We start from the raw sequence: 144,179 nt of genomic DNA on the forward strand, positions 1-144,179 counted from the left end.
AATTGGGGAGGGACAGATTATGGGAATGGGGTTCATTTTTGGGGGGTAAAGAAAATGTTCTAAAGTTAGATTATGGTGATGGTTGAACAACTCTGTACATACATAAAAAACCATTGAATTGTACACTTTAAATGGGTAAACTTTATGGATTGTAAATTATATCTCAATCAAGCTTTTTAAAAAAAATAAAAAGTAAAGGTAACAAAAGTTGGGAGGTGGACAAGAGGGGCAGAGAGGAGAAGAGAAGAGTTGAGATGGTAACACCCTTATCTAACATATCAGGTGGTTAAGAGATAATGTTGAAAACCGACAGAATAAGAACTGGAGGCTTAAATGAACAATTTAAAGTATAAAGGTAACCACTAGAAGCATTCAAAAATAATTTATCAAAAACTGGTAAGAAAAGAATAGAAGTGGGGGTAATATGAGTGAGTTAAGTCTGTCTTTCATATATAGGGAGCACATACTATCTAAAGTCAGTAAAATAAAAACTAGAGGTATATGCATATTATTCAAAGTTTTGGGTGTAACCCCAATTATAATAAAAGATAGCTGCCTCTGGGGAATGAAAATGGGATGAAGAGAAAGACTGTGATGTTTCATTAAAAGCCCTTTTGTACTATCTGTTTGTTCTGTTGTACCATGGGCCTATAGTGCTTAGATTAAAGCAAAAAGAGAACAAAATTGACTATGAAAAACTAGGGAACTAAAGAAAAAAATATTTACATGGCTCCCAAAATATGCTGTCTTGCCTGAAAATACATTTTATACATTTTCAATCCTCGATTAGATCCTTGAAAATTACAAGCCAAATAAAAATTTGCAATGAGACCAATTTCAAAATATTGTGCTCTTCCATAAAGCCTTTTTAACACTGCCATCTTGTGGCATAAAAAAGTAAAATTGTATTTACGTAGAAATTATATATTTATTTATATATTTTACACATGGTTCCAAATTCAAAAAGATTTTTTTTAAAGCATCATGTGTTAAAAAGTGTCTCTCCAACCATGTCCTTCAGAAACCCAGTTCCTCTCCATAGAGAATCCAATGTTAATTTTTTTGTGCCTATTCTTCCAGAGACATTTTAAGCATATTCAAGCAAATAAGTTTATATGTAAACATACACACACAAAGAATACTATACACAGTTATATATTTTTCTTTTTCAGTCTTTCAATATTTTGGAGATTCTTCTATATCAATACACAAAGAGTCTTCCTTAATTTTATTAGTAGGTGTAAAATATTCCATTATATGAATGTTGATTGATGGTTAATTCTAATCTTTTGATTTTTCACATGATGCTGCCATAAATAAATTTGTATGATGGCATTTCCCACATTTGGAAAGGGTACATGTATTTATAATTTTGAGAGATTTTGTCAAATTCCCCTCCATTGAGTTTGTACTAGTTTCTCCTCCAAACAGCAAGGCATGAAGTGTACTGTTTTCTTAACACCAATGACAACACATTAGGTGTTATCCAGACTTAAAAAAAAAAAAAAAAATTTATTTTTGGCTGCGTTGCGTCTGTTGCTGTGCGCAGGCTTTCTCTAGTTGTGGCGAGCGGGGGCTACTCTTTGCTGTGGCTCGTGGGCTTCTCATTGCGGTGGCTTCTCTTGTTGCAGAGCACGGGCTCTAGGTACACAGGCTTCAGTAGTTGCAGCACACAGCCTCGGTAGTTGTGGCTTGCAGGCTCTAGAGCACAGGCTCAGTGGCACACAAGGCTTAGTTGCTTCGCAGCATGTGGGATCCTCCCGGACCGGGGCACGAACCCGTGTCCCCTGCATCGGCAGGCGGACTCTCCACCACTGCGCCACCAGGGAAGCCCCTTGCAGTTTTACTTTTAATTTCACTTATTATGGGTGAGGCTGAATAATTTTCATATGTTTACCAGCCTGTATTACTTTGCTAGGGCTGCTGTAACAAAAGACCACAGTCGGTGATGTAAACAACAGAAATGTATTGTCTTATTCTGGAAACTAGTAGTCTGAGATCAATGTTTCAGCAGGGTTGGTCCCTTCTGAGGACTGTGAGGAAGGATCTGTTCCGGGCACCTCCCCTATCTTCTGGTGGTTTGCTGGCAATCCTCGGCATTCCTTGGCTTGGAGAAGCATATCGCTGTCTTAGTTTTCACACGGTGTACATGCCTGTGTCCATATTTTCTCTTTTTGTAAGGACACCAGTCATATTGGATTAGGGCCCACCCTAATGACTTCATTTTAGCTTAATTACCTTTTTTTTTTTTTCTGGCCATGCTGTGAGGCATGTAGGATCCTAGTTCCTCCACCAAGGATTGAACCTGTGCCGCCTGCAGTGCAGTCCCAACCACTGGACCACTAGGGAAGTCCCCTTAATTACCTCTTTATAGACCCTATCTCTAAATAAGGTCACATCCTGAGGTACTAAGTATTGGACTTCACCATATGAATTTTAGGAGGACACAAAGTTAAAACAGAGCCATTTATATTTTCTTAAAACTTCATGTATTTTATCCATCTTCCACTGAACCTTTAAAAACAGATTTGTAGGATCTTTTCTTGTTAGAAAAATTGGTCCTTTCACTAAGATGATTAGAAATATTTTTCTTAGTTGTTTTTCTTTTGAAGTTTTCTTTCTTATGAATATTTTCCTGCAGAGATTTTTTATTTTTTATGTAAGTAATCAATTTCTTGTTTATGGTGCTTTTGAGTTTTCATATTACATTCAAAAAAATCCTCCCTTTACATTTATAAAATAATCCTCCCATGGCTTTCCCCTAGTACTTCTATAGTGAGTTTTTTAACTTTTATTGATTTGGATTTTTCCTGGTATGCAGTGTGAAATATAAAGCCAACTTTCTTTCTGGATGGCTACTCAGTTTTCTATTACTATTTACTGAATAATTCATTTTTCCCCATTTATTTGAGATACTGCTATTTTTTTAAAGTATTTTATTTATTCATTTTTTGGCTGCGTTGGGTCTTCATTGCTGCGTGTGGGCTTTCTCTAGTTGCAGCGAGTGGGGGCTACTCTTTGTTGTGGTGCACAGGCTTCTCCTGTGGTAGCTTCTCTTGTTGTGGAGCACAGGCTCTAGGAGCGCATGCTTCAGTAGTTGCAGCACGTGGGCTCAGTAGTTGCGGTGCGCAGGCCCTAAGGCACGCAGGCTTCAGTAGTTGTGGCACACGGACTCAGTAGTTGTGGCTTGCGGGCTCTAGAGAGCAGAATCAGTAGTTGTGGTGCATGGGCTTAGTTGCTCCACGGCATGTGGGATCTTCTCGGACCAGGGATCGAACCCATGTCCCCTGCCTTGGCAGGCGGATTCTTAACCACTGTGTCACCATGGAAGCCCCGAGATACTACTTTTAATATATAGCACTATGTTCTAAATGTGTTTACGTCTATTTCTGGATTTTCAGAAAATGTCTCTAGTAAACTATTATTAATAAGCCAGTTCTATACTGTTTTAATTAAAAATTTATATTTTACAATCTGGCAGAGTTAGTAAGTACTCCGTTTCAGAATTTTCATATTTCTCTTCATATTTTTAACTTGGAGGGAAGTGACATATTTATGATGTCATATAAGAAATTTATATGACTTTTAATTCAAATCTCCACTTGCGTTCAGCAAGCAGTAGCATATTTTTAAAATTGAGGTATATTTTATAAAGAGTAAATTTCATCCTTTTTAGTGGACAGGTCTATGAATTTTGACAAATGAATACAGTTGTGTAATTGCCATTACAATCAAGATATAGCACTTTTCCATCACTCTCGAAATTTCTCTTGTGCCCCTTTACAGTCAATCTCTCTCCCACCTAGTCCTGGGAAACCACTGACCCAGTGTTTTATCCTTATAGTTTGCCTGTTCCAGATTGTCATATAATTGGAATCAGACAGTATAAGCCTTTGAATCTGGCTTTCACTTAGCATAGTGCATTTGAAATTCATTCATGTTATTGTAACAGTTTTTTTATTGATGACTAATAATCCATTATATGGATGTACTCATTTATCCATTCACCAGTTGAAGGAATCTGGGGGGTTGTTTCCAGTACTGGCTGATTATGAATAATGCAGCTAGAAACATTCATATGCAGGCTTTCCTGTGAATGAAGTTTTCATTTCACTTGAGTAAATACCTAGGAGCAGGATTGCTAGTTGTATGGTAAATTTTATGTTTAACTTTATAAGAAACTTCCAAACTTTTCTGAAGTGACCAAGCCATTTTGCATTCTCACCAGGAATGTAGGAGAGTGCCAGTTGCTTTGCATCCTTCTCAGCATTTGCATTTGGTGTTGTCAGTTTTTTGGCCTTGGTTTTGTTTTTCAAATTTTAACCATTCTAATATAGGAGTGTAGTGGTATCTTGCAGTATTTACATTTCTTTCTTTTTTTTTTTTTTTGTGGTACACGGGCCTCTCACTGTTGTGGCCTCTCCCATTGCAGAGCACAGGCTTGGGACACATAGGCTCAGCGGCCATGGCTCACGGGCCCAGCTGCTCTGCGGCATGTGGGATCTTCCCGGACCGGGGCACGAACCTGTGTCCCCTGCATCGGCAGGCGAACTCCCAACCACTGCGCCACCAGGGAAGCTCCATTTCTCTCATTATTAATGATGTTGACCAGCTTTTCATGTGTTTGTTATCCACAAATCACTTTTCAAGAATATATGATGGAGAAAAGACAGCCTCTTCAATAAGCGGTGCTGGGAAAACTGGACAGCTACATGTCAAAGAGTGAAATTAGAACACTCCCTAACACCATACACAAAAATAAACTCAAAATGGATTAAAGACCTAAATGTAAGTCTAGACACTATAAAACTCTTAGAGGAAAACATAGGCAGAACACTTTATGACATACATCACAGCAAGATCCTTTTTGACCCACCTCCTAGAGAAATGGAAATAAAAACAATAAATAAATGGGATGTAATGAAACTTAAAAGCTTTTGCACAGCAAAGGAAACCATAAACAAGACAAAAAGACAACCCTCAGAACGGGAGAAAATATTTGCAAATGAAGCAACTGACAAAGGCTTAAATCTCCAAAATTTACAAAAAGCTCATGCAGCTCAATATCAAAAAAACAAACAACCCAAGCCAAAAATGGGCAGAAGACCTAAATAGACATTTCTCCAAAGAAGATATACAGATTGCCAACAAACACATGAAAGGATGCTCAACATCACTAATCATTAGAGAAATGCAAATCAAAACTACAATGAGGTATCACCTCACACCAGTCAGAATGGCCATCATCAAAAAATCTACAAACAATAAATGCTGGAGAGGGTGTGGAGGAAAGGGAACCCTCTTGCACTGTTGGTGGGAATGTAAATTGATACAGCCATTGTGGAGAACGGTATGGAGGTTCCGTAAAAAACTAAAAATAGAACTACCATATGACCCAGCAATCCCACTACTGGGCATATACCCTGAGAAAACCATAATACAAAGAGTCATGTACTGCAATATTCATTGAAGCTCTATTTACAATAGCCAGGACATGGAAGCAACCTAAGTGTCCATTGACAGATGAATGGATAAAGATGTGGCACATATATACAATGGAATATTACTCAGCCATTAAAAGAAATGAAATTGAGTTATTTGTAGTGAGGTGGATGGACCTAGAGTCTGTCAAACAAAGCGAAGTAAGTCAGAAAGAGAAAAACAAATACCGTATACTAACACATATATATGGAACCAAAAAAAAAAAAAAAGGTTCTGAAGAACCTAGGGGCAGGACAGCAATAAAGACGCAGACGTAGAGAACGGACTTGAGGACATGGGGAGGGGGAAGGGTAAGCTGGGATGAAGTGAGAGAGTGACATGTACTTATATATACGCTACCAAATGTAAAATAGCTAGCTAGAGGGAAGCAGCCGCATAGCACAGGGAGATCAGCTCACTGCTTTGTGACCACCTAGAGGGGTGGGATAGGGAGGAGATATGGGGACATATGTATATGTATAGCTGATTCACCTTGTTATAAAGCAGAAACGAACACACCATTGTAAAGCAATTATACTCCAATAAAGATGCTTTAAAAAAACCACATCACTTTTCATGAAATGTCTGTGCAAATTTTTCCTCTTTAAAAAAAAAATTATTTTTGGCTGCGTTGCGTCTTCGTTGCTGTGCATGGGCTTTCTCTAGTTGTGGCAAGAGGGGGCTACTCTTCACTGCGGTGCACGGGCATCTCATTGCGGTGGCTTCTCACGTTGTGGAGCAGGGGCTCTAGGCGTGCGGGCTCAGCAGTTGTGGCTCGCAGGCTCCAGAGTACAGGCTCAGTAGTTATGGCACACAGGCTTAGTTGCTCCGTGGCATGTGGGATCCTCCCGGACCAGGGCTGGAACCCATGTCCCCTGCATTGGCAGGTGGATTCTTAACCACTGCACCACCAGGGAAGTCCCCTCATTTTAAATTGGGTTATTTTCTTATCATTGAGTTTTGAGCTTTTATACAGTTTGAGATTACATCGATTTCCTGCAGTGGCATTTAAAGTTTTCTTTACCTTAATCTGGCACTCTTCTTATATTCTTTGGATAAAATTTCAACTATACATATATTTTCTTCTCTCCTGTATGATACACACATACATACATTGCTGTGGAAGTAGCCTGCTGGTGCTGCTCTGAAGCAGCTGCCATGCTGAGAAAGCATGGCCGGAAGGCACAGCACAAACTGGTCCCTTAGGGTCTCTGGGCTCTAGTGGTGAATAATAAAAATGGACAATTGGCATCCAGAAGCATCATCCTGCCACAATGGTCTTGTGGTGTTACTCCAGGGCTCTCTATTGACAAAGCCCAACATTGTGCTAGCTGGTAATGGAAAAACATTTACACCAGCCAGCTGCAGTGCCATAAAGTAGGGCAAAGAAGGGTGGACTTGGCGCTGAAAGAGAACTGATAACAGATATACCTCTAAATATTTTTTAGGCCATTACCTCTTCTCTATTTCTACCGTGTACTGCCCTATTCAGTACCTCCTTTTCTCATGCCCAACTGCTCTCTAAGAGCTTCCCAATTGGTCTTCCTGCCTTTATTCTTATCTTCCTGAAACCCATGTTCAACAAAGTTGACACAGTGATTTACTTAAAAGTTCAAATTTGACAATGACACTCTCCCACTTAAAATCCCTAAGTCTCTCCTCCTAAATAAAGCATATTATGTGCTGCTTGTTCTGGTCCCTTCCCACCAACCCTGATGTCAACTTTTAGACTAAAAATGATTCCGTTTTCCCCATCCCTGACATTGCTCTTTGGGGAAGGCCCTTGCCCCCCACTTAATCTGGCTAACTCTTGAGTCAGTCAGGAGGTCCCTACTTCCTCCAAGAAGCCTCCCCTGACAACTCCTCTTCCCCAAGTCTGGATTAAGTACCCATCCTCTTTGCTCCCATAAATCCATTTATTCATTCATCTAAAGAATATTTGTGCTCTTGGGAATTCCCTGGTGGTCCAGTGGTTAAGAATCTGCCTTCCAAGGCAGGGGACGCTGGTTCGATCCCTGATCGGGAAACTAAGATCCCACATGCCATGGGGCAACTAAGCCCATGTGCCGCAACCACTGAGCCTACGCACTCCAGGGCCCGCGCACCACAACTAGAGAGAAGCCTGAGTGCTGCAACAAAGAGCCCGCGCGCTGCAACTAAGACCTGATGCAGCCAAAGATAAAAAGATTTAAAAAATAAAAAGATAAAAATAAATATTTAAAAAATATATATTTGTGCTCTATGTTCCAGGCAATGTGCTACATGGTTCCTGCTATAGTCTAGTATTGTATGAATCTTAATTGTGAAATTCAAGGTGTGCTAAACAAAAGGAATGGAGTTCTATGAGAGCTTTTAATAAAAGGAATTTAAGTTGGGCAGTTAAGTGCCAGTTTCTCTTAGAAAGTGATGCTTAAGCTGAGAGATGAACAAGGAAAGGGGGAAGGGGATATTCTAGCAGAGAAAACAAAATCAAAAGCCTCATGAGAGGAGGATCTGAAAAGCCAGTGGAGTCAAAGCACAAAGAGTGGTGTGCGTGAAAAAACGGAGAGAAACAGGCAGGGGCCAGAAAATGAAAGGCTGTGGTTATGTTAATGATTTTGGCTAAGTCAAGGACATTTGAACATGGACTAGATACTATGAAGGAAGTGTTCATTTTTTAAAGATGTGATACTGCTGTGGCTATGTTAAGAAGTAGAAGTTCTTAATTTTTTAGAGATAATGAAATGCCTAGGATTTGCTTCAAAATAATTCAAGGGAGATAGGAAAAGTTGGTGGGCCAGAGATGAAACAAGATTGACCATGTGTCGGGACTTCCCTGGCCTTCCAGTGGTTAGGACTCCACACTTCCATTGCAGGGGGCACGGGTTCGATCCCTGGTTGAACTAAGATCCTGCAAGCAGTGCGGTGCAGAAAAAAAAAGATTGACTATGTGTTGATGATGGTTGAAACTGGGTGACGTGTACATGAGGATTTATTATTTTACTCTACTCTTGCACATGATTAAAATTTCTGGGACTTCCCGGGTGGCACGTTGGTTAAGAATCCACCTGCCAATGCAGGGGACATGGGTTCAAGCCCTGGTCCGGGAAGATCCCACATGCCATGGAGCAACTAAGCCTGTGTGCCACAACTACTGAGCCCGTGTGCCACAACTACTGAAGCCCACACACCTAGAGCCCGTGCTCCACAATGAGAAGCCACCGCAATGAGAAGCCCGCGCACCGCAACGAAGAGTAGCCCCCACTTGCCGCAACTAGCGAAAGCCCACGTGCAGCAACGAAGATGCAACACAGCCATAAATAAATAATTTAATAAATAAAATTTCCAATAACTTGAGAAAAAAGAATGTTGCTTTTTATCCTAAGAGCAGTGAGAAGATATGTTCTAGGTAACAACACTGGCACACTCAGATTTGAATTTTAGAAACATCACTCTTGGCTTTAATGCAGAGATCAGATTGAAAGGGAGCCACAGTGGCCAATGGAAACCATTTTAATAGACTTTTGCAATGGTTCAAAAAAAGAGATGATGGTTGGACTAAGGAGGCAGAAATGGGGATAAGTGAAAGGATGCAAGAGCCATTTTGGAGAACTCAGAGGAGCTGATACTCACTGAGATAGGGAACAATCCAAGAGGACATGCTTGGTGGTAGGAGAGGAAGATCATAGGTTTAGTTTTGGAAAAGTTAGAGTTGCGGTTGCCTTTCAGGTATATATGTGGGAATTTCAAGGAAGCAGTATGGACATTTTAGAGAAAGCTGATACTAAGTTGGTAATCAGTGGCATGTCATAGCTGATCCTTGAAGTGTGATTACTCTATCTTTGCATAGATTAAAGGAAGTTTGGTGTGAGAGGAGAACCCTGGGTTGAGAGTTAAACCCCTTAAACATTTATTGACAGGGAAAAGGATGTGCTAGAAAGGAGACAAAATGCTGGCTAGGAGTTTGGCGGGGGAGAGAGAGAGGGAAGGAGGTAGCAATTGTCAGAGGAAGAAAAATAAGGTGAATTTGTGAAAATCTAGAAGGGACTGGTCAAGTGTCTAGTTTTTCTGAGTCAAGATAAAGACAAAAAAATTGCCCATTTAATCTAGTGACATATAGGCACTGGTGATTTTTCAAGGGCTTTATGGAGTGATGAGGGCAAATGAGAGACTAATGGGTTGAGAATGAGGCTTGAGCAATTGGAAGAAGCAAACTTCTTAAAAGAACTTTGGCTGTGGTGGTTAAGGGGATGATGGAGCTGGAAGGGGAGGGAGGGCTGCACTTTCATTTTTAGGTTGGGAAGTATTTGTTGCATGTTCAAATGTTAATGGGAAGGATCACACTGAAGGGGAACAGTTGAATACAAAGGAGAGAAAAGCCATAATTCATAGTGTGAGATTCCTGAGAAGTAGCAGCAGATAGGATTGAAGACAATGGGACTGCCTTAGTTATGAGGAAAGATATCTACCTCCTCTAATGTAAGTCCCTAAGCTGAAAGTGAGCTGAGGGAGTTTCTCTCATATAGTTTGTCACCTCCCCGCCCTTAAAATAGGAAAGGTAATCTACTAAGAATGAGGGAGAAATAGAGGGCTAGCATTTGAAAAAAAATTAAAGTCTGAATAGCCAAAGAAAGTCTTAAGTTGGAGATAATGAATTTAGAAATAGTAAGTCTAAATTTTTTGTATGCTCCATCAAATGCTCCGATGCAGTCCCCAAACAGTGGGGTTTACCAAACGTACCACGTACATCTGTCACTGTACTTACTGCTTTTAATGTATCCATTTGACTGTCTCTCCCTCAGTAAACTAAATTGAGAGCAAGTACACACTTTAATTGCCTTCATACTCTAACTCCTGATTTAATGCCTAGCCCAACATGGGTTCTCAGGTATTTGTTAAATGTAAAAAATAAGGCTTCTGCCTTTATTTCCAGCAAAAGTTAAAGGGAAATTCTCCTAGCTGCTGTGCTTGTTTACATAGGATTATTCTGAGTGCTTTACATGAATTAACACTCATTTAAACCACAGAATAACCCACTGGGTAGGCATTACTACATTTTCCATTTTTCATATGAAGAACCAGAAGCACCTAAAGTAACTTTACAAGGTTCCACAGGAGTTAAGTGGCAGAGCTAGGATATGAAGCCAGAAACTCTATCAAAGGGGCCACTGTATGAATTTGCTCTTAAGGCCTCTGCAACACTGAACAGGAAAAAATGAGTAAACAGCATGGTGATTATCAGAACTGTTTAGATCAGGACCAGATAAAACTGAGGGAGTTCCTTGGGCTTGTTCCTAATTATTTCTAGCATCTAAAAATTTGTATAATTACTAGTCTGGTAGAAGAAAGCTTATGTAATTATTTTAATCAAAGAACACTGCAACATCAATAACCAAAAAGCATTCTAATAATTTCATACTATAGACTAAAAGTAATCACTTACTTTTATGGTTTGGATACTTTCTTTGTAAAAACACTATTATGATACAAAGACATTTCAATAAATCACACATTTCAAAAATTAATTGCATCAATAGTATTATATATTATGTTACCCCCTACTTTATATTATGGAAGGTTGGTATTTGAAAGACACATGACAATGCAATGCAATATCCTGTGAGTGTCAGATATCCAGATCTGACATTGGGTAAATAGCAAAAGTGAAAAAAAGGAAAGAAAGAAATGAGCATTCATCTAGCAATGAATGCCTTCCTACAGAAAGCATTCTAAACCTCAGATGCAATGAGGCAAACTGAAAAATTCCAAATTGAAGAGTTTTAGAAATAGTTACTACTATCAGTTCATGTGAGAGGTTGTATTGTAATCACAAACCTTTGAGTGTCCACAGAACTCATGGCACTTTCATGGGGTTTACAGAGCTTTGTTTATTTGCTGACCTTGGCCCTTAAGAAGCTTACAATTTAGTGGAAAGACTAAAATGCAGATGTGATAGAACAGTGACTGAACACTCTACAGACTGAGAAATTACCATTGGTATAAAACACACACTGCAGAGTGAGAGCTAATGGGGATGGCAATGGATATATTTGGCTTCCTGAAGGAGACAGATATCCGGAATGTTCAAGGTATGTAAAGTGGTTGAGAAATCAGAATCCAAACAAGACACTTCCTATCTGCTACCTCTAGCTTTCTTTACTCTCTGCAGCTGGGAAAAACGGCAAAATAGAGTTACCCCGGAGATAGAAAAGGGAAACAAACTTCAGAACATCACTAGTGGACTCAGACTGGAACAAAGTTACTATTTAGGTACCTTCACAGCTCCTTAACAGCTTTCCTATAACCATCTTAAACAGGTTCAAAAGGGAAAAAAAGATAAAAACCAGTTTCTCTGCATCAGTTATATGGTTACACAGGTTGGGCATCTTGTAGATCACACTGGGAGCTACTAGATTTGAGGCAGAATGTAATTTGTTTATGGAGGGAGCACACTGGCAAGTACAAAGGAAAATGGTTGGAGATAGAAAATACCCATAATAGGTAATAAATTTTACATTAATGAGTTGAACAGGGGGACAACCCCTGAGAAACAAGAAGTACAGCAGTAAGGCAGGAGAGACTAAGGGTATGTCGATTGCTTTGCAATCCCACAACTATGAGCCAAAATGACTTTTGGCTGTGTGGCATGTGGGATCTTAGTGCTCCGGCTGGGAACAGAACCTGTGCGCCCTGCAGTGGAAGCGCGGAGTCTTAACCACTGGACCACCAGGGGTTTCCCTGTTCTTTTTAAGATAAGAGAAATACCCTCCTAAGCTGAGTCCAAGTGTTGGATATTAGCATTATAGTATCCAATTACAAAATCAGTAAAAACGTAACCATGTAGAAAGTATGAGGGAAAGGTGGCTCGGAATGCTCAAAAACCAGAGGACTAGAGAGGATGGGACACTGAATGAATGATCTGGAAGCAAGATTCATGCTTGAAGAGTAACAAAGAAATGAAAAGGTTATAAAAAATTTTCTTCACGAAGAATAAAACTGGAAGAACTGACAGTCTGGAAAAACTAAGTTAACCTGGAGTAAGAATATTTAGAGCTGCAAAGATGCAAAACTTGTGGAGAGAAAGTGGAAACTGGGCCAACAATGTAAGTGTAAGAGAGGAGTGCAGAGACTTCCCTGGTGGCGCAGTGGTTAAGAATCCACCTGCCAATGCAGGGGACGCGGGTTTGAGCCCTGGTCCGGGAAGATCCCACATGCCGCAGAGCAACTAAGCCCGTGTGCCACAACTACTGAGTCTGCGCTCTAGAGCCCTCGTGCCACAACTACTGAACCCACATGCCACATCTACTGAGCCCGCATATGCCACAACTACTGAGCCCTCGTGCCACAACTACTGAGCCCACGTGCCTAGAGCCCGTGCTCTGCAACGAGAAGCCACGGCAATGAGAAGCCCACGCACCACAACTATGAGTAGCCCCCGCTCGCCGCAACTAGAGAAAGCCTGCGCCCAGCAACAAAGACCCAACGCAGCCAAAGATAAATTAATTTTTTTAAAAAAGGAAACAAGACAGGAGTGCAGGCCCCTGGTAAGAGGTAAATCAGAAAGAATCTACAGGGCAAGAGGTAAATCAGAAAGAATCTGCAGGGCGGTATTTACTTTCCTCCACACTCAGGTGCTCTTATACACCAAGTAGCAGGTGTCAAGTCAATTTTATAAACAGTACATCCTGGCATGGACATCCTGAACCAAATGTGTCACCTAAAGGGCCTGAATTTAGAATATTCAAAATTAATGGAACTGCTTAGTTAAGCCTTAAGAGAAAAAACATTCAGTCTACCTTTCTGTATATTATTGACATGATAATTAATATGCAATGTGACACTACAGTTCAGTTGCTTCTGATCACACTGGAATACAGGCTTTACAAATCTTCATTTTTTTCATCTTCCTTTAACTTAGGAATTAACTCATTACAATAAGACTATAAATGTGCACTTTTTAAATTTAAAGGCATATGTGCTTAATTTCATTATATTTTTAAAGAGTACACACTTCATTAATGTGCTTGTTAAAAAAGAAAAACCATTTTCTCCTTAAATGTTTAAAATGTCAAGTTTAAGAAGTAAATAATCCATTAAACCTCAGGAGTTAACTGATAACTTTTTTGATTCAAGCTAAATTGGCCTGTTTGTAGTTCACCTTCTTAAAATCCATAATGAAAGATCAATTTCTGGACTCAAAGAAATCAAATACAGTGGACCCTTGGATAACATGGGTTTGAACTGCCTGGGTTCACTTATACATGGACTTTTTTCACTAAATATGCACTACAGTACTACATGATCTGTGGCTGGCTGAATCCTTGTATGTGGAACCACAGATATGAGGATTTTCGATTTTTGACTGTGTGGAGGGCCGGCACCCCTAACCCCAGCTTTGTTCAAGGGACTAGCTACACAGCACTTACATTGTACTTAACAATTATTTACATGGCATTTACACTGTGTTAGGTATCACAAGTAATCTAAAGATGATTTAAAGTACAGTTGACCCTGTAGTATGTATTTAGTGAAAAAATAATTGGCATTTAAGTGGGCCTGCAAAGTCCATACTGTTCAAGGGTCAACTGTAATTTCAAAACTCACAGACAAGCTTCTATAAGAATTAGTGTTAGCCATTCCTCAAAATTCAGATATGAAAAGCTGCATAAACATTTTTTTGCATTGGCTCACAAATTTAAATGAACTCAGTTTTATAACAGTAATTGAAAGCATAGCTTCCAATGGTATGGAAGAGAGAAGACCCAATCTGGGTCTTCTCTAGCCTTTAATAGCTGTCTGGCCTTGAGCAAGTCACTTCTTTGCAACTCTATCATCTGAAGCGGGGTACTGGGACAGTTCATTCATATTCTTAAATTCAGACCCCCAAAGAACCCCTAAAACTGTATGTGTATGCATTTTGGAAGGAAGCCGGTCCAAAGTTTTCATTAGATTCTCACAGGTAACCTTCATCTAAAAATAAGTTTGCAATATATTAGGTGATCACTTCTAAACTGCTCCAGCTCTAAATACTCATATTTCTTTGTGGTATAGGAACTCTAAGGTGGCTCTCAAGATTCCCTGGTGTACATACCCTTTATAATCCCCTTTACTCAGTGTTGGCAGGATACGTGAATATGATGGATATCATTCTGTGATTAGGGTATAAGGCAAAGAGGAAGGGATGTTGCAGGTATAATTAAGGTACTAATCAGTTTGGCTTTGGGTCAATCAAAAGGGAGATTACAATGGGTGGGCCTGATTTAATCAGTCGAGCCCTTTAAAAGAGAGCTTAGGGCCTTCTCTGAGATCAGATTCTCCTGCAGACCTTGAATAAGCAAGCTGCCATGAGTCCTGCATCTGTAAGAAAATTATTCTATAAAATCATTTGGCCTATTATAACCTCACTGGCTTACTTTGAACCAGGCTTTTGTTTACTAAGAAACATGAATTATGCAAAGTACTATTATGTTCACCTTCTGGTAACTTAAGTCATCTGTAAAAACCATGTTTTGTATGCAATCTATTTGGAACCATATGTTGTAGTTACAGAAATACTTAAAATATAGCTCAAGTTGTCTCTCTCAGTCCATTTTGCTGGAGGGGTGAAAGAAGGTCAAAATCTTGGTTTGGACAGGGAGAAAGTAGAAGCAAAGATGGTGTCACCTGAACAAATTCAGTCAGTTAGAATATTAATACATCTATACTGAAATTAAATAATTTAAGAAATTCCTTCTGTAATGTTGGGTCTATATCAAAAGCTTATGAAAGACAAGCAAACATAAGCCACTGAGTTACTCTAACTTTACACTAATATATGAAAAAATCCACACAGCACACACACACGCCCCGTGTAAAACATTGCTTTGAGTTTTAATGTTTATTTCCCCAAGACAGCCTAGCCTGCACTCTACTTGGATAAATTTTACAAGCTAGTTTTCTGCTGCTTCTAGTTTTAAACTTTAACCATGTTTCTGATGACAAGGAATGCTGCAAAAATACTCTAGTTCAACAAAGAGTTATGATCACAAAATAATTTTTATCCATTCTACAGTGTTTCAGAATTACCAGTTGATTTTTAAACACAAAGTAGATATAGATGCTAATGGTGGCTAATCTGGTATGTTTCTTATAGCAAACTGTTGTTCATGCAACACTTGTGCTCAAAGGGGAAGGCACAGGATTTCCTACAATGAGCCACCTTATAAAGAGTTCTTTTTGTACAAATTAATTTATGTCACATTTAATTTAGTGTGCATAACCTCGAAATTGAGGTATTATTCCAATTTATAAAAACCACTTGCATAACTTTTATGCAAGTTTTAAAAATACAAAGTTTTCTCCCTAAAGTGGCTCAAAATAGATTGTTCATGGCTGCCTACATCTAAGATAAAAAGATTCTAAAACAACTGAACAGATTAGGCCTATTATTAAAGGTGTTCAAACCATTACTTGATTTGTACATCTACTCAAACCTCTTCATCGGTCTTTATTCAGCAGTACATATGCACCAAATTCCATTTTAGAAGTTTCCATATCATTTTCATAGAAAACAAAGTTTGAAAACAAGTAACATTTAAACACAGCACGGTATTCTACCACAACTGAAACTTTTTTCTTCTTCTTCTTTACAGGACTCAACAAAATCTAAAAATGAACTAGGCTGTAGATTTACCTCATGCAAAGATCTTTATGTTATCTCTGAAAATGAAAAGGATGGCTTTTTAAAGCACATTTTACTGTTTTATACTATTATGGTAACTTGTGTACTGCAACACAGTCTATTTTGAGGGAAATTTATGATGTTTTTTCATGCAAAAATCTACACAAATTCGTTTTGATGATATGGAAAGCTTTTCATAGCATCAAACATTCATCTGGTGCAAATGCACAGGGAAACCTTCCTGAAAGTTTTCTGACTTGAGAAGCAACTAAAAAGCCATACTAGGTAAAGTAAATAAAAACTAAAAACAAAACAAAAACCCCACAAAAAAAAAAAACTTAAAAAAAAAAAACCCACAAAAAAAGGGGGGGGAAAAAAGGAGGGGTGGGAAAAGGGAAGAAGGGAAATAGAAAACACAGGCTGCAGAGTACACCAATGTCTGCTGCTGAACTGGTCTTTGTTTTCATGTCCAGTGTACAGTAACACTTATGATCTCACTTTGATGATTTACTAGGTTTGTTATCAGCCCCCTGAAGGCAAATCAAGCTTGCATGCGTTCACATACAGCACCACAACCATACTCTCGTACACAGTCACTCCAGGACTAGGAGTCTGCTTCATGAATGAAGAGCCCTAGATTTCAAAGATGAACCTGGCTCTCTATCACTGAGCCAGACATTCATTCAACATTGTCCATTCACACACTGCTTCATAGCAAGGCCTGGGCTCATTTTCCTTTGACTTATATGGGCATCCTATTCTCTTTTATGCTTACAAGGCTTGAAGATGACATTACTGCACTTTCCCCTCAGCTGATATAATGTCAATGTTCCTCCTCAGGCACTGAAGATCTGTGACCTGTAGCCCTTTTACTCTGAACAACCTAAATAAGCATTCATGTAAAGTTTTCGTTACATTTTGCCACTCATTCTCACTCGCACCCACTCGCCATCTTGACCTCATTTGGGCATTTTCTGTGATTCCAAATGAAATCTTCACATTTTCTTTCCCGATTTAATGCAGCAGCAGATCCCATGAGCCAAGCTTGATGGATCAAACCTTTTTATATATATGTGTATATATATATATATCTCAGTGCTGCACTGTACCTAACTTCCACAACATCTTTCTAAAACTGGAACCCTTCTGTTGGTACATTGGCAGATGAATTGAAACCAAATGTTCCACCTTGTATTGCCTCTGGAACAAGGCTAGGATCTTCATCAATCTAAGGGAAAAAAGGAAAAAGAAGGTGATAATTAGTTTAAAAAAAATAGCACTGTAGTACTATTTCCATTTAAAAAGTATGGGAGGGCTTCCCTGGTGACACAGTGGCTAAGAATCTGCCTGCCAATGCAGGGGACATGGGTTCGAGCCCTGGTCCCAGAAGATCCCACATGCCACAGAGCAACTAAGCCCATGCACCACAACTACTGAGCCTGCACTCTAGAGCCCACATACCACAACTACTGAGCTTGAGCTCTAGAGCCCGTGCTCCACAACAAGAGAAGCCACTGCAATGAGAAACCCGCGCACTGCAACAAAGACCCAATGCAGCCAAAAGTAAATTAATTAATTAATTTTTTTAAAAAAAGTATGGGAGATGATGGGTGCCAACACTGTCCTATCACCCCTTTAGAAACCTGAAACACTATTTATAAAGGCTTTTCTTTAGGGATGCCAAAAGGAGAGGAAACTTAAGAGAATATGCAAAACGTGTATCTTCTGAAAGAATGAAAGAGAAGTAATACATTGGAGATGGTCCTACATCTCAGAGTATACTCACTGTAATGCTACCACTTTTGGAGAGTAAGTGTATTCTTTGGTTTATCTTCTAATAGCAATTGGAGACAAATGACTTTTGAGCTTAAAGTAGTAAAATAATAGCTCTGCTAAAAATGTATAATATTCTTTCTATATGCTTTATATCTAAAGGTTGAAATACCACAAAATTATGCACCTATAGTGTAGTTCCTATAGATAGGCACATCATCTTTATTATTCTTTTCATGATGCAACAGAGTAAACAAGACCTGCACACTGAAGTATCAGAAATCATAAGACCTTATGTATACCTAATTATCAATTAGGACTTCTAAAAATCCAAGTTTAAGACATGTGACAAAAACCACCTTTTAAAAAGTACGCTTTTCAACTAGTATTATATTCTAAATAGGACTTAGCTTGATAATCTGTAACTCTTCTTTAGTATTGTCCCTGTCAAGTTAATGTTCAAATCATGCATGCTTAACAAAATATTTAATAACATTCCTTTTTTTTTTTTTTGAAAAGTTGAGAAAATCATTCAAGAGGTCCACTGGTGGTTCTATCTATAATCACTATAATTTTCTAAGAAACAACGGCTTTAATTTTAACTTTCCCAAAGAGATGATACTAAAAATAATTCTTTAATTTCAACTACCGTATACTGACAATCTGAAGGTACTCTTCTGGACTATACCTTAAATTATATAGTAATATATATATTATTATAAGAAATACTTATATTTCTTGATAATTTTTTTCATGTTATCTTTGTATTAGTTTTTGGTCACCAACTAAAAATAACAGTGACAATATATTCAAATACAGATTAATTACTGTCATAATGGATTTATTAGAGGATATACTAGGCTTCACTGTTTTGTTTATAAAGACATCAAGGGAAAATAAAGCCTGATTTATCCACTGTCAAAAAATTATTATTTTTTTTTTTTGCCATTAGAGCTAGTACTACTTTTTAATACCTTGAAGGACTTTAAAATACTGAAATATTTGTACTTCTGAAATAAGTAACATTACTGTCATATACCTATTTCAATTCCATTCCCCCCAAATACATACATATATGTCCTAGCTTACATTTCATCCAGACTTATGTTTATACATAAAACTAAGAAAATTATAAAATTATTAAATACATCATCTGAAGAGAAGAACTGATCAATGATCTCATAGGCCAATTTGTAGATGTCTTCATTTTCATGATTTTGAAGTTGTTCAATTTTCTCCAGTCCTGTAAGAAATTTTATGAAGTGAAATAATGGTAATATTTAAAAAGCAGTGACAAAAAAGTTACAATAATCTTGGGAACACAAAATCCAATTTTTTTTTTTTTTTTTTTTTCTTTGCGGTACGCGGGCCTCTCACTGCTGTGGCCTCTCCCGTTGCGGAGCACAGGCTCCGGACGCGCAGGCCCAGCGGCCACGGCTCACGGGCCCAGCTGCTCCGCGGCACGTGGGATCCTCCTGGACCGGGGCATGAACCTGTGTCCCCTGCATCGGCAGGCGGACTCTCAACCACTGCGCCACCAGGGAAGCCCCAAAATCCAATTTTGAGGAATCAATTCTAAAGGTGAATCTTATAAATAAAAAGGTTTTATGCACAAAGATATAGCATATTTACCTTAAAAAATTATCTGAGTGTCTAACTACATATAAACATAAGCAATGAGACATCTATCTACTTAGCAGAATAACTATACACATCAGTGTTTATAAAGAGTAATAACATGTAAAATTGCTTTGTTAAAAGTTAAAAGCTGGGCTTCCCTGGTGGCGCAGTGGTTGGGGGTCCACCTGCCAATGCAGGGGACATGGGTTCGTGCCCTGGTCTGGGAGGATCCTACGTGCTGCGGAGCAGCTGGGCCCGTAAGCCGTGGCCGCTGAGACTGCACGTCCGGAGCCTGTGCTCCACGGCGAGAGGGGCCAGAGCAGTGAGAGGCCCGCGTACCGCAAGAAAAAAAAAGAAAAGTTAAAAGCTGGGAGATAGCCAGGTGGGTAGGACTCTGGGCTTGGGGAACTGACATCCCACAAGCCATGTGCCACGGACACACACACACACACACACACACACACACACACACACACACACCCCAACATCCCCAAGCCATGTGCCATGGACACACACACAAACACACACACACACACACACAGGTGGGTAGGACTCTGGGCTTGGGGAACTGACATCCCACAAGCCATGTGCCATGGACACACACACACACACACCCCCCAACATCCCCAAGCCATGTGCCATGGACACACACACACACACACACACACCCCAAAGATGCAAGGAAAAAAAAAGTTAAAAGCAAATTCTTTCTACTTTGTAGCATCTGCCAAGTTTTTCTAGTGAGCATTTTGGAAAAAAACTTTTAAGTACTTGTGATTAATAAATATGAATGTTAAGACAGCTATTAAAGTATAATGAAAAATGATCAAGATCAACCACAGTATTTCAGGGGAAAAGGGAATTTTCCCTGTAAATATTAATAAATTTATTAAATCATAGGCAGAATATATAAATGTAACCTATTGATATGCAAACTGGATATTGTTTTGCTTTTATAGGAGTAATAATTTATTTTAAGGCCTCTGAATTAAAGTGAAATTGCCCTTTCATGAGTGTTCTTCCTTTATCTATTCTTTAAGTGGAGGAAGTTGTTATGGGCATGTTTCTCACTTTTCACACTCTTTATGGGGCCCCCCTCCATGAAAAAGTTTAACTACTACATATAGGCTGAGGACTTATGTAGTGGACTGAGGACTATGGCTTCATTTCTTTTCTGAGCTTCAGGTGTTGAAAATCTTAAACATGGCATGTATGATAATTCCACAAGGATATTTCACAGGTACCTAAAACTCAAACTATCCAAAACACAATTTGTTATTTGTCATTCTTCATTTACACTGTTTATTATACTGTATTCTTATTGGTGATAATCAACAACAGTTTGAAATCTGAGAGACAAATAAGTTCCCCTTACCCTCAATACTCTATAATAAAATCTCAAAAACCTTAAAGTCTATCCATTTCTTGAATCTTGTCATCTCCCCTTTTTCTCTATTATCACTGCCTTCATTTATTGTGGCCTCACCACAATATATGGAAACCACCTAGGTGGTTTCCTGCTTGTCTCTAATGGTTCCATTCCCCTAATATCCATGGCTCCATTTAAACACATCAATTCACTAGGTAAAATCTTCCAATGGCTTGTCATATCCTACAGCAGAATCCTTTGGGAAGTTTATAAGATAAATATTCCTAGGGCTCGCCTCCAGTGAAGTAGGCAATGCTCAAGATCTATATTTTTATTTTAATATATAAAAATAAATTTTTAGTACTTAAAATGTTTATATGGTAAAAGAAAACACACAAGTAAGAAAATTTTTTAACAATTCCTGCTTTTAATTTTTCTGGTACTCCCTTCCTAATTATTTCCCTAACAGTATTCCCCATGTCCTGTTCCCAACTTAATAGTTATGCATTTTTTGTTGTTGTTCTGTCACTTTACTAACTTTAAAAATACTTACTTATTAATTTTCAAGCCTCTGAACTCTACTAAGGAAGCTGAAGATACTGATTGTACTACTCTTAGTTACCTCTCCCTTCTTTCATTTACTTCTCAACTTCTATCAGAAAGATCTTTACTTTTATGCTTATCCAGGTTGATATCATTTACATGTTATTCCACAGCCACATCTGAGACTTCCATGTTCTGTCTGCATGTTAATCCTAAGGGTTGAAAGCCAAGACATGTTGTTTACCTTCCTGGTGGCTCTGGTACACTGCCAGATTTGGGAACCACTGCCCTAAAGTATTTGCTGTGCTACAAAGCTTCTACGACTGCAGGGGCCTGCTCAATGGCTAAGTCTACAGCCTTATCTTTTGGCAGTTTCTACCTCATATTTTGTGATTCAGCAACACTAAACTACTTATAATTTGCTGAATGCTATTTCTCACCTCAGACTTGGCTCATGGTGTTATTTCTGCCTGGAACACCTTTCATCCCTTTTTACGTTATCAACCCTTATTCATCTCTCAAAATCCAGCTCAGGTGTCAGTTCCTGCTTCTTCCAGGATGGACTAGGGTATTTCCTTTTGTTGTACATTTCTATTAGGGTAATTAGCACATTAAATCAGTTCATATTTATCTCCATGACTAGACTACATGCCTTGAGGGCAAGGACTGTGTCTTGTTTACCACTGTCTCCCCAGTACCTTATTTAGCACAGTGCTTGTTCGATATATGGCAACAATTCAGTTACCTAAGCATATGCAAGAAGCTGAGCAGGACTATACATATAGAATACAGTATTTACTTCATTCTGTTACTTGATTATCTAAGACAGAAAAATACAGAAGTGCTATATTAGTTAGAAAATAAAAGTAGTTACAAAAAGAACATTAAAATGTGGAATATCAATCGCTTATAATAAACTTACCTCCACATTCTTCTATAAGATTGGCTATGGTTTCTGCCTCATCTTCAGCCATTTTTAATATATTACTTAGTCCATCGAGTACTACTTGCACAACTTGTGCATCTTTTACAGTCAGCAAATTGCAAAAAGGTGGGATAACATTTTGTTGGATTAGGTAGGCCACCTGAAGAATGAAAATACCATGATAAGTGTTAAGTGAACTTCATTCGTGCACCCTATTATCTCACTGGAATAATTTTTTAAAAAATTTTCATTACTATTTATTCATTTATTTATTTGGCTGTGTTGGGTCTTCGTTGCTGTGTGTGGGCTTTCTCTAGTTGCGGTGTGCAGGCTTCTCTTGTTGTGGAGCACAGGCTCTAGGCACACGGGCTTCAGTAGTTGTAGCACCCGGGCTCAGTAGTTGTGGCTCACGGGCTCTAGAGCGCAGGCTCAGTAGTTGTGGCGCATGGGCTTAGCTGCTCCATGTTATGTGGGATCTTCCCGGACCAGGGCTCGAATCCATGTCCCCTGCATTGGCAGGCGGATTCTTAACCATGGCACCACCAGGGAAGTCCTCACTGGAATAATCTTGACTTTAAAATCTTGAATATGGAAATATGACCTCACCTCTCACATGTTAAGTTAGACTACATTAATCTAACCTTCTTTTCTTTTTAATGTAGTATGCTTATTTTTCATGAACTTAGAAAAAAAAACTGAAGTGAAAATGAAGGACTCACTCAACTTCATATGACACATTTCTTTGCCATAAGGAGTATCTCCTTCAGAGATCTTTTCTAACATTAAGAAATTATGAAATCAGTTAAGAGGCTGGATGATTATTTTTTTAAAACTACAACTGTTCAATTTGAGAGCATCCTGTAACTCTTTGCTATAACATTTAGCACTCATATATACCTGGCCACCTCTCAATTTGCTATTCTATTGGCTCCATAAAATTTGCAGAATATTCTTCTATCATTTTTTTATTTAGTTATTTCCATGTATTATATTTATATTCTACTCTGTTATTCATATTTGAGTGGATTCACTGGTCACCACCAGTCTATACCTTATTTGTGAAAATTATCAACTCCAAATTCATCCTTTTTTACTTGTCTGTGAAACGTATCTTGGACTTTTTTTTTTTTTTTTTTTTTAATTTAGTTTTGGCTGCATGGGTCTTAGCTGCGGTATGTGGGTTTTCTCTTCTCTAGTTGTGCCGTGCGGGTTCCAGAGTGCGCGGGCTCAGAGTTTGCAGCAGGCTCTCTAATTGAAGTGCATGAGCTCAGTAGTTGTAGTGCAACTACATCGTGTAGTTGTAGTACATCGAACCCGTGTCCCCTGCATTGTAAGGAGGATTCTTTACCACTGGACCACCAGGGAAGTCCCCCATATCTAGGACCTTTAAAACTCATTTTCTTTCACCAGTTGGCACAATGTTAAGCTTTGTCACCTGCACAACTATGAGAGTAAGTGTCACTTTACATTTTATGCCCTAGGCACCTCACATTGTTTACTCTAGTTCTTAGTCCCAGCTTTTTGGTTGAGTTTAGTTCCTTGTTTGGTTTGCTGACAGATAATTTTTGTTGTTGTCCATTTTAAGGAGAATCTGTGAGGCAGTTTCATTCTGCCCTATTAACCTAAAAAGTCTCGTTTTTTTCTTAACACTGTTAAAAAAACAAACAAAAAAATCAACCCTGACCGTAAGCGCTTCATCTTACCACGTATTAGAAAATTCTTGTAGGCCAAGAAGCTGGAAAGAAAACACTTCACATCTATGATATATAACTAAAGGAAGTCAAGGTGACACTTTTATATATCACAGAATGCCTGTTATCTTGCATATGTTATCTTAAATTATGATTTACTAAAATCTAAATCTTAGAATTAGTAGTACTGTTATTTTATCAGTTTTGAGAAGTTAAGTAAGAGCTGAACTTACTTGATCTTTCCTTCCGCTAATTGTTAAGTTACTTATGGCCCATGCGGCTTCTTTCTGAGTGCCAAAATCTCCCTGTAAAAGCAAAGTAAAGGATACAAATTGCAATATAGGGTAAACTGGAAAAGGTGTTTTCTGAAATGATTTTTCAACTGCTTATTCCCCTAGGTTTTCTTCTAGCCTTTCTATATACATATAATAAAGATAAGGCTTTGAACTCAAATTACCCTAAACAAACGGAGATTCCTTTTTGTGAACTTTTCCAGCAACAAACTGACTTGATATTGCTGTTCAGTAATATCAGATTAATGAAGTCAATGATAAAATAAAATCAGTCAAAAAAAAATAAAAGGAAATGTACAATTGTACTTTAATCAAAGAAATGTCAAGGGTAAGGTATCCTTTTAAACACATAAAGTTTTAAAAATGAAAATACCCACCATTAATGAGACTGTCATAAAGACATTATCCTCATATATTGTCTTTCAAATATAAATTGATAAAATAAATTTTAAAATTATTTTAAAAGTCATATATATGATTTAGTAATCTCACCTTTCAGAATTTACCAAGCAAATAATTCAAAACAAAGTAATATTATCTTTCCATATAATGTCTTAGCAGCACGTAAGAGTCAGAAAGTAAAAGCAACTTAAACAACAGAGGAATAACTAATTACAGCAAATCTAAAGAATAAAATAATAACCAGCCACTAATGTTAAGATGACTAGCAACTTGGAAAAATGCTTAGGATGTATTAAGAAAAAAATATGTAAATAAGAATGAAAATTAAAACTGCAGTGAATTAACACAACATTGTAAATCAATTATACTTCAATAAAAGAAGAAAAACTGCAGTGGGATATCTACTCTTATTTATCAGATTGAGAAATCCCAAATATGTGTTGGTAAGACTGGTAGGAGTGTAAAACGGGACAATCTTTCTAGAAGTGGACGGGCATTATATAGCAAATTTACATATATGTCTATTTGTAGATCCAGTAATCCTAAATACAACCTGGCAAAAAACATGGAGAAACACTTTACATAGGCATTTCCTTATATTTAAAGTATAAACAATAGACGAATAAACCAAAAACTAATAAAAATGATCATCTGTAAAGGAAGGGAAAGAACAGGGAGGAATGGACAGGAACAGAAGTTAGACCTTTGTGTATATACCTTGAAAACAAAGTACATATTTTTACTTGGAAACTATAAATGCTTCATATAACCAAAACAAAATAAAAAACAAGGGAATTCCCTGGTGGTCCAGTGGTTAGGACTCCACGCTCTCACTGCTGAGGGGCCCAGGTTCAATCCCTGGTCAGCGAACTAAGATCCCACAAGCCACACAGTGCGGCCAAAAACAACAACAAAAAAAAAACAAAAAAAACCCAAAACCTAAAGTAATTCCCCCAAATAAAATACAAACAGAAATAACTTAACTGTATATCAAGTTGAATATGTTAACCACACATACAGGAATTATTTCAAGTGACATTATTTTTAAGTACACCATTGATGGAATACATCCTAAAGACAAAAAAGTCCTCAAGGAAATCTCAAAAGCGGAGTAATCATGTTGTTAGTGTCAATGTAGTCTTGTTATTTTGATTTTATATTATATATCTCAATATATAACTCAAATAATTATGTTCGTGTTTTTGGAAGATTTCCAGCATAAAAGAGATAAAATATAAAATCGAAGAAGTAAAAATAAAAACACTGCTACCTTAAATACCCAGTAATATCTGATAGCTTCCTTTCATTCATGATTTGTTTTTTATGAACCTCATGTTCATAAAATTACAATATGCATATTTTTCACTTTCTTAAAAAAAAAAAATTACCACCTATTTTGTTCATTCAAGCCTAGATACCATGACAACCTTGTAGCAATGATCATCCTTAGTACCTGAACTATGATCTTTAAATACCATTTGCTACAAAAAGGAACCAGGACACCCTGGAAAATAGTTAATTCCAGGTGTAGATCAGAAAATATACAAGGTAAGCCTAGGAATCATATCGCATCCAAAAGGTAGAAAGCGCTCAAAAACTACTGCAGTGATGTAAAAAAGACACAGGCACCAAATTTAAGAGGTTCCCATTGGTCAGGGACAACCTGAACATCAGAAAGAATAACTAACTACAAAGGACTAAAACTTATATAAAAAATATTCACATATGTAAATCCATAATTTCCTTAATGACACTAAAAACTTTACACTCATCTCCTTTTGAGGTCATAAGGGAACCATGTCATTCTAAAAACTGAGTGATAATGAGCAAGAATCAAACATTTGTCTTGCCTTTCCTATAAGAAATATATTTTAAAGTAAACCAACAGTTGATAAGGAAAAGCTCTTTTTTCTTCTTTATTGAAGAATCATGGCTAATACATAAAGAATGGCAGAATTACAGGCATCATTCTGCAGTTCCTAGCATAATAAGTGATCTAGGTAATGATCATTATGACTGCCGAAAAACCATTATGTGAAAGAATGATGAATAACTTTATAATAATTGGCTGGAACAGGCTGATAACATCTGAGCTGACTTAATCTAAATATCACTAAATGTAGGACAAACAGATAGAATGTTTCTCCCTCAGGTGAATCATTAGTGCATTAAATATTTCTGCCTAAAAATTGAACCCGATCTACCAGTTTATAGGAAATTAGTCTCTACTACCAGTTTGTAGGAAACATGGAAGAAAAGATCAAGATATCCTCTCTTTAATTAACAGATCAGTGTCGAGAAAAAAACCCTCATGCTGTGACTGGACACTTTAAACTGTCTCTTTCCCAAACTTTAAGGTAAGCATGCAATGATATGGTGTATGATTAAAACAGCACACTTAGTTGCTGTTTGATCTTGGGCAATTTATTTGTCTATACCATAGTTTCTTCATCTGTCAAATGGGAATAATTCTTAACCTCACAGAGTTACAGTAATAAAGAAATAAAGTAATATATGTAAAGTGCTTGGTACAATATGTAAGCATTTATAGTCAGTAGTAGTAATATGAATTTTTAATAAACTTCAGGATAATGGTAATTTTGATAAAAGAATGATATAGAAAAAGGGCCCGGGGTTTCTAAAAGGAACTATTTCCTGTATATAAAAACTGCTTGAAAGTTTTAATATTAATACTGTTTTACTGTACTACTCATGCCTTTGTATAGGTTGTAATTAAACAGAAAAGTATATATTCACATAATTCTTTTCCTCTTACACAGATACATACAAGATGACTTTCTTACCTTATCCAAAAGGTGTATTATCATTGGTACAAGATTGGCATCAATTACTGCCTGAACCTGCTGCTGATTTCCTGCGGTGATGTTAGAGAGGAACCACACTGCTTCCTGTAGAACAAGACCCTTTCAATATTTCTCATTAAAAAATAAAATCTGCAGCTGAACTAGGAAAAAGCACATTCACTACAACGTCCAAATGATTTTATGGAGTATGTTCCGTAATAAAAAATTTAGGAATCTGAATTCCTCTATCCCCATTCCATATTTTTCTTTGGACAAATTGCTAATGACCCTAGTCTAAGTTATAATGAACTAGCCCTTCTAAAAATTTCTTGAAAACAATGTTCCCAAACACTAAGACTCAAAAGAAGCTTGGCTGAACAAATACTAAGGAACTGATGAGCTGCAATACAAATACAAATCCTAAAACAATTGTAAAGGAGATTCAGCATCCTCCTCACATAGCATGCTTTATTCTCTCTTCTGTTCTGACTGAGTTGTAGCCAAAGTAGATAAATCTCTCAATTATTCATGATAATGGAAACACAAAAACTGAAATAGTGGATTGTTTTAGTATACCTATTTGTAATAGTCATTCATTGCACCATCTCTCTCAAGAGTTAAAGTGGAACCAGATGTTTGACTGCTTTACTACCTTAATGATCTTTTTATGCTACCCTTTACACCACAATGTGCTACTTCTACCAAGATGATTACAAGTCATTTTTTTTCAGACAATAAATGCATACTAAAAACACAGAATGAAATAAGACAAAATATCTGCCTAATGTCCTATGTAGGATATTGCTATAATTTACCAAAGTTAATAAACTTATTAAACATATGAATTTACTAAAGGGAAACATTTTCTCTATTTTAAAAAAGTAGTAAACAAGTTTTACTCCTAGTGTGCAGTAGGCTCTTTTGGATCAGATCACAGGATCATGTTTAATGAACCTGTTAGAGATTTTAGGGTGCTAGGCTACTTAGGTGAGCTGTTCTTGGGTTATAATCATCGGCAATGTTGTAATCAACAACCCACGTATTTCTACAACAGCCTCAGATGCACTCCAACGTCAGCATCACCAGTCAGTGCCCCCTTTTCATAGCCTCCACAAGCACACACACATGCACACACACTCTATCAAATAGCTAAAAAATATTAAACTTAGATTACTTAACTTACGTATTAAAATCTTCCAATCATACAACATTCAACACCCAATTATCTCTATTTCATCATTTCCGAGAGCCAAATGTGTACTGTTTACAATCGGTTTTATATATAGAAAATCATGCACCAATCCATGTCATAAAGAGTAAAATATTTTCTCTTAATGTCTAAATGACAGTTTATGTTAATAAACAGTATTAAAGACACTTGAGTCTCTAATTTTGCAAATGAAAATGGCTACTTTATATGCTAATTATTAAACAGTATTTTAAAATACTTACTTTATTAATTTTCTCTTTGGGATGTGTCAGAAGTGCAGGGAAGTGTGAAAGAGCATCACAGTTCAAAACTACTTGTGTTTGCTCATCAGTTCCAGTAACAATGTTGCCCACAGCTCGAAGTGCTGCTGTCTGAAACATAAAAAGATTTAATGAGATATTGTCCTATATGAATCACTTATTACCACAAAGGTATGTTATGCAGGCTATGAAAGATATATACATATTTTATATAAATTTGTTTTATTTATTTTTGGCTGCATTGGGACTTCACTGCTGTGTGCGGGTTTTCCCTAGTTGCAGGGAGCAGGGGCTACTCTTCGTTGCTGTGTGGGCTTCTCACTGCGGTGGCTTCTCTTGTCCGGAGAGCAGGCTCCAGGTGCGTGGGCTTCAGTAGTTGTGTCATGCGGGCTCAGTAGTTGTGGCTCATGGGCTCTAGAGTGCAGGCTCAGTAGCTGCGGCACACAGGCTTAGTTGCTCCACGGCATGTGGGATCTTCCCGAAACAGGGATGGAACCCGTGTCCCCTGCATTGGCAGGCAGATTCTTAACCACTGCGCCACCAGGGAAGCCCCTGGTTATGAAAGATATCTTTATGCATTCATGCCTACCTATCCTTTCTGAGCAAGTTGTGTCAGACACTGATTTTGGAACAGAGGAGTGAATAGGACAGACACAAACCCAGCTCCTATGAAGCTTCCATTATTGTAAGAGGAAACAGCCAATAAACAAGTAAGTATGAAGGATAATTTTAGATAGTAATTATGGCCATAAAGAAAATAAGATAATACAAAAGTTTTTGTGTGAATATGTTTTCAGTTCCCTTGGGTATATACCTGGAAATGGAATTGCTGGATCATATAATAGCTCTACATCTAACTTGTCCAGGTACTGTCAAACTATATTCCAAAGAGGCTGTACCATTTTACATTCCTACCAGCAATGTATGAGGATTATACTTTCTCTACATCCTTGCCAACACTTGTTACTGTCTTTTTGATTATACCATCCTGGTGGGTATAAATTGTACTTCACTGTGGCTTTGACTTGCTTTGCCTTAATGACTAAGGATATGTTGAACATGTTTGTATGTGCTTATGGACCATCTGTATGTCTTCTTTGGAGAACATTAAAATTTTTAAATCATTTAAAATTAGGTTGCTGGGACCTCCCTGGTGGTGCAGTGGTTAAGATTCCACGCTCCCAATGCAGGGGGCCTGGGTTTGATCCCTGGTCGGGAACTAGACCCCACACACATGCCACAACTAAGGAGTCCTCGAGCTGCAACTAAGAGCCCACATGCCACAATTAAGGAGCCCACCAGCTACAACTAAGACCCAGCACAACCAAATAAATAAATAAATAAATAAATAAATAAATATTAATATTGGGTTGTCACTTTTTTTTGTTGAGTTTCAAGAGTTTGGTTTTTTTTTTTTTTTTTAATTTTTGCGTTATGCGGGCCTCTCACTGTTGTGGAGCACAGACTCTGGACACGCAGGCTCAGCGGCCATGGCTCACAGGCCCAGCCGCTACCCGGCATGTGGGATCTGCCCGGACCCGGGCACGAACCCGTGTCCCCTGCATCGGCAGGCGGACTCTCAACCACTGTGCCACCAGGGAAGCCCTCAAGAGTTCTTTATGTATTTTGGAACACTAATACCTCTTCATATACATGATTTGCAAACATTCTCTTCCATTCTGTAGGTTGTCTTTTCACTTTCTTGATGGTTTCCTTAGTTTTCAATTTTGGAAGTCCAATTTATCTATTTTTTCCTTAGTTGCTTGTGGTGTCATATCTAAGAAACTACTGCCTAATCTGAGGTTATGAAGATTTATGCCTGTGTTTTCTTCTAAGAGGTTTATACTTCTGAATGTTACATTAAGCTGTTTGATTCATTTTGAGTTAATTTTTTAAAAATATGGTGTGAAGTAGGGCTCCAACTTCATTCGTTTTTGATTTTTTTTTTGTTTGTTTTTTTTTTTTTGCTGGTACGCAGGCCTCTCACTGTTGTGGCCTCTCCCGCTGCGGAGCACAGGCTCCGGATGTGCAGGCTCAGTGGCCATGGCTCACGGGCCCAGCCGCTCCGCGGCACGTGGGATCTTCCCAGACCGGGGCACGAACCCGTGTCCCCTGCATCGACAGGTGGACTCTCAACCACTGCGCCACCAGGGAAGCCCCCAACTTCATTCTTTTACATATGGATATCCAGTAGCCTCAGTACCATTTGCTGAAAAGACTATTCTTTGCTCACTGAATTTTCTTGCACCCTTGTTGAAAATCAATTGATCATAAATGTGTAAGTTTATTTCTAGACTCTTGATTCTACTTCACTGATCAATATGTCTATCCTTATGCTAGAATCACAAGGTTTTGTTTTCTCTAGCTTTGTAGTCAAGTTTTGAAGTGAGAAGTCCCCAAACCTGGTTTTTTTTCAAGATTGTTTTGGCTATTTCTGGGTCCATTGCATTTCCATATGGATTTTAACAGGAATTGCATTTAATCTGTCGATAAATTTGGGAAGCACTGCCATCCTAATACTGAATCTTCCAATCCACGAACATGGATGTCTCTCCACTGATTTAGGTCTTGTTCAACTTCTTTCAAAAACGTTTTGTAATGGCCTAGCTTCTTTAACAAATAAATTTAACAGGGGAAAGAAAAAAAGAAGAAAGTTGTAGAGTAACAGAAACATAAAGACATAGCTACCACATGCAATGTGTTGACCTTGTTTGAATACTGATTTGGTCAAATTGTGAAAAGGAAAACAAAAATGAGGCAATAAGGAAAATTCGGATACTGATTGGATTTTAACATTACGGTTTCCTAAAGTGCTCTGATGGTATTGTGAATATGTTAAAAAAAATAGCCTTACTTTTTAGAGATGCAACCTGGGTGAAATTAGACAATATCTGGAATATGTGTCAAAATAATTTGGTGGGGAAGTAGAGATATAGAGGAAACCTATATAGTTCATTACATTATTCTTTCTAGGTTCCTAAATTATGGCATGAAAGTTGAAAAAGTTTTAAAAAATCTATTAGTTACCAGGCAAAGTACAGAACATTAACTTTCCTTGAGAGTTGGCTCAAGTGAAAGTCCAAGCCCTATTTTCTCAATAAAGTCCAGTATTAAAACTGAAGATGCATTCTGAAAAAACAAAACCAAAATGCAAACCAAAAACCTATACCAAGACATAGGTACCACACTAAAGAAATGCAAACTTCATAAGAATCTAGTAGGAATATTTAAAATAAACCACAAATAACCCTAAATGACAAATTATTCTATTAATCAATTCTTCTGAATCAATTCTTCTGAATTTAGCTAAGTGTTCCCTCTTTTAAGTGCTTTAAATTTTATAGCAGTGGGTCTCCATTTTGACAGTACATGAATATAACCTAAAGAACTTTTTAAAGCCCACGTTTCTAGGAAATATCCAGATTTACTGAAACAGAATTTCTAGGAGTAGAGCAAGTGAAATACACTAATTTTTTTTCTTTAGGCTTCCCACAGCTGATTTTATTGTCCAGCCATGGTTGAGAAATAGTGAATCAGGTTAACAGTTTTCCTTATGCTATTATTGTGCTTTATAAGCTCTTAGTCATTCTAAGATTAAAGCATGCAATTTACCTCAGAAGGAAAGGGAGAGCTTGCTGCTTGCTGCATCTCCCTTTACCACCGTAGTTTGACTTATAGTAGTAGTTTGCTTATAATATTTGTGTGAACTTCTCACCTTCTCTTTTTTGGCTCTTTCTAGATGCGGATTCTTTGGGATAAATATTTATATGGAAGGATTTTTAAATAATAAAACAAAACAAAATTAAAGAAAAAGATTTTAAATAACTGAGAGAAGACAATTTAGGAAGCCCCTAAGCAGCACATTTCAGTACAAAGCCTTTATCACAGTGCCAGTGAAGCTAAGCATTAACTAAACTTGCCAGGTGCAGTGAAGGAGAATAAAAAAGGACAGCTGTTGGGGGGAAGGGGGTGGGGGAAGGAGCAGGAGAGTGGAAGAAGAAAAATTGGAAAAGTAGGAAAAATAATCAGTACTTGTTTCAGATGCTACCCAAGTTGCTATATGAACTGCCCTGGTCTACATTAGAAATCAGTAATTTACGAAAAAGTCAACGTGGCTTTTTTTTTTGGGGGGGGGGTTTCTTGTAGTAATCTATCTCATTTTCTCCATCTTTAAAATGGGGATATAATAACTCACTCTTTTCATCGCAGATATGTTGTTATTAGGCTAAAAAAATACTTCACACTATTGACATTACACATGTGCAAATGTCACACTTAAAGCAAACAGTGACATGTTTTTATCAATAAAAAACTCACCTGAACCTTAACTTCCTGGTGGCTGAGCAGAGGAACCAAATGAGGGACTATTCCAGAGTCTATTACCATCTGTATCTGTTCGTTGCCAGCATCAGTAAGGTAAGAGAGGGCCCAGACCGTATCTACCAATATCTAATGAATAAAAAAAATTCAAATAGCCTTTGAATATTTTCTCATTTCAAAAATTCTTAACCATATGGACTAACCTATGATTGTTCTACTATCTTCTTTCTTCCCTTTTCTCTCACCTAAATTCACTGGAATCAATCTTCTCTCTTATACTAAGCATCATCGTCTATGAATGTCTCTAACAAGTGTGTGCATCTTCTAGCCATATTTAGGTTAATTATGATCTTGTTCACAGATTGGTATCCACTCTTAACCCATAGATACAAACACACTACATAGCACATAAAATATGAGAAAAAGACATTCTCCTTCCCAAATGCTCAGATTGAGGGGTACTAGGTCCAAGGACATTGTGATAAATGCATGTAGCTGGAAAGAGTATATGTATCCAACATACACGGTGGTTCAAAACATCTGGGCTAGGTGAATATATTCAAGGTGTTCTCACATCAATACCGTGTTGGTAGGTCTAAAGCCAATACTCCAGTATTAGGATTACAGTACTTTCATCTTTTTCAACCAGTTTGCTTTGCCTTATAAAACCAGAGGCAACTTCCCAAATAGAAATCTCCCACAGCTGCAGATCAAGACATTAAAAGCAACCATAGGTCAACTTGTGAGACCTATAATCAAAAAACATGTTCTAGTTAAAAAACAACAAACAAAAAACCCCAAAAAAAACAACCAAACAAAACTATAATTTACATCAGCTGCCAAAAGTACTTTAAAAAAAAAAAAGCCTCTGTAATTAACTTATAATGATTATATTTCAAAGTACAACAGGCCATTGTGTTTCTTCTTTCTTTGTATATGAAGTCCTAATTAGAAGTTATGGCCAAAACGAAGAATGACAAACAACTGTTAAACTGCTAAATAATACAATTATTGACAAAGACACAGTAATAAATAATTGTGCCTGAAACTTTACTTCCGAAAGCCTTTCTGGAATATGAACACTGTGTCAAAAGACAAACCAGAAAAGTCTGAAACCTTTAAATTCTCAATCAATGATATGTTTAAAACATCCAAGAAGCTCCTAGAAGAAAATAGCACTTTGCCGTTTTTCCTTTCAGAAATTCAAGAAAGCACTATGGATATTTTTAACGTAAAAAGAAGACACCAAATGAAAAATTCACACACATAAAGTGGTATCAAAATATGTGAGACAACTAAATTTCAACTTACAAAAGTAACTTTTTTTTTTGCCAAAATTTGTAGATACAGGCAAAAAAACTTCAAGTTACTTGTGCATGACTGTATGTAAAATCCAGATATATTTTTTTAAAAGGCCCAATACTAAACATGTCATTAATATGCTCACATCAAAATCACAATTTAAATCAGACCTGATCTCATATGCACTTTTTGCGTCAGCAAAGTTAAGTCTATGATAAGTTTACTAATTACAACTAGAGTGTAATTTCAATGTTTTCACGTATGGTTTGTGGAAGCAGTTTATTTTATTTTTTTTATTTCTTTGACGGCCTGATTTAAGAACTTGCTCCTAAGTGTTAACCTAAGAAGATTTCATGTTTAGTAAACATTATTGTTTAGTAAACAGTATTACTAATGCTACTAAAAAAGAACAAGGCAAACTGGCTTGAGAAATTCAAGATATATCAAGAGCAAGAAAAATGGAGTTAAATGTCAAATGGATTGGGGTAATAAACAAGTGGAAAGAACACATCTCTGAATAAGGTCAACCAAGATGTCTAGTTTTCCAGAAGCGTTATAAACGTTGAGATTAATCTTTCTTGGAAATCTTTTAATAAAAGTAAAATACAAAAAACTGTAATTTAATCAAAGAATTTGGCTATAATAAGCCAAAACCAAAATTTGTTTACATGTGTGTATTTTTTGCTTGTTTGTTTTTTAAGCACCCTAGACTATCTGGAGCTAGAAAAAATATCTTTAGGACAAAGATAATGTTCATCTAATGAGTATCAAGCACATTATGTCACTGCTTGATGTAGTATAATTCTAACTTTAATTTGTTCCATATCTTTACAGAGATCCTGGCAAAAGGGTATTAATACCCTAGAAACTGTGAAGGAATGAAGCAGCTTGTCAGACACTGATCATACAAAACTGTGTTTTTGAAGACCTACACAAGGTTCTAATTGTTACTAAGCGTTTTATCCATGTGATCTTCTTTTACCCATTATATTCCTAGCTCTTGAAGGCCAGACTGAATTTATAAGGAGTTACGGCAGTTTCCCACTCATTCATACTTCCTGAGTTGCTTTCTCCTTTGCTCTGTGTTAATAAATATGAGTAGTATATATTTACTATGTTTAAAATCTAGCCTGCACTGATTTTTCTCCTTTTTGTTTGTATACTCAAGAATTATCTCCACACCAAGTGAAGCCATTACCAAAGTCACTATAAATGAATTAACAGAGTAAAAATGAAATTACAGACCAACTGATATTCATGGTTTGGAGTAAGAATGGTATATGAATACAAACCCATGCATAAAGGCAAAAATATTTCTTTTTTACCTTTTGAAAAATAATACCACTAGGTATAGGTGTTCTCTCAATGGCCAGTTGTCAAAGTAAGCTTTCATAAAAAGCTCATGAACAATCAAAGATAAAATCTTAGTGAGAGAGATTACTAACTGGCAACTTTAAAAACTTCCAGTGTCGGTTTTCACAACACTAATATATAATATATGCACATACATTACTGCCCAGACCAAAATAACAGGCTTGATTTCTTCACTGAAATTACATATTGTGATATGGGTAAACACAGAGAAAATATAAAATACCAAACTATGTATTGCAGCTCCTGAAATGAAAAAATTTGATAGAGTACACTGACATAATGTCATTTTCTCCCCTATGTCACAGGGACAAGCCCTAACCATATATACATATAAAAATATATGATGGGAAGCGTTTACTCACATTTACGTCTGTGTGATGAATTAAAACACAAAGAGCTGGAAGAATCTGAAGAGAGAAATATATAGATTTAAAAATATACACAGATAAAAATATACACATAATGATATCTACTTTACTTTAAAAGAAAACAAAAACAAAAATACTTGTTACCTCCTGAATGGTTTCCATTGGGGGTGGTGGGTCTTTGTGGCGACATAAGTTGACCATAACCCAAGTAACATTTCTTAAGAATGTTATAGGAATAGATGGACTTATGAAGGAAAGTAAAGGTTTCACAACTCCAAGACTTATGACATAATCTCTACACTGTGGCCCGTCACCTGTAGGAAGAAGGATTTATTAACTCAATACAATAGGCAATTCAGAAAACGTAAAGCACTGGGTTCAATATGCTACTTCCTGTATTTGAACCAAGTACACTATTTCGTTTTATGTGAAAGTTTTAGACAATAATAACCTAGTTCACATTTTAGGTCTTTGAGCCAAGAGAAGCAAGATAAGGTACTAAGATTTTTTGCACATTATTCATGTATTCAGGTTTATATGCTGTTCACCCTAAAATGTTTTTACACCATCTAAAAGCCTCAGTAAGGCTTTAAAGTACTTTGTGAACACAGAATTGTTGCTTTTTCTCTTCTCTCTCAATGGTACTCTAAAAGAAACTTTCATGTTATAAAAAGAGATATATTGAAATACCATTACAGAGAAAATATCTGTAGAATGTAAACTGATGATCTAATATCAAAGCATAGTGAGTATTAACTATAAATTACTCTATAAACATAGAAACTATGTCTCAAAGAGGCAGGGGAGAGGGAACCAATACCCCTAGATCAGTGGTTCCCATAGTGATTTGGGGGCCCTATCCCAAATCTGCTGAAACAGAAACTCTGTGGGTCCAGGATTCTGTTTTAACAAGCCCTTAGAGTTTGAGAATCACTGCCCTAGAGAAAAGTGTCAAATTTAATTTCCTCTATCTAGAGCACCACTGTAATTTGTAGTATGAAAGCCACACTAAAGTATTACGATCCGTAAGTGAAAACACTTTGCCCTGCACTGTGGTATTTGAAGATGCTTGTTCTTTTTGCATCCATGTATTCTAATTAATTCTATAATATCACTGGAATTAAAAGCCAAAGATCAAGATGTTGTATTAATAGTTCTAAATCTACAATTTGGTATAAAAGTGAGGGACTCTGGATATACAAATGATAGCATTCCTAAGAGTAATATACCATATGCCAAGAACAGTTTACAGGGAAATTCTCCCATTTGAAAACTTACAATTGTGGAGCACTAACCATACCTTACCTTCCATCTTGGCCCCCAAAAGGGTAATAAAGAGGAGGTATATGAGAGCAAAACTGATTACTTCCATGCAAAAATTAAAACATCTGTGGCAAAAATAACTTTTAACATCATGGTACACAATACAGTTCAGACCCCAGATTGTTTCCATTCTCCACTGGAGGATAGATTTTTGAATTTTTGAGTTTGGGTAAAGTTAGGCTGTAGTTAAAAAACAAATTCTTGAAATATTGGAATTGTCTTTAATTATTCTTCCTACAGTTATTTATCAGAAAAAACTTGAAGGTATGGCAATCATGGTGGTCAACATTTAATGAGACTGCCTATAAGGTACAGATACCACATGTATGATGATGACCTCATGATGATAGTGGATAACATTACTATATTTCATTGCACTAAAATCCACAAGAGATAAAAAAATTTCAATTTAGATTCTTCTCAGAACTGCTATTATAGAGAAAAATTTTGGTTTAAGTTTTGCCGCCTCCTTTTTTCTTATTATTTCCTAGGATAGTAAGAGAGTTGAGGAATAAAATGGACGAACATAATAAAGGGGAAAGAGAAAAATACCTAAATCACATACATATTTCATAGTTATTCAAATAATTAAGAGTTGACTATATACAAAGAGATATAATGGTATCACAAGCAACAAAAATGTTCATTCTGTTTACTATGGGTTTATACTTAAACAGCTGTAATTTCTGTAAACTAGTTCATAAAAACTAATACTAAAAAAGGCAAATTTCTTTTCAACTACTACTAGTCATTTTTATTACATAGTACATGATAATGACGATTGTTGGACTAGTATTACAAGTTTTAGACAAACCTATGATATTTCCCAATGCCCACACTGCTTGCTCACAGACATTTTGATGGGGTGAATGGAGAAGCCTCAGGAAAAGTGGCACAGCATCTGAAGAAGGAAAACATAAGCTATCATTTAAGTTTGAAGATACTGTTATATATCAATTATATTTCAATAAAATTGAAAGAAAAAAGGTTGAAAACACTATAACCTAAACCAAAAATCAAACTTGTTTCTTTGCTGAAATCCCAAAAGAAAGAAACCTATCAAAAATATATTTAAAATGTATCTTCATTCAATGATTTTCATTAGAATAACGGTAGTGGGAAATTTCTGGCTAGCAGACTATTCATCATCAAAATGACAGTTTTAATATACAGACAAATGTCAAATTAAGCTGATAAAATTTCATTCACAGTTAAAACCGGATTTAATTCCAATTTCAAGAAATTAATTCCTTATAGATTAGCATTATCTTCAAATTTGAAAAACACTCCAATTATTAAAATAACTTTTGAATACAGAAACTTAAAATAACATCATATGGGTCTTTAGCCAGGCCAGTGATTCCTGTGCCACGTGAGACCTTCTGAATCAGAAAATGATTCTGTTGCTTAACACAAGGAAAAACAAAGAGACGTTTAACAGAATAATACTGCACTGAACAAATGATTCTTCTATTTCTTTTCTTCCCTCTGATATTGCTCTGAAAAATGCTATTTGAGTACATGTAGATCAATCATGCTTACTTATAGTAAAAAGTAATTCATTTATCCATTACTTTTGGTATATTAACACAGACTAGCAGTGTTAACAAATTCTAAGCCTCTTTCTAATCTTTAAGGAACACAAAAGAAAAAAGAAAAAGAGGGATTAAGACATTGTCTTGAGATCATAAAATTAACTAAACAGTCAACTATACAAAGCAAAACCAAAACAAACCAAACCCCAAAATCACCTGAACCCAAAATTAATCAGTTTTATTAAGTTTTAAGGAAATTATCTTTTCTATGTAATATTATAATACAAGTGTCTATATAATAAAATCCTGATAACACTTTTGTTCCCTTTCAAAATCATGACAGTGCTTAAGATTTTAACAGGCTTAGACAATTATACCGCTTACATATTTGAAGGGGATTCTGAAAGTACCTTCTTTAAAATTATTAATTTCTTTGTTTAGTAGAAGAATCAAATAGTACTTACGAAAATAATTCAAGTTATTACTTTCAATAATTATTTCCCACTTACATTTCTTGGAACATAAAAAACAACCAATCCTATAATAACAATGAAAAAAAAATTTCAAGCCATTCTCTAAAGTAGGACTACTTTATAAAAGAAGATTTCTTTAAAATGTATAATGGACATCTCATTATCAGTGTCCAACAGGTAATATGGCAACAGGAAAAACACCTTTATTTATGTAATGTCCTATAAACACAATAATGTTACTACTATAATTACGAAATGTTCTCAGATTTAGAATCAAATGAATTTTTGCAAACAGAAAATGTCAGCCAATGGGACAAGATGATCAAAGTAACATACTTGAGTTGGCCTATTTCAACTACCTTATTTGTTACTGAATTCAAAATACTTGGGCTTCCCTGGTGGCACAATGGTTGAGAGTCTCCCTGCCGATGCAGGGGACACGGGTTCGTGCCCCAGTCTGGGAAGATTCCCACATGCCGCAGAGCGGCTGGGCCCGTGAGCCATGGCCACTGAGCCTGAGCGTCCGGAGCCTGTGCTCCGCAACAGGGAGAGGCCATAGCAGTGAGAGGCCCACGTATCGCAAAAAACAAAACAAAACAAACCACCAAAAAACAAAAAAATACTTAATTACTTTATACTATTAATAGCTCTATTCTTTTAGGAAAAGCACTGAGTTTTTTAATTAACTTTTTTTTTGAAAATCACAATTTTGTCTCTTAATAACCAACTTACTGGACTGAACTACTGCTTGAGTTTGTTCAGAGGTTCCAGACGCAATGTTTGTCAAAGCCCATGCAGCTTCGAACTGTAAAGAAGGACTACAAAAAACAAATATTTTAAACAGCAGGAATTTCTACATTGGCCCAAATACCTACCAACCACTCCTCCCCCTAGCATTTTAAAAGTATTAAATATTTTTATTCAAAAGATCTATGCACCCAGTACTTTTTTTTTTTTAACTTCCAATGACTATTTAAAACATCTCTTCGGTATAAAAAGCATACAACCTCCTCAGGTGTTCTTATTTTTAGTAAGAACTCTTTATTAAGATACCTGCACATTACTGCCCAAACAGTTTTCTCAAGTACCTATCTGGCTAAACTAGTTCTTGCCCATTTTCAAAGCTTTAAAGTTAAATATATCATTCTCAAGTTCCCATTTGGTCTTTACTTTCCTCTCTTGGTGTAAACATACCTTACACTGTTTTTCACTTTGGCTTCTCAACTCCATCTCATAGCCCCCCCCCTTTTTTTTCTTTAAAGACCAAACTAACTACAAGAAAATCTTGTCTTCTGCAAAGGATAAATCCTAAATTACTTCTTAAAATAATGTACTTACTTGTCATCTCTTTCAAGACAATGGACTAAAATAGGCAATATTCCAGATTTTATTAAGTCATCAATTGGTGGATTTCGATCACTGGACAAAAGCTTCCTATAAGAGATACAAATATACCCCTTGTGAAACTTAATGACATATAATTAAATTCAAATTCACATTTGACATATTACAATAAACTGAATATTTGGCACAAATACTCTCCCTGCAAGCTACTTTTTAAATTATAATAATGCAACCTTTTCTCTATTATAAAAAGATTAATTTATAAATTTACAGAGATTACTAATAATTAGGAAAAAATGGTAAGACATGAACCACTTCTTTTTAAGTTAGGACAAAAGCAGATAGGATGCTGGTACAAGTTTATAGCTGATACTAGTGTCCAGTTCTTCATCCTACTCTATATACCAAATCAAAGGTCATAAAAGCTCAACAACATTCTCGTAACAACTAAAGGAAATGAAATAAACACAGCAATACACAGGAAAATATCCAGAGAGACATTGGAGATACTAAGGTGAACAAGACAGACACATCCTTGCTCTCATGGAGCTTAGAGGGTAAAACAACAATACCTAGTACCTGTTTACACATATGGCAGACTGCAGTTTTAGCTGACAAAACCTAAATGTGGCCTAACACAAACCTTCACCCATTTGAATCCCCTGCACTACTATATGAAGACAATGTTTAAGCAAGCTTAATCAGATTATTCCCCTATATAAACCAAGTGATGGCTGCTAGTTTACTACCCTATCAGTGTAAACTCCTTGACCAAGTTTTTTATAACACTCCACAAACTGGCTCCATCTTATTTATCTAGCTAATCTTATTCTCTGTAATTCAAAAACAGGTCAGTTGTCCGTCCGACCATTTCAGTCTAATTTCTAGGCCCTTCAAATCCTATTCCCCACACTTGGAATGCTCTCTTTTTTGCCTATTCAAACTCTATCTTTTCAAGTTAAATGTTTTCAAAATACCCTCTCTGAATTCCGAGAATATGTACATGGCATATGGCTACATTCGCTGTTGAGCATCACTATTTTTAATATAGTTTTGCCTTCCCGATTAGGTTCTAAACTTCTTACAAAGCAGTAATTATTCCACATGCTTCTTCACAGTATTTTCCGTAATAAATGGTACGATTCTTTGCACAACACAGGAAATTAACCCAGTCTTTCTTAATCAAGATTTCAAATTTAATAAAAGAAATTATTTTTTATTACTTCAGTGAGGACATTCTTAAAGAGAAATGTCTCTTTTTCTTTGACTGTAAAATGAGGCATACAATATCTACAATGTATCATCAGTTTGGTGACACTGTCTTGCTCTGTGCTAAGGTGCCAGTAGTTTACCCACAGTTGTTTTTGCAACAACCATGTGAATGTTAACACAGTAAAAACAACAACAAAAAAAGGCAAATAAAGTCTTAGAATTATTGTGAAAATAATACCCCCTGAAGTTATCCCAAGCTCTCCTAGGGATCCACACACTGTATTTTGAGATCCGCTGCCTTAGGAGCCTTAGGGCTTTAATTATCTTACAGAACTCACGTTGAGAAGAGCTGCTCCAATACTACAATCAACTCTGACAATGGTGAGCATAATGTATCAATTTCTTAATCATTCTTCCTATTAACATTAATTTGCCATTTTGAGATGTGAAAACTTCTATGATTTTCTTCCTACATAGCAAAGTCCTCTCTAAGAAGTTCTTCTACCTGTGGTGGGCAACACTTTAATTCTATAATTTCCATATGTGTTCTAGGTCATTTAAAGTGAATACACAGAAGTAGGACAGTCTAATAAACATAAAAGGGACTCATGCACTGGATATTATATAAAACTGTGAAGTTTTTTTTTACTTTAAAATTCTGTAACTAGAATCAATTTCTTGCTTAAGTGTCTCTTTCCTACTATTACAACACAGGGTGTTATTCTTTTATTTATAAAAAAACAAAGAGGCTTCCCTGGTGGCACAGTGGTTAAGAATCTGCCTGCCAATGCAGGAGGCATGGGTTCGAGCCCTGGTCCAGGAAGATCCCACATGCTGCGGAGCAACTAAGCCCATGCGCCACAACTACTGAGCCCATGTGCCACAACTACTGAAGCCCGCGTGCCCTAGAGCCCATGCTCTGCAACAAGAGAAGCCACCGCAATGAGAAGCCTGCACACTGCAATGAAGAGTAGCCCCCGCTCACCGCAACTAGAGAAAGCCCGCGTGCAGCAATGAAGACCCAATGCAGCCAAAAATAAATTAATTAATTAAAAAACCCCAAAGAAACCACTATATTGTACTATGATACAACCATGTCTTCCCCAAGCTATTTATTAATACAAATGTCTCAGTAATAATTTTTTGTTTTTCCCTTAAAATATGAGTGTATAGGTTTTATAACAGAAATGTGCAAAAATAACTAAACTAAATATTCTTACGTTGACTGAGAAGTGGGAGTCTCTGTAGCCCTAAATCTTAATGTGTACTTCCCTGTACACTGCTACAATAAGCTTTAATTCAATTCATTGTTTGATCAATATGAGGACTGTGAGAAGAATTAGCTACCTGAGCAGGATTTGATGAATCTGACTTTTAATAAAACTAAATACCTATTAACTAAATACCTATTAATCAGTAAAAGGTAAAAAGCTTTATAAATAATGTTTTTCTATTAGTCTATAGCAATACCCTGTCAAATCAACTTTTCCCTAGCATTTGTACCTATTAGCCACACTAAAGCCTCAATGTATTAGTGAGTTTAGAAAATTGCTAATTTTAATACTCTAAATCAGAGAATAATTTTGAAAATAAATTCAGCTGGTCTATGACTGTTCTTTATTGTTTGTCGTCAAAGTTAATATAAGAAACAGGACTATATAGTGAAAACCCAAAAGAGAACTCCTGTGTAAGTTACAAAATATGTCCTTAAGATTTAACTTACCTAGCAGCTTGAACTGCACTTAACTGAATTCCTTGGTTATCACTTGAAGCATTCTATAAAAAAACAAAACAATTTTTGATGCAGATACACAGTAATTAGCTGTTAAGTCCAAGAAATACAAATGAAAAGGGGGGAAAACTCAACTTACTTGAACAATAGCTTCTAGAGAGGTATTTTGCTGGGAAAAAAGTTAGAGAAAACTATGTTAAAAAATCACCTTGTAATTCTGTATTTATGTAAAATTTTTTCACTGGTATTTTTAAATTACCAGAATAACAATTACTTACCACTCTATAATCACCATCTATGTCAGAGTCTTCACAGATATCTTCATGTGGTACATTCCTTCTCTTTAAGAGATGTTCATCTCTTTTATTCTTTAAAAAAAAAAACTTCAGTTAAATTTTAAAAAGCTAAATACTTTCATACAAAGGTTAGGCAGTCCTGTGCCTACAAAAAAACATGAAGTGCCTTTTAAAAGTAAAATGCAAATGCAGAAAATTCAACCAAATTGTGAATTAAACACTTAAGCAACACTAATTTGAGCCCCAAACCCCAAATATTACATTTTTCAATGAACCGTGAACAATGTAAAAATAAACTAAAAAACAAAATAATTTGATTAAAAAAGACAGTGTACAGTTTAAGCCAGAACCAAACATATATATTTATTTTAAAGTACTGAACCATTTTATACATCATCTGGGAGCTTCTCTTTATCACCTAAAAACAAAGTCAAAGCAAAAGCTGGGCAGTTCAAAATCAGACAAAAATCAACAATACCTTACAAAACTTAAAGGTCACTTGAATTTCACTAAAAATGTTTGGGACAAACTTAAAAATATATTCTCAACTAACCTACTTTAATACTTGAAAAGTTGATGAAATTTTTAAGTACCAAGTTCCTTTTATGGAGTAATTACTATTGTAAATAGCAGAACTATTTAGTATGACATACACTTTATATAAATCATTTAAAATTACAGAAGAAAAAAATCATTTGATAATGTGTTTATCTCTATATTTGGATAGTGGACAAACTGTATCTTGTCAACTTCAAGAGCTTGTCAAATTTAGTCAATCTTTCCATTTTCAAAAGAAAAAGAAATGCAAATTAAGCACTTGAGATTAATATGTTTGCTAATTTCTCTATACGCTGTAAGATTGTGAGAATTATGCTTGAAAGTACCCAATATTAATCAGGCTCACCTTCCTTAATTCAACTACAACTTCATTTCGTTGTCTTCTCATAGTCTACAAGAAATTAAAGAAAACTATTTTTAAAAAAATCACCTCAAATACCATCACCCAGAGAAAACTGATATTAACATTTTAATGTACATCCCCTTATCTTTTCTTCTACTCGTATATATACAGTCATACTTTACTCATAATAAAGATTATATTATATAGATGACTTCCTATCTTCATTTCATACTCACATTCTCAAATACTGAACATCACTTTGAAATTATTAATGGAGCTATAATATTGGATATACATAAAAATTTTAAACTGTAACATAAGAATTATTAAAAACACAAAGGTACAAAGAATAAAAGAACCCATAATCTCACCCCCTATATGAACTTCCTATTTAAAAAGTAATATGTATATACAAGGTAATCTCACCCCCCATATGAACTCCCTATTTAAAAACTAATATATGTATATGGTTAGTAAATGCAACTGCTTTAAAAAAGCAGGGGTGGGGGAAGGGGAGAGAACCTTCCTGCCCATTCATAGTTTCTTTCTCTAAAGGTAAACATTGTTAGATTTACTATGATTCTGACACACTTATCTATTTATTCTGATCTTCACCTTATTTTTGTTTATTTATTTAAAGATCTTAAACATCTTCCATGGTGGTATTGGCAGATCTATTTCATTATTCCTAAGAAGCATATTAATTATTGTACCACATACTGTAACCATTCTGTTTTTTAAAGTGTTTTTCTCATTTTAAAGTTACCTAACATAGAGGACTTCCCTGGTGGTGCAGTGGTTAAGAACTGGCCTGACAATGCAGGGGACACGGGTTCGAGCCCTGGTCCGGGAAGATCCCATATGCCACGGAACAACTAAGCCCATGTGCCACAACTACTAGGTCTGCATTCTAGAGCCCGCGTGCCACAACTACTGAAGCCTGTGAGCCTAGAGCCTGTGCTCTGCAACAAGAGAAGCCACCACAATAAAGAGTAGCCCTCGCTAGCTACAACTAGAGAAAGCCCAATACACTGGATAAGATATTAGATGAAACATATTTTGCAACAATAATCTGATTTTTATTGGTGGTGACAAAAATCACAGGTAACTTTAATATCTACTGAGGTTTATTGGCTACATTATTAACTGAAGGGAATACTGTTTCAGTTAGAAGTTAGTGAAAACAAAGATGTAATTAATTTTTTTCTAAGTGTCCGGGACCTCCTGAATTCCACCCATAGACTCCATGGGAATAAGGACTCGGTAAAGAACTCCTTTCTCCTTTTTATAACTCCTTTCTAAAAAGTCAATCAGGTCATGTTACTCCCCTCTTTAAAACCATCCAATGGCTCTACATTTTGGAGTAAATGCCCAGTCATTATAATGGTTTAAGTCTTCCCACCTCATCCCCTCCCTGGTTACCACCTCTAAGATCTCAGCTCCTATCACTCTCTCCATTCATTCTGCTGTATCCTCACTAACTTTGCTATTCCTCTAATGCACTGGAAATTCTCTCAGTAAAAGGTAGACTTTTGAGGGACAGAGATTATTTCTAGTCTAGTCTCTAATCCCATCTAAAGAAGTGGGATTAATGTACAATGAATGGGCTTTAACTGCTTAATAAAGCAAACTATTAATAAATCCTAAACAACTGCTATATATTGACCTAAATATTTATTTACACACAGTTTTCCCCCATTTTGTGCATCTTACTTACTAAATTTGGAGTTTCTGATAATTTGAAACTCTTAATAAAGGATTTATCAAAACAATTTAGCACTGTAGTTGCTGTGACATAAGCTTTGGGCTATTACTATCCACGGAAACATTTGCAAAATAAAAGAACTGACAACCTCTTTATAACAGAGTAAGAAAGAGTTTTCTTCTCTTGACAGAAAGCTGTTAGCTCCAAGGTAAAGAGAAGATTGAATGAAATAGTAATAGAAAGATATCCTACGCAACAACCTGACAGCATTTACCCATGTTTTTTATTGCAAAAACCAAAGTGTCTTAAAAGTGGTATTAGATATTTAGACATTTTCAAATCACAACCCCATCTCGAATCAAGAAGGACTTTTATTTCTCTGAGATCTCATAAAGAGATATACAAGGCTTCTTTTTCTAAATATTATCTTAAAGAGAAGGGTTTTTACATACTACATACACTGGATTCGCATGACTTAAGTGATGCAGTAAGCTGTCAATCAGAATTCCAAAAAGGCTGCCAAACTGGCCAAAGGCTTATTTATAGGCCAAAGACCATCTAAAAAACAAAGGCTGTAGAGGGTGCCCGCTTCCAGCCCCCCACCCCCAATAAAGAGCAGAATTCAGGCTGCTCTGATCATCCAGAGTTTTTATATTTCTTTGCTTGTAATACAGCTTCAAAGTTCTAAATTCAGGCAAAAGGGAACAAGAAATTGTCAAAAAATTCAAACAAGTAAATCTTACAAAACACAGAATGGTATTTCCATTTAATACGTATGTAGTTTTTAAAACTAACAAATAATTACTATGTATCCATTACTGTGCTAGGTTCTAGGGATTAATTACTTTCTCTGCTCCAATGGGGTGAAAAGTAGAGTACTTTCTTTCCAATTTATGGCTAGTTGATTTCTAAGTCACTTTTTATCCATATAATATACTGTTTTCTTTAAAACTTTAAAAACTATTAATTTAAGATATGATGATGTAATAATTTACTGTATGAAATGGAATGGTTTAAATTTTCTTGAGTAAAAAGTTAGGGTTTAGATCAGTAAGGACTCAGTAAGTCTTACTAGAGAAAAACGTTTAAAGAAAATTCTAAAGTTAGTCATTCAAAGGTAAGGTATATAATACTTTGATTTTATTTCACCCAGCCCGTCATTTTTACCTTAGGAATACTGATACTTAGGTAATAGCACAAAAAATCAAAAGAGTAAAAAAATTTATCAGGCATAAGATCTTTTGTGAAGTGATGAGCTATATTTTAAAATTGGTATGTAGTAATGTTAGCACAACTCTGAAAATTTGCTAAAAATCATTTAATTCTATACTTAAAATGTGTGAATTTTATGCAAAATAAACTATATCCCAATAAAGCAGTTTTTAAAAAGTTACACACACACAAATCCTCCCCCCAAAGTGGATTACTACTGTATTACTACTTAGAGCCTGCTAAAAAGCACACATTCAATTATTCAAATATTTATTAATCACCTCCTTGCCAATCATGAGAAACACAAGGATGGACCAGACACAGCATATCCATGGCCTTAAGGAGGTAGTACTCTTAGGACAAAAAAATACAATTTAATAAAATAGTAATAAGGCCTAATACTTAGCAAACACTGGGTGCCAAACACCATTCTAAATGTTACTTGAGTTTATTTATTTAAATATATGTAATGTGTTATAAGGTGCATACTAACCTTAACAGCAGAGAGACTATAATAAAGATGAAATATAAGCTGATGAAATATAAGCTGAATCTTTAAGACTGAATGGAAATTCAGTTAGACAGGCACTTCAGGTAGAAAACAGAGCATATACAAAAAGAGAGAATTAAAAGTGAGTTACTAGTGTTTTCAACCTATATAACCATCTCATCCTAAACATAAGTACAAGAGCTGTTTAACCCAATAAATATGGTAAACGAAATGCTAAAAATAAAAAACTATAAAAGTCTGTTTTCCCATTCTTTACCTATTTCTCCCTCCTCTCATCTCCACTGGTTGATCTCTCCAGCAGCAGTCATTATGGTGCTTATTTATGCCTTTGCCAAATAGCATATATGTTGTTAAACTGCAGGTGATTATCAAATAAATTCCAACTTCACATTTATGACAATAAAAAGTTAAATGCTTAATGTTAAATGCTTAACATTATATGCTTGCTCAAACTGTGGATTTATTTCTCAGCGATAATATTTATTAATAGCAGCAGTAGGAGAGAAAAGTTCTAATTAGCACTACTAGTGATAGACAAAAGTCTTCATAAGCAGAAGCAAGTTCTTATCTCTGACAAGTAAAAACATGAATGGAGGTTGAGTATAAGAGAAGTTTAAAAGTAAATTCACTGTAGGAGGCCAGATTTAACCTTGGCAAGCTTTTGGACAAGTTTTAAGAAATAATTCGAATCTACAGATACCATACTTTAAAATGATCCACATGTAAATTATAAGCATTGAAATTTAACTTAACTTATTAAATTACATGAATGTACTTTATTAAAAATCACAAAGGGACTTCCCTGATGGCACAGTGGTTAAGAGTCCGCCTGCCAATGCTGGGGACACAGGTTCAAGCCCTGGTCCGGGAAGATCCCACATGTCGTGGAGCAACTAAGCCCGTGCGCCACAACTACCGAGCCTGCACTTTAGAGCCCATGAGCCACAACTACTGAGCCCATGCTCCACAACTACTGAAGCCCACGTGCTCTAGGGCCCGTGCTCTGCAGCAAGAGAAGCCACCACAATGAGAAGCCCATACACAGCAACAAAGAGTAGACCCTGCTCATTGCAACTAGAGAAAGCCCATACACAGCAACGAAAACCCAACACAGCCAAAAAATAAATTAAAAAAAAAAAAAAGATAAAAATCACAAAAATGTTAGAAACTGTTAATAGTTGTTAACTCTAAGGAATGGCATTACAGTAGAGTTTAACTAATCAATATTCAAACAATAGGGAAATAAATTAAATTCAAAAGTTATACATATCTATCTGGAAAAGTTAGAAAACAAAGGTAAGAAGAAAAGGAAAAAGTTAAATTTCCTAAGTTTTCTATATTCACCTATATTGTACAAGAGATGTATATACACACACACATAACAGAGGAGAAAATACAAGAATACATACATGTCTCCCCCCAAAATGGGTAACTACCATATGGCTAAACTACTAGTATATGGCTACTCGTCCCAGCTCTACCTTTTATTACTGTCATCTTAGTCAAGTTACCATGTTTATGGGCACTAATTCCTTCATCTGTAGAGTGAAGGGATTCTAACATCTTTTACGTCTCAAAAATTTTATCAATGTTATCAACTTCAAAAAACAAAGTCACAAAAATGTTTTAAATTGCCATTAGTACAAGTTACTACCCATGGCAATAACATCTATGCTAAGAATACTGAGAAAGTCATAGCTCAAAATTGTAAACAATGAAAAGATATTGTGTGGCTCTGGCATAGCTGCTCTGTGTTTTCACATTTTGCAGGGTTTTTTTGGCCTTAAATTATGCTGCAAATGCCAAAAGGACATGGAAATCATTGAGCTTTCAATAGATTTGGTGACAGAGATCATTACCAAACAAATGAACTCTATGTGTATGTGTGTCTGTGCATGTGTGTTGCTGGCAAGGAGGTGTTTGGTAGGGAAAGAAAAAAGGTTAAGAAATGACCATAAGTTTGATGAGACACATATAACCAACCCTCTCAAAGATGGGAAATGCTGCAAGGTGAACTTTCAGAATCACATAGAAAGTGATTAAGGACAACACATAGAGAAACCTGTTATACCAAACAATACATGTTTGAATTTTATATGAGCAGAAGGGAAGGTACTCCCTTCTCTTTTAGAATGAGACTGATCAAATCCTGGCAAGAGTGATCATTTCTCTTCAAAGGTTTTGAGTACTTTATAGAAGAAACACAATTTCAGGAACTGACTGAATAACAAGTTGAAGAAAACACTCGGGAAAGACACTGGGAAAAATTATGAAGAACAAGAAAGCAAATGAGATTCAACCAAGTTAAGGAAGTCAACAGAACCCAAGCTTTACAACACTGCTAAAGAAATCTGCTATCTCTGCTTATTTGGTGCATTCTCACATGAGAAAACCAATTATTTCTTCCATTTACAGAACAAGATCAGATTAAAATAAAACATGAAAAGCAGGAGATTAAGGAATATTTTCCTTGTACGTATATTTTATGAATATAATCAATTCAAATTCATGGTTTTGTTACAGAAAAATCTACACAAATATCATTGTAGGATTTTGTAAACTGGAAAATATAGAAATCATTTAAACTATCTCATTTTATAGTGACTTGTCCAAGGCTCAGATCATCCTGGCCCCAGACCAATGTTCTTTATACTAAACCAATACTACCTTTTCATTCTAGGTCTGCTTCTGTTGCCTATCTCTTCAAATAAGCTACTTTTCCTTCTTTTTCCTCAGTATTTGCAAAATATTAATTTTCTTTGTGAACTTATGTTCAAAGACTTTCACAATGGCAACAGAAAAGCTTCATTAAAAGGCAAATCACTGAATTACTTTACTAAAATACCATTTGAGAATCATTAACTCTAATTATGCTCACATACAAAACAGATGTGTACGACTACACAAAAAGCCAGTAATTCACCCAACAAATGTTCACTGACCATTATATACCATAAACTGTTCTCAGTGTTAAGGACACAGCAGGGAACAAAAGGATAAAAAATCTCTGTCTCCAAAGAACCTAGTGTGGAGAAAGACAATAAAAAAACTAAAATATATAGTATGTTAGATAGTGACAAATATTAGAGAGAAAAAAATATAAAGCCAAGAAAGTGGATATTTTTAAACTTCAAAAAAAATGTTTAAAAAATATTTATTTATTTGGCTCCTCCTGGTCTTAGCTGCAGCGTGCAGGATCTACCCTGACCAGGGATTGAACCTGGGGCTGCTGCACTGGGAGCGTGGAGTCTTAACTACTGAACCACCAGGAAAGTCCCAAGAAGAGGGATATTTTTAAGTAAAGACCTTAAGATGAGTAAACAAGCCATGCTGGTAATTTGGCAGAAAGTATTCAAGGCAGAGGAATTAGCAAGTAAAAAAGGACCAGACATAAGAGAAAAGGAAAGGCAAAGAATCCAGGTGGCTAACATGCAATGAACAGAAGGGAATGGATGACCACTGTAATGATTTTGGCATTTACTCTTAGTGCGACAGAAAGCCACTGATGGGTTTTGAGCAAAGGAGACATCATACTCTAACTTAAAACAGAATCACTGGGGCTTCCCTGGTGGCACAGTGGTTGAGAATCTGCCTGCTAATGCAGGGGACACAGGTTCGAGCCCTGGTCTGGGAAGATCCCGCATGCCACGGAGCAACTAGGCCCATGAGCCACAACTACTGAACCTGCGCATCTGGAGCCTGTGCTCCGCAACAAGAGAGGGCGCTATAGTGAGAGGCCTGTGCACCGTGATGAAGAGTGGCCCCTGCTTGCCACAACTAGAGAAAGCCCTTGCACAGAAATGAAGACCCAACACAGCAAAAATAAATTAATAAACTCCTACCCCCAACATCTTAAAAAAAAAAAAAACAGAATCATTCCAGCTGCAGTGTTGGGAATACAACATAACTGTAGTAATCCAGATAAGAGATAATAGTTTGGAGCAGAGTGATAGCAGAGGAGATAATGAGATGCGGATTCTGAAGACTGATATATTCCGAAGATTGAATCTACAAAATTTGCTAATTAATGGGCTAGAGAAGACTGTGAAAGAGAGAAAATAATGAGGAATGGAAGGTTTTTGGTCCAAGATAAGTGAAAGATGGAACTACCATTTACTGAGATGGGGCAGACTGAATGATGAGCAGGTTTGGGGAGTAATATGACTTTTGAACATCCTAAGCTTAATATACTTATAATGAATCAAAATGAGTCAAGAAGTCAGTTTGAGCCTAGGTTTCAAGGAAGAGGTTAGGACTAAAAATATCAACTTAGAAAGCTGGCTGTGTATAAATCGTATTTAAAACCAGGTGATTTGATAAGATTATCTACAGAGTGAGCATAACTTCAGGCACTTTAAATATTAAGGGGCAGAGGACTAAGAAGGAACAGTCAGTGAGACAGAAGGCAACAGGAATCTGTGCAAATCTGGAATCAAGTGAAAAAAACTACTTTTCAAGGAAGCATACATAATTAACTATGTCAAATGGTACTTACAGGTCAAATAAAATGAGGACTGAGAACCATCAGATTACTGTATATTTACTTTATAATTTAATATGGCTTGTCATCACAGAAACAATACCGCCACCCCAAATCTACTATGAATTCTGGTCTGTTCCTGTTACCATTTATTCCCATCCCTGGACACTTAATAAGATGAAAAATACCACCCAAGACTCAAAGCTTCTAACACACGTTATTTACTGTGCTACAGTACTGTACCTGAATAAGTTACAGAACCAAAGGTGAGCTCTGGTATCTACACAACACAGATTTCTCCAAATGAAAACAAACCCCACTCTCTAGTCCTTCCTTGTTCTCTTAAGCCACTCTGCAAGCAGTCTTATTTCTGACTAGGTCGTATATTTCAGGCCAAGACTAAATTTGTGTAAATAATGGTTCCCCCTCCATCAATGCAGTCAATGAAGTAGACTACATTTTAACATATATATTCCCAAATTAACCACTTCTATAAGTATGAAATTATTTTTTTTAATGTCAAATATACAAAAAAGTAAAGACAATCATAAGATACTATTTTTTTTTTAAGTTGCATTTGATTTCTACAAGTATTTACTTAAGTGCCACTTATCTGCCAGGCTCTGTAACGAGAATTAAGAATAGTGACGAAATCAAATTCCATTTATACAAAATGTCCAGGATAGGCAAATCCAAAGAGACAAAGTTGATTAGTGGTTGCCAAGGCCTTGGGACAAGGGGCACATGGGGATTGGCTGCTAATAGGTATAGGGCTTTTTGTGGTGAAGAATATGATCTGGAATTAGATAGTGGTGATTGATGTCAAATTTTGTGAATATACTAAATTAAGAATAGAGTGGTATACAAAATAGACAAGGTTCATACTCTCAGGGAGCTTATAGTCTGATGGAAGAATTTAACATTGAGTAAATACACTAACAAATTATGATACGTATTCTTAAGGAAAACAACAGGGGGATTTAACTTTCAACAAGCCTGTTCAGGGATGGCCTCTAAGTAAATGATATTGAAGATTCAAAAGATGAGAAATAACCAGGCAGGCAAAGGAAAGGGGATGAAGATAAAGGAAGTGGGAAGGGCATTCTGACACAGCAGCATGTGTGAAAGGCCTGAAGAAGAGAGGGTTATTAATGTGTTAGAGTTAGAGGAATTAAAAGATGAGTGAGAGCACAGTTAAAGGAGGTAAGTGAGAGAGGCAAGAGAAGGAGACAGGAACCAGATTTGGCAAGGCCTTAAAGGTCTCAGTAAGGAGTTTGAAAGCTAAATGTGGTGGGATGCAACTGAAGCAGAGGAGCGTTGATATGATTTACTTATTTTTTAAAAGAACCACACTGGTTATTTTATGAATTAGAGCAGAGCAATAGCAGAAATAAGGCAACCACTGTAGAAATGAGGTAATAATGATTTGCCCCAGATTTTAACAGAGTACAAAGCCAACAGAAAAGTAAGAATGGAGTGACACTGACTAAATAACGTCATACTTACAACCTTATCATAAAGAAATTTCTCTTTCCAGGGATGTTGTTGCAAAGCCAGCAAAGGATGTTGTTGCAAAGCCAGCAAAGGATGTTACTTATGTGACAACCCCCTTCCCCACACCACAGCTGACTGGTTGGTGGAGGAGGTGAGGGGGAAAAGCCAATCCATAAGCAGGCCAGCAGTATAAACAATCTGCCTCAGTTTGGGCAGAGCTTATCAGCATAAACAGATTCTCTCAGTAATTCAACACAAAAATTATACAAAGACTAAGAGAGTCAGTACCCAGGAAAAATAAAATTTAGTAGCTGAATTAGTGGCTGGCAGAGCAGTAGAGCAAAGATCCATGAATTCCTACCAAGATACTCCTACCTGAATATCTGGGATAATGTGAGAACTGGTTCCTTAATGTTCCTAACACTCCACCCTTATTTGACATAGTCTAAATAAGGGTGTTCCTTGCATTCTTTCTCTTTTTTGGCCACGCGTAGCGTGGCTTGTGGGATCTTAATTCCCCGACCAGGGACTGAACCCAGGCCCCTCAGCAGTGAAAGCGCTGAGTCCTAACCACTGAACCACCAGGGAAGTCCCTATTCCTTGCATTTTTAAAAGCTTAATCAAAGAAAGTATCCAGTAAAGTGGAATTTTAATTTTACAGAAATTGAGGCTAAAAAAATTATTATAAAGCTTTCCTGATGGCATATAGCTCATGAGATGCAATCCTAGGTCTTCTCATTCTAAAAATCAACTTTTTTTCCACAAATCTTAAGGGAAGAGTTACTGGATGCCAAACATTTAGGATATCCTTTCCTTTCAAATTTAAGGTATGTTATTTATTATAAATTTGAGTTTAGGAAAGAAAGATAAGGGATCTACTACAACACTAGCTCACAGTGGTTAAATATCACCACAGGGTCAGTTTAGAGCAGGGATCTGAGAAATCTTGACCTTCTAGAATGTAAAACTATGAGAATAGGAATTTAGCCTGTGTTATTCATTGCTCTAGCCTCACTGCTTATCTCAGACATAGAAACTGAGTAATTACTTGCTGAACAAATGAATTCAATACAGGGAAGGGTAGATGAAAAGTGAGTGAAAAACAGCTGCCAAGAATTCACCTGTGACCCCTAGGTAGTAGAAAGTTGCCACAAGCCCTACTTACTTCTCTTAATTAAGCTACAACTTCAGTGAGATATAATTCACATACTATACAATTCACTCATTTAAAGTGTAAAATTCTGTGGTTTTTAGTATATTCACAAAGTTGCACATCAATCACCACCATCCAATTCCAGATCATATTCTTCACCACAAAAAGTCCTATACCTATTAGCAGCCAGTCCCCATGTGCCCTTTGTCCCAAGGCCTTGGCAACCACTAATCAACTTTGTCTCTTGGGATTTGCCTATCCTGGACATTTCGTATAAATGGAATTACAGAATATGTGAACTTTTGTGACTGGCTTCTTAGCATTTTTTCAAGGTTCATCCATGTAGTAGCATGTAGCAGTACTTCATTCATTTTTATGGTAGAATAATATTCCACTGTATGCATATCCAGGTTTTGTTTATCAATTCATCAGTTGATGGACATTTGGGTTATTTCCTTGTTTTGCCTATTTTAGATAATGCTACTATGAACATTCAGGTACAAGTTTTTGTGCAGACACTTGTTTTAAATTCTTTTGGGTTTTATACCTAGGAGTGGAACTGCTGGGTCACATGTTAACCCTTTAACTTTTTAAGGAACTGCCAAACTGGATTCCAAAGTGGCTGCACCATTTTACATTCTCATCAGCCATGTATGAGGGTTCCACTTTCTCCACATCCTCATCAACACCTGTTATTGTCTATCTTTTTGCTTACAGCTATGCTAGTAGGTGTGAAGTGGTATCTCACTATGGTTTTCAGCTTAATGACTAATGCTGTTGGGTCTTACTTTTTGTTTATTGGTCCTAAATAAGCTTTGTCATAATTTAAAGATAATACCATTTTAAAGCTGGAGAACAAAAGGGGAAAAATTGGGAAAAATTATTAAAGACATTAAGAGAAAAAAGTGTGAAAACTCTGATATAAGACGTTTGAGAAAACAGTTGATCAACAATGAACTCAATTCTGTAGCTATACCTGTGAACACCTCTACATAATAGTCAAAGGCAAAATAAGAAACCATTCTACATCTGTATTGGATGGTAGTGTTTTATAATTTTGTCTTCAATAGGCTTTTTCTTCCATTCTTCTTACTCTAACAGACAGAACCCTCATTCTTTTGAGAAACCTGTGGTTTAAGTGGAGGTACCAACACCCTCTCCCAACAAAAGCACCCCCCCCACACACACACAGCTGGCCTATGGCACATGACTTTGTGCTGGCCAATCACAGAACCACATTCCTCTGCCAACAGTGATTAATTCAGGCGTAAGTATGCAATCAAATCTTGATCAATCAGAGTCCTCCCTAGACTTTGAACTTACTGGGTTATAAGAGCCAGATTCCCCCACTTTGCTTTAACTAATTTGAGCTGGGTTTCTGTCCCCCAAAACAAAACTATAATATTAAAAAATCAGTTCTTTCAGCCTAAAGCTATCAGACCTAACTTTTAATATCAACATTATGGAAAAAGAGTTTATGGTATTTAAAGCCACTATTCTAAACAAAGGCAGAAAATATTGGGTTTCATAATTGCTAAAGAACCAAGAGTAATGTAACAATTATCCAAAAATCTTAAGACTTTATTTTGCTTTTTTCTTTTCTGAACCCGCAACAGCTGAAAGTGGCAAAAGAGGAACAGGGGAATAGGCAGGACGGGTGGCAAAAATGTTAGAATCATTTAATACAACCAGGTAGAGACTAGCTGTAGGGCCTTCAGGATACAACTACTGTAACTAAATTCACATAACACTTACTTTAAGGAACCATACATGCTGTAAAAACTGAAACAAGTATTAAGATACTGGGCAACTAAAGCTTTCATTTAAAGAACTAGAAACTGAGACAGAACATAATTTGATTTCTAATATTACAAATATGTCTATCACCAAATTATGAAATACCACATTATCTTAGGATTCTGACTTTTGTTAATACAAATTTAAAGAAATTTCAGGTTTGCCAAAATACACCATTATTGAAAATGTAATTTACATTAAGTTCAATGTAAATTAAATTTAGGGTAAAAGTGATAGCTAATCATATTTTGTCCTAACAGTAAATAAACAGCAACAGAAAACGGTTTAGCATTGTAAATAATCAAGCTAATCTTGTAGTACCGGTAAATGTCTATGGCCTTAAACCATTTTTCATTACGTGTACCATATAGTGTGAATTAGAGATATTTTTTGGTTAAATTTACAGTCTTATGGGACAACAGTTACAAAATCTTTATATAAAGTATTTATTAACCTACTTACAACACAGGATTAGAGAAATGAAGTCAGAAACTAGTAATTTTGGGACAATTTGGTTAAGCATGCAGGAAAAAGTAGGCTTTCACCTGAGTGCTAATGAAGGGAAAAAGAAGCCTTCTCCAATACATGTGATGTGATTTGAATTATGGTGCACAGTGGTACAAAAGGAACTGCAAACAAAATGTTAATCTGACAGGGAACACAGGGGGTTATCTGGATGTAATGTATGATGAAGCAAGTTGGTAGAAATAAAAAAAGCCACCATTCACTCTACCTGCACTATATGCCAAGCACTATTAAGCATTTAAGTAATTTAAAGAGATTAAGTTAACTTCCATAACTATTAAACAGAGGAACTAGGGTTCAAATCCAGGTGTGACTCCATAGTCCATGTTATTTAACTGTGATACTATAAAGCCTTTCAAGAGTCTTTTATTAATTAAAAGTGACAATCACCTATAACAGAAGCAACAATAATAACACAGACAGTGATTCTCAAAGTGTGGTCAGTCAGCTCCTGTGGGGACACTGAGACCTTTTCAGAGGGTCCACAAGGTCAAAACTATTTTCTTAAATTACTACTATTAATTTTTTTTATTATGTTAACATTTGCACTGTACTGCACTGCAGTAGGTAAAGCCGCTGGTGCTTTAGCATGAATTAAGGCAATGTCACCAAACTGTAATAATAGTCATTGTGTTTCAGTTAAAAAGAAGCCTGTTCACTGAAGAATGCCCTTGATGAGGAGCTTCCCTGGTGGCGTAGTGGTTAAGAATCCTCCTGCCAATGCAGGGGACACGGGTTCAAGCCCTGATCTGCGAAGATCCCACATCCCACGAAGAAACTAAGCCCGTGCGCCACAACTACTGAGCCTGTGCTCTAGGGCCCGTGTGCCACAACTACTGAGCCTGCGTGCCACAACTACTGAAGCTCGTGCACCTAGAGCCCGTGCTCCACAACAAGATAAGTCACTGCAATGAGAATCCTGCGCACTGCAACGAAGAGTAGCTGCTGCTCACCGAAACTAGAGAAAGCCTGTGCACAGCAACAAAGACCCAACGCAGCCAAAAATAAATAAATAAAATAAATTTTTTTAAAAAAGAAAAAAAATGTAAAAAAAAAAAAAATAATAATAATGTCCTGATGAAACAGTAAAAAAATTGCTTTTATTAAAAACTGGCCTTTTCAGGCTTCCCTAGTGGCACAGTGGTTGACAGTCCGCCTGCCGATGCAGGAGACACGGGTTGGTGCCCTGGTCCGGGAGGATCCCACATGCCGCGGAGTGGCCGCTGAGCCTGTGCTCCGAAGCAGGAGAGGCCACAAACAATGAGAGGCCCGCATACCACAAAAATTAAAACAAACAAACAAACAAACAAAAAAAACCCAGCCTTTTCTTTCTAAAATTTTGTGATAAAATGGGGATTACACATAAACCATTTCTACAGCATACCCCCTTCTGCAGTAGGATGACTGTTTCAGGAAAAAGTATTTGTGGGACTGTTTGAATTGCTAATTGAACTAGCCACTTTTTTCATGGAACATCACTTTTACTTGAAAGAACAACTGAGAGACAAATTATGGCTATTCAGAAAGTGTCTGGCAGATGTTTTCACAAAAATGAGCAAAGTGAACTTACGGCTTCAAGGAAAACAACTTAAAGTATTTCTTGCTAATGACAAAATTTAAGCTTTCAAGTGAAGATAAAAATTTTGGAAAACTTGTATCTACCACTCTGAGCTTGACAGATTACCACTATTTAAGATTCTTGTGATGAGCTACATGGCAATGCTAATAATTGTGAATTTTCATTGTAAAATAAAATGTGTCAGCATTCGGAAGATCTACACAACTCAGTGAACTAATATTTTCCAAATGACCAATACATGATGTTACAAAATCAGGCATGTCCAAGTGCAAGACAGACCAATAGATTTTAATGTAACAAAGTAAGAAAAGTTTACTAATATGGCTTCAGATTCCACATTGCAACTAACTTTTAAGAAAGTGTTAAAAAAAAAAAAAAAAAAGAAAGTGTTATTTCTGGAGTTTTGGCATATATGGTATGATATGGTACATCAAAGAATAATTTCCTTAATTATCTGAAAAGGCTATTAAACGTTCCTCCCTTTTCCAACTGCCTACTGTGTGAAATTGGATGTTCTTCATATACTTCAACCAAAAGAACATACCATAAGACTGAATTCAGAAATAGATATGAGGGGGCTTCCCTGGTGGCGCAGTGGTTAAGAATCTGCCTGCCTATGCAGGGGATGCGGGTTCGAGCCCTGGTCTGGGTAGATCCCACATGCTGCTGAACAACTAAGCCCATGTATCACAACTACTGAAGCCCGTGTGCCACGACTACTGAAGCCTGCACACCTGGAGCCTGTGCTCCGCAACAGGAGAAGCCACCGCAATGAGAAGCCCTCATACTGCAACGAAGAGTAGCCCCTGCTCGCGGGAACTAGAGAAAGCCCGTGCACAGCAAGAGAAGACCCAAAACAGCCAAAAAATAAATAAATAAATGAAATAAATCTTTAAAAAAAGAAAAAAAACAGAAACAGATATGAGAATTCAGCTATCTTTACTTGAACCAAACATTAAAGAGACTCAAAAAAATGTTAAACATGACCATTCTTCTCACCAAATTTTTTGGGTTTTGAAAAATAAGTTATCTTCAGTTAGAAATTTATGTTTATATAAAACAGCTTTGGGACCGCCCTCCTAATGCAGTGGTTAAGAATCATCTGCCAATGCAGGGGACACAGGTTCGAGCCCTGATCCAGGAAGATCCCACATGCCATGGTACAATTAAGCCTGTGCACCACAACTACTGAGTCTGCGGTCTAGAGCTCGCAAGCCACAACTACTGAGCCCGTGTGCCACAACTACTGAAGCCTGTGTGCCTAGAGCCCATGCTCCACAACGAGAAGCCACCGCAATGAGAAGCCCGCGCACCGCAACAAAAAGTAGCCCCTACTAGCCGCAACTAGAGAAAGCCCATGCACACAGCAACGAAGACCCAAAGCAGCCAAAAATAAATTAATTAATTAATTTTTTTAAAAACAGCTTTATTAGTGTTATTTTTGAGTTAATATTTTTTTAAATTCTTACTTTTCGTTTCTAAAATGGTAAAAATTGATATTAATAGAAACTCCCAAATAAAGGTTTTTTAAAAATTTTTAGAAATACATTTATTTGTTTATTTTTGGCTGCATTGCATCTTCGTTGCTGCACGTGGGCTTTCTCTAGTTGCAGCCAGCAGGGGCTACTCTTCGTTGTGGTGCATGGGCTTCTCATTGTGATGGTTTCTCTTGTTGCGAAGCACGGGCTCTAGGCATGCCGGCTTCAGTAGTTGTGGCACGCAGGCTCAGTAGTTGTGGCACACGGGCTTTGTTGCTCCGCAGCACATGGGATCTTCCCGGACCAGGGCTCAAACCTGTGTCCCCTGCATCGGCAGGCTGACTCTTAACCATTGTGCCACCAGGGAAGTCCCCCTAATAAAGCTTTTTGGGGGGTCCTTATTTTTAACCGCATAAATGGGTCTTGAGCCCCAAAGCTCTGAACATTTCTGAACTAAGACCATAACAAGCACGTATATATTGTCCTTATTTAGTAGGTGCCAATTTTATCTGTGGAAGAAAGGAGTCTCCCTCATCCTTGTCTTATTAAACCTCAATGGAAAGCACAGTAAGTAAATAGATTGTGTTCTCTAAAGTCCACAAATAAAACAGAATTTCCAAAAAGATCTCTGTTTAAAAAAAAAAAGGAAACAACACTTACTGAATGCCTATCATACCCCATGTACTATGCTAGGTGCTTCCACATATAACCTTTTAATCAACTTTGAGTCTATTAAGGCTGAGAGAAGTTAAAGGGAGGTAATATAGTACAGTACAAATAGTACTGACTTCACTTTAACATTCCTAAGACCATTCCCTTGAATGTTATGCTATTATGCCACTTAACTCTAGAATTTTTTTCTTTACATAATAATTCCTACTTACATGACTGAGAGAAATGAGAATACAATTAAAAGCATATACGGTAGATGCTCAAGAAGTTAGTTCCCTTTAATCAGACTTCTGCTCTGTTCCAAAACTAAACCACTGAGTATCACAATCATTGTTCAAGGTTAGATTTGACAAGCTCTCCTTTCACCATTATAGGCCTCAAGTTGATGAATGCTGCTCCAGTAAACATTTAAAAATATCTTAAGGACCCACAACCACTATCAGATATAAGAGATCAATGTTTAAAAATTACCTACACATTTTTCCTAAAGTTGTTTCATTCTTTTAAAGCTAAATCATTCCTACAACTCTTCCCAATCTTTTTATATTCATATTTGACATACTAGCCTTTATGAACAATGACATTGTGATATCTCTAAGAAAATTATCAATGAAGCAATTCTGAAATTGGTTGCTTTATAAACTAGGAAAGCTGAAAGGAAGCACAAAAACAATTATTTAATTCCCAACTATATTTCTATCAGATATTTCATATTGTCACATGCTTGGACCATTAAATGAAAAATTAGACAGTGGTTATTTTAAGTATAGTAAATATGTTCCAAGATTTGTGATGAGAGAAGTCAGCCTCTAAAAGTTAACGAGACTTAATAGCTTAACAATGCCTTTCACTCTGTACAGTTTAACAAATCACCAAGGCCATTTCTAAACAATAAAATAGCCGATCAATTTATTAAACTCTTGCCAACCAAGCAACTATTTTTTCCTTAAGTCCAAGCTGACTTCATATTTGATGCTGTGTGGACAATGACAAGTTTCCAATTATGTAGCATTTTAGTATTCTTTTATTTTTAGGGTAAGTATTTTTCTTAAAGTAGTGTTTTAATAAGATCTAATTATTTTTCTAACATAACTTATGCTCTATTCAATCCTGGATAACCTCAGAACTTCTATAAAAATTATGCAGGTTTATTAGAAAGTCTATAAGAGAATTCCCTCTCTACTTTTAAAACATAAGCTAGATGAGATTAATTTGCTTTATTCTGACACATTTTTTAATTTGAAATTTGGTCACTACCCATTTCCTGTGTTGCATTGTGCATACCCTCGCTATGGTTACTATCTCAAACTAATAATGATGATCCTCTACCACACTGAACAACAGAAACCACACCCTGAATGTCATCTGACAGTTCCTACAAGTTATTTTAAATGGATACTGACATATAACTTCTTAAATGCTTTTATCTTTCAAGAAGTTAGCATGACCATATTTTGGAGGAGCCAGAATGGTAGAATGTAACACAGGAATAACTATCAGACTGAAGGCTATGGAATCAGTTTCAATTCCAACACTTAGAAATTCTGACTCTACAAGGGTCACTAATTCCCTGGGCCCAAACTGCCCTTCAATGAGCAATTACATCTCTATATATTAAAAATGTTCCCATTAAGTTCAACATAACTTATATATGCACACAGAGAAAAAACAAAGAGCCAACTGCAAATAAGGGAGTTAGAGAATCAATTCAACTGAATCCTATTAAATCTCCTTCCTCCCCCTAAGGAAAGCTGAAGGTGATAAATGCTCAGAGAATTGCCAGGCATCTTCCTAACATTAACCTATTAAGCTTCACAACACTCATGAAGCAGATGTCAAGGACCTCTAGTTTTACAGATGAAAGAACCCTAAGACTAAATGATTCTCCCAAAGTCACACACAGTTAGAGATTAGATTAAACTAAACTCTTAAGACTCTGTACTCATCATAATTTGGAATCAAACAATGTTAGATCAAACCAAAAAATGTTATAATTATCTCATGCTATCCTCTATATCCGTGCTGTCGAATAAGGTAGCCACTAGCCATATGCAGCTATTAAGAACCTGAAATGTAGCTAGCCCAAACTGAGATATGCTGTAAGTGTAAAAGACAGACCAGCTTCCGAAGACTAGTATGAAAAGAACATGAAACATCTCATTAAATTTTTTTTACACTGATTACATATTGAAATGGTATTTTGGATATACCGGATTAAATAAAATTCATTGCACAGTACTGGTCCATACTTCTTTTCAAAGACCTTCCAATGAAACATGTCACTGTTAAGATCAACCAAAAAGCAGTATTTTCTTAGAATTTGTTGTAGCAAAGTACAGAAACCATATTTTGAGGGGGGAGGAAATGGGCATAATTAGTATTTTGAGGGACACAGGCATATATGTAATGAATAAATACACAAAATAGGCCTTCTCGTGTTCTCTACGGATAATAAAAGATGTTTCTATCTCATTGCAGGTATATGTGACAGAATAAATCACAAGTGAGGAGAGAGTATGACTTTCCCTTAAAGTCATATTCCATTTCCTTATGTGGAAATGTGAAAATATTCATATTCCTAATGCACACACAGTGTTATCAAAGTCACAAGGATGCCCATAAGGCACAATGAACTTCTCAAAAAAATTTTACCTAATGTGTATTTATAATTATTTTTTTAAGTCACATATCATAATATTGTTCTAATATAGAATCAACACAATCTTATTTTGACTAAAATAATAAGAGATACACAGTAAGGGGAAACATCAATTCAAAAAATAAGGATCACCTGAAAATAGTTTAGCAACTCCACATAAAGTTACCATATGTGTTTTGTGGCCAGCTAGAGGGGTGGGAAAGGGAGAGTGGGAGAGAAACAAAAGAGGGAGGGGATATAGGGATATATGTATACATATAGCTGATTCAGTTTGTTATACAGCAGAAACTAACACAACATTGTAAAGCAATTATACTCCAATAAAGATGTTTAATAAATAAAGTTACCATATGACCCAGTAATACCACACCTAGGTGTATAAGCAAACAGAATTGAAGACACAGGTCTACACAAAAATGTGTAGATGAATGTTCAGAGCATCATTATGCGTAATAGTTAATAAGTGGAAACAATGCAAAAGTCTATCAAATGATGAATGAATAAACAAAATGTAGTATATCCACACACTGGAATATTCAGCTATAAAAAGGAATGAAGCACTAATACATTCTGGTTACAGAGTGTATGAACCTTGAAAACATTATGCTACCTAAAAGAAGTCACAAAAGATCACATATTGTATAACTCCATTTAGATGAAATATCCAGAATAGCCATATCTAAAAAGACAAAGAGTGACTGCTATTGAGTTTGGGTTTCTTTTGGGAGTGATGAAAATGTCCTAAGACTGACTGTGCTGATGGCTGCACAACTATGTGAAAACACCAAAAGCCACTTCAAATGGGTGAACTGTATGGTATTTGAATTACATCTCAGTGAAGATGTTAAAAAAAAAAAAAGTGCAGCCAGAAATGTAGAGGGGAAAAGGATCAGAAGGATTGTCAAGTATTTAATTGCTATTTCTCTGGATGTTTGTAACTTTGTGGTATTTATGTTTTTAGGTTTTGTGATTTTTTTCCCTCATTTTAAATATTAATACTGCTCAAAAAATTTTTTAATCACATCATTACACAACTAGGTAAATTTAATAAAAATCTTAAGTTCTACATTTAAATGGTAATTTCTATAGCATATGAATTATCTCAGTAAAGATGTTGAAATTTCACTTCAACTAGGAAATAGTCCCTCAAACTAGGAAACCCACTAAGACAGCACCAACTGCCTTGTTAAGTAAATGGCTTTGTGGAAAGTCCAAAAGACAGTTACTATCTCAGTCAAGCAAATGCTCAAAGTTCAGAAACAGATGATGGGAATTTGAAGATCTCAGTATAAAAAAGTACAAAGAAACAACATAAAAAATACTACTTGACCACTTTCTCTTAAAAGCTAACCTCCTGATTCAGATGCAGAATGGAAAACAAAAACAAACAAAAACCCCTATTTACCTAGACGCCTAAACCTGAAGGGAAGAAGTCTTCTATTAAAAATCTGTGATGTGGGTGTGTGCTTAACCCACACACCTTATGTAGCCTAAAAACCTCAGGAGCAGCTGTTACTTAAGATAATGAAAGTTGCTTTTCACCCTTTTCAAATAATAAAATGTGATGGTGCCACTCCACGGCCCACCCCATCCCCCGCTACCACCACCACCGGCAGGTGGAGGAAAAGGATACTGCAGACTAGAGGATGACAGCTTTGTATAACCCTTTGGACTCTATATGTAAGAATGCAGCTGGTGGTCTCTCAGGAGGGGGTAGAGAGATTTGTGAACAAGCTGAAATAAGGGGTATCCTTTGCCTGGAAGAGGGCACACCGTGAGCCACATCTTGAATCAACTATATCCATAGTAAAACACAGGCCGCTGGAAGGCACTGTTAGCATCACCAGGATGGCCTCTCACGCCGGGGGTGTTTTTTTTCAACGGAGAAGTTGACTCCTGTAGTTTGGATACTGGGGGGAGGCAGGGGTAAAGCGGGAGTCGGGAAGACCAGAGAAAATGCCTTTAAGTGGAGACGACTCGGGCCTCGCTGAGGAAGTTCCGAGACCCACTCGGTCGCCACACGTTAGTCCCCCCTCCACCTCCCATCGCCCTCCTGCCCGCGGCGCCCGACGTCGGTGCGGGAGCGAGAGCCGGAATCTCCGCCGCTACCGGGATGGGGGCCGCAGCCCACCCCGGGCAGCACGGCACACGCACGCCTCCTCCGCACTCGCCGCGCCCGGCCTCCCCGCCGCGCGGCCCAGCCCCTCGCACCCGAGCCGGGCCGGCTCCTCGGGACAGGCCTAGGCCGCGCCGGCGGTACCCCGGCACCTCACTCCCCGGCGGAGGCGGACCAGGCCCGACACAAACTTCCCGGCGCGTTAGCACAGGCGTCACGGACGGGCCGGCCCCCAACGCCATTCCCCCGCGGCCCGGCGGCGGCTCCCGCCCCTACTCCCCACACTCCGAGTCCCGGCGTAGAACGACCCGAGGCCCACGGCCCCCACCCCCCCCCCGGTGCCCCCGAGTTTACCTCCAAGTCGCGGCCTTTGTTCTTGAAATTCTTGAGCCGTTGGTTGTCCAGTTTCTCGTTGTCCGCCATGGCCGGGCCGGTGACTCCTTCCCCCGCCCGGGCCCCGCGGGATCCGCCCCAACCACCACGCCGCACCGACACTCCCAGGAACCGGGCCGCCGCCTGAGCTGCTGTGCCCGCCGCGGCGTCGCTTCCTTCCTCCTCTCACCTGCCTCCGCCGCGGTCTTCTCCTCTTCTCCCCGCCCGTTTCCCACCCCCCCCCCCGCCCTAACCCCAGCGCGACCGCAGCTCCGGCTAAGACAACTGCGGGGCCGGGCGGCGGCAACGACGGCGGAATGTGCTGCCGGCTGCGAGGGGGAGGAAGCCTCGATCTGAGGGCCCCGGCGCCGCGGCCACGCCCATCGCCGCCAGCCCAGCTCGCCGATTGGCCAACCAGACTCCGGTGCGTTCAACCAATCAGAAAGAAAGATGGAGAGCGGGGGCGGAAGAGCGAACGGAAAGGGGAAGCGGGCGACGCTGCGAGGAAGGGGTCAGAGCCTGGCTCCGGAGGGGAATGGCGCGGCTGGGGCAGAGCCGGGAGGGACCACGTGCCCCCGGAGCAAGGGGGAGGAAGCGAAAGAGAATTAGAGGCGGGAAGGGGAAGGAGACGCCAGGGAACGAGTTGGTTTGCTCGTGTACGGCCCACCCCAGACGTCTGGGGTCTGGTGTCGAAGCCCACTTAAAGTACGTTCTTTTCTTCTTCGGTGAGCCTTCTCTTCCAGAGCATTCTTTGCGAGCTCCGCTGGCTTTACAGGAAGTGGGATCTGCGCCTCTGCTCCATCCCGGGTCGGGACAACCCCCTCCTCTCAACCGAGCTCCGTACCCTGGCAGGGATCTCTGCTGTTTGGGGGCCCGGCTTCGGGGCCTGGACTGGAAGGAGTGACGTGCGTTCGGGAGGCGCAGCGGAAAGCGGGAGGGACAGTGGGTGGAAAAGGCAAAGGACGTTTTAGACGAATCTGATTCATCCTCTCTAAACAAGTCCCGCAACAGGTGGGAACTTGGGAAGCGCTGATGATCCTGTGACGATAACCACGCCCTGGATATTTCGTCTTAGAAAGTTAAAGGAGCTTCTCGGCCACAAAGTACTAACTTATGGAAGGCGGGGACCGTGGCACCTGGCACAGGAAATGTAATGTTGTAACTGTTGAGAAAGGAAATGAGTTCCAAAGATATACATCTCTACCAGAAATGTTATTACCAGAGGCAGAAATAACACAAGCTACAAAGGACGTACTAAAATGTTTTAGAAATCGGGAGAAGGAAATGGTTTAAAAATATATTTAAATCCAACTAATAGCTCCTCAAATATGCAGGAGCAATTGGGGTCGGAAGGAAAGCGGGGTGTTTAGAAGCCTTGGGTGTGTTTAAATTTGGCGAGTTAGGGGGAAGAGACCCTTATTCCAACTACTTTGGGAACTTTTACACCTGGTGCCTCCCACTTCCTTACCGGTATATTTTTTGGGGTAGAACGTGCAGAGATAAAACGTTTAAAATGAGTATAATGCCTTTAAAGTTCTCAATACTTTGTATGCTTTGAGCTGCCTAGGCAAACAGAAGCTGTACCTGGAAATAATTCACACTGAACGTTCACTTGAATGTAAATTCAGTGCCGATTCTAAGTGTAAAATGGTGTTCATTTTAAATCTTTATTCCACAAAGAATCATTTAATTGAAGTAACATTGCACACTGTAGCACTGATACTTCAAAGTGAGTTTAGGATAAGAAAATTCAGTTTAGAATACCGTACTCCTAAAAGAAGGGTGTGATCACAGTTATCCACTAAGATGCAATACAAACCGGAAATAACCACAACTTGTAATTTCGGCTTTTAATATTTGTTTAATGTCTGTCTAAGGTCTCTCTCCCTCTCTACACAATAAGTTCTCTGAAGTCAAGGGCCATATTTGTTTTTTTTCTCTATATACCCGACACCTAGTACTTGGCATGGTAGTGTGCACTCAGTGACTATCAAAGGCAGGACCTGAATCTAAGCTCCTGTGAGTGTATGTTTCATAAGTTAAAAGACAAGCTAACACTGCTTGATTAAAAATGTTGACTGAGTTAGTACAGCTTCTAATCTACACTGGGTTCCTTCTAATAATTCTTAATTTGGTATCATGCTCACTCCAGGGTTAAAATTCAGGGGGTATATCAGACATAGGCTTCAGGGCAACCCCCCCTACATGTTTAGAAGGAGTCGTGACACTTTTCTAAAACGAACAATTGTCCTTAATTATAATGCTTAGGTAGTCTGTTTGCTGGCCTAAATTTTTCATTTGAAATTATCACTACCCATTGCCACTCACTTTACATGTTTAGTGTCTGTACCTCCAGTTCTTTCCAGATAGGAGATACAAAATTTATATAAAAGGAGTACATTTTTTTTCCCGGGAGTTGGTAATAGATCTAAATGCAGATCGACAATCTAATTGGCAAGATATGGTAGCTCTTAGTTAGGAGGTGTCAGAAATTTAATTTGCTGAACTAAGGAAATAGTAATATGCAGCCATTAATACCATTTCAACGCAGACTATTTAACAATTTTTTGTGTGTATTATGAAATATATTTATAACCAAACACTGTAAGACTTATACATGAGACCTACTTTAAACAGGATATTCAATAGCAGGTACGTAATATCCTGACTTGTTATTATTTTGGTATAAGAAAAGTCTAAAATATTATGGAGATACTAGCTTTCAATTTCTCATGAAATTCTCTTAGAGTCACTTTCTGAATAAAGAAATTTATTTCTTTATTTTCTTTATTTATTTCTCTGTTCTGCAGCAGAGACTTGTGAGAGGATTTGTGAAGCTTTATACAGGGGTTTAGCTGATCAAATGTAATTTCAAAAATAATTATAATTGATCATTATTTCATTTAAGCAGTTTGAATTATTCTCATGATACATACATTAACTTGAAGATTATGGGATCCCTCTTTAATCTGGAATATGGATCTTACAGTTTGTGTTACTGTTTGGGGAATTATGAGTGATTTCTTGAACAAAACTCTAGGCAGTATTTACTGGAACAAGAAGCAGTTTTATGTGTTGCTAAATCTTAACTAAAGTGTAATTTCTATTTTTCATAGTTGAGTGGTTCTTTTTTTTTTCTTTTTAGAGAGAAAAAAACATTGGACCTTTGTTAATATGCTTTTATTTTCTTAGGAAAACAGAACTGATCAGGTAGTGGAGTACTTTATTTATTCCTCTTTATTGCCTGGATTTTTCAGACTTTTGAGGAGCCTGGAAAATATTACTTCTTATTTTGACTCAAGTCCTGGAATGGTAAGAGATTAAAAGCATAGCTGTTGATAATAATCTGACTGAGAGAGAGGAGCCACCAGTTTTTCTTTTAACTTAGTTTTTTTTTAAGCTTAGTTTTGACTAATTGGAGAAATAATCATAATTCTTGTGTACAAATCATTGATTATTGGTAAATATCTATTTGTATTGCCACCAGGCAAACATCCATAGATTTTTTAAAACTTTTTTCACTTGCTTTTTTTTTAACTTTTAAAATTTATTTATTTATTTAGTTTTGGCTGCGTTGGGTCTTTGTTGCTGTGCACGGGCTTTCTCTAGTTGCGGCAAGCAGGGCCTACCCTTAATTGTGGTGTGCGGGCTTCTCAATGCGGTGGCCTCTCTTTGTTACAGAGCACACTCTAGGTGCATGGGCTTCAGTAGTTGTGGGTCGCGGGCTCTAGAGCACAGGCTCAGTAGTTGTGGCACATGGGCTTTAGTAGTTGTGGCTCAAGGTCTCAGTAGTTGTGGCTCACGGGCTCTAGAGCACAGGCTCAGTAGTTGTGGCGCACAGGCTTAGTTGCTCCACAGCATGTGGGATCCTCCTGGACCAGGACACAAACCTGTGTCCCCTGCATTGGCAGGCGGATTCTTAACCACTGTGCCACCAGGGAAGCCTCCTTCACTTGCTTTTTATTTGGACCTAAATATTGAAAAAAATGAAAGGTTATGTATACTCTTCATTTTTAATTTTTAAAAAGTAAACAGCACAGAAGGAGCCACTTAAACCAAATAGCTGAGGAGACTGATCGTATGACTTAGAGCAGCGTTTCTCAAACAGAGAGTTCCCCAGATCTAGATGTTAGTAAGTATTCCTTAAAACAAAACAAACGAACACAAAAACTTTCCTTGGTCTAACAAGTTTAGAACTTGGTGGGTGCTGGGAGTGGTAACTTTGAGACAGTGTTAAGCAGAACACCATTTGGAAAATTGAAATCAGTGAATCGAGAAGAGTCACTATCCCTCTTCAACTTAAAAATTTTGTATTAGGGCTTCCCTGGTGGCGCAGTGGCTGAGAGTCCGCCTGCCGATGCAGGGGACGCGGGTTCGTGCCCCGGTCCGGGAAGATCCCACATGCTGCCGAGCGGCTGGGCCCGTGAGCGGTGGCCGCTGAGCCTGCGCGTCCGGAGCCTGTGCTCCGCAACGGGAGAGGCCACAACAGTGAGGGGAAAAAATTTTGTATTAATAGCACCAGTTTGTAAGTATAGTGACTTACAAATGGGTGGTATTTCAAAAGTTTGCTTGAAGATTAGTTCTTTGAAATGTGTGCATTAAAGCATGGTCATGACCTGTAAGTAGGTGTTCAAGTTAACCCACAAGGGCTTATTTAATCTATAAAGTACTTATATGAATGTCATAGAACCTAGTGACAATATGTGGCAATAGTTCTATGAGGAAAATGCTGTATTTGGAGTTACAGCTTTGGTTGGGAGGAGCACTTTTCTTGTCTTTGCCACCATGCACCAGGAACTGTGCTAGGTGAGGAAGTGACAAAGTACAGTGTTCCTTACGTGTAAAATTCCATGTATCAGAGATTCTGCAAATTCATATCTTACCTAATGTTATGGGAACCTGGACTAGCTCTCACTAGTCAGGCTCCCATGGCTTCCAGTAGCCCCAACTGATAAAGAGGAATGTTAGGATTCTAGGGGCTGAGAAATAAGGAACTGGGCCCAACCTCTTGCCCCAGTAGTTCTCACTTCAGGCAAGCTCCCTACCCCTATCTTTTTTTTTTCTTCTCTACTTTTTATTTTTTAATAATTACAGATTCACAGGCATTTCCAAAAAAAAAAATGTACAGTGAGGTTCTATATATCCTTTCCTCAGCTCCATCTCCTCCCATGGTAGCATCTTGAGTAATTATAGTACACTATCAAAACCAGAAAATTGATGTTTATATAATCCATTAGAGCTTATTCATAGGGGACGGGAGTCATTAGCGTGTAAAGACTATATGAAAGTATCAGGGGATGCCTATATACTGGAGCCTCTTATAGCCCTATGCTTGTTGAGAATTTTATAATGACAACAATAATAATTGCTACTGGGAATTCCCTGGTGGTCCAGTGTTTAGGACTTGGCACTCTCATTGCCAAGGGCCCAGGTCGGGGAACTAAGATTCCATAAGCCGTGCAGCGAGGCCAAAAAATTTTTTTAAATAGTAATAATAATAATTGCTACCAAATATTTAATATCTACAATATTCTAGGTCTAGATATTCTATCTTTGTGATGTATTTTATTATTATTGTTGTTATTTGTATTTCTATTATTATAAACATAATTATTGAGCAATTATGGGGCAGGCAGTCTTCTAAGCCATTGATAATATTGACTCATTGAATCCTCACAACAGCCCTATGAAGAAAGTATATTATTACTCACTTTACAGATGAGAAATCTGAAACACAGAGAGGTTTAGTAATTTTCCGAAGATCACACAGTCAATAGAAGAGCTGGCTGGCGTTTGAACTGGGTCTGACGCCAGAGTCAGCACTCCTGATTACCATCTAGGTACATAGACTTCAGAGTTCATAGTAACCTCAAAAAGTAGATATTATTGTTTCCATTTTCTATGTGAGGAACCTGAGGTTCAGAAAGGCTAAGCAACTCGCTCAAGATCCTATAAAACTAACAAGTACTGGAGCCCCAGTATGATTCCAGGCCTGACCAGCTGCAAACCCCCACTATTTATAGTTGGCCATTGTTATGGACTGAATGTTTGCGCCCCTGCAAAATTCATATGTTGAAACCTCATCCCCAGTGTGATGGTGTTTGAAGGTGGGCCTTTGGGGGTGATTAGGTCATAAGGAATGGGATTAGTTCCCCTATAAAAGAGGCCCCAGGGAGCTCTCTCATCCCTTCTGCCAAATGAGATTACAGTGAGAAGACTATGGTCTGTGAGGAAGCAGCTTCTCACTAGACACTGAATTGGCCATCACCTTGATCTTGGACTTCCCAGCTTCCAGAACTGTGAGAAATAAATTTCTGTTGTTTATAAGCCACCCAGTCTATGACATTTTGTTATAGCAGCCTGAACAGACAAAAAAAACATTTTGCCTCCCTGGGCTTTTTTTTTTTTTTGGCCTCGGATTGAACCCAGGCCCTCAGCAGTGAAAGCACAGAGTCCTAACCACTGGATTACCAGGGAATTCCCACCTCGCTGATTTTTAACAAAAATCTCTGCCAGACCACAATGATATTGTGTTTTTAAAAATATATATTGGGGGGGCTTCCCTGGTGGCGCGGTGGTTGGGAGTCTGCCTGCCGTTGCAGGGGACGCGGGTTCGTGCCCCTGTCCAGGAAGATCCCATTTAAAAAAAAAAAAAAAAAAAAAAAAAAAAATATATATATATATATATATATATATATATATTTGGTCTTCCTCCACAGTTTTGGCACATAATTCCTAAAACCTTTGTACTTTCCTAAGCAATAAGGGTTATAAAGATACCTTTCCTTCTCAGCTTCTGAAATAGCTCCAGAATGAAATGGGTATCCTTTCAACCACCTCTGAGTTTATGTTAATATGATGACTTTTGGAAAGCTCCTAAGGATAGGGACCTCTGGTGAGGGGAGAGGGATTGGAGGTTGAATCAGTGGCCAATGAAGCCTCCATAAAAACCCAAAATCAGCTGGTTTTTGAAGAGCTTCCAGGTTGGTGAATACATGGAGGTGCTGAGAGGGAAGCGAGCCTAGGCAGGGCATGGAAGCTGAGCCTTTTCCCCATACTGAGCCCTATGCATCTCTTCCACCTGGCTGTTCCTGAGTTATGTTCTTTTATAATAAACTGGCAATCCAGTAAGTAAACTGTTTTCTTGAGTTCTGTGAGCTGCTCTAGCAAATTAAGCCCCAGGAGGGGGTTATATGAACCCCCAATTTACTGCTTGGTCAGAAGCACAGGTAACAACTTGAACTTGCAACTGGTGACTGATGTCAGGGGGTGGGGCTCAGTCCCACAAGACTTTAACCTGCTGGATCTGACACTATCTCCAGGTAGTGTCAGAACTCAGTTTAAATGCAGGTCACCCAGCTGGTGTGGCAGAATTGTTTGGTGTGGGAAAAAAAAAAAATCACACATTTGGTAATCCAAAGTGAGAGTAATGCTGTGAGTCGACAGAAAACAGAAGAGCATTTTTTTCCAAAACAGGCTCTAAAGAGGTCTAAGTCTGAAATGCCTGAAGCAGTGGTTGTTCTAAAACCTTAGAGTGTTTTAGAACCACTTGCAAGACTTAAAACCCCAATTGTTGGACTCCATCCGCAGAGTTTATGATTCAGTAGGTCTGGGATAGCATCTAAAGATTTGAATTTCTAACAAGTGCTCAATTTATGCTGCTTGTACCGGTTCCTGGAACATACTTTGAGAACTACTAGATCTGGCCTGCCATCCCATTTAAGGTGGTTTCAGCCTAAGGTAAGGATAGAGTTAAATAAGTATAATTAAGCATCACAGTAATAGATGATACGTCATGTAAATTTTCAAAGTACTGCAAATATAAAATATCGGTTACAAGACTCTTACTCGAAAAATGTACCACATAATTAATGTTTCAAGGATAGAATTTACAGGTCAGTAATATCCAATTCCATTTTACTTTCTGAATAGATTGATGCAATACTTTCCTGGGTCACCCTTCTGCCTCCAGTTTTTCGCTTGAGTTTTCTTGAATACCATTGATGACATTCTTCTAAAAGACTAGCTCCATTGAGCCTGTAAAGTCTATTCTGAGTTCCTTGTTGTTAGGTTAAATCTCATATCCTCTGCCACTTGCCTAGCTCCTTGAAGGCTCAGGCCTGTCCCAGTTCTTGAGTCAATCTGCAAAGAGGCAGAGCATGTCTCCATTAACTGCTCTTCCTCGACTCCTGAATTCTAGCCTGTTTGCCAGGTTTTCCTCTATTGCTGCCTCCTTGGGGCCACACCCTCGTAGGTCCAGTCAGGAATGGGTTCTCCTGCCACATCTTGACTGGTCTCCTAGAACGGTCTCTGATACCAACAAACAAAACAGAAATGCAGAGTTAATTTTATTTTTAGTCACCCTGTTCAAGGGGATTCCTTCACAATCAAAACAATGAAAAAAGGAAAACTTGTTAATTCTTAATCCTGTCTCATTTCTCTTAATGGTGCTACTCAGTTTCTTGAGCTGAAAACATTAAGTTACTGATTCTTCCTCCTTTTCTCCTGCCATTCCATGTCCAATCAAGAACAGATGGTATTGAATTAATAGGATATCTTCATGGTGTCTCTCTCATTTGCCTCCTTTCCCATCTCCCTGTGACCATCTTCTGCTCTGTTCAAGACCTGTAAGAATTGTTTCATATTCATGATGTCTCAGAGTTGGAAAAGAGCACATGTGTTAACTAGTTCAACCACCTACTTTGTGCTTGAATTCTCACTTCAACAATCTCATCAAGAGCAACACATTCATGAATGGGGAATTCAATATTTATTAAATCATAACCCATTCAGTCTTCAGAGGATATCATTAGAAATTTCTTCATGTCAAACACATGTGTGCATATAATATCATTTAAAAGAAAGTCTTTGTAATATTTAAGATCAAAGCAGTTAAATATCTATAGACAAAAAAGGGCAGATGCATTAATGGAGCTCTTTTTTTTTTAAATTTGTGAAAATGATAGATTCCCACCTTCAGTAATGTCTTACATCTGGATTATGGGTCCTTTTTTGAAATTTGAAAATAGTACTAGTCAGATGGGTGAAAATTAATTCTCATGAATACGAGTGATTTTAATAACTTTAATGAAGACAGAACTGATGCCCTAAAACAACTGACTGCCTTGGAGAATCACATATAAGCCGAACTCTGATGTATTTATTAGTTGTTTTTCCCTATTACTGAGCATAAATTAGATGTGACACATGGTACCATGTATACACATATAATTCTAGAAAATGAATTTTAAAATAGTACAAGATTGAACACATTCAAGACATAGAAATTAGCCTTGAAATACATCACGCCTCATAGGATTTATTAGCTTTCTATATATAGTTCTGTCACTATGTTATACAAAACCCTGAAGTCTCTTGGAGAACTTCTCTAGTAGTTTCAACAAATTTTCTAGATGCCTACAGGGTCAAAGGTCTGGAACTCCTGGTGTGTCAGTTAGACTTAGTTACCTTATGATGGACTTCAAAATAAAATCTTTAACAAATCTTTTAATGTTTTTCTCACCTCTTCCCCACTTGGTTGAACCCTGGAAATCCTTGTCCTTTCAACTACATGCTTATCCCAACACTCACTCATTAGGCCCTATAAAAACTATTGAGAATCAGGGCCTGGTTAGTGTTAGACCATCTTATTTAAAGCCTGTTAGATATTAGAATGTCTTATCCTCTTGCCTTTTTGGCTACATCTGTAGGATCTGCCTGATCAAACCCTGATGTTCTACATGGCAGAACATAAGCTACCATGCTGATCCCAAATTAGACTTTCCAGGTTTTTAGTTCTACTTATAAAGAGAAGTATCAGAGGAGCATTTAGCTTGTAGACAGTCAACTAATGACTAGCAATACTATTATTTGGTTAATTCAAGTCTATCCCATTAGAGGGACTCTAGTCCCTCTATCACATTAGAGGAACTTCCCTGGTGGCACAGTGGTTAAGAATTTGCCTGCCAATGCAGGGGACATGGGTTCGATCCCCGATCTGGGAAGATCCCACATGCCGTGGAGCAACTAAGCCCGTGCGCCACTACTGAGCCTGAGCGCCACAACTCCTGAGACTGCCGCCCTAACTACTGAAGCCTGCGTGCCTTAGGGTCTGCGCACCACAACTGCTGAGCCCACGTGCTGCAACTACTGAAGCATGTGCACCTAGAGCCTGTGCTCCACAACAAGAGAAGCCACCACAAGGAGAAGCCTGTGCACTGAAACAAAGACTAGCCCCCGCTCGCTGCAACTAGAGAAAGCCCGCGCGCAGCAACGAATACCCAATGCAGCCAAAAATAAAAAGAACAATTAGAGCAGTAGAAAAATATTTATGGATACCCAGATGGCCTAGAAGAGCTATTTAATTTCTAGAGACAGGAAATTCGTGTTTATATTTTTTGTTCTTTTTTTTCTTCTACTTGCCACATGACAAGAAGAAAATAATCACTCATCATTTATCTGTCCTGATAGCCATTAAAGTGGAACCTCTTTAAAAGTAATTCAGATTTGCCACAGACATTTCTCTTGAGAGATGCACATCTCTCTCTCCTCATTGAATCTCTGGCAGTCCTCTTGGAGGCACTCTTGTGGCATGCAAAGTGATCTAAAGGGTACACTGGCAAATTGTTAATCTTGGCACCCTTAACCTGCTAGCTCCTTTTAGGAATAATTTAAAACACACTCTGAATTGCCCTTATCACAAAGTATTGCCCTTATTATAATACCCAAAATAACAAAGAGGTGGATGCAGTGGACAGACAACGTGTATATTTCCACCCACCCTTCCATACACTACCACTTAGTGTAGTGTATATCTTAGCATATACTTTGTAGTGTAATGTATAGTATAGTGCAGTATATATCTAAGTGTATAGTACAGTGTATATGTAGGGCCAGCTTCATGGACATGTGACCTATATAGTCACATCGGGCTCTGCACTTAGAAGGGCCCCACATTTGCCTTAATGATCGCTGTCACTATCTTGAAATTCTTAATTTTTTTTTATCGAGATGCTCCCCCTTTTCATTTTGCACTGGGACTTGCAAATTACATAGTCTGCCATGGATAATGCAATGTATACACTTCTAACTTTCTACCTACCCAAAATTCTTTTTGGCATATGTTTCTTCACTCTTTAAAAATAAATGCCTATGTAATATCTCTACTTTAAATGTAAATAAGTAATGCAAATATACATAGGATCATATTATACATACTATTCTGCAACCTACTTTTTATTTAATGTATTAGAGATATTTCTCCCTGTCAGTTATCTCATACTTTGTGATGGTTGAAGAATGTTTTCTTGTATGGATAAACCATTATTTATTTAATCTCCTACTGATGGACACATAATGTCTCCTGTTCTTTACTGTGACAGAGTGAACATCCTTGAATATACATCTTTGTTCACTTACCCCACTATTTCCTTAGGATAAATTTCTAGAAGTAAAATTGCTGAGTCAAAGGGTATGAACATTTAAAATGTGATACATACTACCCAATTGCTCCTTAAAAAAGATTATACCAGATTATACCAATCTAAATCCCACCAACAGATTACAAGCACCATCGTTGCCCCACATGCTAGCTGAGCATAATAACTCAACTTCATCTCTGCCAATCTGATAGTGCCTGCTATTTCTAATGACCTTAGCCTAAGTTATTAGCTCACTAGGATATCACTGATTCAGCTAATATGGAATGGCAGTTTACTGACTCAAACATCAGTGCACCTATCAAACTGAATACTTCTGGGGAGTGACTTTGTTCCGGAATCCTAGTCAAGATGTTTGAGGCATTCTAAGCCCCCAACTTTTCTATTAAAATAAGGTTTTTGTTTCCACATGCAACATTCAGCACTACTGTAAATGCTGAAAGTGCCCCTACCAACATTAATCTTACTATCTTTCTGCCCTTAACCCCCCAACTTTTAAAAATCCTTTTTATTTTGAAACAGTTTCAGATTTTCACTAAGTTGTAAGAGAACAGTACAAAAAATTCCCCTATACCCTTCACCCAGAGTCCCCAAATGTTAACATTTTACCACGTTTGCTTTCACATCCTCTCTTTTTTCTGAACTCTTCAAGACTAAGTTGCAGGCATGATTCCTCTTTCCCCAACTGTTTTGTGTTCATTCTTTTATACAATCACAGAGTGATTATCTAAATCAGGAAAATTGATACAATATTGCTCTCTATAGACATTATTTAAATTCATCAATTCCCAATAATTATAGAAAAAGAAGAAAACATTTTTTCTGGTCCAGGATTCAAACCAGAACCACACGTTACATTTAGTTGTCATGAGTTCCTCCACACACACTTTTTTGGGGGTCATCTTTTTGTAGATAAATCCTAGGGTGATGTAGAAAAATGCCTTTTGGCAACTTGAATTCCAAAAATCTGGTTGATTAGCCTTTTTTATATTCATAAGTTTAAAAACAAAGTTGCTTAAAAGGGAAAACATATGATCCAACAGGTTAAAGAAATGGCACACTCTTACTATAGATCATACAAATTTTCAGCAGTAAATCATAAGCTATAAAAAATGAAAACTTCAGAAAACTTAAAAAAAAATGCCCTGGACTTTTAAGAAAAGTTTTTCCAGGGCCATTCTAAAAAGATTGTTTGCCACTTCTGCTCAAGTACCAGGTGTTGAGAAGTCCTATTTGATTATATACAAATAAAGTTACCATCAAGTTTCTAGAGAGCCTAGGGAAGAAAAAAATGAAAAAAAATGTAATAAGAAAAGACTCACCACCAAAGTAAGGGCATTTGTGTCCTTAGTAGGATGACATTGAGCAGTTTTCCTTTCTCTTGAGTCTTTTATTAATAACCAAAATGGTGTGAGGTATGTTGAGTGGGTAAATTAAAGCTTTAACTATGGCTAGCCCATGAATAGACTCCCTGAGGCACTGGGGATTTCGGATAGTTGTGATTGGATGACCTCAGAGCTTTTACAACTTAAAGATGAGTTCATAAAGAAGGAGCAAATGGATATTTTACTTATTAACCAAACATTCAAAAAGTGAGCCCTGGGTGTCAATGTATTAACCACCTTGAATGAAAACTGATCATCCTATTACTTTTTTCATCTTATCAAAGGAGAAATGGAGGCATAGAAAGGTACAGCAATTTTTGTCCAAGGTCACACAGCTAGTAGGTGGCTAGGAAACTGAGGATCTCAAGGTAAGGCCCACAGGTCAGAGTGTTGTAATCCCATTAATTCTCAAAACTGACCCATTAGGGGCTTCCCTTGTGGGAAGCAACTAAGCCCATGCACCACAGCTACTGAGCCTGTACTCTAGAGCCCATGAGCCACAACTGCTGAGCCTGCGTGCCACAACTACTGAAGCCCGTGTGCCTAGAGCCCATGCTCCACAACAAGAGACGCCACTGTGATGAGAAGCCCGCGCACTGCAATGAAGAGTAGCCCCCACTTGCAGCAACTAGAGAAAGTCCGCTCACAGCAACGAAGGCCAAAGCAACCATAAATAAATAAATAAACAAAAACAAAAAAACTGACGCATTAGTTTTGCCTCAAGGCTGGGGCTTCACACTGAAGAGTAATGATTGGAAGCATAATCAAAACCTAGCAGGACAGGAACAGTCCAGAAAGAAAGAGAAAGTCTGCTAAATATAAGACACGACACCATAAAACTCCTAATAGAGAACATAGGCAAAATATTCTCTGACATAAATTGTAGCAATATTTTCTTAGGTCAGTCTCCCAAGGCAAAAGAAATAAAAACAAAAATAAATGAATGGAACCGAATCAAACTTAAAAGCTTTTGCACAGCAAAGGAAACCATCAACAAAACAAAGACAGCCTACTGAATGCGAGAAAACATTTGCAAATGATGCAACCGACAAGGGGCTAATATCTAAAATATACAAACATCTCATACAACTCAATATCAAAAAAACAACACAATCAAAAAATGGGCAGAAGACCTAAATAGACATTTCTCCAAAGAAGACATACAGATGGCCAACAGGCACAAGAAAAGATGCTCCACATGGCTAACTATTAGAGAAATGCAAATCAAAACCACAATGAGGTGTCACTTCACACTGATCAGAATGGCCATCATCAAAAAGTCTACACATAATAAATGCTGGAGAGTGTGTGGAGAAAAGGGAACCCTCCTACACTGTTGGTGGGAAAGTAAATTGGTGAAGTCACTATGGAAAACAGTATGGAGTTTCCTTAAAAAACTGAAACTAGAGCTATCGTATGATCCCGCAATTCCCCTCTTGGGTATACATCCAGAAAAAAAAAGAAAACTCTAATTTGAAAAGATACATGTATCCCAATGTTCATAGCATCACTATTTACAATAGCCAAGACATGGAAGCAACCCAAGTGCCCCTTAACAGATGACTGGCTTAAGAAGATGTGGTGTATATATACATACAATGGACTATCAGCCATAAAAAAGAATGAAATTTTGCCATTTGCAGCAATGTGGATGGACCTAGGGATTATTATACTTACTGAAGTAAGTCAGACAAAGACAAATACTCTATGACATCACTTATTTGTGGAATCTAGAAAATAATACAAATGAATCTATATGCAAAACAGAAACAGACTCACAGACATAGAAAACAAACATTCGGTTACCAAAGGGGAAAGTGGAAGGAGGGATAAATTAGGAATTTGGCATTAACAGGTACAAACTACTATACATAAAATAGATAAGCAACAAGGATTTACTGTATAGCACAGGGAAATACATTCAGTATCTTGTAATAAACTATAATGGAAAATAATCTGAAATATATATATATAACTGAATCAACTTTACTGTACACCTGAAACTAACACAGTATTATAAATCAACTGTACTTCAATTTTAAAAAAAAAAGGAAAGAAAGAAAAAAAAGGTCTAGACTAATGTGGGAAAGGGGAACAATCAGGAAACATCTAAAAGCAAGCTGCCCTATTTTGAACAAAGTTATAAAAGTTATCTGAACAAAGCTTTCTTCTTAAAATTGAGTAAAACTAAATTCATATAAAAATGAGCAACAAGAAAATATCAAGATCTAATGCTATACAAAGTTATAAGGAAAAAGAATAAGGAGTAAAATAACATTCATGCAGACATTAAAAGCACGTCAGAAAGACATACTCAATAAGCAGATCTGAAGTACTATATTATTTCAAAATGAGGTAAAATACATTAAAAAATACATATATAAGAAGTAAAAGAGCAAAATGAATTAGAATTCAAAAAGGAAGGGATAGAACTCAAGAAAAAATCAGAAATTAAAATAGCAGAAGTTAGGTTCCCACTCTACAGCCTGGCTCCAGGGTTTGTGCATTGAGGATCATACTACAGACTTCCCGTGGCAGGTTTATTAATAAAGGTGTGGAATTTCTCTACAATTGACCCTTCAACAACATGGGTTTGAACTTCATGGGTCCATTTATACATGGATTTTTTTCAGTAGTAAATAGTACAGTACTACCTCATCCATAGTTTGTTCAATTGGAGAATGCACAACTGCGGATACAGAGGAACGAATTAAATGGAGGGCTGACTATACGCAGGTTTTCAACTTTGCAGAGAGTTGGCACTCTTTACCCCAGTGTTATTCAAGTGCCAACTGTACTTTTCAAAGTGGCTTTAAAATAATTTAAAATAATAAATGTCGAGTGATTTTAATAAAGATGATTACTTTAGATAAAATATGAAAATTTCACTTTATAATTTTGTGGCTGATTCAGTAGAGAATTATCATTTAAATCTCAGGCCCTATAGTTTCAATCCAAAGTCTGTGGTGCCTTACTACATGGGATTTTCGTGAAAAGCAAATAAAATTTTTTTGAAAGCCAAAACCATAAAAGTGAATTTAACAAGTGGCAACAAATGTCACAATATATTATGGAGACATTATATTTATGTAGAAACTCACCCAAAATGTATTAGAGCAATCTTTTGTAATGTCACATTGCATTATTATGAATTTGGAATTTTGCCATCATAAAGGTGTGAGGAATATATTTAAGGAAAGGGTGCTGTTAGCAGAGGAATTGAAAGGTAAACTCAGAACAATTATTCTCATGATGGGAGAGCATGTGTAATTTTAAAAAGTGTATTGAATATGACTACTGTTAATTAAGTTTGATAAAATCTGTTCAGTTGATGGATGAGTTGTTCTACTGTTCTAGAACAACTAGTTGTTCTACTAGTTGTTCTAGTTGTTCTACTGTTCTATTCCAGGCACTGGAATGCAATGGGATAAAATCTGAGATGTACTGACAGAGACCCTGGCTTTTGTGCTTGTGTGTGAATGTGTCCACTAGAGTTGGATAGGTACCGACTTGATATATTCAAATCACCGTGGTATATTTTCCAAACTATAGTACACAGGTCAAGCCTGTCCCACCCTCGCTGAAAACCACAAACATGAAATCTTAGGGCTAATTAGAGAGAAATCTGGACTATGTGCAAAGGCTGTGTATTTTAGTGTAGATCATCCTGGAAAACTTTCCTAACGCCTAATTTTTTTTTTTTTTGCACAAAAACATCAGGCTAGATGAATGTTGAAAAGTCTTAAAGGAAAAGGGATGGCTTTGTCATCAAAGTACTTTTCTCCATAACTTGTTCCATATTTTTGAACCAACATAGAGCTGAAGGAGAAAGAAAACATTTTTTTTTAAACCCAATTTTGATGAACAGAGAAGACCTAGGTTCTGATTTTGACTTCTCCAAAGCAATTGCGGACTTGAACTTTGGAGACCTAAGTGGGCCTACCTCACCAAGAAAGGAAATGGAGGTGATCTAGGTCTCTTTGCCCACTATTCTTTAATAAGTTAACTTACTAGTACAACTGAGCCACAGATGAGCATAGATAACATTAGCTAATTTACCTGGGGCTCATTTCCAGGGTGAATTTGGACCCTGGACCCCAAGTGACTTCAACTTGCTTTGCTTTCTATCACCTTAACGTCAGTGCCTCACACAGCCATACAGTCCCTTCTTACCCAGTGACTGAATCCCATCAATACTTGTCCAGATTCTCAGCCTTTTTTTTAAAATGCATTTCCTCTGCTTATGGCACGTTGATTGGAGCTTGAGGTTAAGAAATAAAAGACAATCCAACTCAATTCATCTCAGCTCGTTTCATTTCCTATGAGCAGTTTCAACAAAAAGTTGTTGGAATTGGGATCAAAACATTTGCTAAAAAGAGCCTTGAATTTTGAAGAGTTCAGTTTATTTTTGGTATCATGATCCTGGGAATACAGAGAATTAACTTGTTCCGACTGACTACGTAGAGGTTCAGCTTTGTTTTTTACATAATATAATAGAGAATTTTATAGTAAGAATTTCAGTAAGTTCTATGGAACTTTGGGGAAAGCAGAGATTGAACAACAACAACAACTATTATGTAGTTTTTTAAAAGGTAGTTAACTTGAAAAAAATTGTGACTTTGCAGTTATCATAAGATAATACATGCATATGGTAAAAATACGTAAAGAAAATCAAACATTAGGAGTTTATCCACTAATAAACCAAATCATCCTCCCAGATCTGCTCCCCAATCTTCATTTCTCTCTGAAAAACACAACAGTTTCTGAAGCTAAAGTTGAAGAGCAGGTGGTGAATTAATCCTTTTGCAACTCAATCTTAGTCTTTAAGGACCAAAAAAACCATGTTGTTGCTATAGCTTCAGCACTGTTGGAAAGAAGCACATAGCACTGGTTTCCTAAGAGTCATCATTGGTGGTGTTTACATGTAAAGTGGCTACAATCCAAGGTTTATAAATGATTGCACAATAAAAATTGAGTGCCCTGTTGTGGATCACTGAATAGGTACCAGGTAGGTTAAAATTTAACCATGCTAAAGAAACAAAACTATGGAAACAAATGGTGATAAGTGAATCATTCATCAAAGATTTGAACCAATTTCCTTTTAATTCATATTTTATGAAATATTCTTCCTCAATATCACAGAATTCAAATGATTGTTTAAAGTAATTATTATCTTTGAAAGAAGTTTCCAAAGAGGCAGATGTATTACAAAATAAGTCCACTTTCTATTTTTATAAACAAGTTTTAAGTGTGTAACTTTGTATGCACTGCTGTCTGATTTTTTTTCACATAAAAAATTGTCTCTATGGTCAATGCCTCTTTGATTTTGATATCTGAATACTACATTTCTAAAATCATGGGGAGTGGAGTCTCTGTTTACAGTTCATGGCTTTAAGCTGCTATCCTAGAGAAACACAGAATAGATATTTTCCATAAACCAGTTATTTATGTTCTAGATTTTTTTTGGGGAGTTGTATTTTGATAGCTCAGAACCTAGTATTTCATTAGTGCGATCTGAGCTATTTTCTTCCAATGCATTTATCTTAACACTTATCTACATTGAATTCACTTATCATATTTCTGCATTTTTTTACATTCCACACAATAAACGTTCATTTCTTTACCCAGCAAACATTCATTGAACATCCGCTATGGCTCAAAGTTGAATAAGACGCAGTGCTGTTTCTAGCAGCCTCACAATGTTTGACTTGAGAGGCCAAACAACGTGGAAAAGCAAAACACACCTGAACAAATCAATTTTATGTAATGTTAACACAGAAAATACTTTCACAATATGGGCATCACTTGACAGTGACACATAATAATGTTGGCAGAATAAGCTTTATTTTCACTCAGAGAAACGGTCTCCTGCTATCCTCAGGTAGTTGGACGAGAGCTCAGAAACGTTCTCTTATATTCAGAAGAGAAATGTCTCGTCATTCATGATTTTAATTTGTGTTCTACAAACTCTGAAAGAGTTGTTTGGTCCTAGTTCCAAAGGTTTTACTTTCTGGGAGCTACTATATCAGCAAGGGTAAGATTGGTCAACAGGGGGGTGCTCAGTCTGCTTAGAACTAACTTGCTAGAGTTGATTATGGGATGATGTCAACCTAAGATAATGTCATTAGCATTTCCATTCAGAAATAAGTTGTTCAAAATCCAAAGGTTGTTCGGTAACATCCTGGTCTGCTTCCGCAGCATATAAATATTCTACCTCCTAACTCTTAAGGCATATTTCATTTTGAAAAGGAAAAAAATCATGTGGCTCAGTTCTTACCTAATCATTACAATCTTATTATTTATTACCACCATTGGTGAAGGAAACATCTCACTTTTTTTTTTTTTTTTTTTTTTTTGCGGTATGGCTCCACACGCGCAGGCTCGGCGGCCATGGCTCACGGGCCCAACCGCTCCGCGGCATGTGAGATCTTCCCGGACCGGGGCACGAACCCGTGTCCCCTGCATTGGCAGGCGGACTCTCAACCACTGCGCCATCAGGGAAGCCCCATCTCACATCTTCTAACTGAAGCTTTTTCAACTTCTCCCCAAATCTATGCCCCCCTTGGCATTCCTTTTATCAATAAATGGTAACTTTGTCCACCCAGTTGCTCATGCCTAAAACATGGTTGTCATGCTTGAAAACTCCATCTCCCTGTGAAGGGTACTTCACGTCCAATAAGTGATCTACCTTCAAAATATGTGTTGAATTTGTCCACTTCTCTCCATCTGCATTGTCATTGCCCTGGTCCAAGCCACTGTCATATCTCTCTGGACAACCGAAAAGCTTTCTCACTGGCCACTCTATGTTCACACTTGCCCCTTCTCCAGTCCAATCCTCAATAGCTATGAGAGTGACAGTTTAAAGGGAGATCACGTTATCGCATTTGTCTTAGTCTGTTAGGGCTGCTATAACAAAATACCACAGACCGGTGGCTTATAAACAACAGAAATTTATTTCTCACAGTTCTGGAGGCTGGGAAGTCCAAGATCAAGGCGCCAGCAGATTCAGTGTGTGGGTGGACTACTCCTTGCTGTGTCCTCACATTGTTGAAAGGCTAAAGATCTCTCTGGAGCCTCTTTTATAAGAGCACTAATTCCATTCATGTTGGCTCAGCCCTCATGACCTAATCACCGCCTAAAGTCTCTACCTCTTAATACCATGATCTTTGGGGATTAGGATTCAACATATGAATTTGAGGAGGGACACAAACATTCAGACCATAGGAGTCATTTTTTTGGCTTGCAAAATCTTTCAGTGGCTTCTCGTTGCCCTTAAGATAAAATTTAAAAATGCTTACTGTCCAGGTGCTACATGATGGTACTGTCATTTTGAGCTCTAGTCACCATGTCCCAGCCATACTGGCCTCCCTCGTCCTTGAGTACATCTCAACTCCTTCCCTCCCAGGACCTTCTTACATGTTGTTTCCTCTGCTGTCCTGTTCTTTCTCCTCCTCTTGCGAGGGAAACCCATCCTTCACGTCTTAGTTTGAATGTCACTTTTCCTTCAATCCTGATCCTACAGGCCAGATTGTATCTCCCTGTTATATTTTTCTCAAAGCACCCTATTCTTGCCATTTATAGCAGTCATCAGTAATAGTTATATGGCTATTTGTGTAACTATTCATTCAGTGCTCATCTTTCCCACTATTATAAGCCCCACGAGAGCAGAGACCTCACTTGTCTTTGTTCACATTGTATTCCAAGCATCTAGAGCACTTCCTAGCATAATAACTGCTCAGTAAATATCTCTGGAACACAAATGAGGGCAAATACTCATAAAACACAATATAGTTTAGCTTTAGATTATGGGATTTTTGATATTAAAGTGCATTTTTAATTAATTCAGTCTATAAGAAATTAATCAGTTGGTTATCTTTTCTGAGCTTTGACAACCATATACTATGACCTACTTAGTTTTTGCCCATGACAAATACCCCTGAATTAAATGAAATACAAATGCTTTTTTCTCTTTCTCTCTCTTTTAAAACAGTCAGAGTCTCTCACCCATGCCCTTGATGGTGAAAGTGTGGAGTCCTAACCACTGGACTGCCAGGGAATTCCCTTCAATCTCTGAGAAAAGAATCTTCACCACACCCCCATTGCTGTCCTTCTGTGGCGTTGACCAGCATGTTTTCCTCCACCACTGCTGACCTCTTGGGGCAGCACTACCTGACACTCCTTAAGGCAGGCACCTTGTCTTGCTGGTAGACTCCACTAGACTGTTTCCGTTATTGCTTCTGTGTAACGGTTCTCAGATGTTAGTTCCCATGCTGCTTGTCAATGATGCTGCTACCGTTGTTGCTTGTGATTTCCATTGACCAGTCTTTCCTTATTCCCAAAGTCATGACATCTCACTCTCCAGAAAATTATTTCCATTGGAAAACTGGCAAATTTTGTTATTTTTCCTCTCTTCCAGGTCATTTGAAAAGTATTCACTAAAATGGTCCTAACAGATCCCTTGGGCACCCCTGTGACACCTCCCCCTAGTTTTTGTCCTGAAGCCATGTTCTGTGGTACAGGACAGACTCTAAGGTGGCCCCATGATCTCTACCTCCTGCTATTCATGTCCTTGTGCAATCCCTTTCCTGTGCATGTGGGTGGGACCTGTGACTTGCATCTAATCAATAGAATGCAGCAAAGGTGATGGGATGTACTTGGTTACATGGATGTGATTACTTACTAAGATTATAACATCCGTCTTGCTGAGACTTTCTCTTGCTGGCTTTAAAGAAGCAAGATGCTGTGTTGTGAGTTTCCCTAAGGAGAGGACCACGTAGCAAGGAAATGAGGGCAGTCTCCAGCCAACAGCTAGCAAGCAATTGAGGATCTCAGTCTGACATCTGGAGAGGAACTGGATGCCGCCAACAACCATGTAAGTGTAGAAGCAGATCTTTTCCCAGTCAAGTCTCCGATGAAAATCCAGCCCTCTAGAGAACTGTACTTGTATCTGGTGAGGCTGGACATACTGAGGGACTATAGAGGTATTTTTATGAATTGGTATAAATTCAAAAGCTGCAAAGGGAGGGAATTCCGTGGTGGCCCAGTGGTTAAGACTCCATGCTCCCAATGCAGAGGGCCCAGGTTTGATCCCTGGTCAGGGAACTAGATCCTGCATGCCGCAACTAAAAAAGATCCCGCATGCCCCAACGAAGATCCAGCATGCAACAACTAAGACCGGGCGCAGCTAAATAAATAAATAAATATTTTTTTTTAAAAAAAGAATTTCTTTTTTTTTGCAAAAACAGCCATCTTCCATTTTATTCCAAATGCAAATTAAATATAAAAATTATTTCTCTGGGAATGTAAATTGGTACAGCCACTAAGGGAAACAGCATGGAGGTTCCCAAAAAAGCCAAAAGTAGAGCTACCATATGATCCAGTGATCCCACCCCTGGGCACATATCTGGAGAAAACTCTAATTTGAAAAGATACATACACCCCCATGTTCATAGCAGCACCATTCACAACAGTCAAGACATAGAAGCAACCCAAAAGTCCAATGACAGATGAATGGACAAAAAAGATGCGGCACATACACACAATAGAATACCACTCAGCCACAAAAATGAACAAAATAATGCCATTTGCAGCAATGTGGTTGGACATAGAGACTACCATACTAAGTGAAGCAAGTTAGAGCGAGAAAGACAAACACCACATGATATCACCTATATGTGGAATCTAAAAATGGTACAAATGAACTTATTCATAAAACAGAAACAGACTCACAGACATAGAAAACAACTTATGGTCATGGAAGGGGAAGTGGGGAGGGATGTATTAGGAGTTTGGGATTATCAGACACAAACTACTATATACAAAATAGATAAACAAAAAGGACCTACTGTATAGCACAGGGAACTATTTCAATATCTTGTAATAACCTATAATGGAAAAGAATCTAAAAAAGAATATATATATATTATATATATAAATTGAATATATATAATATATATATATAAACGGAATCACTTTGCTGTACACCTAAAATGAACACAACATTGTAAATCAACTATACTTCAATTTAAAAAATGAAAAAGTATTTCTTTTTTTGCTCTGGCCTCCAGGAAGCTCAGAGCTAGATTTTGGCAACCTCTAAGTTCGTTGAAGTTTTTGCAGTTTTTATTTCTTTTTAAAAAAAATTTTTATGTACGTATGTATGTATGTATGTATTTGTGGCTGCATTGGGCCTTCGTTGCTGTGCGCGGGCTTTCTCTAGTTGTGGCGAGCAGGGGCTACTCTCCGTTGCAGTGCACGGGCTTCTCACTGCAGTGGCTTCTCTTGCTGCCAAGCACAGGCTCTAGGCACGTGGGCTTCAGTAGTTGTGGCACGTGGGCTCAGTAGTGGTGGCACACGGGCTTAGTTGCTCCTCAGCATGTGGGATCTTCCCGGACCAGGGCTAGAAACTGTGTCCCCTGCATTGGCAGGCGGATTCTTAACCACCGTGCCACCAGGGAAGCCCCTGCAATTTTATTTCTTTGCTCATCTATTGATTTTGATATTTTGAAATAGCCTAAATGAAGATTGTTCTTTGTAATTCTCAGCCTCAAGCCCTTCTCAGAAATCCTTGATTATACACATCTCCAGGTCCTTCTTACAGAGAAACAAGTAAATAACATGCAATTATTCAAATTCTTGTTGTTTATAGACAGGCAGGGATGAGCAAATGGCTGTTGTCCGGGTGAGATGCAGCCCCGGTGGACTGTGGAAGGTTATGGCCCAATGCACATAACCGGCCCTGCCTTCGCTTTTATTCACCTCTAAATCAACATTAGAAGTCTCTGAACTACCAGGAGGAAAGAAAAGACTTAAAATGACAAAGTATATTCATTCCAGGAAAGCAATGATTTCTCAGAAATGTCTTGTTTTCTTAAAAAAAAGCTACAAAGGGATAAGTAAATCTCTGTTCCCTCTCATCTTTCAACCACCTAATTCCCCTTCCTAGAGGCAACTGTTGTTATCAATTGATTTTACAGATTTTAAAAGATGATTATTCCAAATAATCCTTATTTGGAAAAATAATTTTTATACGTTACTCTTATGCCTTAATCGACAAAAGCTGCTATTAAAAAGCTAATATGTAAATAATAACCCTGATTTAGCCAGAACTGGTAAATTGATTTTGTGAACTAGGAACTCTATTTATTTATTTTTTACTTTTACTTTTATTTTTGGGCTGCGCTGAGTGCCTTGCGGTATCTTAGTTCCTGGACCAGGGATTGAACCCCTGCCCCCTGCAGTGGAAGTTCAGAGTCTTATCCACTGGACCTCCAGGGAAGTCCCAGGAATTCTATTTAAACACAGGTGAATGGATAGTCTTGAAGTTTCAGTAAACATGTTGTACCTGTACACTGCAGTGGTTTTTGCTTCTCAATGGCTTACAGTAGGGCTTCTGGAGAAAAATCACATAACTATGTAATTTGACACCTTCAAAAACTACTCCCAGATCGTTTCTTTGTTTTCCAAATGGCTCTCTCCCTATTTTAAAACTTTTGAATTCCTCATATCTCTGATTCTGTCACTTTCTTCCTCACTTTTAGCAGATGACCTTGCCTCCCCTTCACAGGGAAAAAGAAATCATCAAGGTTTTCTCACGTAACAAGCTTCTTTCTGCCGAGCAGATGCAGATGTGTGTTTTACAAGGAACATCTTGTGATACATTTTGTATGGAAGGAGATGTTCTGAGGTGTGGATCTATATTGATTCATGAGCTAAGTCAGGTCATGGAAAAAACAAGATTGAAAGTTGTGACAAGGAGATTTGAGGAAGGAAGTGCATGAATGGACATCTTTAGATTCTGCCCAGAGTCTGAGAATAACTGTCCCATGTGGATTCTTGTCAAGGACTCCTACAGAGAAGGTTCTTAATAATTAGGTGGACAAAATGGCCTTTCTCCAGGCATCTGTTTGTTCAAAAGGCTCATTTTTAAAGGCTCTGTAGCGGCAGGGAAGGAGATTATGCATAGGTTCAACATTAGCTTCCTCCAATGGGGCTGACTGGGCTACTTCACCTTCTGAGTATCTAACGTACCTGCAGCAGCGATCAGTAACTGAGCCCTGAGCCAGCTCCAACACTAGAATATCAACCAGCCGTCTAGCGGCAGATTGATTACATAGGCTTCTTCCATCATGGAGAGGACAGCAATACTTCCTCGCTGTAAATATGTATTTACTATAGATATAGGTTTACTTTCCCTGAATGCCAAATTTTTATTTGCGTCATTATCTCTAGTCCTAATAAGTACCTAGTTCATTGTTGTGGTATCCCATTAGCCATTGCTTCTGACCGGGGAATTTGTTTATTGATGAATGAAGTAGAATATGGTTGAGATTCACTGATCTTATTATGTATCCCATCACTTAAAAGTGGATGGACTTTTAGAAAGGTAGATAGTCATTTGGGAGATCTAGTTAAGGTACCAGCTGGGAAACAACATTTCGTGGAGGTATGATGCTATCAGTTAGGATGCAGTAAATGCATATCTTCCATGCCCACAATACACGGGTCCAGAAACCCATGTATGTGAAGTGGCAGTGACACCTCCCACCAATATATCTAATGACCCACTCCCAAAGTTTTTGCTTTCTGTCCCTGCTGGTCTGACAGTCTTCTTATCCAAGGGAGGAATGAGTCCATTAGGAGACACAAAAGTGGTTTCATTGAACTAGAGATTGAGACTGACACCTGGTCTTTGGATTCCTCATGCATCATGAACAAGGTGGGGAGATTACATGTATTGGCTGGGGTGCTTGATTTTTATTTTGAAGGGGAGATAGGGTTTCTACTATACAATGAAGGCAAGGAGGAGCATATTTAGGACCTAGGGCATCCTTGCCTCCTATTACTACCATGCCTAGTGGTAAAAGCCAATGGAAAACCTCAGGAATCTATATGCCAGAGTCATAAAAAGCTCAGACCTTTCAGGAAAGAAGGTTTGGGTCATCTCATCAGGTAAGTGACTCCAACCACTTAAGCTTCTGGCTGACAGCAAAGGGAGCATAGACTAAATAGGGGCAGAAGAAAGTTATAATTGCCCATTACAGCCTCTTGGCCTGTAGAAGCTATCCTTATTTTCTTCCTTGCTCTGTTCTTTTTACCTTGACCTTTTAATTTTGTGGTTAGCTTCACAGTTTAGTCTGTAGATTTCAGAATATCAATACTGAGTTGTAACTTAACCAGAGGAGGAAAAACATTAACCAAAGATGAATGAAGTTATTGATGAGATTCTGTATCTTGAAGGGAGAGAATGAATGTAACTTCTTTTGTACAATAAATCATTGCATTAGGAAAGGAAAAGCATGTTGTTGCAATTTGTGGTTTGAAATTTTAAGTGTGGGGAGAACGATGAACTGTTTCTGAATAGCCAAAGGGATGGACAAGTGACAATATTACTGATTGAATCATTCCATACCTTGTCAATTCATTGTAGCATGCCTTCCTGGGCTTCAGCAGCTGAAAAGCTAAAGACTGTATTTCCAATACTCTCATGAAGTGTAGCAAGGGTTACTCATGCTTCTGCCAGGCAGAGGTACCCTTGCCAGACTTGGCATGCAGAAGTGAACATCACAAGGCAGAAGCCACAAGGTTCTTCTGGCAAGCACAGATGTAGAGGCTTTTGTTTCTTCTGCTGCAGCTGTTGTAGAGGTTCTAGTGACCAGATCCTAGGTTCATGGGTAGCAGGCAGCAGGTGATGGAAGCAAGGACATATCTGCTGGAAAGTTCCTATGATGTGGTCAGGCCTTTCCCCTGGCTGTGCTGTCAACAACCATGCAAAAACCAAGGTTGGTTCCTTAGCCTTCCCAGACATCCTGTAAACTAACCAATACTCTTTAATAAATCCTTTTCTGCTTAAACTAGTGAGAGTGTACTCTGTTGTCTAAAATTAGTACTCTAATAGGTTGATACTAAACTAGTCGATGCAAGGGCAATAGGATTCTCCGATTTCAGAGAAGGGGTGAGTGTTTGAGATTCAGACACAATAACCCCCTCACCTCCCATTCAGTCCTCAACCACTGAAATCTGGCATCTACCTTCCCTGCTACTGCATTTGTTAAGATCACCGAGACCTCCCTGATATAACCTCTTGGAAGCACTTGACCCTGTTGCCCACCTAACAGTTCTAGAAAAATCACCCTCCCTTTAGCTTCTGTGTATACAATCTGGTTTCCTTACTTCTTCTCCATTTCTCCTCAATGTTTTCCGAGGGGCCTTCTTTCTCTGCTGCTGATCATCTAGATGTGTATCCCTCAGGGTTCTACACCAAATCCGCACCTCCTCTTACTCTATATTTTATTCAGGGGTGATTTTAGATTTTCCTAGCTCTCGCAGCTTTAATTAATTCCTGTACAAGATGAACCGGTTGGCAGGGAAGAAATTGAGACACAGATGTAGAGAACAAATGTATGGACACCAAGGGGGGAAAGCTGCGGGTGGTGGTGGTGGTGGTGGGATGAATTGGGAGATTGGGATTGACATGTATACACTGATGTGTATAAAATCGGTGACTAATAAGAACCTGCTGTATAAAAAAATAAAATTAAATTTAAAAAAAATTTTATAGAAATTTGTAAAAAAAAAATTCCTGTACAATGCTGACTTCCGACTTTATTTTTTAAAATAAATTTTATTTATTTATTTATTTATTTATGGCTGTGTTGGGTCTTTGCTGCTGTCGCAGCTTTCTCTAGTTGAGGCAAGTGGGGGCTACTCTTCGTTGCAGTGCGCGGACTTCTTGCGGTGGCTTCTCTTCTTGTGCAGCACGGGCTCTAGGTGCATGGATTTCAGTAGTTGTGGCACGCAGGCTCAGTAGTTGTGGCTTGCGGGCTCTAGAGTGCAGGCTCAGTAGTTGTGGTGTACGGGCTTAGCTGCTCCACGGCACATGGGATCTTCCCAGACCAGGGACTGAACCTGTATCCCTGCATTGGCAGGCAAATTCTTAACCACTGCACCACCAGGGAATCCCCCCAAATGTATTTCTTCAGGACAGTTACCTCTCCTCAGCACCAGCTGCATCTGAATATCTCTACCTCAAAAGCACCTTAAACATAAGATAGACAAAACAGAACTCATTAGCTTCGTCTTCTCACCTCATCAAAATCCCTCAAACTAGCAAACTACTTCTTTATTCTATTACCTACCCTGGGCAATGGCACCACTGTCAACAGTAGCACTCAAGCCAGAAACTGGGTGTCAACCTTCACTCTTCACTCTTCTGTGCTTAACCAACCATACTTCAAGTCCTACAACTTCTACTTCCAAAACATCTCTCACCTCTGCTGCCTTAGTTTTAGGCTCCATCACCTCCAGCCTAGTTTACTGCAACAGCCTCCTAACCAGTCTCTTCCTTCTTCTAGTTCATTCTTCACATTGAAGACTGACTGCTACATCCAGAACACATGCCATGTCATGTCTTCCCTGTCCATAGAATAAATAACATCTTAACCTCCTTCTCAGGGCTTGCAAGATCTTCCATGGGTTGGCTTCTCCAGCATCATTTATTGCACCCCTTGCTTCCTTTCCAGCACACTTTGTGTTCAGTCCTACTCAACTTCTCCCAGGTCCTAGGATATGCCATGTTCTCTTTGGCCTGGGGAACAGCATGCTACTCCTACTCTAAAGGCACTGAATTAAACTTAGATATTATTTTCTTCAGTAGATCTTTCCCTTCTGGGTTTTTGCCCCTGCTTTGTTCTCCAGTAGCAGGAGGTACCTTCTACATCCCCATAATACATTTGTGACAAGCAATTGTAATTCCTGATTTACTTTTCTGTTTTGCCCCAATACACCTCACCCTGTGGAGGCAAGAACTATGTCTCTTTTGTTCACTGTTGGTGGCCCCATCACCTAGCAGAGTACTCGGCACCTAAATATTTGTGAAATGAATGAACAGTTGACACAGTTAATAAGGTAGTAAATGATAGGGGAGTAATAAATGATTAATTATTCATTAATGACTGCCTAATGACCATAATTGTCAAAGATTTAGCTAAAATGAAACAGAGTTGCATAAATCTAAATCATGACCAAGCCTCTTTTCCTACGTTGAGGATACCAGCCATATGTTTTTCTATACCAACTTAAAAACATGTTTTATTGAGGTACAACTTACAATAAAATGTACAAGTCTTAAATCTAAAGCTTGATGGATTTTTATATATGTATATGCCAGTGTAACCACTACTCAGATCAATATGTAGGACATTTCCAGCAGACCAGAAGGCTCGCTCATTGTCTCTGCCAGTCAGCAGCCTCTCAAAGGTAATTGCTTCTGACCTCTTATCACCACAGATTTGTTTGCCAGATTTTGAACTCCACATAATGAAGTAGCTTCTTTTTCTCAACATCATCTTGGTGAGTTTTGTTCTTTTTCATTGCTATACTCATCCCATTGTATGACTGTATTGTACTTTATCCATTCTACTATTGAGGACATTTTCAGTTTATTTCAAGTTTCAAGACTGTTATGAATAAAGTTATTATGAATAGTCTTGTATATGTCTGTTGGTGGACATAAGCACTAATTTTGTTGGGTGTATAGCTAGAAGAGGATTTGCTGTGTCATAGGATATGCATAAGTTCAGCTTAAGTGGTTATATTATCAAATACTTTGCCAAAGTCATACCAGTTTATACTCCCATCAATAAATGTATGGCAGTTCCAGTTGTTCCACATCCTTGATATTACTTTACATTACCTTTTGCCAACTTATAAAAATTTATACTATCATCTGAGATGAAAACTGAACTTACTGTGGTAGTATAAAAGCATTCAAAATAGGCTTCTGAGGTTGGTTAGCTTTCAGGCATAAGATAATAAAAATGACTAATATCTATTGAGCGTGCACTGCTTACCAGGCATATTCCAGGCACCTTATGTAGGCTATCTCATTTAATCATCACTACAGCTCTATGAAGTAAATACTGTTATCCCTTTTTGGGGATGAGGAATTTGTGGCATAGAGAGACATCATTAATCATAAACTTTTAAAGAGCTGGATGGAATACCTGTATGGATTAGTTAATGCAACCCTCACTGTACTGACAAAAGGGGGAAAAAAAGCCAGCTTAAAAAGCAGGCTGCATCTTTTTTTTTTTTTAACATCTTTATTGGAGTACAACTGCTTTACAATGGTATGTTAGTTTCTGCTTTACAACAAAGTGAATCAGTTATACATATACATATGTTCCCATATCTCCAGGTTGCATCTTATCAAAAGGAGGTCACCCAGTTTGTTAGAGGTAGAATCTGGATTGGAATCCACATCTCCTAACTTATCTAGCATTGATAATAAATCAGCAGTGCACAAACTAGGTAAAATTAATAGTAATCAAAACAAACACATTTTGAAAAATTACTTCATTTCCTTCAGAATTTAGTTATTATGACTTTGGTTTGCGGAATAGTTTCACCAAATTCTAAAATGATGTTTAAAGTTTCAAGCAAGGTCACATAAGAAAAGGATTTGTGCTTCATGGGGCAAAAAACTTATATAATGGAGGTGGGGGTGGGGCTCATTAAGAGAAAGAATATAAAAATATCTTACTTTTGCAAATGTTACAAGAACATGTGAACACACTGCTGGGGGCCTAGTGGTAGCCAGCTTCCCATTATGAAGATTTCCCCCAATCATTCCTATGTATCTATGCCCTTGTGTAACTCCGCTCCAATACTGTACTGAGATTGGTCTGTGAGACCAATATAATCTATAGAATATAGTAGAAGTGATGTCACTTTGGAGGCTAGGTTATAAAACACATTATGCCTTCTACCTCTCTCTTGGATCATTCACTCTGGGGAACCCAGCTACCATGCTGTGAGAACCCTCAGGTAGCCCCGTGGAGAAGCCCATGCGGTGAGAAACTAAGGCCTCCAGCCCACAGCCATGTGAATGAGCCATCTTGGGAGGGGATCCTCCAGCCCTGGTCAAGCCTTTAAATAACTACAGACTTGGCTACAACCTCATGAGATATTCTGAGCCAGAATCACCCAGAAAACTGCTCCCTGATTCCAGACCCAGAATCTGTGTGGAATAATAAGGTTATTGTTTTAAGCTGATAAGTTTTGGAGTAATTTGTTATACAGAAATTGCTAACTAATGCAGGCCCCTCACAGGGCCTTGGAAGAAGCCTATGCTAGTGAGAAGCCTAGAAGTTTGAATCTCATAAGCTTCATGATAAATTGGTCTCTGCCAATGTTAATGGCTAAGTCTACTAGATTGTTGTGGCAAAGACAGCTAGTTTTCCACCAAAATTTGTTCTTTCTTCCAAAGAGGCTGTAACTATGGTGCCACAATGTCCAGCCTCCCTTGCAGCTAAGTGTTTCATGTGGCTAAGTTCTTGTTAATGGAATGCAGCAGAAGTAGTATGTGCCTTTCTGAACTGTGCTTTCAAGAGAGTGGGTATTGTGCTACTTTCCTCCTTCTCATAGGCCAGTATGGTGACAAGTGGAGGGAACTTGGAAGCCACATGTTGAAGATGGCAGAACCACTGAGTCCCTGAATGACTTAACAGAGCATTCTCTACCCCCTTTCACTTTTCTACCCCTCCAGGCTGCAACACTCCCCTGAACAACAATTTTGTTAGAGAGAAATAAACTTCTATTGTGTTTGAGTGATTATCTTTTTTTTTTTTCTGGCTGTGTTGGGTCTTTGTTGCTCTGTGCAGACTTTCTCTAGTTGCTGCGAGTGAGGGCTACTCCTCGTTGCGGCGTGTGGGCTTCTCATTGAGGTGGCTTCTCTTGTTGCGGAGCACGGGCTCTAGGCATGTGGGCTTCAGTAGTTGTGGCTCACAGGCTCTAAAGCACAGGTTCAGTAGTTGTGGCACATGGGCTTAGTTGCTGAGTGATTATCTTTTAAAGTTTATGTATTAAAATAAGTGAACCGGACTTCCCTGGTGGTGTGCTGGTTAAGAATCCGCCCACCAATGCACGGGACACGAGTTCGAGCCCTAGTCCGGGAAGATCCCACATGCCATGGAGCAACTAAGCCCATGCACCACAACTACTGAGCCTGAGCTCTAGAGCCTGTGAGCCACAACTACTGAGCCTGTGTGCCACAACTACTGAGCCCACGCACCTGGAGCCTGTGCTCCTCAACAAGAGAAGCCACCACAGTGAGAAGCTGGTGCACCACAACGAAGAGTAGTCCTCGCTCGCCGCAACCAGAGAAAGCCTGCGTGCAGCAACGAAGACCCAATGCAGCCAAAATAAATAAATAAATAAAATTTTAAAGTAAGTGAACTTACCCTAACTAATTAGCTATTTTCTTCAAAATTGAGATACCTATTTCCCCTCCAGGGTCTAGTCTAATCAATTTATTTATTTGAATTACTTTTTCCCCCAGGATCTAGTCTTGATGTTATTTATTTCTGTATCTTTGTTAATTTATTAACTTTCTACTTTGTAAAATTTCAAACATATGAAAGTAGAGGAAATGATATAATGAAGCCTTATGTACCCATCACTAAACTTCAATGTTTATGTTATAAGGCCATTCCTATTTCTATGTGTATGTGCCATTTCCTACATATTTATGGCCATTCCTATGTCACTGGTATCCTCTTTCTCCTCCATCCCATCCTGGATTATTTTAAAGTAAATGTCAGAATCTCAATCAACATATCATTTCATTGGAGACTTTTAAATGCCATGTAAGAAACCGCAACTGCCTTTCCTAGAATTCAGTGCGTTTTGTGAAGCTGTGACTGTGTAAAAAGCCAATTCCCCATTGCTTGACAGCACATGATGAGGACATTGAGAGCTGCAAGGTTAAGCTCACCTGCCAGTGTGAGAGGCACAACCTATCCCCAAAGTGTACCAGAATCTACCTTCACCCCATTCAAGCTGGAAGTTTTGAGCCTATAAAGGGAACTGGCAGTGTCAGGCAGGCTGAGAGTATGGAGTGACCAGCATCAGGTCAAGAACTGAAGCCAGATGACTTGGGTTCTAAACCTGGATCAGCTTATTCTACCAGTGGGTTGATATAATAAAATCAGCTAAGATTTTTTAAATTATAAACTTTATATGATGATTCATTTATAACATGGAAGTAAATATAAGCTAAGTTTTAAATTCTTTTGTTTGTTTTTGCGGTACACGGGCCTCTCACTGCTGTGGCCTCTCCCGTTGCAGAGCACAGGCTCCGGACGTGCAGGCTCAGCGGCCATGGCTCACGGGCCCAGCCGCTCCGCGGCATGTGGGATCCTCCCAGACCCGGGGCACGAACCCATGTCCCCTGCATCGGCAGGCGGACTCTCAACCACTGCACCACCAGGGAAGCCCCAGCCCTCTCAATTTGATGTGTGTGTGTGTGTGTGTGTGTGTGTGTGTGTGTGTGTGTGTGTGTGTGGTTCGACTGGGGTCACAGGCTTTGGAGAGGATGATCACAGAAGTGAAGTACCATTCTCATCACATCATATCAAGGATATATGCTATCAATATGACTTATCACTGGTTATGTTAACCTTGCTCATTCAGTTTAGGTAGTGTTTGCCAGGTTTCTTCACCATAAAGAAACTTTCCCCCTTTCCTCATACTCTATTTCTTGCAAGCAAATGACTAAACTCAGCCCACACTCAAGGGAGGAAGAGATAGTAAGCTCCACCTCCTTGAGAGGAAGTATCTACGACAATTGTTTGGAATTCTAATAGAAGGAAGACAGCTCTTTTCTCTTGTTCATTTTTTCAGTCATTTATTTATACCAGTATGAACTCCTGAACATATATTTATTTGGGGGGTTATAATTCAATGCTATGTTATTTTTGCTCTCAGATTCTTCCAGGTTTGTTTTGGGGAGCTCTTTAACATTGGCCCCCATATGTCCTTGACATGCCCCATCCTTTTGTTTTTTGAGCACAATAGAATGCTTCATCTTGTATGTTCCCTCTCCCAGCTTTAGAATCAGCCATTTCCCAAAGGAGCCTTGATTCTTTTTATTTAAAATGTATTAGAATTCAAAATCTGGGCACACTGGAAATGCTTGTTGCTGTTGGTTACAAACTTTAAAAATTGTATACATTTTTAAACTGTGTTTGTTTTAGTATGAGCCATTTGCCTGTGTTCTATAAACTTAATCATGAAAAACTAATAGGTAAAAATCTAACCTTACAAAAAGTGAATGTGATAGTAGAATGTATTTATATGAATTACAGAGAGGTTCTCATTCCATTAAAATAATCTTAAACAGAAAAATCCCCTTAAATTCATTTAAAATATAGTTCAATCTGACAAAATTTAATTTGAGCAGAACTTTTTGGCAACATACATTATCTTAGTCCAGTTTTCCTAGAAAACAAAACCTGAAACAAACCTTACCTACTATGGGTTCACTGGTGGTGCAATCCCAGGGCAGCAAGAGTGAGGGAAAAAGAGAAATGAGGAAGGCATGGAAAGAAAAACCACTGAGACTCAGAACAGTCCATGGAGGGAGGAGAAGGAATTTATCTATTGGGCTCCTTGCTGAAGCCCAGCCCTCATCCTCAGGGGAAGCTGAGAAGTTGATGATGTTAGGAGATGGGGTGGTAGTAGTTGCAAGCAGCAGAAGTGGGGGGAGGGGCACAGGTGGAGGCCAAGTAAATTTGCTAAGTTGCATAACTGGGTCTGGTTACTCACATATGGAGCAAAGCAAGCTTTATGCCTAGATTTATTATGCATTAAAAATCTGGAAGTGGGCTTCCCTGGTGGTACAGTGGTTAAGAATCCGCCTGCCAATGCAGGGGACATGGGTTTGAGCCCTGGTCTGGGAATATCCCACATGCCACGGAGCAACTAAACCCATGCGCCACAACTACTAAGCCCACGTGCCACAACTACTGACACCCACATGCCTAGAGCCCGTGATCTGCAACAAAAGAAGCCACCACAGTGAGAAGCCCACGCACTGCAACAAAGAGTAGCCCCTGCTCGCCACAACTAGAGAAAGCCTGTGTGCAGCAACGAAGACCCAACGCAACCAAAAATAAATATTTTTTAAAAATCTGGAAGCAAAATTTATTTGTTTTTTCAATAAATGCTGGAGAGGGTGTGGAGAAAAGGGAACCCTCTTGCACTGTTGGTGGGAATGTAAGTTGATAACAGCCTCTATGGAGAACACTATGGAGGTTCCTTAAAAAACTAAAAACAGAATTACCGTATGATTTAGCAATCCCACTACTGGGCATATACCCTGAGAAAATCGTAATTCAAAAAGAGTCATGTACCACGATGTTCATTGCAGCACTATTTACAATAGTCAGGACATGGAAGCAACCTAAGTGTCCATCGACAGATGAATGGATAAAGAAGAAGGGAACATGTATACAATGGAATATTACTCAGCCATAAAAAGAAACGAAATTGAGTTATTTGTAGTGAGGTGGATGGACCCGGAGTCTGTCATACAGAGTGAAGTAAGTCAGAAAGAGAAAAACAAATACTGTATGTTAACACATATATATGGAATCTAAAAAAAAAAAAAAAAGGTCATGAAGAACCTAGGGGCAAGATGGGAATAAAGATGCAGACCTACTAGAGAATGGACTTGAGGATATGGGGAGGGGGAAGGGTAAGCTGGCACAAAGTGAGAGAGTGCCATGGACATATATACACTACCAAACATAGAATAGATAGCTAGTGGGAGGCAGCCACATAGCACAGGGAAATCAGCTTGGTGCTTTGTGACCACCTAGAGGGGTGGGATAGGGAGGGTGGGAGGGAGACGCAAGAGGGAGGAGATAGGGGATATATGTATACGTATAGCTGTTTCACTTTGTTATACAGCAGAAACTAACACAACATTGTAAAGCAATTATACTCCAATAAAGATGTTAAAAATATATGTTTTTTAATTTTTTTAATTAAAAAATTTTTTATTGAAGTACAGTCGATTTACAATGTGTTAATTTCTGCTGTACAGCAAAGTGATTTCGTTATACATATATATATATATTTTTTTTTTTTTTTTTAAATATTCTTTCCCGGGCTTCCCTGGTGGCGCAGTGGTTGAGAGTCCACCTGCCGATGCAGGGGACACGGGTTCGTGCCCCAGTCCGGGAAGATCCCACATGCCGCGGAGCGGCTGGGCCCGTGAGCCATGGCCGCTGAGCCTGCACGTCCGGAGCCTGTGCTCCGCAACGGGAGAGGCCACAACAGTGAGAGGCCCGTATACCGGAAAAAAAAAAAAAAATTCTTTCCCATTGTGGTTTATCACAGGATATTGAATATAGTTCCCTGTGCTACACAGTAGGACCTTGCTGTTTATCCATCCTATATATAAAAGTTTACATCTGCTGGGCTTCCCTGGTGGCGCAGTGGTTGAGAATCCGCCTGCCGATGCAGGAGACACGGGTTTGTGCCCTGGTCCGGGAGGATCCCACATGCCGCGGAGCAACTAAGCCCGTGAGCCATGGCCGCAGAGCCTGTGCGTCCGGAGCCTGTGCTCCGCAACGGGAGAGGCCACAACAGTGAGAGGCCCGCATACAGCAAAAAAAAAAAAAAAAAAAAAAAAAAGTTTACATCTGCTAACCCCAACCTCCCACTCCATCCCTCCCCCAATCTCCTCCCTCTTCATAACCACCAGTCTGTTCTCCATCTCCATGATTCTGTTTCTGTTTCACAGATAGGTTCATTTGTGTCATATTTTAGATTTCACATATAAGTGATATCATATGGTATTTGTCTTTCTCTTTCTGACTTACTGGAAGCAAAATATATTGAAGTTATCTTCTAGGAGAACTGACATTTCCATATTAATGCTACCAAATGATAATGATACCTTACATTTGTATAATCATGTTCCGTTTCTTATGTGCTGTGCTCTGCTCGACTGCTAGTCTCATCCTCAAATAATGAAACCATAATATAGGACAGCAATTAAGGACATGGGCTTTAGAATCAGGTGTACTTTTTTAAAACTTTAATTTTGAAGTAAATTTTAGTTTTTTAAAATTCACAGGAAGTTGGAAAGATAGTACAAAGAGGTCTTACCTTATTCCCACCATTGGTTACATTTTATGTAATTATAGTACAATGTCAATGTCAGGAAATTGACATTGGTATAATGTATGTGTATAAGTCTGTGTCATTTTATCACATGTGTAGATTCATGTAACCACCATCACAATCAAGGTACAGAATTATTCCATCATCACAAAGATCTCCCTTGTGCTATTTTTTCATAATCGGTTATACCATCCTTAACCCCTGGCAACCACTAATCTGCTCTCTACTCCTACAATTTTGTTATTTGAAGAATGTTATATAAATGGGGGCTTCCCTGGTGGCGCAGTGGTTGAGAGTCTGCCTGCCGATGCAGGGGACACGGGTTCGTGCCCCGGTCCGGGAAGATCCCACGTGCCGCGAAGCGGCTGGGCCCGTGAGCCATGGCCGCTGAGCCTGAGCGTCCGGAGCCTGCGCTCCGCAACGGGAGAGGCCACAACAGTGAGAGGCCCGTGTACCGAAAAAAAGAAAAGAATGTTATATAAATGAAATCATACAGCATATGACCTTCTGAAATTTTCCTTTTTCTTAGATGTACTTGGTTTTAAGTCCTGGCTCCACCAGAGAGCTATGTGATTTGGACAGTTACTTAACTTCTGGCAGCTTCAGTTCTCCCATATGTAAAATGGAGTTTATAACACTTTCTTCATAGCCTGTTGTGAGAATATGTGAGATAATATTTGCAAAACATTGCCTGGCACATAGGAAAGACTCAATAAATAGTAGCAATTGTTATTATTAATATGTCCTGTGCAGCATTGCACCTTGGACAGTGATGAGGTTTGGAGATTATAAAACCTGGGTTCATTTCCACATGCAATGACCTTGGATAAATTAATTTATCCAGTCTGTCTCCATCTTAGACTCATCATCTACATTGTGAGAATTAGATAATACATATGGAAAAGCACAGAACACCTAGGTGCCTTAAATATCTTTATTTTTTTATTCCAAGCCCACTTAGGAGAGCTGTAAGCCAGACACACAGCAAGTTCAAATGAATGCTTTTGTATTCCTGGGACAAAGCATGGTATAACTGAATATGATGGCATCTTCATGACCAGACTGAACATGGCAGCATACCCCAGATGAGCAAAAGACCAGGATGGCAGGATGAGGAACCTGGAAAATGTTTCCAGTGATTTTTTTTTTTTAAGTCATGAAGATCCATACTGCCCTATAAGGGAACGTTCAAATAATTCTAAATTAAACTGCCTGGGAAATTATGGTAATTATCTCTTGTTTGGTGTGTTTAGCCTGTCCCTTCTATTGGGGAACTCCTACTTCACTTCCCATGGCCCTTGAGGGGTTGTCAGTTACAGGGCTCCATTTTACCCCACCTTCTTCTCCTCAGGAACAAAGGTGACCACATGACCAGAAACGTCCCTATCACATGGAAAGAGAACCTGTTGCAATAGGAGAGACTGAGAGCAGTGAAAGAGAGCATGATGAGATCGCCTGAGCTCCTGGATTCATCTGTGTCTGAAGCTAGACTACTTCCCAGTCTTCCAAGTCACATGAGCCAATCCAGTCCCTCTTATTGCTTATGCTTATTTGAGTTGGACTTTTGTAACTAAAAGTTCCTGGCTAATACAGGAACTTTTGCAAAATTCACAAGCTTGGGCTTCACAAGTGGAGTTTCTGATGCAGTTGGTCAGAAATGGGGTTGAAGCATGTATGTTCTTTTTAAATTTCTCTGAACTCTACCTCCCTGCCCAGACTGAGAACCACTACTTTCTTTTCCTTTCTGAATTTCAAGTTCATAGGACAGATTTGATCATATTCAGCTCACAGCATGTTATCATTGTTGGTCCATTTAATGTCCCTCTCTTATTAATTCCATTTCATCATCATACTCCACCTCCATTTTCACTGCCCCAAAGATCACCATTCTAACAAATTAAATGAGTATCTTCTTTCTGTATGTGTTTTTGTAAAATGTATTTTGTTGTTTTCTGTGTATGTGTTTCTCAATTATAAAAACAGCATTTTGGGGCTTCCCTGGTGGCGCAGTGTTTAAGAATTCACCTGCCAATGCAGGGCACATGGGTTTGAGCCCTAGTCCGGGAAGATCCCACACGTCACGGAGCAACTAAGCCCGTGTGCCACAACTACTGAGCCCGTGTGCCGCAACTACTGAAGCTTGCGTGTCTAGAGCCTGTGCTCCGCAACAAGAGAAGCCACCGCAATGAGAAGCCCGCGCACCGCAATGAAGAGTAGCCCTGCTAGTCGCAACTAGAGAAAGCCCACGCGCAGCAACAAAGACCCAACACAGCCAAAAATAAATAAATTTATTTTTTAAAAATCACAGCATTTTGTTACATAGCCCATTCTATTTTTTACCTTAAAAAATTAATAGACTTTATTTTATTCTTTTTCTTTTAATGATATTTAATTTTCAGGTAGGAAAGTATTTGTAGTGAGTTAAAATGAAATGGACAGTTTGTTGTATTTGGTTTTATCTTATCTCACAAATATTATAATAATGGAGCAGTAATAAAAATTGATTTATGTAATTTACAATTAACAGATTTTATTTTTAGAGCAGTTTTAGGTTTACAGAAAAATTGAGAGCAAATACAGAAGGATCTATATACTCCTCCTCTTTTCTGCCCAGTTTCCCTTATAAGTAACATTCTGCATTAGTGATTAACTTTTGAACTTAAGCTGTATTCGAAATTAAGAATAGGACAGTACTGTGTGGTAAGGGAATGTTTTGACTCCCAATAAATAACAGTGCTTTTCTATGAACAGAAACAAAAAGACAAGTCTTGGAATATGGAGGTAGATACCATGAGACCCCAAATTCTATTACACAAAAAGGGGCAGGATCGTTTAAAATTTTCTTTTCCTTCTTGATTCATCTTCAAACAGAAAAAGAATAGAGGTCATTACAATTATCATAGCCAGCATTGTGATTTTATACTTGTGAGGAATAGTTTCAAAGTAAGTTCTCAGTTCAATTCTTTGAACTAAATTGAAAATGAAAATTGCATCCGAGAGGAAGGAGCAGCATCTGAAGAAAGATGATTAAGTTCTTCTCATGGTGACTGTCATGGAAAGATGTCATAGGACACTAAGATATCCACAGGAAAAAGAAATTTCTGTCTCTGCCAGTGAGGCTGTAAGGAAACAGGCATCCCCTACATTTCTGGGGCACATTGGTAAACCCCTCTGAGAGGCATTTTGGCAGCATCTGTCAAATTTTCATATGGGGGCTTCTCTGGTGGTGCAGTGGTTGAGAGTCCACCTGCCGATGCAGGGGACACGGATTCGTGCCCCGGTCCAGGAGGATCCCACATGACACGGAGCGGCTGTGCCCGTGAGCCATGGTCGCTGAGTCTGTGCGTCCGGAGCCTGTGCTCCGCAACGGGAGAGGCCACAACAGTGAGAGGCCCAAGTACCGCAAAAAAAAAAAAAAATTTCATACGGGTCCAAGGAAATCCTCTTCATTCTGGACTCAATCTGGAAGTAATTTCTTCCCAAAAGGCACTGAACTGGTTATGAATCTCATTGTAAAGCTCGATATAGGCAGAGCACAGAGATGCTGGTCAGAGATAGATGCAAAGCTGTGAGTATGGAAAAGGGGCCACTTCCCAGCGGTACGAAGCTGGTGGCAGGCTCATCACAATGCATTCAAGGAAAGCTACACCCCCATACCCATTGTCCAGGAAGGTATCTCAGTAAATCTGAACTTTGAACAATTGCAGATGCAGATTTTGAGAATTCTTTTAAAGGACTTGTACAGCAGCTGTCATTCCTGGGCAAACTGGTGGTGGCAAGAACAGAGTGAGTCAGTTATTCAGAGGAGAATCAGTAAAGCCTGGATAATGTAAAATCTGAAATCCAGTTGAGAACAGAAACATTTCCTGAGAGTTGCCTAAGAATTTCCACCACTTCTTCAGTGGAGACATTAGAATATAACATCAGAATGCCACTGCACAGTGTCTGTTCTGTAGCATTGTGTGGGTATAATTAGTGAACGGCAAGCATTTTCTCTTATACTGTGGTTCACTCAGCTTCAATTAGCCTTTGTATTGTTTTTATCAAGTCCCAAGTGAAAGAATCCCTCCAGTATTGTTATAAGTAATGATCAGGGCTGAGTGGACCCAAACGGCAGTGCAGTCAGTTGCCCGAATGAGGTGACCAGGTGGATTGTTGCCCTGGCAGCGTAGTGCCTGAGTGTTTAGTTTGGTGTGCTGCTTGTCGCAACGGCACTGGGCAAGAAGTCATGTTCATATGGCGACTCTGGTCCCACAAGAAAGGACCACTTTATATTTTGTCTGTTCTATTCCAAAAGGCAAGTAGTTTTCAAGTTTTTATGCTCAAAAGCAGTGGTTCTCTAATGTTACCCTGCATCAGAATTAACTTGAGTATGATTAAAACACACATTGCTGGGCCCTACCCTCAGAGATTCTGATTCAGTAGGTAGGGTGGAACCCAAGAATTTGCACGGTAAGCTTCCATTAGCTGGAACATCCAGATAAATTTCTCATTCCTCATGGTGCTGAACTTAAAACTGAAGATGTTATTGCCAAGTGACAGGGAAAGCAAGGGGCTCATTAAAACTGACCCTAACTCCTTTCTTGCAAAGCCTCTGGGATTACTCTGCTGTACTTCCTCCATCCTTCATTGACACCCACATCCAAATCCGAATCTAAAATGGGGAATTCACTCCCCTCTGTTATTAATCCCTCTCTTCTCTTTCTGCTAGCTCCTGATGCTACTACTTGTACAAGAATAGTGAATAATGCACTGCAGTATGTAATTGAGTAATTGTATTTGAGGAGTTCAAAGATAGGGGCAATCAAGAAAGACCCATGGTGGAACTGAAATGTAAGCTCCACCTTGACAGAAGGGTGGCATGTGGCTAGGCAGACATGTGTACACTTCACACAGAGGCAGCCTCAGAGGCAAAGGCCCAGATGCAGGACAAGTGGAGAGGCAGGCCTTGAGAGGGATGTGTTCTGGAGAGAACTGAAAGCAAAGATTAAATAGGTAGGGTGGGGCTAGACATCCAGGTAGAATTCAGGGTAGAGTCTGTAAGACCTGGATGGGAAGGCACTGAAGGCTTTACAGTGATTAAAGTCCTACTTCAGGCAGATTAGTTGGGTGACAGAGTGTGCGGGATGGCTTGACAGTAAAGGCCATCCTGCAGGCTGCTCTGGAAATTCAGATCTGTGCAAGCCAGCAGCGTGTTCCTTCTTATAACCTGACATGCATCCAATTCACGATGGAAGTCATCCCTAGGTACTATCTCAGTGTGTCTGGGCAAGCTGGGCCACATCATGTTCTGCTTCCTTTCTTATATTTAAACTTTCTAAAAATCACTTTCACTTACTTTCAATACTTTGCATGTAAATGTTCAAACTGATTTAAAATAAAGCCTTACCTTTTTTATTAAAAACATTTTTTAAGCCTTACCTTTTTAAGCTTAAAAATCTATTCTTCCCATTTCATAATATTGGTTATTGTTTCTAAACCAGCCTTTGATTTCTTTGTGTCACCTCACTTTCTCAATCCTCCAAGCCTTTTCTTTTCTACCTCAGTAAACTTTCCTCCTCATCTGATAATCTAAACCTAAATTATCTTTACATCCTTTTTCCACCTGGCTTAGTTTAGAGGCATTTCACCTCATGATCAAATTCGCTAAAATATACAGTGGCAGATGGTCCTCCCCCTAATGCTGCTTCCACTTAATGATTCCACGTATATGATTCATAGATTATCTCAGAATAAAAAGAGACTATTTTCCTCACTTGGATAAGGGAATATGAGCACTGTTCCCTATGTTATATGTGTAACCACATTTCCCTAGGTCATATTGATGAAACGTGAAACAGCAGCGTGTGGTTCAGTCTTCAACAGCAAAATATATAAATTCCAGGCCTCAGATCCTTCAATAACAGTAGGGTGTCTCTTTCAGCGGGTGTCTCCCTGGCTCCTGGCATCCTCATTTGCCCTCTGAGGTCAGCTCTGTGGTTCCCACTACCTTGACATCCCCCTCCCTCCCAGCACAGGGATATTCTTGGTTGCTCTTGCTCCTTAATTCCATTCTCTCTCTCTTTTTTAAAAAAAATATTTATACTTGGGGCTTCCCTGGTGGCGCAGTGGTTGAGAGTCCGCCCGCCGATGCAGGGAACACGGGTTCGTGCCCCGGGTCCGGGAAGATCCCACATGCCGCGGAGCGGCTGGGCCCGTGAGCCATGGCCGCTGAGCCTGCGCGTCCGGAGCCTGTGCTCCGCAGAGGGAGGGGCCACAACAGCGAGAGGCCCGCGTACCGCAAAAAAAAGACAAACAAACAAAACAAAACAAAAAATATATGGTAAAATATTTATATTTCTTTATTTATTTATTTGGCTGTGCCGGTCTTCGCTGTGGCCTTCGGGATCTTTAGTTGTGGCATGCGGGATCTAGTTTTCTGACCAGAGATCGAACCTGGCCCCCTGCATTGGGAGCATGGAGTCTTAACCACCGGACCACCAGGGAAGTCCCCTTAATTCCATTCTTAATGGTTGTTATGCCACCCGTCTCTCCCAGCTTACCCTCTTCCTGGGCCCTGAAGCACTTTGTGTTCCTGGGCCCTGATGCACTTTGTGTTCGTCACTTTTCGGGGGCTCTGTTCTTTATTACTACCCCTTCCCAGGTACAAAGCTTGAGCCCAGAGTCTGGGCTGAACTGCAATCCCAGAGATGCCCCACTGTGCTGCCTCATAGCCATCCTCCCTTTGGTCTCCTCCAATGAGCCCAGATCAAGTGTGTGTGTGCCTCAACTCTCCTCTCAGAGAATAGACAGAATCATGAATTATGTGGCAAGATTTATATAGCTGATTTCATAAACTTTGGACAGTTTTATCATGCTTTCCACAACTATAAAATTTTGTCTTTGGTAATTTGGAAATGACAGTGAGGTACATTTCCAAACACCTCCTGTTTCTTACCGCTCTCCCTGGATGCTATATATGTAGTCTCAATGTGTTCAGGAATGGGGGTTCTGAGGTTCTCATTCAAAATCAGTTGAAGCTCTCAGCACCCCCAAGTACCTTCAAAATATCTAAATTTCCATTGTTCACAAATTAGGTCCCATTCATTCATTCAAAATGTGTTTTTTGAGCCTCTACTCTGTGCCAGGCATTATTCTTAGCACTTGGTTGATAGCAGTGAACAAGGCAGACAAAATCTCTGCTCTCAGAAAATGTGTGTATAACAAACAATTTCAGACAGTGATACATGCTGTGAAGAAAATAATACATGGTAATATGATAGACAGTGATGGGGATGGTGAGGGAGGCCTCTCGGAAGAGGCGAAATTGATCTGGGACCTCCATGACAAGGAAGAGGCAGCCATGAGCAGCCCTAGGCAAAGAATACTCTAAACAGGAGGAAGGTTAAGTGTAAAGTTGGGAGTGGGAGGGCCAGTGAGCCCAGAATGCAATGTAAATGTGAGACAGGGAGTGAAGGGAGTGATGGGGTATGAGATAAGAGAGGCAGGTAGGGATCATATCATATAGGGCCTTGTAGGCCAAGGTGAGGAGACTGAATTTTATCTGAGTACTCTAGGAAGCCATTGCAGAGTTTAACCAGTACAAGATCATGATCTACTACAACTTTTTTCTTTTCTCATTAGTGTTTTTGAAAATTGAGATATGATTTATATATAACATGTATTACCATTTTAAAGTGTACAATTCATTGGTTTTTAGCAGTTCATAACAAGTGCAACCATTACCACTAATTCCAGAACATTGCCATCACCCCAAAAAGAAACCCTGTATCTGTTAGCAGTTGCTCCCCTTGACCCTTTCCCCGGCCCTTGGCAAAAAATAGTCTGGTTTTGGTCTCTATGGATTTGCCTAATATAAATGGAATGATACAGCCTATTGTGTCTAGCTTCTTTCACTTAGCATAATGTTCTCAAGGTCATCCACGTTGTAGCACGTAATAGTACTTCATTGCTTTTTATGGCAAAATGATGTTCCATTGTATGTATATACCACGTTTTGTGCATGCATCTATTTATGGACATTTGGATTGTTTCACTTTTTGTTTTTTATGAATAATGCTGCTATGAATATTTGTATACAAGTTTTTATATGACTATATGCTTTCATTTCTCTTGGGTATATACCTGTATGAATATATGCTTTCTTTTCTCTTCTGTAGAATTGCTAGGTCATATGGTAACTCTGTTTAAATTTTGAGGACCTGCCAAATTATTTTCCAAAGTGGCTGCACCACTTTTTAAAAAAACCTTTTATTTATTTATTTATTTATTTATTTTTATTTTAGGCTGCTTTGGGTCTTCATTGTTGCCCACGGGCTTTCTCTAGCTGTGGTGAACAGGGGCTACTCTTTGTTGCGATGTGTGGGCTTCTCATTGCGGTGGCTTCTCATGTTGTGGAGCACGGGCCCTAGGCATGCAGGCTTCAGTAGTTGTGGTGCATGGGCTCAGTAGTTGTGGCTCACGGGCTCTAGAGCGCAGGCTTATTAGTTATGGCGCATGGGCTTAGTTGTTCCACAGCATGTGGGATCTTTCCGGACCAGGGCTTGAACCCATGTTCCCCGCATTGGCAGGTGGATTCTTAACCACTGCATTACCAGGGACATCCTCTTAATGTGTTGTTTTTTTGTTTTTTGTTTTGCATTCCCCTAATAACTAATGATGTTGAGAGTCATTTCATGTGCTTATTGGCTATTTGTATATCTGCTTTGGAGAAATGTTTATCCATGTCCTTAGCCCATTTTAGAATTGGGTTATTGGTCTTTCTATTGTTGAGTTGTAAGAGTTCTTTATACATTCAGGATACGTGGCCCTTATCAGACATATAATTTGCAAAAACTTTCTGCCTTTCTATGAGTTATCTTTTTTTTTTTTTTTTTAGCTGCACTGCATGGCTTGTGGGATCTTAGTTCCCCAAACAAGGATTGAACCTGGGCCCTCAGCAGTGAGAGCACAGAGTCCTAACCACTGGACCACCAGAGAACTCCCATCTATGAGTTATTTTTTCACTTTCTTGATCGTGTCCTTTGTTTGACCTTATATAAGTTTTTAAAAGATCATTCTGGCAGCTATGTGGAAGATGAACTATGGGGGGGGGCACTAGAATGGTGTAACTGCAGAACCAGCCCCAAACTGGCCCTATCCTGTTTCTAACAAGATACTGAGTTTTTTAGAGAAACAGAATAAAACTGTAAGTCATATGGCCAGAGAAGGCGCAGAGGGGAAATTTTTTACCTCAAATTATACCTGGAACCAAAGTCTCTCCCAGCCATGGAAGAAAAGGACCAGGACATGAACAGAACTTGAATGCAGGAACACTTTCAGAAGTGATGGGTCCATTGTTCAGGAAGATCTGGTGCTGAAGACCCTTCACCATCCTTACCATAAATGGCCAAGTTCCAGGGCTTCCCTGGTGGCGCAGTGGTTGAGAATCCGCCTGCCGATGCAGGGGACATGGGTTCGTGCCCCGGTCCGGGAAGATCCCACATGCCGCAGAGCAACTAAGCCCGTGAGCCATGGCCGCTGAGCCTGTGCGTCCGGAGCCTGTGCTCCGCAATGGGAGAGGCCACAACAGTGAGAGGCCCGCATACCGCAAAAAAAAAAAAAAAAAAAAATGGCCAAGTTCCAAAGCCCTCCAATACAAACCATCCCCACCAGTGCTTCCACATTCCAACCCTCCTCCCCTAATTCATAAAACTGTGACCAAACCCCATACTGGGGAGACAGACTTGAGAGCCCTGCCTCCTATCTCCTTGCTGGTCGACCTCACAATATAGCTTTTTCTTTTCTCAAAAGTCAGTGCTATAGTATTGGCTTCTATGCACGTTGGGCAGCAAGCCCTTGCTTGGTAACAATGGTGGCAGGGAAATGAATTAGGAACTATTGTAATGATCCAGTCAAGAGATGATATTGGCTTGGGTGTTAGACAAGGCTCTGGCTTTAAATTATTATTGCCAGCTCTAGGTAGACAGTGTTAGATCAGCTGTCTGAATTTTGTTCTGCTTTATAGTGGTTTGAGCTCAGAGAGAAAATTATGACACAACTAATATTCATGGGGCTTGTCCATAGACTCAAGAATCAGCCCTGCTATGTGGCCCCAAGTGTCTCTGGATTTGTTACACAAGTTCTATCATGGCTTCAGATTTTGGAGACCCAAACTGCAAATCTCACCCATAAAACAATGGTAAATTTTACTAATAAACCCATACGTAGGAATGGACGCTCTTAAGGTAAAGAGAATATGCCACTTTCTTAGGTAGAAAAAAAACCTAAAAGGCCTGTGCCTGGAGTTTTCATTTCCAACAATGAAGTTTTCTCGAGAAATCAAGGAGGGATTGGGTGAATTGAAAGTTATGCTTCGGGCTTCCCTGGTGGCGCAGTGGTTGAGAGTCTGCCTGACGATGCAGGGGACATGTGTTCGTGCCCCGGTCTGGGAAGATCCCACATGCCGCGGAGCGGCTGGGCCCGTGAGCCATGGCCACTGAGCCTGTGTGTCCGGAGCCTGTGCTCCGCAACGGGAGAGGCCCGCGTACTGCAAAACAAACAAAAAAACCAAACAAAAGTTATGCTTCGTTCTGACTATAAGAACAAAGGAAGTGAAAGAATGAAATCAAAATAAAGGGAGACAAGATGATTAGCTAGAAGGAGAGTAAACTTTTCTCAGGAAACTCTCTTAGTCTGTTCAAGCTGCTATAACAAAATACCATAGACTGAGTGGCGTATAAACAATAGAAATTTATTTCTCATAGTTCTGGAAGCTGGGAAGTCCAAGGTCAAGGCACTGGCACATTCAGTGTCTGTGAGAGTCTGCTTACTGGTTCACAGACATCCATCTTCTCACTGTAACCTCATATGGTGGAAGGGGCAAGGGAGCTCTCTGGGGTCCCTTTTAGAAGGGCACTAATCCCACTCATGAGAGCTCCACCTTCATGACCTAATCACGTACCAAAGACCCTAACTCCAAATACCATCTCATTGGGTGTTAGTATATAACATGAATTTGGGGAGGGCAAAAACCTTCAGTCCATAGTAGAAACAGAATGAGGGTGTAGTGAAGAGACTAGACATATAGGAAGATCAGCATGAGATCTCAGAGACAAGGATGTATATATACAACAGGAAAAGGGAGTTTACTCAGTTCTAATTATTTATAAAGAGGGTATTAGAAAAGGTAAAGATGTTTTAATTATTACTAGTTCAGGAGTAGTGACTGGGCCTATTAAAAAACAAATGAAAAGAGGTAAGACCTCTTACTAAATCAATGCCCCCTGCCTGCAAGAAGTCAGACCCAGGAGTAAACTGGATCTCCTCTAAAAGGAGCAGATGAAGAATCCACAGTAAGAGTAACTGAGAAAAAATCTTTTAAAGACTGGGGTTATTATACCAAGTGGTCACAAAGAATTTGAACAAATTTGAGATGGAAAGACCAGGAAGATAAGCACAAAATATTCAAATAATTGTGATATGGGTTAGATTCAGGGACAGACAGTTATTACAGGTGGCAAACAGGTTTTGCATGTACCTAGAGGGCACATGTCAGGGAAATTTATTGAACTGGCATTCTAAGGGAAGGCACAGCAGAGATAAGAAATAAAAACGGAGAGCCAGTCAGAAAAATAATTAGCTGAGTCTAGGCCCCTAGATATTTTGATCTCTATTTGTGTGACTTCTATGTTTACCTTTCAGTTGTTTCTTAAATGGGTCTGAGAATGTAAGTGTTAATTGAACTCTCTTTAACTTTGTTAGGATTGCTATAAATTATTGGAGGTAGAGCTGACAGGGCTTGCTGATCAATCAGGTGGGGGATATGAAGGAAAATGACAAATCAAAGATGATTCCTTGGTTTCTGGCTTGAGTGACTAGGTAAATAGTAGTGCTATTTAATAATATAGAAGCCCAATTCTGAGATTAGAGGTGTACATGTGGTGAGGTATACATGACTAGTACATGTTGAGGAAGGTTGTATATGTGGTGAGTAATTTAGTGGAGGGAGGGCACTTTACATATAGTGAGAATGACTTAGTTGGGGTAGGATGGCTTGGAGGCCAAGAAAGTAAGTAGGAGGCCATTGTACAGTGTGGGTGAGACATAAGGGCTTCGAGTACGGTACTGAGAATAGAGAAACTGGGGGTGTTGATGTAGAAGACATTTATGAGGAAGAAGCAGTAGAACTTGGTAACCAGTTGAATATGGATAGAGGGATGAGGAGAGGGAGTCAAGAGCAACTCCAAGGTTTCACATTTATGAACTTGCTCATCTAAATTAAATTTTTGGTAGTGACAAAAATATGTAAATTTTATAGATTCTGCCATTTAAAAAATGACATTTCTTTTAGCCACAATGAAGGCATGCAAGGTACAGGGAAAGAAAAGTGAAAGGATTAACTTCTCCAGAGCCTAAGTCTCTCCTGTTCAAAAGAAAAAAAGAAAAAAGCTACCCAAAACCCTTAAAAGCAGCAGCTAAGAGTAATCGTTTTGATTGAAGTGGTCCTCCTTTTAGGTGTGATACACTGTATCAGGGGTTGGCAAACCTTTTCTATAAGGAGCCAGATATTAAATATTTTAGGCTTTGTGGACCATAGGGTTGAAACTGAGCACGACCCTACAGGGCTCCCAGGTACAAACCCTTTCTGTGTCCCCCCCTTTCTTGTTTGTAGGAAATAGGCTTCATTCAGCCTCCCTGACCTTCCCTGAGTTCAAAAGGGCAGATTCAAACAGTTGTTAATCAGGGAAGGGAGGGGATGCAGAAACAAGAGAGGAACAGTCAAGAAACAATAGTTGTGGGAAGGGATAGATTGGGAGTTCGGGACTGACATGTACACACTACTATATTTAAAATAGATAACTAACAAGGACCTAGTGTAGAGCACAGGGAACTCTGCCCAATATTCTGTAATGATCTAAATGGGAAAAGAATTTGAAAAAGAATAGATACATGTATATGTATAACTGAATCACTTTGCTGAACACCTGAAACTAACACAACATTGCTAATCAACTATGCTCCAATATAAAATAAAAATTAAAAAAGAAAGAAACAATAGTGCAGCCTTGGGGCAGGGTCCTTGTTCCTCCTCAAGGAATTTACATAACAATATCTTCGAGTTCTTCTGCAGAACTAAGGCCCCCACCCAGGTGGAGGATGGTAACTTCAGGCTGAATGCAAGATTCCTGGAGCACCACCCTGCTACCTCACCACCAACACATCAGAAGAAAGTCACACACCATGCAGCCCTTACCCCAAATTTTGCCTGTAAGAACTTTCCCCAAAAAACCATAGAGGAATTCAGGATTTTTGAGCATAAGCCATCTGTTCTCCTTGCTTGGCCCTGCAATAAACCTTTCTCTGCTGCAAACTCTGACATTTCAGTTTATTTTGTCTCACTGTGCGTCAGGCACATGAACTTGTGTTTGGTAACAAGGTCACTGTTGTAACTACTCAACTTTGCTGTTAGAGAGCAAAGGCAGTCTTAGACAATAATGGGCATGGCTATGTCCAATAAAACTCTACTTATAAAACAGGCAGTGGGCTGCATTTGGTTCACAGACATAGCCACAGTTTGCTGACCTCTGCAACTTCATAAGACCTTACATGTATGGAGAGATTGCCTTTCCTTCAACTCTTAGTAGAGGGCAATGGCTAGTCGCAAGGCTTGTTAATAAAAGAGGACCTTGCAATGTTACACAAGACTGGGAGGAAAGCAGTGCTTGTTTGATAAGGTCCTAAGTTAGAGTAGCAAGGAGAATATGACTCCCATATATGGACCTCTTGAGAGCTATTGGCAAGGGATTACCCATCTGATGCAAGATGTCTGCATTTTAAATAGGATGGCCAAAGCACAGAGAGGAAAGAAAAGAAATAGAAAACAAGTCTCTCCAGCCCATGTCCTTCTGACCCCATCTTCCCCTCAGGATATAAACCTTCCCTCTTCTCCCATCCAGCAGCAGGAACAGGTGGAAGAAAGAAATTGTGACTCATAGCCCAAAGCAGGGACTCAGGGACTGAGAGAATTTCCAGGTCAAAACAAGAGGCCAAAGACTTGCTAATGTTGGGGAAGGGCCACTCCTGGAGAGGGAAAGTGGGGAGAAAAGGGGGAGAAAAGAAATAAGTGAAAGCACAGTGAGGCTGAGGGAGAAGGGCATGGTACCATGAGAGACAAGGGGGTCGATAAGGACACTTTCCAGTGCTAAGGGCAACCACGGGGATACATCCTCAACGTCAGGCCAGTGAGGTCTGTGCTCATGGACCATGCTCAGAGACGAATCAGATCAATAAGGAGGGCAATGGTGAACATCTTTCCTCTACTAGACTCATGTAGTTTGGAATCTGTCTGTGGAATACCTGAGTTAATTATTTGACCCTCCTCTGTGGTGTGTGTGTGTGTGTGTGTGTGTGTGTGTGTGTGTGTGTGTGTTCACTTGGCCAGAGAACAAGGACAGACTGTCCCCTAGCAATACCAGTCAAACAGAGACACTGAATGGTATAAATGAAAACAAGAGAAGGCAAGAGAATTCTTTTTTTTTTTTTTTTTTTGGCCACACCATGTGGCATGTGGCTTGCAGGATCTTACTTCTCCAACTAGGGCTTGAACCTGGGCCCTTGGCAGTGAGAGCATGGAGTCCTAACCACCAGACCACCAGGGAATTCCTGCCAAGAGAATTCTGCTGTGATATTATTCTTAAACAATCATAAAACCACAGAACTGGAAAAGACTATGAGAGAGTATCTGACCTAGCCTTCTGCCTATAGAAAGTTAGTCTTTTTAAAAAAAATTTTATTGAAGTATAGTTTATTTACAATATTCTGTTAATTTCTACTGTACAGCAAAGAGATTCAGTTATACATATATATACATTCTTTTTCATATTCTTTTCCATTATGGTTTATCTCAGGATATTGAATACAATTCCCTGTGCTATATAGCAGGACCTTGTTGTTTATCCATTCTATATTTAACAGTTTGCATCTGCTAAGCCCAAACTCCCAGTCCATCCCTTCCCCCCTACCCTCCCACCCTTGGCAATCACAAATCTGTTCCCTATGTCTGTGAGTCTGTTTCTGTTTCGTGGATAAGCTCATTTGTGTCATATTTTAGATTCCACATATAAGTGATATATAGTATTTGTCCTTCTCTTTCTGACTTACTTCACTTAGTATGATAATCTCTAAGTCCATCCATGTTGCTGTAAATTATTTCATTATTCATTTTCATTATTTCATTCTTTTTCATGGCTGAGTAGTATTCCATTGCATATATGTACCACATCTTCTTTATCCATTCACCTGTCAACGGACATTTAGGTTGCTTCCACGTCTTGGCTACTGTAAAAAGTACTGCTATGAACATTGGGGTGCAAGTATCTTTTCGAATTATAGTTTTCTCTGGAATATGTGCAGGAGTGGGATTGTAGGATCATATGGCAGCTCTAGTTTTAGTTTTTTGAGGAACCACCCTACTGTTTTCCATAGTGGCTGCACCAATTTACATTCCCACCAACACTGTAAGAGTGTTCCCTTTCCTCCATGCCCTCTATTATTTGTAGACTATTATTAAGTCTATTATTTATAGACTTCATAATGATGGCCATTCTGACCGGTGTGAGGTGGTACCTCATGGTAGTTTTGATTTGCATTTCTCTAATAATTAGCAATGTTGAGCATCTTTTCATGTGCCTGTTGGCCAGCTGCATGTTGTCTTTGGAGAAATATCTATTCAAGTCTTCTGCTCATTTTTCAAATGGGTTGTTGTTTTTTTGTTATTGAGTTAGTTGTATGAGCTGTTTTTATATTTTAGAAATTAAGCCCTTGTCAGTCACATCATCTGCAAATATTTTCTCCCAGTCTGTAGGTTGTCTTTTCATTTTGTTTATGGTTTCCTTTGCTGTACAAAAGCTTGTAAGTTTGATTAGGTCCCATTTGTTTATTTTTCCTTTTATTAGAAAGTCAGTCTTTTTTAATCATGTGCCTGACAAAAGACCAGGCATTCTCCCTCAATACTCCATTCCAGTATCTTTTTATTCTGGTTGTCTGGAAGTTCTTTATGTCAAATAGAAATCTCTCTTACTTTAATCCTATTTTCTCTTATTTGATCTTCTGTACTATAGACAGAACAAAACAAAGCCAACTTTTTCAAAACCCCTTTAGTCTTTAAGAAGTAGTAAAGGATCATTTATTAGGGCCTTTGAACACTGGGAACATTCAAACAACAGAACTGTGATGATGACTTCTTCTGCCAGTGTTGGCCCAGTGGCCCGGATCACTCACTGCAGACAGGGTGGTGCTGATTATAACAGACAGATAGAAAACAACCTTGTCAGTGGCTATTTCACGTGAAAGGATAGCATACCTTTTATGAAATAAAGGTCATTTACTACTGAGCAGAAAAAACTACTTTTGTACAGGCTGAAACAGACACTTGAAAAGGAAAAGGACTACAAAAGCAAGCAGACACTGATGAATCTGTTCCAATGAGTGTTGCATTCGTGTCTCTTTAATTTTGCCAGAATCAATTTCAATAAATCCTTTAGCAATTTTCTCACACTTCTCTCCGCAGAACATCAAAAATTTCACAATAAGCAAATATGATTTGCTTTTTTATTATTGCATACTGCTTTTGGGGGGGGTTATTTTAATAAAATTAACATGCATCACAAATTCTATTTTTTTAATAATATGAGAATTGAAATGCATAACCTATTTGTTGTTTTTAAGGCCATTAAATATTTAGGGGGTTTTACAGCGTGTGACATTTTTGTTGCTGTTGCTTTCAGGTAAACCCAGATATCTTTACTTGATGAAAAATGACAACAGATCCTTAATCCATGCTTTATTTGATTTACTTTCATTAGATAAGATGTTCTATAATCATACAAGGCTTTTAAAATTATGTATTTATTTATTTTGATCATTAAACACATCCTTTTTTTTTTTTTTTTGTGGTACGCGGGCCTCTCACTGTTGTGGCCTCTCCCGTTGCGGAGCACAGGCTCCGGATGCGCAGGCTCAGCGGCCATGGCTCACGGTCCCAGCCGCTCCGCGGCATGTGCTATCTTCCCCGACCGGGGCACGAACCCGTGTCCCCTGCATCGGCAGGCGGATTCTCAACCACTGCGCCACCAGGGAAGCCCAAACACATCCCATTTTTGATACCACTGTGTATTAATCACGTTTGGTTAGGCTAGGCTAAGCCATAGTAGCAAATTAACTCTCAAATCTCCGTGGCTTCACCTAACAGAGATTTATTTCTTGCTCACATCAGCTGTGCTCTCTGGGCCAGTGGGGGGCTGTCTTCCACACAGTCTCTCAGGTACCTGGGCTGATGGGAGATCTGATATCTTGTAGCTGCATCATCAGAACATGATGCCCCATAGCTGTTGGCAGAAGAGAGAGCCATAGGGTCTCACACCAGCTCTTCAATGCTTTGCCCGGAAATGACATTTACCTGCTAAAAAGGTCTTTTATTTGATCACAATGTTCTTTTGAAGTTCAGAATGATCTTTTCTTTAATTATGTCAACCCTCCTTCTTCTTTTCTTAGGTGAATTTTACTTTTGTTAGCCTCCTCTATCTGTTAGCATTCTTAGGTATAGACAAAGAATCAGGTCTAGGTCATTTAAATGAGAAGGGATTTATGAAGGGAGATTAGAAGGCCCAGGGAATCATGGGAAAGGCTGGAGGAACAGGTTCTAGGCCAAGCTACCACCAGTCCCCAAACCCACAAGTCTTTGTTGCAATGGGGAAGATACTGTTCTCACTGTTGACCCCAGAACCATGACATTGAAGCCAACTGTGCCAGCAGAATGGATGTCCGGGCCCTGTCTGTGCTACAGGTAGTTTCTGACAGGTACAACTGAGAGGCAGAAACTAAGTTATAGGACCTCATCTAAGACTCAGAGGCTAGGGAGATTATGAAATGTTAAATTTTAGAATTTATTTCAGGAGGATAGAATTCATATGGGGAACTATAAGATGTGGGGTTTGAGCAGATTTGAGGCTGCCATGAATAACAGATGTTTACTATATTTTCTTTTATAAAACTCATGTTCTTTGCACTTGTCAATTCGTTTTCTGTTACAGAAGTAATATAACTAGAGATAAGAAAGAAGAACTCAGACTGCCATTACCCTAACATAGCCACTGTTATTATTTTGGTATGTTTCCTTTTTGCTCTTTTTCTATGCAGAATTCTTTTCTATAAAATTATTTGACAATGAATACTGATTTCTTAGTGAAATATTAGAACACAAACATTTTCCCCCATGTTGCCACATTATCTTCAAGATCATGAATTTTAGTGGCTGTGCAATATTGCAACAGTTGGAATGGCTTAACTATGTAAATTTATCAGGTAAATATAATATTGTGCAAGTCAATAGGTATAACTTCTCTGGTTACAACTGTATGCTTATTCTTTCATTTATGCTGTAATTATGTCAACATCTTGATGGTTACCTTATTTTTCCAATTTTCATCAAGATGTGTGACCTCGGGGCTTCCCTGGTGGCGCAGTGGTTGAGAATCCGCCTGCCGATGCAGGAGACACGGGTTCGTGCCCTGGTCCGGGAAGATCCCACATGCCGCGGAGCAACTAAGCCCGTGAGCCATGGCCGCTAGGCCTGCGCGTCCGGAGCCTGTGCTCCGCAACGGGAGAGGCCACAACAGTGAGAGGCCCGCATACCGAAAAAAAAAAAAAAAAAAAAAAAAAAAAAAAAAAAAAAAAAAGATGTGTGACCTCACAGGGACACAGTCCAAGACTCAATGCAGATAAGGAAAGAAATGTAATGAAATTTTCAGGCAATTGTTTCATTTAAGTACAAAAACACAATCTTCATTCTTTAGAAAAAGGGACTTTTAGTATGTATCACCCATGCTGGTAGCCAGTCTTTATATAATGCCAGGTAATTTTTTAAAATTCCAGCAACTGTTTCATTATTCATTTGCTTATGTCATCATAAATTTAATGTAGTTTCCAACCATTACATACAGCAAAGTCCAATTTGTTGAACTATCCCTCCCTTTCAAAAAAGAAAATGTCACACACACTAATAGCCTTAAGAAAAATCCATTAATTTTTGTATTGAGCACTCACTATTCCAAAGAACTCTACTAAGCCCTGTGTGAACACAAACATGTATAACACATACTTCCTGCCAAAGAGACACTTGAAATCTCTGATCAGAACTTTAAAAAAAAGCAGCAGTGTATTGTATTACCTTTTAAGTTTTATTTAAAGGCATTAAGAAAAAAGAAAAAAATGTTTTTCTATTTCATTAATTTTGTATCTATATGAGATGATGGATGTTTACTAAACTTATTGTGATAATCATTTCATTTTTTAAAATATTTATTTATTTATTTGGTTGTGCCAGGTCTTAGTTGCAGCAGGTGAGCTCCTTAGTTGCGGCTCTCCAGCTCCTTATTGCAGCACATGAGCTACTCACTTATGGCATGTGGGCTCTTCAGTTGTAGCATGCAACTCTTAGTTGCGGCATGCATGTGGAATCTAGTTCCCTGACCAGTTTTCAAACCCGGGCCCCCTGCATTGGGAGCTCAGAGTCTTAACCACTGCACCACCAGGGAAGCCCTTAATCATTTCATGATATATGTAAGTCAAATCATTATGTTGTACGTCTTTAACTCACACAGTATGTATGCCAATTATAGCTCAATAAAACTGGCGAAAAAAACCAGCAAGTATTTATTTTGCCAACAGTTCTAGGTTTGGGGAATATAAAGAATAATAAAATACTTGATGAAAATAAGATTATAGAAAGTAGAGTAATTTAGGAAGTAAAGAGACAAAGGAAAGAAAAAATCATTAAATATTATTTTATAATTAGGCACAGTGTGCTCCCTTTGGTATATAAAATTTAAACCAAACTGAGCTTTGTTTTAGACAAAGAAAGGTAGGGAAAAATAAGTTTCCAGGCTATGGGAGCTTAGAAAAGACATAAATGAGAGAATCAGTGTTACTCTTTAGGAAACGATATATATTTAGTGCTAATAGAGCAAAATAGGTATGTATCTATGTGTGTATATATATGTATGTATATGTGTATATATGATAGATGATATAATCAAGTTTTTAATCAAAATATGTATAATACAATATCATTTTTCTTAAGAAGACATGGGAATTCCCTGGTGGTCCGTGTTTTCACTGCCAAGGGCACGGGTTCAGTCCCTGGTCAGGAAACTAAGATCCCACAAGCCATGTGGTACGGCCAAAAAAACCCATAAGGAAACAAAAAAGAAGATGTAAAGTATTTGTTTGAGGCTTTACAATAGTTTTTAAGAGCTAACTCCAGGCAACAGAACAGGGAATGGAATAAGGTGTACTTTTATTTTACATACTCCTATTGATCTTGGGTGGCCTCGGCCTGCAGGGGCTTGAAGCAGGGTTTCGGTTCCTGCCAGTGATTGAGGTCGGGTCACAGTGGTGAGAGCACCGAATCCTAGCCACTAGACCAGTGATAAGGCCCTGGCCCTACAGCTCTGCAGAAAAAGAATTCCCACAAAGGCAGAAAGAAATGAAACAAGTAAAGTATTTATTAGGGAAAAAATAAGTACAGTACATGTGGATAGACACACAGGCGGGTTCAGAGAGAGAGTCACACCCTCGTGGAAGTTTGAATCACTTTTATGGGGCATTTCTTCCAGGTTTCTTTTGGTCAATCATTTTGATTTGCCTGGTTCAAAGTCCGTATTTGGTATAGCTCAGGATTTTCCCATGTGTGTGTACACATCTTAGCCAAGATGGAGTCTACTGAAGAGGTCTATGGGTAGTGAGCATCAGTTGACATCAGTTAGCATCCCTCCCCTTTTGACCTCCAAGGAGCCTTCCTGCGCATGTGTAGTCGGGGAGGTCTCCTGACTTCGAGAATGAGGAATATGTGGTTTCTTATCTTCTATCTGGGCAGGACCCAGTCTCCTCTCTCAATTGTCCTGTTATTCCCAGCCCAGAGTATCAGTCCACAAGGAACAAACTCAAACCATTTGCCCTGGGGGCCCATCTATCTCCTGCCTCAGTATAATTTTAAATTTAAATACATATATATATTTAATAATTATAAATATGCATACTTTAATTGCAAAATATTGAGTAGATACGACAAATAGTTTAAGAAACAGTGAATGGTATGTTTATGGTTATATTTACTGTGGTAGACATACAGACTGCATTCATTTGTCAAAAGTCATCAATTTATATACTTAAAATTTGTGAATGATATGTAAATCATACTTCAATAAGCATAAAAAATAAAGGCACTAAAAGAATTGGATTGATAGTCAAGAGACGTGAGTTTTATTCATAATTCTAGCACTCTGTTATTTTTGAAAAGTTATTCAAACACTCTGGGCCTCAGTTTTCTCAACTGTAAAGAGTTAGACTGGGTGAGAGCTGAGATGTCTCATCCCTAACATCCTGAAAATACAGGAAATATCCCACAGGCTGTCAGTGGTTTTCTATCAAAAAAGAATAATAAACATACATATTTATTATATGTGTGTATATTTATATACACACACATACAAATACACATCCAAATGATATTTGCTTTGAGAAACTTATAAAATGGGTATCCTGTATAAAATTCATGAAGTACTAGTAGAACTTTAAAATCAATCATGAAACGAATAATTATCCCTTAAGAGTTTTCTATAGCACTTGTAGTTGTGGAAGTCTTGATATGCTTCCATTCTGTAAACGTACTAATGAACTGAGATTTTCTCAAATGGGATCATTTAGGCTCATGTTTAAGTACAGGATTCAGTTAAAAGAGAATAGTTATTGTTTACAAGTGCCTAGTGGACAGCCAGGCTCTGAAAAAGGTACTTTTCAAATGTAATCTCATCTAAACCTTACAGCAGCCCTAAGAAGGAGATATTATTATTCATTTTACAGACAAGAAAACTGGGACTCAGGAGGTTAAGTAATTTGTCCAAAGCCAGCAAGTGGCAGAGCCAGTTTTCCAACTCAGGTCTGTCTGACTCCAAAGTCCATGCTCCTTCCATCCCAACCTATTCTGTAGACCTTTCTCACTGACTTAATTAATATTGATATTCCTCTTATGATAATAATCCTAACTTACCTGAACTAATTTCTCATATCCCAATGTGGTCAAAATCAGCAAAATCACTTAGAGAATGAAGGTGATTTTCCAAAAAAGTTTAAAATACAGTCTTACTTAAAATCATCTTACTTTTTAAAAATATTATATTTTATATAAAAATATATAAATATATATGCATATGCACTGGCATTCGTAGGAAGCATCATTATTTAGGGTATAAATAATTTCCTTTATATTCTGTCTTTCCCACTTATTTTTCTAAAAAGAGTTGAAAAAGAGCTTCCTCCCCTGAACACTAGCTGCTGAAGAACATTTGAGTCAAAGTTTCTTTCTGAGTCTCAGTCATCCTCATAGGAACCCCAAAGTAGTTTCTATTCTTCCTTAAGTTTCTTTTGAAGGATACTTCATTTGTAATCAGTATTACTTAGCATGCAACTAGTATATCAGGATTGCAAAGCCTTTTACAATTATTGTCTAATACATTCTTCCAGCAGCTTCTGGGAAGACCAACATTTTACAGAAAAGCAAAACGAGATGTAGATATGTTAATTTACTTGGCCAGAGTGATGCAGTGACTTTGTGCAGATACAGCCAAGGGAGAGTCCTGGGTCACTAGGACAGAAACTCTGCTGTTTGAATAATAACATTTCATAGTTACACTCATCCTATAATTGCAGAAAGCTCACTTCGCTTTACAAATGAATCAGTGATAGAGATGCCTTAAAAAAAAATCTAGAGTTCCCAATTTACTTCCCAGAACTGATTCACCTTCGTTCCAGTTACCTTTCAAGTGTTTGCCCTTGAATTAATTGATAGAAGGCTTTAGCTCTTCATTCTTATCTTTAATTTTTGCACTGAATTCAAAATGAGAGACACAATGCTATTTTATGTCCGACAGACTTCCTTGCCACCATTTTGGCTTGCTCTTATAAATTTCTGTATTAACATAAAGCTTGATGCTAAATAGGTGTGAGAGAGAAGTTGCAACTCTCCCCATAAACAGAAGTCCTCCTGTATTTGACTTCTAGCCATATCCACCTGAACACTGGTCCCTGTTATTAAATCAATATTTTTTAATTCATTTTACTGTTCATTCTTGGCAAGAGGAGCTTCCATCTTTTAACCTTTCTCATGACTAAGCTGAATGTTTCTTTGGTTTGGATGAAAAATTATACAGTTAAGAGAAGGTAGTTAATCTTTGCTATATGGCTAATAAATAAGACCGTGGTATTTATATTTGATTTCATGATGCTTTGAATTTGTAGTTAATAAGTAGACTCTCTAGCATCATATTATAAATGAAATGCCAACTTTATTTAAAATTTTATGTTAGGTCATATAATAACTTGACAATTATTTTGATAGCTTCAAAGGAAATGAAACACCAGCAGAATTTATTTAAGAAGGTATGTCATCGTGTACACTTAGAATCAGAAAAATAAAACTCCAGTTATGGAAGCACTAGTATGTTTTATTAGGTAAAATCTGAACAATAATCTTTAGATGGATTTATTAATAATTTTATAGATATTTATCAATTTCTCTGAAGTATTATTTAGAAATTTTGGAAGACAATTTCATTACTTGACAAATATTGGCAGCCCCTTTTGTAATTGATTTTTTTCTGAACCATCCTTTAAGAATGCTTCCTTAAAATTAAATATGATTATATTTTGCTTAATTAGCTTTATTTAATCTTTTGAATTAAATTACCTCTTTATAAACATGTATGTAAGTTCAGGTTTCTTGAGAAATCCAAAATGAGTGGAAATAAATTTATGTAGCTGAGAAATTTTACATATATATCTAAAATGTACATAAACATAAATTCAAACATTTCTGTTGGACGAATCCAGTGTGATGTACTTTAGTCTTTCGAGAATTAATTGAGAAAAAATCGAATTAGTAAAATGATGTTTCTGCCATCAGATTAATTAATTGACTCATCTCTTGGCTGAGGAAGTGAGGCTGTCCACATGAAGTAGTCACTGTACTGGAGACCCAGAATGACTGGGTGCAAATCCTGGCTCTCTTGACGACGAGTCACTGATGTCTGTGTATTGGCTCGTCACCCATAAAATGTTATAATATTTTTAGACTTAGGTGAACAGTGAAGAATATTTCATCAAGTGCTTATAAAATGCTTTGAAGGTTAAAAGTTCTGAATGTTATTAGATCACAATATACAGAGTAGATATTAAAAAACTGCTCACTCATTACTGTCATGTTTGAATGGATTTCCTAGGATTGAGAAACTTACTTAGCTAAATATAGAGCCCAGTTGCTGGAGTTTGGAGGGAAATGCTATGTTAGACTCACTTAGCAATGACAGTATGTCAGTCTCTAACATAGTGTGGATATAGAATTACATACTCTAGTTGACTTTACTTATTCTAGTTTCTTTGAAACTGTTCCTCTAGAGATTTCATAATTTTAGCTTAAAATTATTTATTTTAATATTGCCTTTGGTCCCATCCAATCCTTAAGGGCATATTTGCTTGAACCCAATCATTCCACTACATATTGGTGTAGCTATGACTCTCTTTATTACCAATGCTCTGATTATCATGTCACTGATTGCTGGAAGCTCCAGGTTTTGAGCTGACCTGGATTTTACTGTCTTCTCAATAGGTGACAGTCCTGGGAATGACTTTTCCTCTCTAAGCTACTTGTTACAGAAATACCTTCATTAATAGCCCTTTTGAGAATTTCCAAAGTAAAACAAGCAAATGAACAAACATAAAATCTCAAAATCCTGAACATTAGAAGCCTCATAAAACTACATGATCATTAAAGTCTCTTCTAGGTCCAAAAGGCTGTAATTCTAAAACTTAGGAAAAAAAAGAAGTCCTCCCACCCAGTGGGTGATACACAAGGTTGACCTGTTGCTGCTTGGCGGTTTCTTCACTGTTCATGAGGATGTGTGTGTGGAGGGGAGACCTGGGACACAGAGGAGCAAACAGCAACGCTGCCCACAAAGGCAGACCACAGGAGGTGCTTGGGCAGGAAACAGTTTTACTTCCTGGTGGGAGAAAGCCACAGGGCCTAGGCTGGGGGGAGGCAGTGAGGCATCTTGGGTGACAAATTTAAGGAGACAGCAGCTCTCCCAGGTAGCCTGAATAAGGCTGAATTTGGTACCCCAGGAGTCCTGCCCTGGGAAAAGGGCTTAACAAGGTCTGTTCCAGGGAAAAAACAAGCAGCCACAAACCTGGGAATCTTGAAGCTGGCAGTGTGAGTTGGAGAAGCCAATCAAATCCATTGAACAGCTAAACTGAGAAGTCCTTTGTTTTCTGTTGTCTACCGTCTCTGGCCTCAGGCACTAAATTCTGACAGTTTCACAACCCTAATTTCCTGCTCTCCCAGGAGAACCCACAAAGAGGAAGGGGCAGTTAATTCTGGGGAATCCATATGGGGACAGCAGGGAAGAAATAAGGTGTGAAAAAAAAAAAAACAAAACAAGAAAGGTCAGAATAAATTATGTACACAAAGTGTCCTGGGTTCCTCCTGGGTCCATGTTCCCTCTGCTGGGCTAGGTGTGGGGCCTTGAAGGAGGCCTCCCTGCCAGATGGCTTTAAAGCCCTGGATGCACTTTGAGGGACCCTTTCACCCTCTTGGTAGTTACTGCTCCCTTTGTGCAGTCTGGAGTAGCCAGAGCTATGTTTTCATTTCACAAAACTGAACTTAAAAAGCTATCACTGGGGCTTCCCTGGTGGCGCAGAGGTTAAGAATCCGCCTGCCAATGCAGGGGACACGGGTTCGAGCCCTGGTCAGGGAAGATCCCACATGCCGCGCAGCAACTAAGCCCATGCGCCACAACTACTGAGCCTGCGCTCTAGAGCCTGTGAGCCACAACTACTGAGCCCATGTGCCACAACTACTGAAGCCCGTGTGCCTAGAGCCCGTGCTCTGTGGCAAGAGAAGCCACCACAATGAGAAGCCCGTGCACTGCAGTGAAGAGTAGCCCCTGCTCACTGCAACTACAGGAAGCCTGCATGCAAAGACCCAATGCAGCCAAAAATAAATTAATAAATTATTTTTTTAAAAAAACAACTATCACTGAACTTAAGTTATTATTTCAAGCTTCTTTTCTGCCTGATAGTGGAAATATAGTTCAGTAGATTGCAGATAAGCTTACATCTGAGTTTTTTTCAGCATTTCTGGTAAATTCCATGAATTCAGAACTCCCCTCCCCCACCCCACCCCATCTCCCCAGAGTGGCATCTAAGTTCTAGGGGACACAAGGTGAAGTGTCAGGTTCACCAGTGCCCCTTTAGGTTGACATTCACTGCTCATGTCCACGTTCCCATGGTCCCCAGTCATCAGTCCTGCTATAGCAGTTCCTTATTTTGACTGCGGTGATCCTCCCTGGGCCACGTCTTCACCTCTCTTAGGGATTGGGAAACTTGGATGTCCTCTAGTGCCACTCTGGAGACTTGGGGGGCTGTCTTAGACACATCTGGTTGCTACTTCTACCTGTTCCTGTTGACCCTGGTCCCATCTGAGAAGTGAACACAGGTCCTTCTGCTCTCAGATCCCCAAACCTCTCTGAGGATTCGATCAGTCATCGTGACTCCTCCCCATCCCCCTGCCCCTAGGACCTCAGCCATATCTTGAGCCACTCTCCCTTGCTCTCTTATTTGACCCTTCTCTCTCTTCAGTTTGGAGATTATCTAACACTACAGTATCTGATAGTCATATGTGGTTACTCTTACAATGTAGCCAATCCAAAATGAGATGTACCCAAACTGAAAATGCACACCAATTTCAAAGACTTAGTTTGAAGGAAATATTGTAAAATATCTCATTAATATTTTTAGTATAGCTTACATACATGTTGAAATTATAATGTTTTAGATATGTTGAATAAAATATAAGATAGTGTTACAATTAATTTCACTTCTTCTTTTTACTTTAAAAAATGTAGCTACTAGAAAATTTAAATTGCATTGTATTTCTTTTGGACAGAGCATATCTAACAAATTTAAGGAAGTGTTATGGATGGAATTGTGTCTCACCCCACCATGCAAATTCATAAAGCCTTAATCCCCAAGGTAACTGTATTTGGAGATAAGACCTTTAAGGGGGTAGTGTTTAATGAGGTCATAAGGGTGGGGCTCTAATCCAATAGGATTGGTGTCCATATAAGAAAGGAAGAAACATCAGGAAGGCACAGACAGAAGAAAGACCAGGTAAGGACATAGTGAGAAGGCATCAGTTTACCAGCCAGGAATAGAGGCCTCACCAGACACTAACCCTGCCAGCACATTGATCTGGGACTTCCAGCCTCCAGAACTGTGGGAAAATCAGTTTCTGTCTATGGTATTCTGTTATATGGTACCTAGTCTGTGGTATTCTGTTATGGCAGCCCTAGCAGACTAATACAGGAAGGACAACTCATTCTGATATCATGTCTTCTTTAAAAATCAAATGTTTATGGCATTTGTTTTATCTTTTGATCCTTAAAAACCCTTTCTCTTAATCTACTGTCTGTGCCAGGAATTTTTAAAATCTAGTTTGAAACTCAAGAGCTGAGTGAAAATGAACTCTTTAGTTCTCCGTTCTCTGTTGTGCCTTCTTTCCCCAAGGCCATAGAAGGAGCTACCCTCTGCTGCCTGAAGTTGAGGAAGAGGTCACAGAACAAATGGGAAGTATGGAAAATGAAAAATATATGGTTGATACCATAATATCAATCGTCTATAGCAGTTATTCAGTACTTTTCCCCCTTTCCCCATTTTATCAAATTTTGGAAGGATCTGATTTCATTTATTTGGTCATTCATTAATTTGTTCCATATTTGTTGCCTACAAATATATTATGTATATTTCAGTGTGAATAGCATTTGCATTAAAAATTTCAGATCTTTAATTTAATAACGAAAGATATTATATACTGTTAAAGAAATTGAAAGTATCACAGAAAGGGCACGGTAATGGTGGAGAGAAATGGCTAAAGGTACTAAAACCCTGTTGTCCATGTCATTATAGCTCAGAAAGTTTTGTTAGTTATGGAGGAGACCTTGTCCACCCTCAGCACAGATCCTACTTTGCTAGAATTCCTATAATTCCTGATGTAACGCACATGGCACACACAGGGTCAGTCTTGGCTTCCAACCATGGCAGTATACATCGTGGTCACTGGGGGACAGTGGAAGGCCAGAAAGCCAACTCTTGTACTTGGATGGACACAGGCGGCTTCTCCCATCCTTTGTATTTTTCTTATTCACCAGGCATAACTGGGTCTGATTGCTCATCTCACTGCATTATGAATATATGTTTACTTCTCTGTGAACCTCTGGAGAGCAGGACATTATAACTTTCATTTCTGAATATTCCTTTGCTCAATACCTTGTACATAATATAGCAGATGCACAATAAAAGTTTTTGGAATGAAACAAAATGAATGCATGACTCCAACAAGTTCTGCCCTCAAATCCTCACTTCAGGCTTCCTCTCACCTCTTATCTCTGCTGGCCTGGACACAGATCAAGCATCCCCCTCCAGCTCCTTTAATCTTAACAACCTCCCCTCTTCTTCATAAAAACAAATTATTTTTAAAACTGTTGAATTACCTAAGTACTACATGAAAATATTATCAATATAACATGATAAAATAACACAAAGTGACTGTAAAAGCCCATTACCACTCCATGGTAATCTCTTCCATTGCACAGCAGTGTGGGAATAGCTTCCACCCCCTTTCCCATGTATTTTTATATATGCATTATATATGTACTAAAAATATATATATATATGTGTATACTGATATATATTAATATACATATTTAAACTAAATAACTTTATGCTGTTGTGTACTGCTCGGCAACTTGCTTTTTTTTTCCCACTGAATTGTTTGATATCCTTTTATGTCACTATGCATACATCTTCCTTGTTCTTTTAGCTGCTGTAAGCATTCTGTGGCACAAAGGAACCAAAATACATTTAAAATATATTTAACTTCTCTATGGATGACCATATAGTCCATTTGCAATTTTTCACTGTTATAAACAATGAAACAATAAACATCCATTCATTTACACGCTTCTTTGGATACATGTGCAAGTGTTTTTTAATGACAGATCCTTAGAGATTGACTTGCTAGGTTAAAGGGTACATGTAGGTTCTGGGGAATATCCAGAGGAAGAGGCTTTCTTGGCCATTTGCCATACAATGTTTCCTTGCTTGTAAACCAAATAGACTTGCTAAAATGTACTAGGGCGGAATGAAACAGCAAGACTCAGACTGTTCCTGTCCAAGGAGATAATTTATGTAAGTTGTATGACCATAGATAGAAACCATATGATGTCCTTTATCATCCCTTTGACATCCTGCGGCTATCTTCTTCCACAGCATAGCAGTATGGAAAATATCCTTCCGAGCCCTTTCCCATGCATTTGCATTGTGTCCTGAAGATTTCTGCATCCCTGCTACCTTGTGATACCTCTGTCAATGAACAGGGGAAGCTGCCTTCAGTACTTCCAATGAGAAAGGAAATGTTGTTATAAGTCATTACCGTCTATCATGTTGCTCAAGAAGGGGAAGGTGAGTCATATCAAGAGAATCAGTCATCGGGTCATAGCCAAGGTAATAGATCTCAAGACTTGTGTCTGTTCCACGGACACGCTTCAACAATTAATGTGGAAAACCTTACTATCTGAGTGGTGAGAAACCAGAGTCAGTACTATCTGAACACTTAATATTATCTTGAGAAGGAAATAAAATGATTTCTCTGAAAAACTTTTCTGATATCTGTCTCTTGGAGTTCAGAACTTTTTCACTTACTGACTTATATAAAGAAAATCTTAATTACTGAGGATTTGTCAGCAGAGGGTATATCCTCTAACCATTAGTTAAAAATTCCCTAAAATAATATATTTAAAATTTTAATAGATATATTGTCAAACTACCCTCCAAAAGGCAGGTATCAATTTGTACTCCCCCAATAGTGATTCAGTCTAACATACTATCAATTGTCATCTGATAGGTGAAAAATGGTATCTTACTATTTTAAGATACTATTTTAAGGTCTCTGGTGACCAGGGACATCCAGCATAATTTTACGTAATATTTGACCATTTGTATATCCTCTTATGAATTGTCTATTCATGTCCTTTGCTCATTTTCTAATTTGTCTGTGTGTCTTTTTTACTGACTTGTATGAATTCATTATGTATTATGTATATGAAACTTTCATTATACATTAATATTTTCTATAGCTCTTTTGGTCTTTTGATTTTGTTTAAGGTGTTTGCATACAAAAATGTTAAATGCTTATTCAGTTAAATATATTAATCAATATTAATTCTTTATAGGCTTTATAATTTTGGGAATTTTAGCTTAAGAAGGCCATATATCACCAATGTTATTAACATGTTCTTCAACATTTTCTTCTAATATTTTAATATATCTTAAATATGTCTAACTAAAATTCTAAAATATAAGTACATTCTCACTAAAAATTTAAAGAATTTCTAGAAATATAATGAACTAGGTCTTAAGTAAAATCCTTCCCAGTATAGCACATGTAAAAATGCCATATAAAATATCAAAACAAACAAAAACTTTTTATGTATGTTTGTCTGAGGCTGAGTTGGTGAGAAATTAAGGGAATTTTTCAGAGGTTGGGGAAAAAGAAAGCAAAATCTGTAGGGTTAGGCAAAGACCTGAGTGTTTATGTGATCCTTAGTGGTCAATGGCCCAAGTTTTAATGGGCTCAATGTACCAGGGCTGAAGAGAAAACTGGGGTCCAAAGCAAGCTGGGAGCTAGAATAGGGTACCTTCAAGGATGACTCTTTCAGTGGCTGAATTAGAAAAATCCCACCCAACAGAGTGTTAGTGGTGATATTTGCCAATCTCACTTGGACTCTCAGCAGAGCTGAACAAAGAAGAAAAAGGCCTGAGCATTCTTAATCATAAGCCTACTCTTACATATGTTTAGAATTGGAATTCATACTATCTGTACATTCCAAAAAAGCCCCAAGCCAAAAATGTAGTTGGGAGTATCCCGAATATGTAGAGGAAGCAAATCCAAACCCTCTTCAAAAGAATACTTGCTAAATTCAAATCTACATATATATTTTCAAGAAATATGACTTTAGATGTATGAGGAAATAGCGGAAGTAACTGCAGAGTCAGGCATTAAAATCTTCAAATAATGGAATGGTCTGGTATAGAATAAAATATAAGCATTTTAATGTATTTAAAGAAAAATTTTAAAAGATTATTAGAAGAATGCCAAACTATAAGCTATAAGAATTGGCCAGATTTGAAAAAGAACCAAATAGAATTTCTACATATTAAAAATGAAATAATTGAAATGAGAAATTTAATGGAAAGCTTAAAGAGTAGATTAGGCACATTTGAAGAGACAATACATGACAGATTGGAGGAAATTACAACAAATTCAGAAGAAGACAAAGAATGAAACTACAAAAGAAATATTAAGAGACATAGAGGACACAGAGAGAGAAGTTCCAACACACTGCAGTTCCATGAGGAGATAACAAAGATGAAGGGAGAAATTATACTATTCAAAGAGATAATGGCTGAGAAATCCTGAAATTCGAGGAGAGAATTTCTTCTTTTCTAGTGATGAGAAATACCAATACACAGATTCAGAAAACAGAAAGAATTACAACAATAAATAAAACAAAATCCACACTTAGCCATATTATAGTGAAATTTTAAAATACCAAAAGCAAGGAGACTATATTAGAAGCATCTAGAGAAAAAGACAGTGTTATCTATAAAGGAACTGTATTTAAACTTATAGATTTTCCCACTGCAACAAAGGAAGCCAGAAGACAGTGGAATGGTACATTTAATGTGCTGAGAGAAGATAAATGTCAAAATATACTATTATATATAGCAAATTATCTTTCAAACTGAGGTTAAAATAAAGTTAATTTCTGATGGAAAAAATTGAGAGCTTTTATTACAGCAAATCCTTATTCTAAGATCTTCTAGAGAACGTATTTCAGGATGAGTGATAATAAGCACAGGAGAAAGTCTGAGTGTAAGAAGAAATGGTGAGCAAAGAGTATGGTAAACATGTAGATAAATCTAAGCAAACATTTACTAAATAAACCAATGATATTGTTTACTTTGACAGTTAAAAAAGTTAAGCTAGACACACCTAGACAACAATAGAATGTATAATGAAAGAGTGGTAAAGTGAGTTAAAACATTCTAAGGTTCTTTTTTTCCCTAAATGTGGATAACCACATTGATTATTCTTCAGACATTAAGTTAAATATAAATGTTAAAATTTATAAGGTAACTATATTCATTCATATGAATTGCTATATAGCAAATTCCCACAAATTTAGCAGCTTAGAATAATATATATTTGTTTCTCAGCTTCTGTGGGTCAGGATATCAGGCATGGCACAGTGGAATCCTTTGCTCAGGGTCTCACAAGGCTGCAGTCAAAGTGTTGGCCAGGCTGGGATTCTCATCTGGAGCTCAGAGTCCTTTCCCAGCTCATTCAGGTTACTGACAGAATTCAGTTTCTTGTGGTTGAGGCCTCTGGCCTCAGCCAGAGGCCTCAGCTACCAGTGGCTGCCCACTGGGCAAGTCACAATATGACTGCTTGTGTTCTTCCAGGCCAGCAAGATAAATCTGCTGCTTCAAATTTCCCTTTTCTGGAAGGGCCCAGTCCCTCTTAAGGGTTCTCCTGATTAGGTCAAGCTCACCCAGGGTAAATTCCCTTTTGATCAAATCAAAATCAACTAAAGTGGAACCTTAACTATACTTTCAAAATTCCTTCACCTTTGCCATATGACTTAATCAAGACAGTAATATCCATTATATTCACAGTCCCACCCACACTCATGGAAAGGGCATTATAAATGACAGGATGGGAGTTTGGGGGGCTATCTCAGAATTCTGCCAACCTCAGTAACCATTAAAAAGTACAATTAGATTCCATACTTTCCAAACCAATAAAGGTGAAAAAAGAATACGGGAAAGAAAAAGTGTAGTCAACTAAAACAAAGAAAAGAGTGAAAACATTGAAAAGTGGGGTAAACAGAAAATATAAAAATAAAATGATAAATAAACCACAATCAGTATCAAGAAACTACATTCTTCTAATGTAGTCAAAAAGTGTCAATTGAATTTTTAAAAGTTCAACTCTTTGCTATTAAGAAGAGACACATCTCACCATAAGAACACAGAAAGGTTGAAAGGAAGGCAAGTAAGCACTAACCAAAAGGAAATTGAGATGGCTATATTAGAAACAGACAAATTCAACTTCAAGAAAAAATATTACTAGAGATCAAATAGGTCACTACCTATTGAAAAAAAATTCAGTCCAATCACGAGATATAAAAATTTTACACCTGTCAGCACTAAAGATAGCTTCAACATATGGGATGCAAAAATCGTCAAAAGTTCAAGAAGAAATGATCATGTCACTGTTGAATATTTTTTTTTTTTTTTTTTTTTTGCGGTACGCGGGCCTCTCACTGTTGCTGTGGCCTCTCCCGTCGCGGAGCACAGGCTCCGGACGCGCAGGCTCAGCGGCCACGGCTCACGGGCCCAGCCGCTCCGCGGCACGTGGGATCCTCCCGGACCGGGGCACGAACCCGCGTCCCCTGCATCGGCAGGCGGACTCTCAACCACTGCGCCACCAGGGAAGCCCCCACTGTTGAATATTTTAACATTCTTCCTTCTTTGATCAATAGTTCAAGCAGACAAGATCTCAATAAACAATTATAAAACGTGGCCTAATAGATTCAGAATATTGTACTCAATTAGAGAATACACATTCTTTCCAAATGTATGTGGAACTTTGACAAAAAATGACCATGTACTAGGACATAAAGTATCTCAATAATTGTCCAAGAACCAGTATTTTTGACCACAATAAAATTAAGTTAGAAATAAATAATAAAATAATAACTTAAAACTTCTATATATTTGCAAATTTAGAAAACTACTTCTAAATAACTGATGGATCAAAGTAAAAAAATTATAATGGTAATTAGGAAAATGAGTAAAAAAATGTGTGGCACGCAATTAAAGTGATACTTTGGGGGAATTTACAGACTTAAATACTTATAACTGAGACTGAGAATAAATGAGAATTCACCTTCAGATATTATAAACAAGCAAACAACAACAAAAACAACAGGAGACAAGGCAGGAAAAGCAGAATGTGGGAAATAATAAAGATAGAAGCAGAAATTGATAAAGTAGAAAATAAAGTTAATGATGTATTACTTAGAAATATATATTACTTTTTATACATTCATAATATATTACTTAAGTCTTACTACTTAGTAAATAATATATTATTTAAGTAATAACATATTATTTATTACTTACAGTGATAAGTATTATTTTTATATATTACTTATATAATACTGTATATTTTTTTCCATAGAAAAAAACTTAAACCAAAAACAAGGAGTAACACTAGCCTCAGGTTAATGGTTATTTCTCTGGGGGAGGCGGGGGAAGCAATCATTTAGGGGCCCCCAGAGGTCTTCACTGGTATAGGTGATGTTCTATTTTCTCAGCTGGGTGGGAGAGACACTGATAACCATTTACACTTTTACTTCTCTTCTTTAAAATGTGCATATACAGTATATAATTTCTTTCATATTGTGATGTTTCACATTTTTTAAAGTTAAAAAAATTTTAATAATAGATAAAGCAAAAATATTCTTTTAACTAAGCCTCCCCCCAGAGGAGGATAAACTCTTATTGGTTTCTGGCATATTTTTCTAGATTTTTTTCTATGCATTAGCATACATATATCTGAGAAATATATAGTTTGCTATTTTGTGGGGTGGGGTTGATATTATATCACGTAAGTGATGTTATACCAACTGTGGTATTTTAGAATTTGTTTATTTCCCTTAATAATACCTCTTAGGGCTTCCCTGGTGGCGCAGTGGTTGAGAGTCCGCCTGCCGATGCAGGAGACACGGGTTCGTGCCCTGGTCCGGGAGGATCCCACATGCCGCGGAGCAACTAAGCCCGTGAGCCATGGCCGCTGGGCCTGCGCGTCCGGAGCCTGTGCTCCGCAACGAGAGAGGCCACAACAGTGAGAGGCCCGCATACCGCAAAAAAAAAAAAAAAAAATAATAATAATAATAATAATAATAATACCTGTTAGCAAACTTTCCCTGTAAGTACATGGATACCTATCTCATTATTTTTGTGTGTGTGCTTTCACAGTATATCAACAAGAATAAGCTAGGTTGAGCAAAAGTAACAAACTTAGAATCTTGGTAGCTTATAACAAGAACTGTTTATTTTCATGCTTATGCTACCTGTCCATTGTGAGTTGACTTACATTGTGTGTGTGTCTGTGTGTATATAAACTTGTTTCTGTACCTCCTTCTCTGTAGTTTTTTTAAAAATTGCTTATTATTCATGATTATTTGTGGGGGGGGGTTGCCCATTTTCTCTTCCATGCCAAATTTCAATCAGCTTGCAAGTTTTATTAAAGAACTTACATTTTAACTATGGTTTTTCTTCTTAAAGCCCTGTTTTCCCTCTTCTCAGTAAATGCATCATTATCCTTCTAGTTTAGTCCAAAAACCTAGGAGTTATCTTGGGTGCTGTCTCTCACCCCTACCTAATCCATTAGTAAGTCCTGTGGCTACTGCCTTCAAAATATATCTTGAATCTGATCACACACACAAATATATTTACTGGTAATGGCAATATGTCCTTATTCTTTTTTGTGTGTGTGTGCTAGGCAGGCCTCTCACTGTTGTGGCCTCTCCCGTTGCGGAGCACAGCCTCCAGACGCGCAGGCTCAGCGGCCATGGCTCACAGGCCCAACCGCTCTGCGGCATGTGGGATCTTCCCAGACCGGGGCACAAACCCGTGTCCCCTGCATCAGCAGGTGGATTCTCAACCACTGCGCCACCAGGGAAGCCCTGTCCTTATTCTTAAAAAAAAAAGAAAAATCCCTATATATCCTACTCTCCTTTGTAGGTAGAAGTGACCAGCAAAAGGCTGGGTGTCTGATGACATTAGAGGGACCATGTCTAGACTGCTTCCCTCTAGATTCTTCATGTGTGAGCAAAATAAAACCTCTAGGGCTTCCCTGGTGGCGCAGTGGTTGGGAGTCCGCCTGCCGATGCAGGGGACACGGGTTCGTTCCCCGGTCCGGGAAGATCCCGCGTGCCGCGGAGCGGCTGGGCCCGTGAGCCATGGCCGCGGAGCCTGTGCTCTGCAACGGGAGAGGCCACAGCAGTGAGAGGTCCGTATACCACAAAAACCAAAAAAATAAATAAATAAATAAATAAAACCTCTAATTTGTTAACTCACTAGGGTTTTTTTGGTGTCTATAGCTTGAAACCAAACACAATTATTAACAAAAAAGGGTCTTTTAAATCAATAGTATTAAAAAGATTTACTGTACATTTGGAAACCAGATATACTGTTCATAAAGAAATTCCAGACATTAAAAATCTAAACCTAAAAAGCAGAATAACAAAAATATCAGGCCACTGATAGGGTGAGGTAATTATTCATACTATTTGCCAGATAGATCTGGTTTGCTCCCTTTCTGGGTGCACAGTGGGACAGTACTTCCTGCCTCCTTGTGGTCACATGGGGCCATGAAACTCATTCTGGCCAATGAGTTGTGAGTAGAAGTTGTAGGTGCACCTCTGGCCCAGAACATTTAATTGACTATGTAAGATCCTTCAGAGCTCTTTCCCCTATACCACAGTGATCAGCAATGTTCAGGGTAGTGGCTACTCCATTAGCCTGGGTTCTAGAATGAGGAAAGAAACTCTGCATCTTGTTTATTTGTTTATATATTTATCTCCCCCCTCCCACCTTGCATTGGAATGTAAACTTGAGGGCAGAGACTCTGTCTGTGTCACTCATCACTGTACCTCCACTGCCTAAAATGGTAACTGACTCATAATTAAATGTTCTACAAATATTTGTTACTGATTCTGACTGGGGCTGAATTTAACTTACAGAGAGTGAACTGGCATTTTTACAATGTTATATCTCCTTCTTTATTTGGCAGTTTTTTTAAGGACCAGCAGCAAAGATTTAATATTTTCTTCATACAGACATTGTACATATATTATTGAGTTTATTCCTAGATATTTTACAGTTTTTATTGCTTCTGAGAATGGGATTTTTCTCAGTTATTTCTGGCTAAGAGGAATGCTACTTATTTTTGTATGTTGATATTGCATCTTGGCCAGTTTGTCATCCAGTACTCTGAATTTTCTAGGTACACAGTCATGTCGTCTACAAATTTCCTTGCCTTTCCCTCTGACTTGGGATTCTTGGATGACTGTCTTATATTTTTGGACTCCCTGGATGTTATTTAAATTAATATTTTATGACATTTCTATACTACAAATGTACTTATTTGGTATTCAGCTGAGAGGATAAGTCCCTCCTCTTTCCTTAGTGAAACTGATGTCTGTTATTTGTAGGCTATGTTAGACATTGGGTTATTGTGAGCCTGTAATGGTAGGATTCTAGAGACCACTTATATGTGGGTGGGAGGGAAAATCATCAGTAAACGTTTGGGGAAAAGCAAGAAGCTAATAACCCAATCTGGGGACAAGCTTGGTCAGGTCATCAAACTGGCTGATGTTGGCCAGCTAGCTCCAAAACGTGATCCAAGGAATGGAGGCACTCCTCCAACCTGAAATAGGAACTCTGGAGGGTAGCTGACATAGAGATGGTATCAAGATTCTGTTCAGGGCCCTCTTTGTCCAAATCCCCAGGGAAGCAGCACTCCATGGGAGGAATATTTTGATGGAAAAGGAAGCTGTGGCCTCCATGAAGGGAAGTCCCCCAAGATCTGAACTCTCCAAATCTTGGAGGATGATGGGTTACCTTTTGCCTCTAACCAGCATGACTCATTGGGTCTTAGACTCAGCACCACACAGCAGCCCTGGGAGGACTCCCTTGACCTAAGAAAGAGTCACAGATTCTTCCCTTGACCTAAGAAAGAGGCACAGTGTTTGGCACATGGCAATTCAGAAATATTTGTCTAATTCCTGACATAAAGATTTGTATTTTTTGAATGAATACATTTGATTTCTGTCAACCTGTGAAATTAAAAAAAATCAGAAATGTCCATATTATTCAAAAGAAAGTCAAATATCCTATAATCTTTCTGTGAACTTTAGGTCCTACTTACTTCTGGGTATTTACATTTCATGCTGAGATTTCTATCAGTATTTTTTTGCAAACTTACGTGTATATTTTTGACTTGACAACTACTTAGTAAAGGTTGGTGGAGCAAGATGTCCCAACACATAGTTAGTTAGAAAACTGATGGAGAATACAGAAGTTTTCAATGGGTAAAAAGGGCTTAATCCTGAAAGTTAGATTTCAAGGGTTAGGGATGCTAATTTTGGAAAGAGTATGGCAAATGTGAGTCAGGATACCTATTTTAGAAAGAGACTGGAGTGCAAGAAACTTAGTTACCAGACCTGGGTTTAACAGTCTGGACTGGGACTTATTTTGAAAGGCAAAAATTAAAAATAAAATGAGATAAAATTAAATTTAAAAAGACATTTGTCTAGTTGAAATTAGGATCCCAGTTGAAATTATGACTAGGTTAGTGTTTAGGGTGACTCTGTGTTGGGTCTTAGAAAGGAAGATTGGAGCTACTTAAGTACTTGATGTCTCAGATCAGGATTGAGACTACAATTAGCTTCTAAAAGAGGATCAAGTGGCCTCAACCATGGTGGGGAGAGGGATTAAAGGCTTGGGAACCATGTTTTGTCTGATACCAGCAATTAAGAATGGCAAATATGGAAATATGCCCTTGCTATCCTCATAACAGTCTGTAATTGTCAGGGTTTTCTAGAGAAATAGAACAGTTATAGATATAAATATATAGAAAGAGATTTATTATGAGGGGCTTACTCCTGCAATCATGGAGGCTGAGAAGTCCCATGACCTGCTGTCTGCAGGCAATTCCATTCCAAACCCAAAGGGCTGAGAACCAAGGGAGTCAATGGTGTAAGTACCCATCTGATGTCCGAGGTCAGGAGAAGATGGGCATCCCTGCTGAAGCAGAGGGCAAATGAACCCTTCTTCTGCCTTTTTGTTCTACTAGGCCCTCTACCAGACCCTCAATGATTGGACGATGCCAACCTGCATTGGCGAGGACAAACTTCTTTACTCAGTTTACTGATTGAAATGCTAATCTCTTCCAGGAAAACTCTCACAAACACACCCTGAAGTAATGTTTTGCCAGCTATCTGGGTGGGCATCCCTTAGCCCACTCAAGTTGACACATAAAATTAACCATCACACAGACATTGGTAATGGAGCATAGTACTCTTTCCCAAGGGGCCAAGATACAACTTTATATTCCCTCTCAAAAAAGTTGCTACCAATAAATCTCACTTGGCCAAGCAAATATATACCTATTTGCTATCCCCATGACCAATAATAAAATAATAACAACTACTACACATTTGCTGAGAAAAGAAAGAAAGGAAGAAATGGGAAAGAAATAAATTGAAAGAGGAGAGGAAAAGCAGGGAAGCAAGGAGGTAGGAGCATAGGAGGGTGAAAAGAGAGATGACCTTTACCCTAACCACCCCTCCCCATGGCTGCCCCTTCTCCTGGGAGGCAGCACGAAGTCATAACAACTATATCAGGTAGATGTTATTATCCCATCCTGTCCTCTTACAACTTTGATTTCTTTTTTTTAATTGCAATGAAATATAATGTGCACTGCCAAATTGTTCATGAAATAACTTTAATAACTTATATTTACCTCAAATAGCTGAGTGTGACATTAATATAATTTGACAAGCAAAACATTTTTGGAATTATGATATATTTTGATTTAGGAGAGAAAATTTCTTTTTCAAAATACTAGAAGAAGAAAGTTTGACAAAACTGGGTTTGGTTCGGGTAAGCAGAAGAAAGCAGTGATTTACAGTAGGTGTCATAAAGATCCCCCAGGGTAGGTACCTGTGAGTATTTATTTGTTTATCAATAAGAGCCATGGGTTCTACAAGGTTAAGACCCATTTCTCTATACTTGCTTCCTGAGAAATCTCATCCATTAATCTGGCCTCAAATACACTTGGTTCAAATATTTTTCCTTGGTTTCAGTGTCTTGGAATGACTTCCCATTGCTTATGCATTATATGGTAGAGTAAAAACCAAATTCTTGGGCTTCCCTGGTGGCGCAGTGGTTAAGAATCTGCCTGCCAATGCAGGGGACATGGGTTTGAGCCCTCGTATGGAAGATACCACATGCCGCGGTACAACTAAGCCCGTGAGCCACAACTACTGATCCTGAGCGTCTCGAGCCTGTGCTCTGCAACAAGAGAGGCCACAACAGTGAGAGGCCCGCGCACTGCGATGAAGAGTGGCCCCCGCTCGCTGCAACTGGAGAAAGTCC

General features: G+C 38.4%; 1 protein-coding gene and 1 non-coding gene across 4 annotated transcripts; both read right to left on the reverse strand.

The window, feature by feature from the left end:
* Positions 1 to 15,318: 15,318 nt before the first annotated feature.
* On the reverse strand, positions 15,319 to 67,351 carry KPNA4 (karyopherin subunit alpha 4). 3 transcript variants are annotated; one of them, XM_067033924.1, is made up of 18 exons: positions 66,926 to 67,298; positions 48,601 to 48,695; positions 45,194 to 45,238; positions 44,272 to 44,361; positions 44,133 to 44,162; positions 43,985 to 44,037; positions 41,044 to 41,139; positions 40,438 to 40,523; positions 38,512 to 38,598; positions 36,519 to 36,688; positions 36,369 to 36,413; positions 33,328 to 33,459; positions 28,993 to 29,121; positions 27,541 to 27,645; positions 24,275 to 24,346; positions 22,348 to 22,510; positions 19,042 to 19,136; positions 15,319 to 17,348 (listed from the first exon to the last, which is right to left on the reverse strand). In XM_067033924.1, the coding sequence occupies exons 3-18, from the start codon at positions 45,233 to 45,235 to the stop codon at positions 17,250 to 17,252; spliced, it is 1,494 nt and encodes a 497-aa protein (XP_066890025.1). In that variant the 5' UTR covers positions 45,236 to 45,238; positions 48,601 to 48,695; positions 66,926 to 67,298; the 3' UTR covers positions 15,319 to 17,249. The 3 variants fall into 3 exon arrangements, with proteins under 3 accessions (XP_066890025.1, XP_066890024.1, XP_058920966.1); XM_067033923.1 differs by lacking the exon at positions 66,926 to 67,298 and adding an exon at positions 66,229 to 66,275 and having other exon boundaries at positions 48,601 to 48,616; XM_059064983.2 differs by lacking the exon at positions 48,601 to 48,695 and having other exon boundaries at positions 66,926 to 67,351.
* LOC131757892 (small Cajal body-specific RNA 7) lies at positions 28,462 to 28,785 on the reverse strand. Its single transcript, XR_009336040.1, has one exon. It is a non-coding gene; the product is annotated as a small Cajal body-specific RNA 7 (non-coding RNA).
* Positions 67,352 to 144,179: the final 76,828 nt, after the last annotated feature.

This window comes from Kogia breviceps, chromosome 5 (genome assembly GCF_026419965.1).
Source record: "Kogia breviceps isolate mKogBre1 chromosome 5, mKogBre1 haplotype 1, whole genome shotgun sequence".
NCBI lineage: Eukaryota > Metazoa > Chordata > Mammalia > Artiodactyla > Physeteridae > Kogia > Kogia breviceps.

Excerpts from the sequence above, each read along its gene's own strand:
- KPNA4 (XM_059064983.2), bottom strand. The coding sequence starts at position 66,994 with ATGGCGGACAACGAGAAACTGGACAACCAACGGCTCAAGAATTTCAAG. Across the intron at positions 33,460-36,368 it reads TTCATCACACAGACGTAAAT|ATATTGGTAGATACGGTCTG; the intron begins GTGAGTAAACGC and ends TTTATTCATTAG. Across the intron at positions 17,349-19,041 it reads AGTTCTTCTCTTCAGATGAT|ATTGATGAAGATCCTAGCCT; the intron begins GTATTTAATAAT and ends TTTTTCCCTTAG.